This window comes from Saccopteryx bilineata, chromosome 4 (genome assembly GCF_036850765.1).
Source record: "Saccopteryx bilineata isolate mSacBil1 chromosome 4, mSacBil1_pri_phased_curated, whole genome shotgun sequence".
Lineage (NCBI taxonomy): Eukaryota > Metazoa > Chordata > Mammalia > Chiroptera > Emballonuridae > Saccopteryx > Saccopteryx bilineata.
In genome coordinates, this window is record NC_089493.1 from 64,858,409 (window position 1) to 65,002,587 (window position 144,179).

General features: G+C 40.4%; 2 protein-coding genes and 1 non-coding gene across 16 annotated transcripts; 2 read left to right on the top strand and 1 right to left on the bottom strand.

Moving 5' to 3' along the window:
* Positions 1-444: 444 nt before the first annotated feature.
* LOC136336771 (U1 spliceosomal RNA) lies at positions 445-606 on the bottom strand. Its single transcript, XR_010731591.1, has one exon. It is a non-coding gene; the product is annotated as a U1 spliceosomal RNA (small nuclear RNA).
* A 3,694-nt stretch (positions 607-4,300) lies between these two features.
* Positions 4,301-89,890, top strand: RAB27A (RAB27A, member RAS oncogene family). 14 transcript variants are annotated; one of them, XM_066276234.1, is made up of 8 exons: positions 4,301-4,647; positions 27,981-28,095; positions 44,417-44,573; positions 59,468-59,642; positions 65,819-65,904; positions 68,939-69,042; positions 77,240-77,363; positions 87,694-89,890. In XM_066276234.1, the coding sequence occupies exons 4-8, from the start codon at positions 59,490-59,492 to the stop codon at positions 87,890-87,892; spliced, it is 666 nt and encodes a 221-aa protein (XP_066132331.1). In that variant the 5' UTR covers positions 4,301-4,647; positions 27,981-28,095; positions 44,417-44,573; positions 59,468-59,489; the 3' UTR covers positions 87,893-89,890. The 14 variants fall into 14 exon arrangements, with proteins under 14 accessions (XP_066132331.1, XP_066132322.1, XP_066132326.1 ...); XM_066276225.1 differs by lacking the exon at positions 44,417-44,573 and adding an exon at positions 5,314-5,438 and having other exon boundaries at positions 4,302-4,647; XM_066276233.1 differs by lacking the exon at positions 4,301-4,647 and adding an exon at positions 4,753-4,907.
* Positions 89,891-104,535: 14,645 nt separating this feature from the next.
* On the top strand, positions 104,536-121,324 carry RSL24D1 (ribosomal L24 domain containing 1). Its single transcript, XM_066276474.1, has 6 exons — positions 104,536-104,690; positions 109,764-109,877; positions 111,487-111,559; positions 117,520-117,583; positions 118,263-118,348; positions 119,970-121,324. Exons 1-6 carry the CDS (start codon positions 104,610-104,612, stop codon positions 120,056-120,058), a joined length of 507 nt encoding a protein of 168 aa, XP_066132571.1. The 5' UTR covers positions 104,536-104,609; the 3' UTR covers positions 120,059-121,324.
* Positions 121,325-144,179: the final 22,855 nt, after the last annotated feature.

Consider the following 144,179-nt stretch of genomic DNA (forward strand, 5'->3'; position numbering starts at 1 on the left):
CCAAAGTGCAACTTGAATATCGGCACATTTATAATGAAGCGCCACCACATAAGGATAACATTACTCGGTGGGATAATCAGTTGAAGGAAACCGGCAGTTTGGTGGAGAAACCCCGTTCTGGTAGGCCATCAGTCAGTGACGAGTCTGTAGAGGCTCTACGGGACAGCTACCTAAGGAGCCCTAAAAAATCTGTGTGTGAGCCCACATTGAACTGCACTGAGTAGTATGAAACTGGGAGAGTTTTCCTTTTATTTGGTGCAGATTTCACATTTCTATCGTCTTTTCTTGCTTTCCTGTGACCGGTCAAAAGTGCACCATGACTTTATGGACATACTGTATTTATTTTGGTGTTCAAATTGTCCCAGATTTGGCCAGTGGGAGCCCCTTCAAAATAGCTACTGCATCCTTTTAAATTTAAATTTAATTTAGTTTTATTTCTTTTAGTCAAGGACAGTGCGAATGTAGTCCCTCACCACCACAAATTATGCAGGTGGTTTCCCACATTTGGGGAAGTCGCAGGGGTCAGCAGATCCGGAGTGCAATGGGTAAGCCTCGCCCTGGGAGAGCCACCTTCCTGATCTCGGTATCTCCCTGACAGGGAAGTATAATGTCCTTTTTGTTTGTTTGTTTTATTTACTTCAGGTATGAAAAGTAATGTTTAAACATTATCTGAAAATAGTGTTCAGTTTAACAAATGTAAAACAAGACTTCTAAAAATTACAAGTAGGTATAAAATACTTAAGACTGAACTTGGGCCTGGCCTGTGGTGGCACAGAGCATCAAGTGCTGACCTGGCTGGGCTCCCCCGGTCAAGGCATATACTAGAAGCAATTAATGAACTACTAAAGTAAAGCAACTATGAGTTGATACTTATCCTCCCCCCCACCTCTTTCTCTTATCTCTGTAAAATCAATAAATAAAATCTTTAAAAAGTACATATATTTGACACAGTGTTCACAGTGGGCATTACATAGTTTAAAAACAAAAAAATATATTCACAGTTCTAATTAAAATAGGTAAGTCCTTAGTGAAGGAACATCCTTAGTGGAGGAAGTCATCTCCCTTAGTGGACCTTGCATCCTTTAGATATGTGCATGTCATTCTTTGGGCACTTTTTTACTTTCTGGCTCGTCCTCTTCTCTCTTAGACCAAGTATTCGTTCTTTTTTGAAAATGGAAACAAAAAATTAACCATCACATAAAAAAATTAACCATCAACCATTTTAAATTGTACAATTCTGTGGCACTTACTACATTCACAGTGTCATACAACAATCACCTCTATTGAGTTCCAGGACATTTGCATCACCCTTGTGCAGAAGCAGTCACTCCATGTTCCCCCTTCACCCAGCCCCTGGCAAACTGTCTGCTTTCTGTCACTATGGATCTGCCTATTCTGGATATTTTACATAAATGGAATCATACAAAATGTGACTTTTTGTAATTGACTTTCTTCACTTAGCATAATGTTTTTAAGGTTCCTCCAAATTGTAGCATATATCTGTACTTCACTCCTTTTTTTCTTAAGTGAGAAGCAGGGACTCAGAGAGACAGACTCCTGAATGGGCCCTGACCAGGATCTGCCCAGCAAGCCCCATGTGGTAATGCTCTGCCCATCTGGGGTCATTGCTCTGTTGCTCAGCAACTGAGCTATGTCAGAGCTTGAGGAGAGGCCATGAAGCCATCCTTAGAGCCTGGGGCCAACTTGCTCCAACCAAGCCATGGCTGCGGGAGGAGAAGAGAGATAGAGAAAGAGCAGGGAGAGTGGGAGGAGTGGCAAAGCAAATGGTCACTTCTTCTGTGTGCCCTGACTGGGAATTGAACACAGGACATCCACATGCCTGGCCAATGCTCTACCACTGAGCCAACTGGCCAGGGCCTTCACTCTTTTTATAATGAAATAATATTCCATTGTATGGCTATACCACAAATTGTTTACCTATTCATCTGTTGATGGACCTTTAGGTTGTTTCCACCTTTTGGTGATTGCAAATATTGCCTCTATGAGCATTCAGGTGCAAATATTTTCTTGAACACCTGTTTTTAATTCTTTGGGCTATATTTCTAGGAACAGAGTTGCTTGACTTTTGAAGAATTACCTAATTGTTTCTGAAAGTGACTGCATCATTTTACATTCCTTTTAGCAACGTATAAGGGTTCCAGTTTCTCAACATTCTCATTAACACTTATTTTTCTTTTCTTTTTTAAAAAAGTTATGGTCAAACTAGTGGATGTCAAGTAGTATATCATTATGGCTTTGAATTGCATTTCCCTAATGACCAATGGCATTGACCACCTTTTCATATGCTTGTTGACCATTTTTATATTTTCTTTGGAAAAGCGTCTGTGCAAGTCCTTTGCTCACTTTTTAATTGAGTTGTGTCTTTTTTGTTGTTAAGTTGTAAGAGCTCTTTGTATAGTCTGCTACTATATTCTCTCTCTCTCTCTCTCTCTCTCTCTCTCTTTTTAGCACATGAGAGAAAGACAGACAGGAAGGGAGAGAGATAAGAAGCGTGAACTTGTGGTTGTGACACTTTAGTTGTGCATTGATTGCTTTCTTGTTTGTGCTTTGACTGGAGGGCTCCAGCTGAGACAGTGTCCCCTTGTTCAAGCCAGTGACTTTGAGCTCAAGCCAGCAACCTTTGGGCTTAAGCCAGTGATCATGGGGTCATGTTTATGACAGTCTCACACTCAAGTTGACGACCTCAGGATTTCAAACCTGGGTTCTCAGCGTCTCAGGTCGATGTTCTATCCACTGCCCCACCGCCTGGTCAGGCTGATATTATATTCTTATCAGGTATATGATTTGTAAATATTTTCTCCCATTCTGTGAGTCATGTTTTCACTCTTTTGATAGTGTTCTCTGATGTACTTTTATATTTACATATCACTTTCTCTGGGAAGTCTTGATTTGGTGCCATTCATCTGTGTTCCAGTGGCAGTCTTGAACTTCCCTTATCAGGGATCTTACCTCACTGCACTTAAGTTAACTGCTTACTTGTAGAACCATTTACCTTGTTCATTTCCACATCTCCAGTACCTAACGGAGTGGTTGGCTTAATGAATTAATGGACCATAGCACACCTGCCAGTTTTCTGATCTGCCTGGTAAACTCCTGGTGACAGTCCTGACTGCATGCAGGAGTGGGGAGGGCTGAAGAGGGGGCTCTTCCAATATCCTATCAGCCATTAGCAGTTGTTGCATTGGTGACCCCCCAGATCTTAGCTGATCAGTAACTCCCAGCACTGTTTCTCTAGACATCAGCATGGGGCTACTCTTCCTATCTTACCCTCAACCAACAACAGTCTGATGGCCCTTCTGTCATCTGGGGAACATCCCTTGAAACCATCAAGTTATGGTGAAATCTATTATTCCTAACTTTGAGATCACTGTGTTATACTTATTTATTTATTTATTTATTTATTTATTTATTTATTTATTTATTTAGTATTTTTCTGAAGCTGGAAACGAGGAGAGACAGTCAGACAGATTCCCGCATGCGCCCGACCCGGATCCACCCGGCACGCCCACCAGGGGTGACGCTCTGCCCACCAGGGGGCGTTGCTCTGTTGCGACCAGAGCCACTCTAGCGCCTGGGGCAGAGGCTGTCTTTGCTCCAATGGAGCCTCCCTGCGGGAGGGGAAGAGAGAGACAGAGAGGAAGGAGAGGGGGAGGGGTAGAGAAGCAGATGGGCGCCTCTCCTGTGTGCCCTGGCTGGGAATCGAACCCGGGACTTCTGCACGCCAGGCCGACGCTCTACTACTGAGCCAACCGGCCAGGGCCACTGTGTTATATTTATTTGGAGGTATTAGATCTAATGTATATTCAATGTCTGACAATTTCACATGGTTATTCTATATGTGATTTTGTAAATTGGACATATAGCTAAGAATATAATTGTGCTATGATGCAAACTGTGAGTACAGACTGGAAGGATGCGGTTGGGCAGGTGGGGCTGGGACACCTGGAATTCTGTGGCAAGTAGAGGCAGATCAGGGAGATAGAACAGATGACACGAGAAGCTGGACTAGGGCTTCCAGGCATTTTGCTCTGTTTAGAAGTGGAATTATTTTGTTCAGAACTGCTTTGCGTGAGAACCCACAAGGGCAGGGCCAAGGACACTACAGAGATCTCCTGATCACTGAAGGAGAAATTTGGCTGCCTCTGAGTGGGAACCTGGTGGTCTCAACCTATTTCCCAGGCACAGGTCTAAGCAGGCACACACAAACCCTTCGGCGTTGAGAGAAGGAAACGCTGGGGGGCAGCAAAGGCTGGCAGACAGTGCTGGTGGACAACGGCAGAGCCCGATGCCGGGCGCAAAGCGGGCCCCCAGAACCCCCGGGGGCCTCGGGAAGCCCGGGTGGGCCGACTTTGCAGCTGCTCAGCACTCTGGCTACAAGTGGAGACGCCGTTCTGATGCCCTAGAAAACACCTTTACAAAATGGCTTTTGGAGGAGGAGATTTGGCTAGAATCACCAAACCATACGTCGCAGCGCACTGATCCTGGAGCAGTCTGTAAAAGTCACCCGGTGTTAAAACGAAAACAACCCTTAAGATTTCGCGCCTTTCAGGAGAGGGCGGTGGAGACCTGGCTTGGGCCAAGGGAGGCGTGTGGGGCCTTTCTGCGGCTCAGAGGACCACTCTGCAGGTGAGGCGGGTCTGCCCTGGGCGCGCGAGGAGGTGCCCGCCCCGCACCGGCACAGAGTTGGGTGGGGGTGCCCCCGAGGTGACAGAAGGAAGCAGGAGGTGGAGGGTGGAGAGGAGGTCCCGCCCCCACCTCGCTCTCCTTCACGGGAAGTGATGTGGGGCCGGACGGAAAATAACCTCCAGGGACCCAAAAAAGGCTGGCCGCCGGTGGCCGCAGCGGGCGCGAAGGCAGAGCAACGTGGGGACCGCGGGCTGAGCCAGGTGAGAAGGCCGGCTGCCATAAATGCGGACGCAAGCTCCGGCCAGCAGCGCCCGCACGGTTCCGCTTCATCCCTGAGGGCTGAGCAGGTTAGCGGGCGAACTGTGCGTCTGGCCCTGGGGCTGGGTTGGAGGCTGCGCCAGCCAGAGAAGTTGCTTTGCTGCTCCCAGGCCCTGGATGGCCCTCGCACAGATCCCAGGATGACAACTGCTCGGGATGGGGTTCTGCTTAGGGGCGAGGTGATGATGCGGTCTAGTCCCGGGTTGGGACGGGATGCTGAGGTCAAGTGACATCCAGCTGAGAAGAGTCCCCATCAGTGGGGGCGGAAACTTCACTGGGAGGAGTGGAGGAAGGTCCCAGCCCTTGCGCCCTGACCTCTAGTTCTTTCTTCCCTCTTGCTGTTTTCAGTTGCATTACTGAACGTCTTTACAACACCTCTGTTGGTTCGGGTCTGGACGGCAAACTGGCGGGATCGGAGAGGGTTCTCCCTTCTCCTACCAGAAAAAAAGCTCTACCTGCAGCCAGGCTCTGAGGTATTGACTGGCGGTGATACTGATGTGATGACAGGTTTCCCTAACTATTGCCAAAGGCTTGCTTTTGACCCTGTAGACCACGTATTAAGCAAAGTCAAGCCTGAAGTGAAGGAAATCTTGTGACTTGGCCCTCCCAGCCTCTGGTTCCCGCTGGCCACCTAGGCCACATGGTTTCAGAATCTTCTGTCACAGAGTTCTCTTCCTTACCGCTGTGGGCCAGCAGCTGTTATTTCCCTACCGGATGGATTCTCACTTAATGGTTGGCTTATCAATCAGATGTTGGAAGGGGCGAGTAGTTTTCTGTAATAATTGTTGACTTGACTTTTTGGTGCTTCACTGTTCTTGTTTCCCACCCCCCCTTTATTTTCTTAAAAACTTGCTTTAGTAGGGCAAACGTAGTCGGAAAATAGGGTTCCTGCAGGTGGTTGGCAGTAAATAAAGGTTAGTACAATGCTGAAGAACATGACTGAGGATCATTCTTTTCTGTATTTTATGTTACTTTTCATTCCACCTTCTTCCTTTCTTTCTTTCTTCTTTCCTCCCTTCTTCCCTCCCCTCCTTAATTTCCATGGCCTGCCTTGATTTTTAATTTTAATGAAGTATAGTTAATTTATTCTTTCTTTTGTTACTTGTGTTTTTGGTGTCAAATCTAAGAAAGCATTGACAAATCTAATGTCATAAAGATTTATGTCTGTGTTTTCTTCTTCTTTTCTCTTCTCTTATTTATTTAAGTGAGAGGAGGGGAGATAGAGAGACAGACTCCCTCATACGCCCCGACCGGGATCCACCCAGCAACCCTCCTTTGGGGTCAATGCTTACTTAAATCAACCAAGCTATTGAGAGCCACTTGCTGCGGGAGGGGAAGAGACAGAGAAGGGGGAGAGAGAGGGGAAGAGAAGCAGATGTTCACTTCTCACGTGTGCCCTGACCCGGGATCGAACCCATGATGTCCCCATGCCAGGCGGAGGCTATCCACTGAGTCAAGTGGCTAGGGCTGTCTATGTTTTCTTTTAAGAGTTTTATTTTTTTAGCTCTTACATTTCAATCTTTAACCCATTTTAAGTTAATTTCTGTATATGGCATGAGGATGCTGTCCAACTTCATCTTTTTGCATATTGGTATCTAGTTCTCTTAGCACCATTTGTTGAAAAAACTGTTTTTCTCCCTTTCTTTCTTTCTTTCTTTCTTTCTTTCTTTCTTTCTTTCTTTCTTTCTTATTTATTTTTTGTATTTTTCTGAAGCTGGAAACGGGGAGAGACAGTCAGACAGACTCCCGCATGCGCCCGACCGGGATCCACCCGGCACACCCACCAGGGGCGACACTCTGCCCACCAGGGGGCGATGCTCTGCCCCTCCGGGGTGTCGCTCTGCTGAGACCAGAGCCACTCTAGCGCCTGGGGCAGAGGCCAAGGAGCCATCCCCAGCGCCCGGGCCATCTTTGCTCCAATGGAGCCTTGGCTGCGGGAGGGGAAGAGAGAGACAGAGAGGAAGGAGGGGGTGGAGGTGGAGAAGCAAAATAGGCGCTTCTCCTATGTGCCCTGGCCGGGAATCGAACCCGGGTCCCCTGCACACCAGGCCGACGCTCTACCGCTGAGCCAACCGGCCTGTTTTTCTCCCTTTCAATGGTCTTGGCACCTTTGTTGAAAATCAGTTGACTGTAAATATGAGGATGTATTTCTGACCTTTAAGTTCCATTCCATTGGTCTGTTTGTCTATCATTATTCTAATACCATACTGCCTTGATTTCTATATCACTGTAGTAAGTTTTGAAATTGAGAAGTGTGAGTTCCTTCACTTTTTTCCTCTTTTTTTCAAGATTATCCTGGCTATTCTAGATCCCTTGAATTTCCACATGAAATTTAGGATTCTCAATTTCTTCTTAGATTCTCCTGCCTTGGTTTTATAACAGTTATAAGGATTTTAGAGTGGGCAACAATGTATAGGAACCAGACTATTGGTTTTTCCCTCCCAAACCTGCTTTCCCTTTAGTCGTCCCCATCTCAGTTAATGGCAACTTCATTCTTCCAGATGTTCAGGCTGAACACCCTGGAGTCACCCCTGGTTCTCTTCTTTCTCTCATTTCTACCTCCAGTCCTTCAGCAAATCTCGCTGGTTCTACTTTGAGCGTATGTCTAGGATGATAACCATTTCTCACCACTTCCACTACTACCATCAAGTTCCTATCACTTGTCACCTGAATCGCTGCCAAAGTCTCCTATAGGACCGACCTGCTGCCACCCCTCACCACTCTACATTCTCTTTTCAACATCGCAGCTACAGTCACTCCTCTGCTCAAAACTCTCCAATGTCTTTTTATCTCAGAAGAAAAACTAAGTCTCATTGTGGCCCACAAGCCCCTTACATGGTATGTGACTTCATCTTCCGTTACTCTCTCCTTTGCTTACTCTGTTTTAGCCAGGCACACCTCAGGACCTTGCACTTGCTGTGTTCTTCACTTGGAATGTTCTTCCTTCAAATGTCTGCACGGCTTTCTCACTCATTTCATTCAGGTCAAATGTTATTTCTGTATAGAGGCCTTCTTGAACCATCCCATCTAAAATAGTATCCCTCACCCCTCCCATCATTTTATGCTTCCTTACCTCGCCTTATTTTTCTTCAGAGTATGTCTTCTCTCTCTCCCTCCCTCCCTCCCTCTCTCTCTCTCTCTCTCTCTCTCTCTCTCTCCCCCCCCCCCCGCCTCTCAATATTTGTCTCCCACTGGTAGAATACAAACTTCACGAAGGTCAGGAAGTTTTCTTTGCCATGGTATGCATAGCATTTAGAGTGGTTCCTGGCACATTGTAAGCACTCAGAAATGTATGGAACGAGTGAAAAAGAAATGGGAGACTGAGAAATGGGTATTGCTTTGCTATTTCTTCCTCACTGTTCCTTCCCACTTTATAGAAGAAAAGCAACGTCCACAGTTACACTAACATTTAAGTCTCTCTTCTTCTATCCTCTTGTCTTCTATTTGACTTTCCCTTTCCAAGATGAGAAAGTCATTACCTTGGAAAGGGAAAGGCCAAATAAGTAGAAGGGGAAGGCTGTGATCTTCCCAGGGTGGCAATGAGGAGCCCTCTCTTCTCTGTAGCCTGGATAGCTTGGGTGGGGACATTCCATCTCTTGTACTGGTCTAGGGAGAAAATGAAATTCCTTGGAAATTCAAGAAAATGGAAATTATACTGCAGTGAATTAATCTTCCTCCGGCATCTACCTGAAATTGCCAACTTGAAAACTCATTTTGACATTTAATTAAACGATGACTTTAGACTGTCAACTGTTTGTATGTCCTTATTTCCCTGACAGATTGTAACATCCTGGAGGCCAAACATGACTTCAGCTCATTTTTGAGTCTTATTCTACAAGGTGTCTTTTAAAATAAGGAGTGGTCAATAAACTCTTGCTCAACATAGCAATAAGTTAAAGAATAAACCTGAATTTGTTTTCATCATTGGAAACTTCTAGTCCCTACATTTAATTTTCATAGCCAGTAGCTCCCAGTATCTTGTTGTAGCCCAGCTCATCCTGCTGCTGCTGAGAGAGAAGTATTGCTACAGTTGCAGGGGCTTTTCCGCTGCTCTTTTCCAGTAAGAAATTAAATGGCCTACTGTGTATGGTAATTAACATTCTATATTACTTTTAATATTAAATCTACCTTCCATTGTATTTAAACTTATCTTAGAATGTGCTGTATTTATATTTTCACTGAAAAGTGTAAAAAAAGGAGTATTTATATATATGATATCAATATATTATTTTCCTAATAAATTATGATAGGTTTGATAGCGCCTGAAAAACAAGGCTTGCATGTTTAAATTGTGAGCCCCTATTAAACTAGCTGAAGGGAATCATTTCACATTGCATATGTATATCAAATCACCAAGATGTATGCTCTAAATAACTTGCAATTTTATTTTTATTAAAAAAATAAGTTACAATTAGGCCCTGGCAGGTTGGCTCAGTGGTGGAGTGTCGGCCTGGCGTGCAGGGGTCCCGGGTTCGATTCCCGGCCAGGGCACACAGGAGAGGCGCCCATCTGCTTCTCCACTCCTCCCCCTCTCCTTCCTCTCTGTCTCTCTCTTTCCCTTCCGCAGCTGAGGCTCCATTGGAGCCGAGATGGCCCGGGCGCTGGAGATGGCTCCATGGCTTCCTTCTCGGGCACTGGAGTGGCTCTGGTCGCAACAGAGCAACGCCCCAGATGGGCAGAGCGTCGCCCCCTGGTGGGCATGCCGGGTGGATCCTGATGGGGCGCATGCGGGAGGTCTGTCTGTCTGCCTCCCCGTTTCCAGCTTCAGAAAAAAAAAAGTTACAATTTATGTTAGTTACCTCAATAAAGCTCAAATTAAAAAAAAAGTGTGAGCCCCTATGAAGCAGGATTGTCTTGCCAATCTTAAAACAAGTGCCTTCTTTTTTTAAAAAATATTGAATTTATTGAGGTGACATTGATTAAAAACTTATATAGTCTCAGGTGTACAGTTATATAATACATCATCTGTATATTGTAGTATGTGCTCACCACCCCCAAGTCAAAACTCCTCCCTTAACCAATTACTCCCCCATTATCCTTTCCTACCTCCCCCGACCCAAGATTGCCATCTGAGGAGAGTAATTTCTCCTCTTAACTACCTTTGCTTTTTATGCCTTGTGCTGTTTTTGCTTGGATCCTATTTCTTCCTCTGCCTCTTGGTCAGGAAGCTTGAGTTTATGATCCAGTTTCCCTTAAGCTGATTACCTGGGAGCAGACATGAGCACTGAATTGGAGGAAGAGATAAAGGGTTTGTAATTAGCTTTGTGCATAGGGTGAGATGTGTGGAGCAGTGCCCATCAGCCTGTTCAGCTTCCTGTCTGCTCACGCAGCTCAGAGGGCACAGCACATTCTTTTTCCTGAATGACCGAGATCTACAACACTCATTTTATTTACTGCCTCATTTACTCAAGAGGAATGTTGAAAGTTATTCCTCCCTTCCTGTTTCTTTTGTCTCTATTCATACTACTTTTGAGAAGGTCTCCTCTTTAGCGCCTCAGCCGCTTTTAGAACCACCTGCATGTATGGAATCAAACTTGTGATTTTTAAAATGGAACTTTTAATGGGGGGTTGGAGTAGAGTGCAAGATTTAGCAAAAACAATTGCATTTGGATAAACAATGAATAATTTTTTACTATAAGTGTGTTTCATGCAATATTTGGGACATACTTATGTTTTAAAAGCATTTGTTGTTTTTTATGAAGTGGAAATTTAACTGTGTCTTGTATTTAACCTGATAACCCTAGTTGGTAAACCCATGCTTATGCGCAGGAAGTGCAGTTATCATGGTAGTGTTCAAAGAATGACAGCTCATTTTGATGACTGCACATGTGTCCATCTTAAGAAAGGAGAGAACTTGTAAACTTAAAAAGTATTAGAATAATAAAGAAATTGGGAAAGATTTAGCTTTACTCTAGATTTTTGTGGTTAAGGAAATTCACATCCAGAGACATTAAGTCACTTTGTAAGATCACACAGTGGCAGAGCTGGAACTGGAATTCTAGGTCCAGTAGTTGGACTGCTGCTTAATGTCTTCCCTTAAGAGATCATGTATAAATTGCTTATACTTTCATGTTGACTCTTAATTACTTTTGTTGCCACCCTCACATGATTAATCCTCCGATTCAATATGTGTCAGGCAAAACCATTCTCAGGAGACATCCTTGATTTTTTTCTGAATGCCACATGACTTTCGAAAGCTACTATTTGGTAGTATTCTCTGTGATGATGCTCAAAAGCCTGTTGTTCTTTCAATATGTTTTTATTTCTTTTAAGGTCTGTTAATATTTTTGTCCCTATTGAATTTTTTATATACATAAAGTTTTATTAATTTTAATGGGGTGACATCAATAAATCAGGGTACATATATTTAAAGAAAACATGTCCAGGTTATCTTGTCGTTCAATTATGTTGCATAGCCATCACCCAAAGTCAGATTGTCCTCCGTCACCTTCTATCTAGCTTTCTTTGTGCCCTTCCCCTTCCCCTTCCCCCTCCCCCTCTTCCTTCTTCCCTTCCCCCCCTCATAACCACCACACTCTTGTCCATGTCTCTTAGTCTTGTTTTTATGTCCCACCAATGTATGGAATCATGCAGTTCTTGTTTTTTTCTGATTTACTTATTTCATTCCGTATAATGTTATCAAGATCCCACCATTTTGTTGTAGATGATCCGATGCCCTTATTTCTTATAGCTGAGTAGTATACCATAGTGTATATGTGCCACATCTTCTTTATCTGGTCATATATATATATATGTGTATATATATATATATATATATTTTTTTTTTAATTTTTAAATTTTTTTTTTACTGTGATTAAAGCCTTTAAGCAAACTCTTGGCCAGTACAACAAGAATCCATAAAAGAGTAGTGTCCTTAACATGTTCACCAAGTCCAAGTTGGCACCAACACCATGCCAAATCCCTGTGAATGCAACCCAAACCCAGTTCAGTCTGTTAGGAGCTGTCACAAGGAGCAGGAGCCTATTGAATTTTTATTGTGGGATGCTTTGATTAAGTGAACTTCCTGAGAGTAATTCCACAATAGCCAAGTATCATCTTATGGAAAACCTGCTAGCCTTGAATGGCTCACTTCTGTGAAACTCCTCTTCCTTCTGTATTTTGGTAGAACAAATACGAAAGATATATTATAAGGACCAATGTAGGTAGATAGGTATTTGTGATTTGCCCTTTAGAGATGTGTCCTTAGAAAACACTGGGTTATTTTATTATTGTTATAAATCCTTTTTATCTGTTTAAGAAAGTAGCCTTGAAAATGAACACGTGTCCTCTGACTGCCACTAGAATAGCATATTTCAGAGCCACTAGTCTTGTTTTTTCATAGCTTTGTTGATTAATTCATATAAAGCCTTACCACTGTCAGGTCTTACCAGCCTTACCAGTGTAACAATAAAATTGGTTGCCAAGAGACTGAAACATCTGTTTGTTCTTATTAACTGCAGCTCATCTCTCCTGCAGTGTGTGGTTACTTTTCACAGTGAATCTCCCCTGAACCTTAACGTTAACCCCAAGAATGAGTAAAGGGTTCGGCAGCCCTTGGAAAGATTAGGTATTGTCCTTCCAGTCAAATACTGGAGACAAATATGGCCCAACGAGCTGGTGGCTTTTCCAGGCTGGGCTTCTGTCATCAGGGACAGGGCCAGCTCTCACCACCCCTGCTCTGCTTCAGCGCAGAGGACTGTGAAGTGGATTGTGGCATTTCCTCGGAGTGACTCAGCCCCGTGTTCCGGAGCGCCTGCTTGCTTACGGAGAAACCAACATAGCTGAGAATCAGTAGTTTGGCTTTTAGGCTCTACCATAGCTGGTAATTAACTATGTGATATTACACCAGTAGTTCTTCATTGGGGTTAATTTTGACCCTTGTCCCTGGGGATCATTTGGCAATATCTGAAGACATTTTTGTTGTCACAATTGGGGAGTTATTACTGGCATTTAGTGAGTAGAGGCCAGGGATGCTGCTAAATGTCCTACAGTGAACAAGACAGACCCTCATGACAAAGGGTTATTCTGCCCAGAATGTCAGTGGTGCCGAGGCTGAGAAGCCTTGCCCTCAGACAAGTCACAAACCTCTGTGGCCTGAAGTTTCCTGACTTACACATTCTCTCCATCATGTAAAGTTACTAAGCCTAACTGTACCGCTGTTGTCTTTCTAATCTTTCCCTCACCCCAAGTTTATAAATGTGGAGTGGGACCCAGGACTGAGAACCACTGCCCTCGGGGACTTTGTGGAGCCAAGTCCTTGTGGAGGGGTCAGGTTGGCGATTTGAGAGGCGTGCACTCCGTGGGGGCAGCCTGTCAACAGGAAGTAAGCCAGGCTGCAAAGCCTGTGTGCCCTGTGATTCAGCATAGGTTGGGGGCGCCTGCCAGAGAGACCACAGAGACCTTTGTGACTGAAGGCTGGGTGCTTGAATTCCTCAGACATCTGTGCTCTCAGCACCACTGATGATGCGCTCTCAGATGACCAGGAGTGTGTACTTCCCAAGTCCCCGCTGGCCACCGTACCCTTGTGCCAGGCAGAGGTGCCTCAGATGCCAGAGTTTGCCAAGGAAATAATAAGACTGGACAGTTTTTTCATTAACACCCCATTTCCTGCTTAACTAGAGCCTCTCTGGGAGATTAAAAGCCAATGACAAACACCCCGGCCCTGAGTCATCAGCCTGTTTTGACACTTAGATTAGGCTACTTCATTTATTACACTTACAGTGTCATGCCGCTGAAGGGCTAGCAGGCACCTTAGCAACCATGAAGTCCAGGCTCCCCCCGTCCAGAGGTTCAGAGCTACGCTCATGGTCACAGGGCTAATTGATGGCAGAGAAGGTTTTAGAAGACAACTCTACTGATTCCCCATTGTGCTACTTCCATGTCCTTATGCTAATATTTCTTGATTGTAACCAGTATTAACATGGGCAATCCAAAATCGTGTTGTTTTGTTGTTCAAAGAAAGTGAGTTTCAGATGGAGCTTCACTAACAACCAGCGTCTCTTGAACACTTCTGAAATATCACAGGAAGTGAAACAAGTGTATTATATCACCTACGCTGAAGCAGCCCAGACATGTGTCTGTGCCCACCATGGCCATGTGCCAGATACCAGTGAAAGACCATCGTTTCTTTTCTTTTTTTCCTTTTTTTAATTTATTATTATTTTTTTATTTTTTTATTATTAATTTAATGCAGTGACATTGATAAATCAGGGTACATATGTTGAGAGAAAACATCTCCAGATTATTTTGACATTTGATTGTGCTGTATACCCCTCCCCCAAAGTCAAATTGTTTTCTGTCACCTTCTATCTGGTTTTCTTTGTGCCCCTCCCTTCCCCCACCCCCTCTCTCCTTCCTCGCCCCATCCCCCCTCCCCCCACCCCCCGCCCCCATTGCCATCACATTCTTGTTCATGTCTCTGATCTCATTTTTATGTCCCATCTATGTATGGATTCATATAGTTCTTAGTTTTTTCTGATTTACTTATTTCACTCCGTATAATGTTATCAAGGTCCATCCATGTTATTGTAAATGATCCGATGTCATCATTTCTTATGGCTGAGTAGTATTCCATAGTGTATATGTACCAAAGCTTTTAAATCCACTCGTCCTCTGATGGACACTTGGGCTGTTTCCAGACCTTCGCTATTGTGAACAATGCTGCCACAAACATGGGGGTGCATTTCTCCTTTTCGAGGCGTTCTATGGTGTCCTTGGGGTATATTCCTAAAAGTGGGATAGCTGGGTCAAAAGGCAGTTCGATTTTCAGTTTTTTGAGGAATCTCCATACTGTTTTCTACAGTTGCTGCACCAGTCTGCATTACAACCAAAAAAATAAAGTACCTAGGAGTAAACTTAACCAAGGAGACTAAAGACTTGTACTCAGAAAATTACAAAGCATTGATAAAAGAAATCAAAGAAGATACAAACAAGTGGAAGCATATACCATGTTCATGGTTAGGAAGAATAAACATCATTAAAATGTCTATATTACCCAAAGCAATCTATAAATTCAATGCAATACCAATTAAAATACCAATGACATACTTCAAAGATATAGATCACATATTCCAAAAATTTATATGGAACCAAAAAATAACACAAATAGCCTCAGCAATCTTAAAAAAGAAGAATAAAGTGGGAGATATCATACTTTCTGATATCAAGTTATACTACAAGGCCATTGTACTCAAAACAGCCTGGTCCTGGCATAAGAACAGGCATATAGATCAATGGAACAGAACAGAGAAGCCAGAAATAAACCCACAGCTCTATGGACAACTGATATTTGACAAAGGAGGTAAGGAAATACAATGGAGTAAAGACAGAGACAGAGAGTCAGAGAGAGGGATAGATAGGGACAGACAGAAACGGAGAGAGATGAGAAGCATCAATCATCAGTTTTTCGTTGCGACACCTTAGTTGTACATTGATTGCTTTCTCATATGTGCCTTTACCGTGAGGCTGCAGCAGACCAAGTAACCCCTTGCTCAAGCCAGCGACTTTGGGTCCAAGCTGGTGAGCTTTGCTCAAACCAGATGAGTCTGCGCTCAAGCTGATGATCTCGAGGTCTCGAACCAGGGTCCTCCGCATCCCAGTCCCACGCTCTATCCATTGCGCCACCCCCTTGTCAGGCAAGACCATCGTTTCTTGCCTGTATTGGTGCATTTCTGGTGCCATTCCAGCTGCCATCATGCACCCCTCCCTCAGCACATTCCTCAGCCCAAGCCAATGATCTTTAAAAAATATATATATATAAATCAGATCATATCCTCCTTCGTTTAAAATTCCTCACTTGCTTCCCACTTGAGCCGGTGTAATATCTAAGTGTTCTAATGATGGTCTGTGAGGGTCTGTGACCTGAGCCCTGTGGGTTCCATGATCTCCACTCATCCCTGTGCTTCTGTCTTCCAGCCTCGTCTCCCTTCCTGCTCCTCGGAAATGCCCAGCGTATCCTTTCCTCAGAGCCTATGGGCCCGCCCTTAACTTTCTCAGTGCCTTTTCTCCTGGCTGGTCCCTTGGTATCATTCAGATTTAATTTCAGAAGTGACCCTCTCTAAGAGGCCTTCCTGGATCACGCTGTGGAAAGTAGCCTCCAGCCACTCTCTACCCTTTTACTGTATTATTGTCTTCACACACTTATTACTATTTAATCTTTCTGTTCACTTATTTATTGTCTGTCTCTTCCTGCTAAAATGTTTTCTCTGCGAGGGCAGAGACTTTGTTTTGTGCACTACTGTGTGCTTAGCGCCTAGAACAATGCCTGGCACATGGTAGATGCTGAGTTAATGAGTGGCTGTCAGGGTAAGGAAGTAAGCAGTTGGTGTTAGCGGAGATTGTTTGACAAATTTAGTCTTTTGTAATTCCTGATTTGTCTTGCACATTGGACTTTATTTTATTTTTTAAACTAAAACCAGAATGCCAGTTTATTGCTACATGAGAAAAGGAACTGTTAAGCAGACCACTTTCTTTGCTTTGAGGACTAATGTACTCACTTCCTGCAATAAAAACTCCATGGGAAGCAAATAAAAACAGAGACGGCTACTTGGTAAACATGAACTCAGGGATCAGGGACTTAGAAATCAAAAAGATGGGAGAGCTTTAATCTGGAAGAGGCCTGAATGATCACCGTGGTAATGGTTGCTCAACACTGTCTGTCCAGGGAAATCCCATAGGGAGACTTCATTTAAAACATACCTTCAAAAAACAACACACTTTTCGGAGATTCTAATTTTTTAGGTTTGGCGTTAGGTCTGGGGAGTTCATGTTTTATTTAAAATGCTGCTGTAGCAATTGCTAGCACACAACCAGGTTTAGGAACCGGTGACCCAGCCCACCTCTGTTCTCAGGTGAGTAAACTGAGGCTCAAAGAGATCATGTGAGTGGGCAGGTGGCACTAGCTCTCCCACTGTGTGCTCTGTGCTTTTCAAAAACACGTAGTAAGACTAAGTGAAGTAAGTCAGACGAATATCACATGATCTCACTTATATGTGGAATCTAAAGAACACAATAAAGAGAATAGATACAGGCTCATAGATACAGAGAACAGACTAGGGGTTGACTGCGGGAAGGGAGGTTATGGGGCTGGGTGAAAAAGGTGAAGGGGGTGAGGAATACAAATTGGTAGTTACAAAATAGTCATGGGATGTAAAGTACAGCATAGGGAATATAGTCAATAATATTTTAATAACTACAATATGTATGTTGTCAGGAGGGTATTTGAAATATTGGAAGATCACTCTGTAAAGTACATGATTGTCTAACTGCTGTGCTGTACACCTGAAACCAATACAGGATAATATTGAATGTAAACGGTAACTGAAAAATCAAAATTAACAATGAACATAGTAAGAAAGATTCTCTGGCACAGAGGCAGCACAGACTCAGAAATTGTGTTTCTTACTTTCTTATTTATTTACATGTAACTAACCAGTCCGGTGTCAAACAGGAAATGCATATAGCGTAGTTTTCTTTTTTGATTAGCAAGCATCATATCAGTTAGGTTTTAGATCCTGGGGCTGTAGAATTTTAATCAAAGTGTGGTTCTGGGACTGACAATGTCAGCACTATCTGGGGACTTGTTAGAAGTGTGGATTCTCAGTCTCAAGCCCAGAACAATGGAATTGGAGACTCTGGAGATGGGGCCCCGTCCATTTTAGAGTCATCCAGGTGAGTCCGATACACAGTGAAGCCTGGGAACCACTGTCCACTGAGACATTTTACAAGCCAACCATTGGTTAGAGCTGCTGGCCTCGGCCTTTTAGTGGGTGACTCATTAAAGTAGAGGCTTTAACTTAAGTCAGTCATCTGCTTTCCTTGGTGACATTTATTCAAAGCAGGGACTATAGTTATAAACCTTCATTAGAATGCCATACACACAAGACCGGAGAAGGGATAGATTAATACCACTGAACACCTGCCGCATGTGAGGCACAGGTGCTTGAGGCTGTTAGTTGTTATCTCATTTAATTCTCACAACCTTCCTTCTGTGCAGGTATTATCATCCCTCTTTTATAGATGTGGAATCTGAGGCTGGTAGTGGTTCAACGTGGTCTTCCCTGCAGGTGAGCTCCCCAGCTCTCCTACATTTTGTTGTTTTCTCTCCAGAGCAGCTGCTCTCACACCTTATTATACATAACCAGGAACCCCCTGGGAAGCTTGTTATAAATGCAAATACCCTAATCTTCCTCTCAGAGAGGCTAGTTCAGAGGCCTGGGTGGAACGCAGGACTTTGGATTTTCATCAGGTGATCACCCCAAGTAATCCTTCTGCCAGGGGTATCAGGCAGACTTGGAGAAATTCTGTCCTGATTCATTCATTCTTGCCCCAGTGATTAGACCAGATGCTCCTCAAGGCTTCTGTGAAGGTCTGTGGTTCTCCAGTGTTTCATGCTTTTCATGTTCTCAGGCCTTGGGCACTGGGTGGGAACAGTGGCACAAGAAATATGAGCACGGGAGGAGGAAGCTTGGGAGCCCATATTGGAGAAGTCTATATGCCTGGCTGTTCATTCTCTCATTGCTGCCTCTTGGTGGGTTCCTAGCATGTTTTGGCTTTAAGTAGCTTGTGAGCTTTCCCATTATCTATCTCTAATTGTGCAGCTTTTCTTTCTCATATGTGCCTTGACCACGGGCCTTCAGCAGACCGAGTAACCCCTTGCTGGAGCCAGCGACCTTGAGTTCAAGCTGGTGAGCTTTGCTCAAACCAGATGAGCCCGTGCTCAAGCTGGCAGCCTCAGGGTCTTGAACCTGGGTCCTCTGCATCCCAGTCTGACGCTCTATCCACTGCGCCACGGCCTGGTCAGTGTGCAGCTTTTCTTTAGTTGTGCATTGATTGCTTTTTTCATATGTGCCTTGACAGGGTTGGGGGGTTCTACAGCAGAGCAAGTGACCCTTTGCTCAAGCCAGTGACCTTAGGCTTCAAGCCAGCAGCCTTGGGCTCAAGCCAGTGACCGTAGGGTCATGTCTATGATCCCATGTTCAAGCCAGTGACCGGGTTTTGAACCTGGGTCCTCTGCATCCCATCCCATGCTCTATCCACTGCGCCACTGCCTGGTCAGGCTGTGCAGCAACTTCACCCTTATGTTGGTGGGGTGCACAGATGTGAGCGATTTTCTCCTGGCTGTAATTAATTATCTATCGAGTACTGAATTACTTTGGCTTTTGAGGTCAGAAATGGGATTTCATCTGTTTGATGGTAAGAGCCTTTATAAAATTGACATATTTAGTGAATGAGTTGTCAATTCATTAGAAGACAGTGTTGGAGCCATGATGAGGAAAAAAAGTAAGATGCAAGTTTAAAAAAGAATTTCAGGTGTATGATGCCTGAGGTCTTCCTTTGGGAGGTGGCATGCTGCTTTCTGTCCAAAAGTTTAGGAGTAGCTACTGACATAAACACTCTAAGACTTACATTGTGTGAAAAAGATACAAGTGCCAAAAGATAATGGAAACCTACCAGGCTTTTGCCCAGTGGAGAAGTCAGCAATATTGAATACTAGATTTCTGTAATATATCTTGGTTCCTGAAACAAATTGTATAGGACAAGGGTGGAAGAAAATTCATCAGAGCAAACATTTCAGCTTGCCAGTAAGAAAATAACCAAGGTACGGATTAGGTTTCTAAGAATAATTTGTTTGCTACTGGTTGATAATAATTGAGAACAGCAGCTCCAGTCACCATTTATTGAGAGCTTACTGTGTGTCAGGAATTATATTCAATACAAGATCCTCTCACTTAATCTTCAACAGACTTTCAATGTAGATATTAGCCTTCATTTTACAGATAATAAAACAGGCTCAAAAGGATTAAGTAATTTGCCCAGTGCCAGGATTGGGGTTTCCGGGGATTCAGGACGTCCGAGGCTAAACCTCAGACAGTCTGGGGTAAACTGGGATGATTGGTTCCTCTGAGTGGCACCCAGCTTCCTGACCCACAGTTGATAGTTAGGAAGTAAGCCAGGGATAGTCAACCTTTTTATACCTACCGCCCACTTTTGTATCTCTGTTAGTAGTAAAATTTTCTAACTGCTCACCGGTTCCACAGTAATGGTGATTTATAAAGTAGGGAAGTAACTTTATTTTATAAAATTTATAAAGCAGAGTTACAGCAAGTTAAAGCATATAATAATAGTTACTTATCAAGCGCTTTATGTCCGATTTTCACTAAGTTTGGCAGAATACCTCTTTATAAAACAACTTACTAGTGATAGTTAAATCTTTTTATTTATACTTTGGTTGCTCCGTTACCGCCCACCATGAAAGCTGGAATGCCCACTAGGGGGCGGTAGGGACCAGGTTGACTACCCCTGAAGTAAGCCAAGTGGGTTCTGCACAGTCAGACAGATGGTTCACATAATGAAAGTTGCCGATCGGCCTCATGGAGAGCCCCGCAGAATACTTCTCGGTGCCCATTTTCCTCTTTTACACACAGTTCTAGGAAGCTTGGCCATTTGGCTTTCAGGTGACTTGTCTATTAGAAACTGCACTTTGGGAGGGGGAAGGGGAGACTCTAGAAAGGCACACCAAAAGAGAAGGTGTGGGCAGGGAAAATGAAATATAAACTAATAAAAGACGAAATCAATAAGAGGTCAAGAGGCATGTATTACAGGGGCAAACATACCTCAATAAGAAGAGCTATTATTGAACCTTTACTATGTGCCAAGCCCTGTTTTAAATACTTTATAGGTATTAAATTATTAAATTTAATTACATTATTACAAAATAATTCTGTTATTACTTGTTCCACAGATGAGGAAACTGGGGCACAGACAGGTTAAGTAATTTGCCAAAGGTCACACAGCTAGTGAGTGAGTGAGTGGCAAAGCTGAGATTCAAAGCCAGAGAGAGAGCCTGTTTCCAGAGCCTGGTCCCCAACATTCTGCTTCAGTGTGTGTCCTAGATCCTGAGCACAGCATGTTAGTGATGTTTATTGTGATGTCCTGCATCATCTGAGAAAAAAAAAATTAAACTATGGGCATTCCATTTTATTTTGTATTAATTAATTTAAAATTTTTTGTCAAGGTTATATACACACGGACATAGGTCTACAAGGCCTATTGCAGAAAACCATCAGAGTCCCCTCCCCCAGCTCATTTCCTGCTCCCCAGTCATCCACTTTCAGTTCTTGCAGTTAGTTGACTCTTGCTGGTAGTTCCATCCCATTTCTAAATGACGCACTTATATTTCCATGGTTGATTTTTTTCAGTTTTAGGCATTACCTGCTGACCCTTTACTATGGAAGAAGAGAATTTTAGCTTGGTTTCCGCCTATGATTCCATTCCCTCCTTCATACCATACTACATCATCGTGTTAGTTAGATCAATAGGTTGCTGGCTCCTTTTTATCTGAACACCACTCTGTGGAGAGTGCTTGCATTCTGGAAGTCATTGTGTAGGTGGGAGGTGACAGTTTCTCCGTATTTACTATGTGACTTCTCATGGCCATCCTCCGTCTCCGCTGAAGTTGGTGTACCTCCAAGAGTCCTCAAGAGTTTGACCCTGAGAGTTTTTCTCTCTCCAGAGAATAAACCTTTTAGTTCTTTTTTTTTTTTGTATTTTTTCTGAAGCTGGAAACGGGGAGAGACAGTCAGACAGACTCCCGCATGCGCCCGACCGGGATCCACCCAGCACGCCCACCAGGGGCGACGCTCTGCCCACCAGGGGGCGATGCTCTGCCCCTCCGGGGCATCGCTCTGCCGCAACCAGAGCCACTCTAGCGCCTGGGGCAGAGGCCAAGGAGCCATCCCCAGCGCCCGGGCCATCTTTGCTCCAATGGAGCCTTGGCTGCGGGAGGGGAAGAGAGAGACAGAGAGAGGAGGGGGGGGGGTGGAGAAGCAAATGGGCGCTTCTCCTATGTGCCCTGGCCGGGAATTGAACCCAGGTCCCCCGCACGCCAGGCCGATGCTCTACCGCTGAGCCAACCGGCCAGGGCAAACCTTTGACTTCTGCCAGAACTTAGAGGAGTCACAAAGCTGGGATCTAAGCAGACTTTTACCATCTGTAGCTGTAACTTTACCCTCTCCCCACCTCCCAAGTTGTCCGGGGCTTAGGAGGCTGGAGCCTTTCTGGAGATTCTGTGATGAGTTGTGTAATGCCGGTGACTGAGGCCAGGCAGGTCCACACTGGATTCGGGAAGATGGTAGAGAAACTGCAGAGCCAAAAAGCGTTGGGCCATTCCCATTTAATAGATTCTCACAACAGCAGACGAGCAAACAGGCAGAGAAAAAAACCTCTACTCAGGCCCCTCACAGTGGTGGGCAGGCAGGCAATCCACAACCCGCCATCTGCAATCTGCCCTGAGCAGCAAGCAGCTATACATAGCCTTACATAGATTATCCACATGTGCCTCTGCCACATGCTCATGTGCTAATCAAGCAAAGTGCTTGCAGCCGGTAAACTAGCAAGCAAGGCTAACACAGCTGTTTTCCCCATATTCTGCTTCTTTAGTGTTGCTTGCCTCACAATCTATGTGACAGGTATCTTCTGCGATTGTCCCTGTGTGAGGAGTGAGGTACATTACAGAAACAAACAGATTATAGCAACAGCACAAGTTATACAATAATTACAAAGGTGTCCTTCACAATGTCTCCCTGAGCACTCTGTCCAGAGAGTTAACTGAAGGCCCACCTCTAGTCCCTTACCCCACAGTAGGTGGGAGGGCCTGTATAGTCCAGGGCTGTGTCCATTGGTGCGTCTCTGCAACTGGATGGGAGCAGCTTCCTGGTGCCAGAGGGCCTTCAAAGGTGCTGTACCCCCCCAGCCCCCAATCAGGGTCTCTCATAGTACTGTCCACAAGTGGCATGTCCATCCAACAAGGGAGCCACTGATCCTCTCTTGTCAAAGTTCTTGTTTCATAGTCCATTATACCACCCAATGATTAGTTCATGATAGACAGCCCAGCTGTCTGTGCAAATCACCCAAGGTGAAAGTCTATTACAGGCAACTAGCCACATAGCTCTTTGATAACAGATCTCAGCACCTTTCCATAAGTGCTCTGTGTGTTGCCACAAGCCCCCTCTAAACCCCTCAGAGGTCCAAACTCACAGAGCCTGGTGGGGTCAAACACACTCAAGGCCTCTGCCACCTTGATAGTTCTCTTTGCTGCTGCAAAAAAGAGCACCTATTGCCTTCTAAGGCCAACACTCACTGTGCAATAAACCAGTTCCACATGGGGCCTCTGGCCCCCACCAATCCTAGTTAGATGGGTCCCTCAGCCTTCCCCCTATTCAAACTGGGACAATGGGTCTTGGGGATCCTCCTCTTCCTTGGCTGTCTCCATCAAGTAATCTTGCAACCGTGCAACCTGAACACCAGACATTTCCTTGGCATCTGCCAGGGCCACCTGCTTTTTCGGCTGCTGGAATTTCTGTTGCGCCTTAAGCTACTGCCAAAGCACTAACAGGGTTTTATTAGACCTGCCATATAATTTCTTCCTATCTGCCCTGGCCGTTATCAAATATACCCACATCTGTGTTCAGGTAACCTTTACAGGTCTGTCTCTCTTGTTAGTTGGGTCGGGGCAGCACGGGCAGCAGCCCACACAGCCTTGCGGTTCCATGCCGTCTCCAGCTCACCAAATCTGCTAACATCTATGTGACCACGTTGATGGGCTGCTCCACATAGGGGCCCAAGATACCCACTAGTGACCCAAAAAGGGCTGACGGGGTGCTACAGAGAGTAAGGTCCCTCATCCCTGCTGTAAATACTTCCTCATCTGGCCCATGGGACTTGAGGTTGAAAGCAGCAGTCTTCATACTTAGCTCCCAAAGGATCTGGTGCAGCTCAGTAGAGCACTGCCACCTACTCACTGCTCCTGGCAAGTCTCGGGCATTCTGCTAGACCGTGTGAATGTCAGCCATCACCCATTCTAATAGGGTATGGTTTTTTGGGTTGTCATGGCAGTTCTGAAGATGCTGCCTCAAGGAGGAGTGTGTGGTAATGGCGGCCAATTTCTCCATCTCTGTCCTGGAGAACATGATGCCACCTATGTCCCACAACTGCAGCAACCAGGCTGCCAGGGGCTCAGTGGGTTTCTGCCTGAATTTTACCACCAACTCCATCAGCTCTGCCTGGGTGTAGGGCTGGACCACAGAGTGCTCCATTACCTGTGGAGGGGGTTGTGCCTGCCCTGAGGGACCCTTGGCTGCTGGGTTTTTACCTTCTGGGTGATCACTGGCTGGGCTCTGAGTCTGTGAATGGCAGTTTCAGCCTGAGCTTCCTCCTCTTTTGAGGAGTCAGAAACTCCTGCTGCTGCTGACTCAGAGCCACTCCACCGGCACATATGCTGCTCCTTCTTTGGCAACCATTTGGGCTCCTGTGGCTGCTAGCTCTCGGCCTAAAACTGAGACTTGAGCTCTTGAACCCTCATTTGTTTCTCCAACAACTGTTCTGCTAACATTCAGCTTCCAGGGCAAATGGCAACTTTTGAACCTGTTATTTCTTCTCCAGAGATTGTTCAAGTTCCAAGCACCATTGGTGCTTAGCCTGCATCTCACACTACAGTTCTCAAACCGGGTTGGTCTCCTTCTCTGGCTCTCATTCCAGTTCATGACATTGCTGGCACTCAGTCTCTTCTCATAGGGCTGTATAGAAACACCCAGTCCATGGCCCCCAAAAGAACAGCCATGGGGAAGCATATGCTGGAGGACAATGACCACTACTCTACCCCACCTTTCAAGGGTATTGGTGGCTCTATACCAATCTGCTCTGAATACTTCCCACTACACTAGATGTAATGCCTTGGCTGAGGTCATGCAGGTCCACATTGGGTTCAGGAAGACAGTAGAGAAACTGCAGAGCCAAAAAGCGTTGGGCCATTCCTGTTTAATAGATTTTCACAACAGCAGACGAGCAAAAAGGCAGGAGAAAACCTCTTCTCAGGCCCCTCACAGTGGCAGGCTGGCAATCTGCCATCCACAATCTGCCCCGAGCAGCAAGCACCCATAGCCTTACATAGACTATCCACATGTGGTGTTGTCACGTGCTCATGCACTAATCAAGCACAGTGCTTGTAGCCCGTAAACCAGTGAGCCAACCTAACACAGTTATTTTTCCCACAAGTTGCATCTTGGCTTTTCCTTCTGGTGGGTAGGGAGTCAACTTTCCAGGTTTGCTAATCAGTTACCTCTTGTCCATCTACTTTCTAGCATCTAATATTCTATTGCTGTTATATCCACTCACTCTCTTTTTTTATCCTTGTGAGTTTATGTCTAAAATAAATAAAATTTCCTTTGTTCCTGTATTAGTAAGATTTGGGAAGGTAGCAGAACTAAATGCATGTGTTCTTCTTTCTTTTTATTTAGTGGGAGGAGGGAAGGCAGTCAGACAGACTCCCGCATGTGCCCTGACCAGGATCCACCCAGCAAGCCCACTAGGGGGTGATGCTCTGCCCATCTGGGGAGTTGCTCTGTTGCTAGGCAGCTGAGCTCTTCTTAGTGCCTGAGGCAGAGGCCATGAAGCCATCCTCAGTGCCAGGGGCCAACTCGTTCCAATCGAGCAATGGCTGCAGGAGGGGAGGAGGGGGATTGAGAGAGGGAGGGGTGAAGAAGCAGATAGGCACTTCTTCTGTGTCTTCTGACTGGGAATCGAACCTGGGACATCCACACACCAGGCTGACATTCTATCACTGAGCCAACTGACCAGGGCCTGCATGTGAAGGCCTTTATCCTGAAGTTGAAAGATGTTTTAGAAAGCTTTCCATGCAAAGGGGTCAGAAAGGGTTTTGTTGCTCTACTGGGAAGACTGATAGTTCTATGAAAAATAGGATTGTCTAAATTTACTTGCTACTCAAAGTGTAGTTCTAGGACTAGGAGCATCAGTATTACCTGGGAATTGCCTGAGTACTTGTGAGAGATGGAGATTCCTGGGCCCCACCCAATCCTACTGAGTCATAATTAGCATTTAAACAGAATCCTAGGATAGCCCTGTGCGTAGTGAAGGCTGAGAAGGGCTAATGTGAAACTTTAACTTTTTTTAAAAATCTGAGATTTAAAAATCTTGGTACATGCTTGCACTAAGTTATTCTCCAAATTCTAGATATTGCTGTGAGATAATAAGAGAACTTTAAGAAATTATTATCCAAATGCTAGATATTGCTGTGAGATAATAAAGAGGACTTTAAGTTTTCATGAAGATGCACCCTTTCCCCCTTTATACATCTGAGCGGCATCATGTGTGAACCAGAAATTCTGAGTTACCACAAGAGATGTCAGGGTGATTATATTCAGACTTTCTTAGTTGCCCACAATTCTCTAGGATGGTAGTAGGGTTTTGTAAATTGGATAGGTTGAGTCTTCTGGGACACTTTGAGCTGCTAAAGTCAGAGGGTGGTTTCCTTTAGTGGCAAAGGATGGAGTCATTAGTTTTCTGTCCAGCATCTCTCTCAGTGACAGGTAAGTGTTCAATAAATGATTGTGGAATGAGTTAATCAAATAAGACACAATTCCCGTGTTCAAGATATTCATTCACCAACAAGTAAATTGGATAATTATCATACAGTGTTGACCAGTTCAATGAAAGTATAAATATCGAGATGAGGCTTCTGACTCAGCATTGCTCCTTAGAAGAAGGCTCACTCTCTTGGAAAAAGAGCTTGGTGCGTTCAGAGCAGTGACTCTCAGTTTGGTGTGTATCAGAATTACCTGGCAGGCTCTTTAAAACACAGAGTGCTGCACCCATACTTAGAATTCCTGATTCGGTAGGCTTGGGGCACGCTCAAGAAAGTGCTTTTTTGACAATTTCCAAGGTGATGCTAATGATGCTGATTTCACATTTTGAAAACCACTGGTTTCAAGAAGTACAAGTAGGCTTGACCTGTGGTGGCGCAGTGGATAAAGTGTCAACCTGGAACGCTGAAGTCGCCTGTTCAAAATCCTGCACTTGTCTGGTCAAAGCACATATGGGAATTGATGCTTCCTGCTCCTTTCCCCTTTCTCTTTCTCACTCTCTCTCTAAAATGAATAAATAAATTTTTAAAAAAAATAAAAAAGAAGTACAAATAATTCTGGAGGCAGGAGGCAGGTAGGGAGTGGTAGGCAACACTGAAGACAGAAGCCTAAGGAGTAGGGATTTCATTGTGGAGGTTGGGGGGAGCCACTGGCAGGTTTTACAGAAGAGAGTGATGGACCCCCTCGCGGCCTTTTGGAAAGTCACTTTGGGTGCAATGTAGAGGATGGATTAGGATGTGGAAGTGCAGCCCGTTTGAGGGCCAGAAAACCAAATAAGTGGTTAATTGTAGTCATTCAGATGAGAAATAAAAGCTTGGAATAAAGGCGAGAGAAGGAGAAATCCCTAGAATGTGGTGGCCAATTGGAAGTGGGTGAGGAAGAGAGGGAGGAGTCAGTGAGGATCATCAGATTTCTGGCTGGGTGTGTGCTGGGATTGTGTTACTCAACACAGGGAGAGAAGTGGGTCTGAACCAGAGTCCAGGGAGAAGAGCAAAGGAGGTAAGTTGAGGGCACAACATGTTGAATTTGAGATGCCAGCAAGCTATCTGGTGGACAGCCCGAGTGGACAGTTTTACTTATGAGTCCAGAGGCCAGGAGCGAGTGTTCTAGTAAGTCGTCAAGCCCCCTTTCTGTCCACTCCCTCCATTTGTCTCCTGTATGGTTTGTTTGGATCAGGCATTGTATTTGCAAAGAAACAATATTAGTATAGCTTGGAGGGGCCCGAGAAGATACTTTTTAAAAAGATGTTTTCTTAAGAAGACAAAAGTTCAACTTTTTTGATGGGGGGGAAAAGAGAGAGTTGAAGTACGTAGTAGTTCGCTAATACTAGAAGAGGTTAATACCGCCGCCTTCTGTCTGAGAGGCCAGTCTAATTAGGTTTTCGTAAGCTTGAAAGGGTGAAATCACTTGACTGGTCTGCAGACCATATGACAAACAGCTGAGACTAATTAGCTGGATTGTGGGTTTTTACATTGATGTCTGATTTTGGAAGTTGATAGAGAAAACTGTTTTTCAAGAGACTCTTGAAAAACTTTGGTAAGAAGGCGATTCTGACTTTAACATTTTTCTTTGTATTAGACAGAAAGTAAGCTTTTTGAAGAGGACATGGGATTGGAAGTTGCCTAATTGTTGAAGTTTGGAACTCCAGTTTGTAAAGTCTTAGAAAACAACCAAGGATTTATACTTTATCAAGGTATGGTTTTACATTTATCTTTTTTTTTTTTTTTTTTTTGAGAGGTTTTGAGTTCTGCCATGTCAATTTTCAGGTACTTAAAGTGTATACAATTTAACATAGAATACTACAGCACATATTAGTACTTTTTAAAAAAGCACTAAAGTATTTTTTTTTAAAGATTTTAAGATGTCTGCTAAATCTCTTTAGTTTGAAAAGTACATTGCAATAACCAGACAGTAGGTATGAATACTAACAGCGTTTTTCCTTTCTTTTCTTTTCTGTACTTTGATAAAGTAACAGGTTTTTATTCTCAGACCATATGTTGATAAAGAGAGCTGGCTAAGGAATTCAATTGCTCTAAGAGTCTTGTTCATCCTCTGAGGATTTTACCCTCCAAAATGCAAACTTATAAGGATTTTATTTTAATATTCTTGATAGCTTTAATGGAGAAAAGCTTTATGTTAAGTATGTGTTTTAGTATAAGGTGTATTTTATAAGGTGTATTTTTTCTATCAATTAAATTTGCCTTCAAATGATTAATCTTGTTAGGCTTGGTAATGGCGTTGTGGAAACGCCAAAACACGTTGTGGCGTTAAGGAAAAGTCCATGTATTTTGGGGATAATTTGTGTGTAGAAATGAAAGATCTGGCTGATGAGTATGATGATACATTTTATTATACAATCCTCTCTACTTTTGAATTTGTACTACTTGTTTGCTAGGGCTGCCATAACAAACTGCTACAAACTGGGTGGCTTAAACAACAGACATTTATTGTCTCATAGTTCTGGAGGCCAGGAGTCTGGGATCAAGGTCTTGGCAGGGTTGCCTCCTTCTGAGGGCTGTGAGGGAAAGTTCTGCTCCAGGCCTTTCTCCGTGGCTTGTTGATTGATGGCCATCTTCTGCCTGTGTCTCTTCTTGTCATCTCCCATTTATGCATGTCTGTGTCCAGATTTCTTCTTCTCATGACAACACCAGTCATATTGGGTTAGGGTCCACCTACTTGATTATCTCTCTAAAGGCCCTATCTTGAAAGAAGCTCCCATTCTGAAGTATTAGGTATTAGGACTTCAATGTACAATTTTGGGGGCAACAAAGTTCAGCTTGTAACAGATAAGTTGGAAAGATTTCATCCTATCACATTTTAAAGATTTGCCTGCAGGGGCATACAGTAGCCATTTGTTAAGCTGAGTGCCTAGACCAGGGGTCCCCAAACTATGGCCCGCGGGCCACATGCGGCCCCCTTAGGCCATTTATCCAGCCCCCGCTGCACTTCTGGAAGGGTACCTCTTTCATTGGTGGTCAGTGAGAGGAGCATAGTTCCCATTGAAATATTGGTCAGTTTGTTGATTTAAATTTACTTGTTCTTTATTTTAAATATTGTATTTGTTCCCGTTTTGTTTTTTTACTTTAAAATAAGATATGTGCAGTGTGCATAGGAATTTGTTCATAGTTTTTTTTTATAGTCCGGCCCTCCAGTGGTCTGAGGGACAGTGAACTGGCCCCCTGTGTAAAAAGTTTGGGGACCCCTGGCCTAGACTATGCTGGATGTTGAGTGTGTGAAGGTGAATGAGACACGGTCTCTGCTCACTAACATTGGTTTAGTCAAATGTATGGATGTAAGTTCCTGTGTATGTGTTTATTTATCTCTTCCACCGAGTTGTGCTCACTTTCACAATTGGGTGCCCCTGGGACACAGAGATAATTTTTTTGAGAGGCACCCAAAGGGCTCTCTTACTCCCAAGTACCCTCAAGATAGTCTAGGAGAGTGGAAGGACCCCTAACATTCATCTAGTAAAACCTCCTCATTTCAGGTGAAGAAATTGAGGCTTAGAAGTGCTAAGATCATTTGGCTGATTTAGTGTCAGAGCCACAGCATGTCCTGACTGCCACTGTGTGTGCTGACTGATACATCGTCTTGTTTCTTTGCTACAAGTTCATGCTTTTTATCTAGGAGTGAACCCAGAGTCCTATTACCAGAAATCACTGGAAAATAACCTTGATAAAAAGCTGACATTCTCTGTCAATATTTTTGGATTATAGGTAAAAAAAAAAAAATGCTTTGGGGAGGAGTGTTTATTCATGAGGACATTTCATTCACATAGACTATCCAGATTAGATTTAATACATTCCTAAGGGATTTAATCTCATCCTGGATACTTCCCCATCCCCTACATTTTCTCCTTGTTCTTTCCAGACATGGTATTCAGTGAGCCAGCAGCCATTAGAATACAACAATTTTTCTTCTTTCTTGTGGCTGCCAACAAGACAGGAACTGTCGCAGAAAGAGAATGCTGATGAAACCTTGCGCCAGCAGGATGGCACCATGGTAACCAGGACCTGCGCATATTAGCAGGTCCCAGAGCCCAGGGCTCCTCTGCTGCAGTTTCAGCTTCTGCCCACTCTAGACCTTAAGTACCTGAGTGCTTAAAGAGGAAATGCTCAACCACTTCCTTCTGTTTCTGGTTTCACTTTTTTAGGATTAAAGCTTCCTGAGATATCTGCTCATCTTTTGCTATTATTATTTCCTTCTTCCCTCTCAACTTGGTTAATTTTGAGGTAGAGCTTAGGGTACAGCATACATGATAGCTGATGAGTCATGTAACATGCCCATTAAAAATAAAAGCTGATTTTTGCAGAAGCCATCATTCTTTCGGGCTGTCTTTGTAATAGAGTGGCTTCCTGCTTTCTTCTACGTTGCTGGTGTTGATGTCCTTGCAGGGTCCCTGTCCTCTGGGCAGGGCAGAGGCTAGATTCGGTGGGGACTGGAGGGTAGAGGTGATGAATGAGATGAGGGTGCTCCTGAGACATGAGCTTGTGTTGCTGCTTTTCTGGAGGCAGGAGCCGCTTTGCTCAAACACAGATGCAAATCACCCAAGGGCTGAGAGCATTGACTTTTTTGTTTGTTTGTTTTTGTGTTTTCCCCATTTCATACTTTATTAGGCTTCTCCCTGATGCTTTAGCTCTGAGCGCTAGATTTGTTATTCAGCAATACTGAATGGGTCCCCTGTTTCTCAGGAAGGAGAAAGTCCAGACGGCTTTAAGCTTGCACATCTGTGCTGTGGCGACTGACCTGGCTTTTAGACAATTGTTTAAAAACATCCTTCCTATTCCTAGTGTCTTTCCTGGATCTCTCTTCCTGATCCATACATTTGGCTCTCCTTCACTCTAAGTGTCCATCTTCTCTCTCCCTTGGTCTCAAGAAATCAACTATGTCTAGAATCCATATCATTAACCCTTATTTTTCTTTTGAGCCCTGGTTCAGTTTTCCAAATGCCATTTAAACAAATTAAACACAACTCCCTGGATAGCCCTCAGCCATGAGGGACATTTAATTGGTCATGTCCCGGATAGTATAATGTAGTGGAGAGTGGATGTGGATTCAAATTTTGACTCTGCCTTTTACTTATTTGTGAATGAGAGAGCTCATTGGGTTGTGAAGATTAAATTACTTAGTACTCAGTAGGTGTTAGTTACAATTATCTCAAAATATCTTTTCCTCAATGATGATACCATTCATTCAGTTACCAGTTTAAAAGTTTTGGTTTTCTGTAACGCCTGTACCAGTCAGTTAAGAAATGATAATGATTTTTCATCCTAACATATCTTGAATGAATTCCTTCCTCTTTATCAACACTGTCACTGACACAAGTCACTCACCGCCGTTCCCACAGCCTCCTCCTCCTCTATGTACTCCCAGTCTCCACGTGGCTGCCGGAAAGATCTTTCTAAGGCACAGACCTCATGTTCTCTCCTTTATAAAAGCCCACAGTGGCTTTCTCCTGCCCAGAAGATAACACACAAACATGTGAGTGCCATATAAGGGTCCTTACAGGTGTAGGTCCCAAATCCCCATCTTCTCAGCCTCTGTTTGGATATATCTTCTCCTGTCCCCATGCAGCCATTAGCCATATCCATCTTCTGGGGTCCCCTAAATGCATCAGAACCTTTTTCTGTCTTATTCCTTTGTAAGTACAAATGCTCTCCCACATGCCCACTCAGTCACCTCAGTACTTGCTCCCTGTACATGGCTCTAAGCCTGGCCTGTGTTTTCTACTTAATGTCAGACAGCCTACCTAATTCCATGAAAAATCAGTTATACCTTCTATCAGATTAGCATCAATGATCATTTTGTTGATAGGATCTATTCTCTTTAAAGAAAATGCTTTTTGATGTATGTATGACATGAAGTCCTACCACATTATCCTGTGAACTGTCTATTCAGTACTTTTATGGTCCTAACTAGCATCAAGAGGCAAGAAATAAAAATAAAAGGTATAGAGAAGAGAAAGGAAAAAAAAAGTAATATTTTTAGCTGTCTAACAAATCATTAGAATTAGTATGGCTAAGTAGTAAATAGAAGATATATATGATATCACAGTGGTGACAAAATATAGACTATCAATAAGTCTGAAGATGTATAAGATCTTATGAAAAGGATTTATGTGTTGGCAACATTTTAAAAGGCATTTAAAAGACAAATACATAGACATGGATAGGTAGAGTCAATAACATGAATATGTCAATCTTCTCAATTTTATCTATAGATTTAATGTAATCCCAATCAAAATCGCTGTCTGGTTTCTGAGGAACTTAGATGGAAGTGTGAAAGGTCAAGAACAGGGGTCCCCAAACTATGGCCTGCGGGCTGCATGTGGCCCCCTGAGGCCATTTATCCGGCCCCCGCCACACTTCCGGAAGGGGCACCTCTTTCATTGGTGGTCAGTGAGAGGAGCACAGGATGCGATGTATCCTGGAGTACTGTATGTGGTGGCGCTGCAAAGTGCAGCGTCGCTCACGTACAATACTACTGGTGACGCAGGATGCACGGTCATGGCTCCAGAAGCACGTCATATCACTTGTTACGGCTAGCAGTGACAAATATGGAACTGGACATTGACCATCTCATTAGCCAAAATCAGGCCCATAGTTCCCATTGAAATACTGGTCAGTTTGTTGATTTAAATTTACTTGTTTTTTATTTTAAATATTGTATTTGTTCCCGTTTTATTTTTTTACTTTAAAATAAGATATGTGCAGTATGCATAGGGATTTGTTCATAGTTTTTTTTTATAGTCCGGCCCTCCAATGGTCTGAGGGACAGTGAACTGGCCCCCTGTGTAAAAAGTTTGGGGACCCCTGGTCAAGAATGTGCATATAAAGTGGAGGGAACTGGTACTCCCAGATATAAAGTTGTATTGAAAAGTCATAGTAGGCCCTGGCTGGGTGACTCAGTGGTAGAGCGTCAGCCTGGTATGTGGATGTCCTGGGTTTGATTCCTGGCCAGGGCACACAGGAGAGGTGACCATCTGCTTCTCCTCTCCTCCCCTTCTCTCTCCCCCCCTCTCTCTTTTTTTCTCCCTCTCTCCCTCCTGCGGCCATGGCTCAATTAGTTCAAATGAGTTGACCTTGGTCACTGAGGATGGCTTGGTGGCTGAAAAAAAAAAAAGGTTCAATTGCTGAGCAACGGCCCAGAGAAACAGAGCATCGCCCCCTAGTGGGCTTGCCGAGTGGATCCCTGTCCAGGCGCATGCAGGAATCTGTTTTCTCTGCTTTCCCTCCTCTCACTAAAATTAAAAAAAAATAATAATAAAGGCCTTGTGATACTGGCCAAGAGGTAGTGAAAATGACAAAAGGGACAGAAGAGAGAGACCTAAAACAGATCTGCCCATAAATGTTGAATCACTAGGAAAACGATAATTTTTTTTCAATAAATGGTATTATGACAATTACACATTCTTCAGGGAAGAACAATGAAAGTGGATCTCTCCATGCACCTTAACAAATTACCAGTGGATCAAAGACTTAAAAGTAAAATACAGCACCTTTAGGAAATCATGTAGGAAATATTTTTTATCACTTTAGGTAAGGAAGGATTTCTTCAACATGATATAAAGAGAACTACTAAAGAAAAGATTGATAGATTTGATTAGCTCAAGATTGAGCCATTAAAAAAGGGAAAAGACCAACCACAAACAGGAAGAAGATATTTGCAACATCTGTAACTGACAAAGGACTAGTGTCAGGAATATATAAAGAACTCCTTCCTGCATGTCTACAAGAAAAAGACAACACAACAGAAAAGTAGGGAAAGCACATGAATGTGCCTTTCCATAAGCAGAAACCAGATGCCCAACAACTGAAAAAAGGACGCTCAACCACATTAACAATCAGAAAGATGATAATTTAGATCACAATGTGTTACCATTTTGTGAAGTCAGACAACAGACACCAAGTGTTGTTGAAGATGTGAAGTTGGGAGTGTAAAACAACTGAACTGGACAGTAATTTGACATTATCTTGTTTTACTGAACATTCATGAACCTCTACCCCAGGACTTCCACTCCTTGTGTTGAACCTAGAGCAGAGCCTCTCCTGGGGCATGTCCCCAAGTGGTTCAGATGTGTTGGGATATTGAACCCTTTTTTTCTCAGGGTGGATGGGCAGGGTCTGGCATGGCCGATACCCCTAGATCTGTTGTCCCCGATAATGAGAATTTGCCTCCGTTTGTCGTACAAATATCACAAAAAAGGTTGAGAAGCAATTTCCTAGAGAAACTCTTGCTGGCATGCACCAGGAGACACATGCATATTTATAGCAGTAGTATTTTAAATGAGAGCAAAAACCTGGGGGGTGTGGTTTAGGGAAGCTAATTCTCCTCTGAAAACCCACAGGCATTAAGCAATTAGAGAAGGTTTTGGCATGTCATTTCTCAACGTCAGTGGTAAAAGTGGTAACTATTTCAAACCAAATGAAAGAGACTGAGAGACTGAAGGACGATGATATGACTCCTGGCCTGTATGTATTTTCATTAACATGTTTTCAGTTGGATGGTGTAAGGTGGTGGGTAAGGTCTAAGTTTTGAGTCTGTATAGAGATGCCTTAATAAAGGCTCCCTGAAGGAGAGACTGCTGTGGGGCCAAAGTGACATCCGGGTGTCTTCACTGACATTTTCCTCTTACTGCCAGATAAAGCATCTTATGACAGAGGCATGATGTCTGCAAATGAATTTCATCAGAACAGCAGGGACTGCCCATCATATCCCGTGGGATTTAGTTTTGCTGAGAACACCCTACTGTGATCCTTGGCCTTGCGTTCCCTCTTCTGTGGTTTGTACAGTCGTAGCCTTCTTTTTGAACCTTTCACTGTTGGCTCCTCTGCCTCTGTCCCAAGGACAGAGATAAATGTGGGCCACAGGGAGTGGGGGTGGTTTTCAAGCATTTTTCTGTGACCGCTTACTCCTAACACTCCACCTGTTCTGATCCAATTTCATCATCTCTCTGTTCCAAATATATGATACCCACCCTCAAAAATCTATATCCACTTCCACTTTCTCCCTTCCTCCACTTCAGATATCCTGTTTCTGTCTGCACCACCATCTTGCTGCCCTGGAGGTCTCTCTCTTTGCTCTGTCTTTCACCCAGTGTGGCAAAGCATTCTATGATCTTTAAATTAGACCCCTGTGCTTCATTTTTGCTGCTGCTGTCCTTGTCTAGGCTTTAAGGAAGGAGAGGAGATACAAAGGAAAGCTGCCACCATGACCCTGTTTCAGCTAAACTCTGGACTTTGAACCTAGAATCATATGGCATAGAGTGTTTGTGTAGGGAAGACCACATCGAGTTTAAACCTCTTATTTCATATTTGAGAAAATGAGTCCAGGAGAGGGGTGGTGACCCATGCCGGATTGCACACAGGTGGTAGCAGAGCTGGGCCTGGCACTCCGCGCACTGATGGGGTGGCATCTAGCGCCCTTCAGCTTGTTGCGTCACCTCGTACGCATTCCCGTGAATTTATAGCTGTGTATTTCTCTTGTTAGCACAGTCTCCCTGTGAATTTTGAGGGAAAGAGTGATAATCTTGTTGACATTTGTAACCTTTGAGGTGTTAACAGGGCTCTGAATACTTGTTAAATTGAAGTCAAAATATGCTCTTGCTCCAAACATGCTGTATTTCCTTCTCCTCGTCATCCAGCTAAACCTGTCCTGACTTTGAAGGTGCTCAGCTCAGGCCCTGATTCCTGCTTGAATACTTGGTGAGATAGTTTCCTCTTTCTGACCTCCCAGGGTCTGCTTGTCTTATAAAATTAGTATCTTGGCCTTGGCCGGATAGCTCAGCTGGTTACAGTATTGGCCTGACATGCCAACATTGTAAGTTCGATCCCCTATCAGGGCACATACAAGAGTCAACCAATGAATGCATAAATTAGTGGAACAACAAATTGACATTTTTCTCTTTCCCTCTCTCTCTAAAATCAATCAATAAAAAATAAAATAAAATCATCATCTTCTCTGTGCCCAGCCGTTTGCAGTTTATAAAATGCATTCATTCTAATAATCTTGCTAGGTAAGTATCCCCATATTGGGGAAACAGGCTGGGAAGTTATGTGACTGGCTGTAGGTCACACAGCTAGGAAGTAGCAGAGTCCAGGTCTTCTGACATCAAACCTACTTCACCTTTGACGTCCTGTGCTAGGTGAGCTACGTGGTGTACCAGACATCTTCCTCCATGATTACCATATCTTATATATTTTTTGTAGACAATGAGCTCATTTTGTTTTCTCATCTCAATTACAAATCTATGAAGGGACTGGCTGGATCACCTATTTTTTCATGCCATTCATAGTTGTTAGCTAGCAGTACCGGGTACATAGAAGTTGATGATCAAATACTGTTGAGTTGAACGCAAATATAGTTTAATTTACCAAAAAAGAACAGCTATCAGTGGAGCCCCAAGATACTTTCTTGAGTCACTCCTGAATGAAATCAGCAGGGAACAGAGGGAACTAGAGGAAGGAAGAGGTTGTCAGGAAAAGCCAGATGGTAGATACAATTAGCAGTTGAGTGACAGCTGGCCTGTTGTCAGTTCATTGGTGAGTGGTGGTGGAGAAGCAATGCAGAAGTAGACAGTTTTCAGGAAATATGCAAGTATACTGGAGAGCTGAGGAACACTCGTGAGATGGGAGAGGAGTACTTAGAATTAGCATATACCCAGATAAGTTAAGCGAGATAAAAGCACTCAAGCATATTGAGAAGATGACGTGGAAAGAAATATTCACAGTAGAATGTGGCTTGTGAGGACAGGTTTCCAGGGTGCAAGTGGAATGGGTGGAGAAGCATTTGGTTTAGTTCGTGATCCTTCTGTTACGGAAGCTGTGAGAAAAGGAGCACAAATAGGTGAAGATGTTTCCATTGAAATAATTTCCCTTCCCTTTCCCCCCTATAGCAATCAGTAGGGCTCCACCCTGAACTGGTAGAAGTGAAGAGAACCCAAATAATTACATGTGTCATCTGTACACAGAGGTGTGTTGTGATGATCAACTCCATGGATTTTCTGGTTCTGCCCCATTTCACCTATTCTTGTGCATGTATGTGCTCCATAAACCAGTGAGATGCTTCAGAAATTCTAATACTTTGGCAACTAAACTATATTTCCAACTCTACCTTTCCCCAAAAGGGTCACATAAAACCCACTGGCAGACCTCATGCCCCAGATTTTGGTTTGAAAAATCACACCATATCTCTTGAGTTCAGAAACATGTTGTATCTAAAGAAAAGTATAAAAACTGCTCCACTAGAATCCATGTGAAAAATATCCAATTTCCTAATAGTAGAAGTGTACAAATGTTCTTTCGTAAGCTTCTGTCTTCTCCAGAGAACATAAGATTAAGATCTTTTAGATTAGAAGTCACAGAACTTTAATATCTGCTCTTCCTGTGTTGGAAATGTTCATGGTTTAGAAATATTTTAGAGGAACTAAAGGAATGTGTGTCTGAACCGCTTAGAGATGCTGGTGATTCATGGAGATTATTTCAAATCAATATTTGTAATTTCCATGCAGTGTAATTTTCTCTATTGTGTTCTATACTTTAGACTCTAAAATGTAAATATGGAAAAGATTTACTTGGATATTCATGTATGAATTTTTAAGATGCTCTCTCATTTATGGGAAAATATATTAGTATCATTGGAATTTATTGTTGGAAGCTTTAGTTTCTCATTGCTTGATAGCTATGTAACACTTGTGTTTTTATGTGATGTGAACATACATATGGGGAAGTTCAACTTTAAAAAAGGCACCCATTGATAACATCAGTTTTTAAAATGGAAAGATAATTCCTGAGGTCAAACCACTCAACTTATAAACTTTGGCAATTAAATGTGTAGGTATGTGGAGAATATATTTTAAAAAGTAAATTTACTAAACCATGATTATGTAAAATATGAGCTAGATATTTGTGTGTGGCTTACAAAACTTTTTCTACTACCTTACGGTCACCTCTCTCATGTAGAACTTCATCTTATCCTCATTTGAAATTGTTTAATATCACATGCTTTAAAATTTTTCTCCAAACATTAAAACAAAATTCCTAAAGTTGTTGTTTATCAGTTTCTTATAAACTCGGGGATATTTACATCTCCATGGTATTCTTTTCATGTGCTCTGTGCTCTTTGGCTTCTTCTCTTGCTGAGTCATAGTTTCTCTGAACACAGACTCTTTCTGTTAGTGAATCTATATTGAAGTTTCTTTATCTACTTTTTTTTTGAATAGGGCCCTCTAGATTTCTTCTGAGTGATTGTCTTGCATCTATATTCTTAGCCTCCTACCATCAAATATCTTTCTCAGAAGTGCATTCAGAAAAGAGGGGCTTGGTTCACAGAGGCGCCTTACCTCAGGCTTGGCTGATGACAGAGACAAGATATGGCTTTGGAGGATCAAGTTCTAACTTGGATGCTTGGCTTTCTATCTGTCCGGGAAATGTAGTGAAGGAACCTGGCTGGAGCAATTATGGGGGAGTCTTTGACACTGAATGGGCTAAGAATAGGGGAAAGCAAGTGGCCAGAAGAAATTGCCCCGACTTAGAAGGTGTAAACTGAAAAATAATATCGACGAGGTGTTTCATCACCAAAAGGATTTATTCCGGAGAAAGAGGAGGTTGCATCTCAGTGCCTGCAGATGTGGCAAGCCATGGGCACTCTCTGGCCTATGTCCCAAGATGGAGTCTTTCTATAAAGGAAAAGGAAGTTAAGGGGAAGTTAGAACCATAAAGCTTTATTATAAACAGAGTGTTTTTCCTGTCTGTTTCTCACAATTATGAAGAGTATGAGACCTTCATAAGCTCTAGCTCCTCCCTTAAGACACTTCCAACAGATTGTTTTCTTTAAGTTTCAGTTAGGCTTTATCAAAGGTAAGAGACTTTTTCTGGCTTTTGATGAAGAGACAACTACTTGGGTCTTTTCTAGGTATTGTTTCTGCTGGCTTTGATGAGCTAGGTGGTCTCGCCAGTCTTGTTTGGTGAGGTGTCCTCCCAATTTTCTGGAACATTCTCCCCAAATCCATCACCTCTTCCCTTTTTGAACTTCTCCTTAGTGTTTGATTTTGATGTAACTTTGACCCCCTGTCTGGGACCTCCATTTGTATATGACCTCTGTGGCCTGGAATTGGTTCTGTGACGCCTTCAATAAGGCTGCTTGCTCCAGGAGGCAGCCCTAGGGATTGTTCTGTTCCCGTCTTCCCTATGATCTTTTCTCCTTTCCTGTAATTTTCTAAGAGTCTTATGTAGCAGTGGATATAGGCACACCTCATTTTATTGTGTGTCACTTTATTTCAATTCACAAATTTCCGTATTTTACAAATTGGTTTGTGGCAACCCTGTGTCAAGCACGTTTATTGGCGTCATTTTTCAACAGGCTCAGATAATTAACATTTTCAAATAATATTTTTTAGTTGAGGTATGTACATTTTTTTAGACAATGCATTTGCACACTAAATAGCCCACAGTAGAGCATAAACATAACTTTTACATGCACTGGGAAACCAAAAGAATTGTGTGACTTACTTTATTGCAATATTCGCTTTGTTGTGGTTCTAGAACCAAACTTGCAATAGTTCCAAGGTATTCCTGTAAAACATTCCTCATGACCCTCTGGGACAAGGGGTTCTGTGGATAAAATATAATACTAGCAATCTCTTCTGAAGTTCATAGGAAAAAGATAAAGTTAGTGGAGGGAATTTTGTTTTTTTTTTTTTAATTGTGCCTCTCTCTTATTCTGTACTATAATTTAGCATAAGGTGATTTCTGACATAGCATAAAATAATATATTCTCAATTATTCTGTTTGCTATGTCAACATTTTATTATGTTCTTTAAGGAATGTCTTGACTGTTGAGCCTAAGCAGGCGGTCGCGCCGTGAATAGAATGTCAGACTGGGATGCGGAGGACCCAGGTTCAAAACCCGAGGCCGCTGGCTTGAGTGCAGGCTCATCTGGTTTGAACACAGCTCACCAGCTTTAACCCAAGGTCGCTTGCTTGAGCAAGGGGTCACTTGGTAGGCTGGAGCCCCCTGGTCAAGGTACATATGAAAAAGCAATCAATGAACAACTAAGGTGCCGCAATGAAGAATTGATGCTTCTCATCTCTGTCACTTCCTGTCTGTCTGTCCTTATCTGCCCTTCTCTCTGTCTCTCGCTCTGTCTTTGTCTATCTCTCTCTCTCTCTCTCTCTCTCTCTCTCACACACACACACACACACACACACACACACACACACGAATATCTTGACTGAGGGTTCCACCAAAGTACAGGTTTTTGAGTCTGTCAAGACTGATCTGGATGTTTTCTTATGGCCTTGGTGTATCCACTTAGATATAGGAAAAGATCACCAATGTTGATGGTTAACATATATTTTTCCAACAGTTCCCTTTTTCAAGGATGCTGGTTTCCTGTACTTAGGGGGTGGTGTTACCTCTTGGTTCACTTCTGGCTAAATCTTCCCAGGGCTATTGAGTCCTAGGCCACATAGCTCTTTCTTTCCCATGAGTGACCAATGATTCTTGTCCCTAAGACTCTTTCCTATAGACTTGTTCTCTCAAGCTTCAGGTAGCCCTTCTTGGTTGGAGTTCTCACCAGGGAAACCCAGTACATTTCAGATTTCCCTTCCAGATGAAGAGTCCTAAGGTTGTGGTAAGTGGGATCTGAGAGGTGGCACCTTTAGAATTGCTAAGTAAAAAAGCCAGGAGATCTTGTAATGTGTTGTTGTTAATCTAAGGTGTTTAGTAGTAGATAGGAAGTGTTTGGGTACAAAGCTGAAGGCAAATGAGGTGATTCAGAACCAGGTTGAACATAGAGCTTTCTGTGTTTGTTTTCCATAGTGTACAGTGGAGTTCAGTATGTCCCTTGTTAGGTCCACAGGCATTGGAGGTGGGGGTATTCTCTTCATTCCTTTAATCAGAATGGTCTTACTTTCATCTATTTTGTATGTTTAGAGTGTCACGTAAGATTTCCCTTGAAGAAATTTGCTATAGAATATGTGTAATTGGCTGGACCAGAGCAGTCTTCAGAGGCAATGTAAGGTTTGCTGCAGTGACCTTATGTAGGTTTCTGAGACCCTAAGCAGTAGTGTCCAGCTGGCTGTGAAGACACTGATCGGCTGTGGACCAAGAGTAGCTCTCATTTATGGAAGTCAGACAAGGAGCCAGTTGTGGGGTTCAAATAATTTAACAATTGGTTCTCTGCCCTAATGACCATTTTAAGTATAAAAAAAATGATACACCAAAAGGTAGTTTATTATTTCGGGCATTTAATACTTAAATAAGAACAATAAAAGAGGTACACAAAACTAGATTATGTTATAGAAAAGACTTATAATATATTAATGAAAAAAATATTAAATAATACCTGACAAAAAAAACAATAAAACTGTTAAGATATTTCCATATGGCTTTTTAATTGGTATCCTCATTTGCAATTGTTTACACCTATGGATGGAATGAACATTACTACGAGTGCTTAGAATACACTGTTGCACAGATGAACATTAAAAAAGAGTAAGGAATGTAAATTTGTGATTTCCACATTTGGTGCCTGCTCCGGCACCCACCTTAGAGAGAACCCTGATTACAAGTGCCATTTAACAACGTGTTTCCCTAACTCAACAAAAAATTAGGCATCGGTTCTGCGAAACCGGTGCGAACTGGCTGACCCCCACCACCGTGAGAAGCTCCTCAAACATAAAATCCTGTCTGTAGTGATCTATAATAAAATGCTATGATGCAATATACTGTGTTCATTCCTTAATGCTCAGTTGAGAAGCTCCTCAAACATAAAATCCTGTCTGTAGTGATCTATAATAAAATGCTATGATACATTTTATTATAGTGTGTTCATTCCTTAATGCTCAGTTGACTGTGCTAACAGGATGAAAGCAAACACCGGCCAGATGTGTCAGAGCCTTGCTGTCATTTATTGGGTGTGGCTCACATACACTTCCTTCAATGTTTTCACAAGAATAGACACATAAATCCACTCTGCATTTTTTTTAAAAAGGAAAAAGTCTAGTGCAAATTATAGCCTTTTCAATTAATGATACATTTATAAGAATTTCAAGTAACATGTATGCACTAAAGGCAGAAGCAAATAACTTTGCAAAGCGGCATAAGTGAAGAATTTGGAGGTTTCTAAATCTGATATATAACTAACTTAACAAAAAGAATTTTTATTCTGATTTATAAAAAGCAACAATCATGCAACATTCATAAAACTTAACTCATCTTAGTAAATTCCTCAAAATTTGATATTTTGGAGACCACATTTACTGACCAAAATGCAATAAAATTAGAAATCAACAACAATAACAAAAAGCCAACTAACTAATCTGACAGGCTGATTTAGAAACCGGCTGGATGGCTGCAAGCACATTGTAGTTTCTCAATCCTTTTGCATAGGCAAACCCAAGGTCTATAAACAGCTGCTGATAGAAATGCAAACATCTCTTCTAAGATTCTGCATGCTGAACAGGTAGAACAAGGAAAGACTTCCTGAGAATCAATAAAAGTATATCTGATTAGTCTTTGTCCATTTGGTGAGTTTCTTTTTTCTTTCCTTTGGATTTAGCTATTAAAGAATATGATATTTAGGGAGCAGTTCAACAAATGTTATAAATATATTAATGGAGAGAGTAGGCCTGATAAGGACCAAAAGACCCACAGTCAGCTGTCTAACTAGTTGACTCCTAATGCAAGAGGCTAAGAATCATTGTTACTAGCAAGAGGCTAGTATTGTTTTAGTGGTGTTAAAACATCACAAAATGAATTTTATTTTCTGAGCCTATTTTAGTGTTTTTTCTTTAAATTCTTCTATTTTTTATTTTTGAAAATTTTATTAAAAAACTAAAAATTGAGGTATAATTGGCAAACAACATTATAAGTTTCAGGTGTGAAACATAATGACTCACTATTAGTATATATTGTGAAATGATCACTACAATAAGTATAGTTTGCATCTATTACCATAAGTAGTTAATGTACTAGTTACAGCAGTAATACATTACAGTGTATGATGAGAACTTTTAAGATTTACTCTAACTTTTAAATATGCAATACAGTGTTAACTCTAGTCTCCATGCTGTACATTACATCCTCAGGACTTGATTTTTATTTTATTTTATTTTTTTAGTGAAAGAGAGAGATGAGAAGCATAAATTTATAGTTGTGGCACCTTAGTTGTTCACTGATTGCTTTATCATATGTGCCTTGACCTGGGGCTCCAGCCGAGTCAGTTACCCCTTGCTCAAACCAGTGACCTTAGGATTGTTTGATGATCCTATGCTCAAGCAGGATGAGCCTGCAACCTTGGATTTTTGAACCCAGAACTTCAGTGTCCTGGGTTGACACTCTATCCACTGTGCCACCACCGGGCAGGCTCGAGACTTGTTTTATAACTGGAACTTTGTGCCTTTTGATTCCTTTTATCACAAACACTCATCCCCTAACCACCCCCCTTACTTTGCCATCTCTAGCAAGCACCAATCTGTATCAATCTGAGCTTGGTGTATGTGTGTCTGTGTCTGTGTGTGTCTGCGTTTTCCGTTTTAAGATTCCACATATAAGTGAAATCTTATGGTATTTGTCTTTTTCTGACTTATCTCGCTTAGCAAAATGCCCTCAAGTTTCATCCATGTTGCCTTAAATGGCATAATTTCATTCTTTTTTATGGGTGAATAATATTCCCTTGTATATATCTATGTGTCTTTATCATATTTTCTTTATCTAATCATTCATTGATAGGCATTTAGGTTGTTTCCATGCCTTGGTTATTGTAAATAATGCTGCAGCAAGCATGGGGTACATATAATTTTCTCAAGTTAATGATTTTATTTTCTTCAGATAAATGCACAGATGTGGAAGTGCTGGGTTATATGATAGAACTATTTTTAATTTTTTAGGAAACCTCCATGCTGGTTTTCCATAGTGGCTTCACCAATTTATATCTCCACCAACGGTGCACAAGGATTCACTTTTCTCTATATTCTTGCCAATGCTTGTTATTTCTTGTCTTCTGTTTTTAGATTTTTATTTATTCATTTTGAGAGAGAGAGAGAGGAGAGAAGGAGGGAGGAGCAGGAAGCATCAACTCCCATATGTGCCTTGACCAGGCAAGCCCAGGGTTTTGAACCAGCGACCTCAGTGTTCCAGGTTGACGCTTTATCCACTGCGCCACCACAGGTCAGGCTCTTGTCTTTTTTAATAATAGCCATTGTGGCCCTGGCCGGTTGGCTCAGCGGTAGAGCATCGGCCTGGCGTGCGAGGGACCCGGGTTCGATTCCCGGCCGGGGCACATAGGGGAGGCGCCCATTTGCTTCTCCACCTCCTCCCCCTCCTTCCTCTCTGTCTCTCTCTTTCCCTCCTGCAGCCAGGGCTCCATTGAAGCAGGGATGGCCCCCGCGCTGGGGATGGCTCCTTGGCCTCTGCCCCAGGCGCTGGAGTGGCTCTGGTCCCGGCAGAGCGACGCCCCGGAGGGGCAGAGCATCGCCCCCTGGTGGGCGGAGCCTCGCCCCTGGTGGGCGTGCCGGGTGGATCCCGGTAGGGCGCATGCGGGAGTCTGTCTGACTGTCTCTCCCCATTTCCAGCTTCAGAAAATAAAAAAAAAAATAATAATAGCCATTGTGACAGGTCTGAGATGATATCTCACTGTGGTTTTGATTTGCATTTACCTGATGATTAGCGATGTTGAGCATCTTTACACATACCTGGTGGCCGTTTGTAGATCTTCTTTGGAAAAATATCTTCTCACATTTTCTACCCATTTTTAGATCAGATTGCTTTTTTCTGGTTATCGTTAATGAATTTTATGAGTTCTTTATGTATTTTGAATATTAACCCTCAGCAGATACATGATTTGCAAATATTTTTTCCCATTTAGTAGGTTGCCTTTTTATTTTGTAGACAGTTTCATTTGCTGTGCAGAGGTGTTTCAGTGCTTTTAAAAGAGTTAAGTTGCATCGGCCTAGCGTGCGGAGGACCCGGGTTCGATTCCCGGCCAGGGCACACAGGAGAAGCGCCCATTTGCTTCTCCACCCCTCCGCCGCGCTTTCCTCTCTGTCTCTCTCTTCCCCTCCCGCAGCCAAGGCTCCATTGGAGCAAAGATGGCCCGGGCGCTGGGGATGGCTCTGTGGCCTCTGCCTCAGGCGCTAGAGTGGCTCTGGTCGCAACATGGCGACGCCCAGGATGGGCAGAGCATCGCTCCCTGGTGGGCAGAGCATCGCCCCTGGTGGGCGTGCCGGGTGGATCCCGGTCGGGCGCATGCGGGAGTCTGTCTGACTGTCTCTCCCTGTTTCCAGCTTCAGAAAAATGAAAAAAAAAAAAAAAAAAAAAAAAGAGTTAAGTTGGTAGATGGTGGAAATATCTACAGATACTGACGTTTTAAACTCATGACCAGCTTGTATCAATATGCTTCATTTTCATTAACATTGTGGTAAAACCAAAGCTGCCACAGTATTGAGACTCATTTGGGTTTCCTAAATGACTCTATTATCAAGCATAGCTGGGGGAAAACTCTTCCTTACTGGAAAAGTAAAAGTCCTTGTAGACACAGCAGCACACGAGCTTACTGAGGAGGCTCCAATATGTTTGAAGTTAACATGGCGGCTTACTGTGTTACAAGGAAAACATGTATTTATTGACACCAGTTGTTAGTGTAAGGTCTGTTTTTGCATGCACAGACTGAAATCGGAGGGAGGAGGTGAGGGACAAGAAAGCCAAAAAAGGAAAAAGACTGTAGAGATGTCATGGTACAGGGGTAATGGTTAGAAGTGGGGCTATTAGAACCCAACACGAGGGTGTCTTTGGGTGCATTTAGACTGTGGGAAAGAAGGCCAGCGCTGAGGAGATGGAATCTGTGTGTTTTATTAAGGTACACGGTGTACCTAAAATATACATCAGGACTGTGAGAAGTCCGAGGTTAGTTGGACCACAGCTATTAACTAACACTGTGTACCTAATAAAAAGTACCTTTATTAAGGTACACCATGTACCTAAAAAGTATATTCCTGGGTGCAAGAATAACTATTTTCTGACATGGTCATGAAGGGTGAGGGTGTGGGATCGGCGGGATAGAGGGCAAGTAGAGTTGCCCCTGTTGCATCTTAGTAGCCTTTGTAAGTATCTGTGTGCCGAATTGATGGTTCAGCCTAGCCTTCCAAGTGAGACGGGCGCCCTCACCATTCACGTTTCCTGCAAGTATGCAGTTACAGCATATCTCATCATAGAAATGTTACAGTATAGACTGTGTCCTTTGTTTAAGAAGTCAGGGAAATGACTACTGTACACTATAAAACTCACCCTTATAAAACAGCAGTGAAGATAATATCCTAGTTTGCAAATGGTTGGTTCTAGAAAGAGAGGTTAGTGTTTAATATTCTAGATGCAGTTTCTCTATGGGGTGAATAAATATAGAGTACTGTTTACGGCCAAAAGTTTTTCTGAAAGAAAGGATTTATTGAGCCAAATGCTGACCAGAAAAGGACCAGGTCCTGGGGCATGAAGTGTAAACCACTGGCAGCAGGACCAGATGGAGAAAGCCACATGTCCACTGTCCTGGAGTTGACAGGCTCTTCTATACGTTATGCTTTGGGGAAGAAAGATGTAAATTGTTTTGAAAGAATGTACATTGAGGGTGGGGAAAAGTGAAGTGGGAGCAGTTCTAGGATAGGTACAGGCACACTGTCTGGAAAGAAGAAATGTTTACTACTTTTGACTGGTGATGGGCAACAGTCCTGAAAATGTAAACATAAGCAGGACGCAGTAGCCTCAAGTGGTCTAGGGAGAGCCACCTGGAAGTCGATTCCAAGCTGTAATATACAGAAGGACTGTGAGAAGTCCGAGGTTAGTTGGACCACAGCTATTAGCTAATTAGTTACTCTCATCTCTTTCTCTCACTCTCCAACTTGCTGTAATTTAATGTAGACCACTTCAGAATTTTTCTCTTGTCAACTCCCATTCTCATTTTTTTTTAAAGTCAGTGATAAAGGAGTCCTTTCTTCCCCAGTTACTGCCAACGCAGGGATATTTATCTAATTATTTTTATTATTTAGGCAGTCATCCTCAGCAGGTCTTGTTTCTTCTAATTCATAATATTTTTTCCATCCTAAATTTTCCCTCGGACTGAATTGAGCATCGTTTCTCCTTCACAAAGTGAAGTGGTTTCATCTTGATTTGGTGCGTTTCCCAGGGCAGACCAACAGCTTTCCTGTGTTGCAGCACACGAAAGACTTGTGGGAGGCTGTGTCAGCACGAGGCCTTTCCACACGTGTCTCCTGTTCTGGGAGGATGGGGCCTGGTGGAATCCCAGACTCCATTTCTAGGTTACAAACGGAAAGGTGTTCTGTGTTTTTCAGCCTTGAAATGCACATTCTCATAACAACAAGTCCTTTGAGTGCTGCTTGATTTGTACTCCTCACAGTCCTGTCGCACTGTCGCTCCAAATGTTTCCACCTTTGAGGCTCAGGTGCGGGAGTTCGGTGGCACTCTGACAAAGCCTACACCTCTCCACTTGACCTCTTCAGAGCTTATAACTATAGCAGCATTCCCTTGTTTAACCAGTCACTGCACCTTTTCCATTTTTTGGAAAATATTTTCAGTTCATTCTTTGAGTTTTATAGAGTTTCAGTGTCATTTTAAAACTATAGTGGAAACAAACACCACGCTAAAAGCCATATGATCAGTGTTGAAGCCTTGATCTGTTGTAATCATAAGCACAGCTATGATATATGGCTCTCTGGCAGGCATTTCGCTACTCACTTTACACAGGGAGGTGGCAGTGACCTGTTGTTTGAATTTAGCAGACCCAGACCCCCACACCTGTTATTGCTGTCTCCTGTGTGCTCACGAAAAGCACCCACTGTGTGGGTGTAGACTACGTCTTGTACTTCTGATGAATTTTTGGAACCATCCCTGCTTCACAGTGTCATTAGGAAGCACACATCGCCATGGGTTGGACATTCCATTGCAGTGACATATGGTTATGTCCACTATGGGGGTGCTTTCACATTATTTGAAGTATTACTCAGCAAACCAAACAGCCACTCCTGTTGATACTGTATTGCCTATATTTTGCAAACAACAACATGTTCTACAGTGTGCCCTTTTTCTTGTTACCTAGAACTATAAAAGAATAGGTACTTGTCACACACCTATTGTCAACACCCAATGTTTTGGTAAATTTACTTTCCATAAATTCTTCTTCTTCTTCTTTTTTTTTTTTTTTTTAGTGAGAGAGAGAGACAGACAGACAGAGACACAGACCAACAAGAAGGGAGAGAGATGAGAAGCTTCAACTCATTGCCCATTGGTTGCTTTCTCATATGTGCCTTGACCGGAGGGCTCCAGCAGAGCCAGTGACCCCCTTGCTCAAGCCAGTGACCTTAGGCTCAAACCAGTGACCTTGGGCTTCAAGCCAATGACCTTTGGGCTCAAGCCAGCTACCACGTGGTCGTGTCTATGAGCACACTCTCAAGCTGGCAATTTTGGGGTTTCGATTCTGAGTCCTCAGTGTCCCAAGTTGACACTCTATTCACTGCTCCACTATCTGATCAGGCTCCATAAATTCTTTTTTTTTTTTTTTTTTTTTTTTTTAAAGTGAGAGGAGGGGACATAGAGAGACAGACTTCTGCATGTGCCCCGGCTGGGATTCAACCAGCAATCCCTGTCTGGGGCTGATGCTTGGATCAACTGAGTTATTTTTAGCACCTGAGGCTGAAGCTTGGACCAACTGAACTATCCTCAGCACCCGGCCAAGCTTAAACCGATTGAGCCACTGGCTGTGGGAGGGAAAGAGGGAGTGAAGGGGGTGAAGGAGGGAAAGAGAGGCGGATGGTTGTTTCTTTTGTGTGCCCTGACTGGGAACCAAATATGCTGGGACGTCCATATGCTGGGTTAACACTCTATCTACTGAGCCAAACAACCAGGGCCCATATGTTCTTATAAACAACCATTTTCTGATTGTAGAAGAGACTTTCGCAACACATAAACTCTTTTGAGTAAATGAATCAATGGTCTTCATAAATTAAAAAAAATCCAATATCTCATTTGAGTCATTGACAGTGATCATCCAGAAGAATATTTTCTGCTTTCAGGAATGATCCTAGTGCCCCTTATTTCTTAGTGTATAGTTGCTTGTGTTATTTATTTACTGGATTACACTGGTCACTGACTGAAGTGATGGTAACATTTCATTCAGACTTAGCAGGTCAACGCACTGTTGAGATGGCTTATTATTTCTTTATCTTGGTTTTTTCTCTTTAATGCTTATAAAGAATTTGCAAATGTCCAGTGGAAGCTTTTGCAGATGAGGATTTGTTTCGATGTCCTGGCAATATTTGGAAATGTATATTTAATTCAACAGTATTTACAAATAATTTATTTTTCTTTGAATAACTTGCTATGTTGAAATATCACCATCTGCTAGAACTTAGTCTTTTCACTTTATTTAATGGGAAAATGGAATATTCCTATGTAGCAGGCACATTTTTAAATATTAAGCTAAAAGATATGCAAATATAGGTCCTGTCAGTTTTTAGGAACATTTCCCTTAATTTTACAAATAAAGGCATATGCTATTGTTCTTCATTGAGGAAAAATGAAAGAATGGATTTATGCTATTACTACAAAACTGTATGATAGAAATACTTTTATGATTTATAGGTTGTAGGTGAATGTCTAATGCAGTGACAATTGAATATTCTGAATTTTGGTTGAAATCAAACTCATGTTTCAATAGAGACAAGGAAGAGCTAGATACCAACTTCCTTCTCTTTTCAAAACCGCTTAATTTCTGCTTTTCTCTGCCTGAGATCTTTGCACAAGCTTTTTGTTTACAGTTTCTTCTGTTTCACTCTCCACCAATCTACTCACACCTAGACCAGAAACAGAGCAGGAAGCTCATGGGCACTAAGGGTGGAGGCTGTCTCCTCTTGTGGAAACAGGTAACCTCACTATTGGACAGTACATATTGCTTTGTAGTTAGAGTAGATGGGCTTCACTTCAGGGTGGAGGAATTGCAATGGGCTGAGAGGGTCGTAGCCTGGGGCTTATTTGGTAAACACAAGTTGCCCTACTGACATGTTGTACATTATAAAATGCCTCTGTGATCCTGCCTGACTCTGTATGACTTCTCTTCCTCTTTTCTGCTCTCTCTATTGTGTGTCCTCCAGGTATGGGTCAACAATGGTGCAATATAAAAGCCAAGAAAAGCCTACTGCTTTTTAAAATTAGAGTTAAAAAACATCAATAGATTTTATAGTCCTATGCCAGTCATTGATATATGAAACTTTTCCTCCAAATGCATCCGTGGATAAGGGGACATTAAAATGTTTGAAATAATATGTGTCAATAGTTCTCAAAAGTGCTGAAGTTATGTGCTTTTATATGAAAATAGTTATATTCACCATGTGCCTATTCCTATGTAGAAATCCATGAACTATGTGGGAACATTGTAATATTTTAACCATTCTAACACAATTCAAAATATTTTTCAGTAAAAAATTCTTTACAATATACCTCATGTTTGTCTTTTTTCAAACTTTCTGTTTATTGGCTCTGGCCAGGTGGCTCAATGGATAAAGCGTCGTTCTGGCACACTGAAGTTGCAGGTTCAATATCTAGTCTGGGCACATAGGAGAAGCAACCAAATACACAACTAAATGGAACAACTAAGTGGAACAGAGAGTTAATGCTTCTCTCTCTCTCTTTCTCCCTCCCTTCCCTCCCTCCCTCCCTCCCTCCCCTTCTCCCTCCCCCGTCCCCCCTCAAATCATTGGAAAAATTAAAAATTTTCTCTTTATTTTTTATTGAGTTTTACATCTTTATTCCTTTTGCATCTTGATATGAATGCCCAAAATGTAACTATGCACATATTTGCAGGGAAAAAGCAATATGGTGATGTGAAGTTTGATGTTATGTTGTGTTATGTTTATGAGAGAAGATTGAAATATTCATAAAAATTGGCTTCTTTGAAAACCCAAAGAAGCAGGTATAGTCATCAGGAGAACTTAGGTTGGGACGTGGCTAAATTATATGTAAGGTCTAAGGTAGGGAAGAAATAAGAAAGTGCATTTTCATATTTAATATTGGCTCCCTCGATAGGCATTCAGTAGACATTTGTTGAGTGAAGGAGCAACTGAGAGAGCCAGAAGTGTCTTTACAGAAAACTTTAAGCAACACCAGAGAAAATAATCTTTTAAAATTTTTTTTATTTATTCATTTTTTATAACTAGAGTGAGAGAGAGAGAGAGAGAGAGAGAGAGAGGAAAGAGATAGGGAGAACAGAGGAGGAGCAGGAAGCATCAACTCCCATATGTGCCTTGACCAGGCAAGCCCGGGGTTTCGAACCGGCGACCTCAGGGTTCCAGGTCGACACTTTATCTACTGCGCCACCACAGGTCAGGCCAGAAAATAATCTTGATTTGGGAGAAAAAATACCAAGCTCAATACCGAATAAATCTATAGGGAAATGAAAAAAATTTATGATTTTTCTGCTTTCTTAACATTTTGTAACTATAGGAAAGAAAGATAAAAAAGAAGATTTATAGGAGATGGTACAAGTATCAAGATTGATATTTTCTTGGATTTTCATGACCAACAAGAAGCATATAAGCCCTCAGTTTATGACTTCTCTCTTTGAAGAACTCAGCCGAAAGAAGGATTTTGTGACACAGGACTGCAGAGGCAGAAGTACAGAACCATCATTTCAACCTCTCTGTGTCCAAAGCCTTTGTCATAAAGCCATTTATTACCATAGCTACTGGCACCATATCTTGGTACTTTATAAAATGCCACTTCAGAAAATTTTGATAACTGAATCAAAGCAACTATAAATTGAGGTTCTTGGCTCTGAAGGGGGGGATACAGAGAGAACAAAAAATCTTGGTATGTTAGTAAAGAATACAGGATTGGAATTTAAAAGACATGGGATCTAGCTTAGCTCTGTTATCTAACCAACTGGTTGATTTTACACCATTCACTTGCTTTCTCTGGGCCTTGGTTTTCTGTTCTGAAAATTAGAGCATTCAATTAATGGACACTCCAGATGAAATTGTCCATAATCACACAGATAGATTCATTGTTAGTTGGAATGCTAAGATAGCTTTTGTGAGGGATGGAGACCTCATAAACTATTAAACCTAAATTGAATGTCTCTGATTTTTCTAAAGGTTCAGGTACTGGTTACATTAAGAATCAGTTATAAAATTACATGTCTTGTTAATAAGAACCTGATGAAGCTATCAGTATTGCTGAAGACATTTTAGTTATTGAAATTGTAACACAAACAAAACAATGTGCTAAAAGCTTTCTGTGGCTTATGTCACTTAATTCTGAAAATAATCCAATGAGGTTAGTCATGCTATCTCTATTTTATAGATGAAAGAATGGAGGCTTACTTTGAAGAACTTGGACCAGGTTACACAAAGAGTCAGAATTTGAGCCCACCCTACTTGCCATCACATTAAGAAAACATCACTCTCTATATAGTGTAAGGATAGTACAGACTAAGTTCCCTTTAAGGATTATGAGCAGATAAAGTAAAATCATGAATGTTTAGTACCATATATGGCACATGGTAATTGTTCAGTTCAGTTAATGTTATCCTGTTTCAAGGACAATAGAGGGAAAATTTGGCTTTTAAGAAATGGCTGGCCTATCGGGAGGAGTTTTAGAAGGATTCTGCCTTGATAGGGGAGTCTATCATTGGCTTTATTTATTATATTTTTAAAAATATTTTATTTATTGATTTTAAAGAGAGGTGGGGACAGTGAGAAATATCAACTCATAGTTGCTTCGCTTTAATTATTCATTAATTGTTATATGTGCCTTGACTGGGCAAGCCTAGGGTTTTGAACCAGCGACCTTAGCATTCCAGGTTGATGCTTTATCCACTGCACCACCACAGGTCATGCTATAATTGAGTATAATAGGAAGCTTCATAGAGAATTGGGCTGTGGTGTGTGTGTGTGTGTGTGTGTGTGTGTGTGTGTACGCGTGCGTATGTGTGTGTATCCAAGAGAGAGATCTTTCTTCTTTGCTTTTAACCTAAACCACTCTTTTCTATCTTATTCCCTGAAAAACCAGTTAAAATGTTTTATTTTTTAAATAAGGAAGATGATCATTGACTTTCTCTCACCAAGCAGTTATCACTGTACATGTTGAGGAAGTGGGTGTTCCTGGCTTTCTATTGTTAATCCGATGAGAATGAGGGTGGAGAGCTTTGAAAAAATATTTGTATAAGGAGGAGAGACAGAAGTGAGCTGAATAAGAAAGTCATTTGCATCTTCCAAATTGGGGCATTCTTGACTCTTTAGGAGACATTAACTTCAGATATTTAGAGGATACCTCTTCAAGAAGGTACAGAGTTTAAAGAAATGACCTCAACTTCAAGTGTTCTTCATAGATCCTTATTTTTTATATTATTAAATTTTAGTATAAGGACTCAGTTCTTTCTTAAAAGTTTTAGGAAGGACTACTGTCCTCATATCCATCTTCTGATGCTAGATTGCTAGATGATGATGCTAATAGCAGTTCATATTTATATAGGACTACTGTGTTCCAGGCACTGTTCTAACCCTTATATGTATACACTAACTCAGTCCTCACAACAGCCGTCTGAGATAGGTTTACTGTGTACTTCATTGTATATAAACTGTGTTGATGGTGCATTCTTGATCTTGTTAGAAGACACTAATCAAAGGTTTTCACACAACTATATTTCTAGTGCCACCTGATTTAATAGCAACTGCAAGGTGTCATGGGTTGTAAGACTGTGAAATATAAGACCCACACCAATTTTAAATAAGTTGAAATAAGGAAGTATTCACATTAGAATTAATAAAGTCTCATTTCCATTTTACAAACAAGGACCCCAAGGCAACAGGGATGAGCATTTCCGAAGTTATATCACTGGATTCACATCCAGGTGATTTGGTTCTAGAGTCCTTGCCTTTAACCTCCATTTTTTTCCCTGTCTTTTAACAATATGTTGGAGTTGAGCTTATGCTAACATGTGGATAGACTGCCCTAGACCCAGGTACTTATCCCCTCAACAGTGGCATCTGAGACAGAATGGCACCAAATCGGCACTGAGATCCTTCTGAAGGAAGAAGTGTGTGTGGTGTTTACCACCTGCCTCTAGGGCTGTGGTAAGGATTGTTACACTTATGTATATGCAGTTGTTTGACACATGGGCATGGGACCTAGGCTTCTGATTCATTTTTAGCAAGAGCAATGCAATTGGGAAGTCTTGATGACTGACCTTCCATCAATAGGCTGGAGTGCTTACAGGAAATGGAATGCACAAAATGTTTGAATGCCCCAAATGTCAGATTCTTCATGGTATGTTTTTACTGTTTCCCTCTCTGTTCTAAAATGCTGACATAAAAATTTTGTTATTTCTATACTTGGTAAGTAGAGTTTTTTCTTTCTAGAAAAAAAGGTCCCAGCCTGACCAGGCAGTGGCGCAGTGGATAGAGGGTCAGACTGGGATGCGGAGGACCCAGGTTTGAGACCCTGAGGTCACCAGCTTGAGCCCGGGCTCATCTGATTCAAGCAAGGCTCACCAGCTTGAGCCCAAGGTTGCTAGCTCGAGTAAGGGGTCACTCGTTCTGCTGTAGCCCCCCAGTCAAGGCACATATGAGAAAGCAATCAATGAACAACTAAGGAACCGCAAGGAAGAATTGATATTTCTCATCTCTCTCCCTTCCTGTCTGTCCCTATCTGTCCCTCTCTTTGACTCTCCCTGTCTCTGCTACAAAAAAAAAAAAAAAAAAAAAAGAAAGAAAAAGAAAAAGAAAAAAATGCCCCAGAAACAATACTTAACACTTGAGTAACAAAAATAAGAAACAAAATAAATTTTTTATATAAGAATGTTTCTGTATGAAAACTTACCAGCAGTTGAACCTTAACATTAAGTTACCTTCACTTCGTGGTGATAAGCAGTGGTGAGACAACCACACATAGGACTGGGTTTGGGGCTGTAGTTTGCTAAGGATTAGGATTATCTGCTGAAAGATGGAATAACCCCATTAATTCCAGGCTCTATCTGTACTGCAAGTTCAGAGAGGGAGCCTGTCCCCTTCAACACCCTGCCCCAAACCTGAAATCCTGGTATCATTTTGAAGACTTGCCTGACTCCTTTTGTTTTCTTGCTGCTACCTTCCTCTTTAGAATTCTGGCCTCTGTTAACCCAGACCAGCCTGGTCACTGTGGCCAATATAGGACAAACACTACATAGCCTACTTTGCTATAAGTTTCCCCATCTGAACTCTGTTTTGTTGTTGGATTACTGGTTAATATTTTACTGCCAGGTCCCTGACATGAAATGGGAGGTGACTTCTCAACCAAGGAAGTGAAAGTCACTCACTCATCACACCTTTCCCCATTGTTTATTGGGAAACAATTCTCCTCTGCTGTTCTGCTTTCTCCCAACCTGTTTACTGTATTCCAACATGAGCAAGCTGTTCAGGTGCAGAGAAAAACTATACTGTGGTGGAGATAAAATTTTGGATACAGACAGATGACAATTGAGGTAATTAAAGTAAATATTTAAGTTTGTTGGTTCAGCACAAGTTTAAAGCACCAGAGCATTGCTTCTGATTATTATGTTACATTTCTAGTCTTGAACTGTTTGAACCTCTGGACTGTTTTTGAATCAATTTTTACCAGCCTAGACCAGTAAAATCCATATTGTAGATGGCTTGAACTAGTTACAAGCAGTTTGACAAAATTAGAGCAAGTATGACCCAGTTAGAGATAGATTTAATTGGTCAGCACTAGCTTGATTCAGTAAAATATACTGTGAATCAATCAAACTTTCTGTGAGCTAGTCAGAACCTGCTTTGTCTGGGGCTGAACTTATTAAAGCTAGCTAAACCCAGCTGAAGTAATTAGAGCTATTAAAACCAGACCCAAATAAATTTGGTTAAACATATCTAGTTTTAGCCAGAGTGGTTTTAGATTAGCCAGAGATGGTTTTATAGGTAGAACCTTTTTTAACTCAACTTTTTCACTCTGAACTAGTAAGAACCATTCAAATTCTTTTGAACAAGTATGAGCTTGTTAGAATTGATTGCTGTATTTTATACAAATTGAAATCTGCTTTTAAGCTGGTCATAACTCTTTTGAAATTAACAATTCTATTTAAAATGAATTGAAAATGGTTTGAACCAGCCAAAAAAGAATTAGTTTAAAAGTGATCTTTGTTGACTCAGCAAACTACTCTGAGCCAATCAGCGATCTTTTGTGCTATAAATATCTTTTGAGTTTTTCTGTGGCAATTTCAGAAATTGCTTTAGGTCTTCAGAGGCAGTCTGATCTATCCATAATGGGGAGAAAGGAGTGAGCTAACATCTACCCAATACCCAGGATGTGCCAAGCATTGTGTTGGGCACTCCACAAAAATTATCCCGTTTCATCCTTAGAACAATGCTGTGAAGTAGTGTATATTTTCTATTTCACAGAATAGAAACATGAAATATACGGCTTAAAGACATCTGAGAGCTGCTATGTGCTAAACATGGGATTCAATCCAGCTCTGCTTGACTTCAGAGATCATGTGTTAAGCTACCTTGTATGATATCATACCTAGTCGCTTTCAAGCCCAACATGCATTTATAAAAACATGAGCAATGGACATAAGGTTAGGGCTGGAAGGGACATTGGGCTTGGAGTTAGGAGACCTATGTTCTTTATTGTGCAAATGAGTTAATCTTTCTGGATTCTGTTTTATCCTTTAGAAAATTGAACCCAGAGAATGAAAGGTCTGAACATTTATTTTCAGGTCAACATGGTAGTTCATTGATTGTCTAGAGGTGCAGTCTGAAGAGTGTAAACTCTGATTACTATTGATGGTGGTATTCATTCCTTCAGTTGTAGCATTTGGTTTATTAACACTTCCTCTATGATGGCTTGGTTTGGGAACAAACTCTTACATATTGCTTCAACATGAATACAAAACAAAACCCATGACAACCATTTGTAGACTAACGTGTGCTTCTTCTCTCTTGATAACTACACACTTTAACTTTTGGTGTAACAGAGATAGTTTCCTCTGTCTTTAAATTCCACTCATGTGGGTTTAGAGAATTCTAGAATAGTGATGCCGTTGGTCACAGCATTTCTTTTTGTACTTTAAATGATATAAAAACATAGTTTTAGAACTGACCAACTTAAAAAAAATAAATGTAAAGAGAACAGAGGGAAAGGGGATGGTAGGATGGGATAAACCTGAAGGGAAGGGGGGAGGGCGCTATGGGGAGGGAAGGGAGGGGAGGGCGCAAGGGAGATGTTGAGAGGAATACGGGGGAGGGGGGATGCATTTGGGGCAACACTAGAATCTATGTAAACACAATAAATTAAAATCAATAAAAAAATAAATAAATGTAAAGAGGAAATAAGGTGCCACAGTGTCTTGCATCACTCTCATTGCAGAATTTGGAGTTGTATTTGGCTTCCTCATTCATTTTGAGGGGAACCTCCAAAATGACTAAACATGACCTGGACCTGCTTTTCACTTCTTAGCTCTTAGTTCTGAATAATTGGGAGCCAAGAGTGATGCTGTGATATGACACACTAGAATATTTGTCCCCAAGTGGTCATCTTCTGGAGAAGAATTCTGTTATACAGCATTGATTCTGGCAGCCTCCACCCATGAATATAGACGCTAGAGCATAAGAAAGCCATCATCTATAAAATGTCACTCATTATAGTGTACAGATAGAATTATGGATGTTTGTAGAGGCTCTGCCCTTATCTGTTGACCAGCCGTGTCTGAATGTGAAGTCACAGAGCTGCCCTCAGGCACCAAGCAAGTATACTGCAGTGGCTCTTGGGTCTCAGCAATCAGGATTTTTGAGCATAAAGTGAGTCAACAAATTGAGGAGGGTGAGGGGGAGGCAACCTTCAAAACTGATAAATGTCCTTGCCTGAGCTTTTATTAATTTTATGGATCTATGGGGATAATCCCTATAGGATATATTGAGAATTGTGGTTAAGTTTCTGTGCATGGGGCTAGGCGGAAAGGAGACAATGAAAGAAAGGTCAGCAGCATCTAATGCAGGGAATCGGACATGTGTGGGGGAGGGGGAATGTGTATGTTTGTCTGAGCAAGCTGAGTTGCTGTCAGTGGTAATGGGAGAGCTGGTTATTTTTCGAATGCTCAGAATGGCTTATTGGTTCTTAGAAATGGGAGGATAAAAAGAAGCCTTCTCTAGAGACAGATGACATTTTTATTCAGGCATTTTTCTTTTCTAAAGTGAACTTTGGTGTGAGTCAACATTGACGAGCTCAATTGGTAGTATTTCTTGTGAGAATGCCAAGGCTAGTGTAGTAAATGAGCCCTTCACTGTGGAACTGTGGCCTCTGTGTAGGCGCGGCTCAGATCTGGAGTGAGTGCCCTAGTGAGCAGTGATAGTTCAGAAAAGTCTGATCAGAACTATCTGATTTAATATGAATGAATTTAATAATAATAATAACAAAATAATAAAAATAAAATAATAGCAATAATATAAGGAAGCTGCAAGCCAAATTTTATTTGCCAATTTAGCGTTGTGTTTCAAGGCATGTGAAAGCGATTAGTATAAATGAAATTTCCTAGATGTCCAAGTTAAAAAAGAAAAGCCAGGATCCAGCTCTAGGAGACTTTGAAAAGAAGTGGGGTTGAGGGAGGAAATGAAACCACTTCTGCTCTAAGTGTTGTTATTATTCCTGGAACATTCTCCTTTCTCTTTTGTTTCTTCCTTTTGTTAATTTTTGTCCTGTGATCTGCATATGAGACTTAATGACCATTACCTTTCTGATTATCATTCTCACTTGGAATTTTTTTCTTAACAGTGCTATAATATTCACATTAAATTTAAACTGTTAGTTATTTACTATTTCAGTAGCATCTTTTCTAGCCAATTATTATATCCTTGGAGGCAATGAATAATATCTAATCCTCCAATAACCTGTAGGCATATTGGTGTTACATAGAAGTACTTGTTGACTTGGATATTAAAGTACGTTACTTTATTTGTGGAAGATTCTAATATATTCTAATAGATTTTTAGTAAGTATGCATTTGTTTGTTTTTGCAGGTGAACCACTGAGTTCTTCATTATGTCTGATGGAGACTATGATTACCTCATCAAATTCTTAGCTTTGGGAGACTCTGGAGTAGGGAAGACGAGTGTACTTTACCAGTACACAGATGGTAAATTTAACTCCAAATTTATCACAACAGTGGGCATTGATTTCAGGGAAAAGAGAGTGGTAAGTTCTATATCCTTCTATATAAAAATGTAATCTCTAAATCCACATTTGCCTGTCTGTTTAGTTTTCTTTGTAGGAATTATAAAGACAAAGATTGGAGTCTAAAATTCAAGGGTACATATGAAAGTGTTCAATCTGAACAATGTGATTTAAAAGGCTGTGCCAGGGGACACTTTATATAAAAATAAATGTAAAGATCCTTTTTAATTCTCCCTTGATACCTTTTTGGCTTATATCTTCCCCTGAATTCCACAGTTATTTGTCTACCTTTGTTATGAAGCCTACAAACCATCCTGCCTCTTATATCCCTTTTGTTGGCTATTTCTTCCACCTTTGATACCATTCTTTCCTTCCTTCCTTCCTTCCTTCCTTCCTTCCTTCCTTCCTTCCTTCCTTCCTTCCTCCCTTCCTCCCTTCCTCCCTTCCTCCCTTCCTCCCTTCCTTCCTTCCTTCCTTCTTTCCTTCCTTCCTTCCTTCCTTTTTTTTGAGAGAGGCAGGGAGAGAGAGAGAGAGAGAGAGACAGAAACATTGAGCTGCTCTTGTAAGAGCCCTAACTGGGAATCGAACTGGCAACCCCCAATGATGCTCTAACCGAGCTATCTGACCAAGGCTTAATTTTTTTTTCCTGTTGATTTTTAGAGAGACAAAGAGAGGAAGGGAGAGAGAGGAAAGGGAGGAGGAAGGGAAGCACTCATTGTTGTTCCACTCAGTTGTGCATTCCTTGGTTGCTTCCCGTGTGTGCCCTGACTGGGGAGGGACACTGCAACCTTGTTGCTTTGGGATGACGCTCCTGACTGACTGAGCTAACCAGCCAGGGCCTTGATATCATTCTAAATGACTTTTCTCTTAATTAAGGCCTCAGCAACCCACATGAAACACTGGTGGCAGAACTCACTGCTGCTAGGAGGGTGAGGTTGGAACAGGACTGGGAATGCTGCTAGTGTATGTTGATCTGGGAAGTAACAATGGGAACAGAAGTTCTGTAGAATAATCAGGAAAGAGGTTCTTTTAAGAAAGTTATTTTTAGCCTGACTAGGCAGGCGCAGAGGATAGTGTCGACTTGGGACACTGAGGACCCAGGTTTGAAACCCCAAGGGAGTCGGCTTGAGCTCAGGTTCACCTGGCTTGAATGCAGGCTCACCAGCTTGAGTGCAGGGTCACTGGCTTGACTGTTGGATCATAGGCACGACCTCATGGTTGCTGGCTTGAGCCCAAAGATTGCTGGCTTGAAGCCCAAGGCTGCTGGCTTCAGCAAGGGGTCACTGGCTTGGCTAGAGTCCCCCGGTCAAGGCACATATGAAAAAGCAGTCAATGAACAACTAATATGCCACAACCATGAGTTCATGTTCCTCATCTCTATCCCTTCCTGTCTATCTGTCTTTCTCTCTTGGGTGCATGCTAAAAATAAATAAATAAACAAACAAATAAATAAAATTTTAAAAGATTTGCTTTATTGATTTTAGAGAGAGGAGAGAGAAAGAGAAAGGGGGGAGGGAGAAGCATTAACTTGTAGGAGTTGCTTGTCGTGCCTCGACACGGCAAGTCTGGGATTTCGAACCTGAAGCCTCAGGGTTCAAGATTGACACTTTATCCACTGCACTACCACAGGTCAGGATTTCATTTTTTAGGACCCAAGACTAAAAAATATTCTGGAGGTGGAGGGGAAGGCAGTAAGTAGGTCACTGTGTCAGAGTTGCAGAGGAATTAAGATGGCTTTTTCTTTGAACTACATTTCTTGCTGAAAAATTGACTGTTACCAGCAAGTGGTCAGGAGATCAATGACAAAGACACTTTAATGGAACAGGTTCTACCTGGGAAAGATACAGGGTCCCTAGATACTAGGACAGAAGCATTCATTCCCTCCTATGCAGTCTAGGTCTTTTATTCTATTGCTAGAGAGTCTTATTGAGACTTAGACCCACTGAGTAAAAATAGGATCTCTATGGCCCTGGCTGGTTGGCTCAGTAGATAGAGCATTGGCCCAGCATGTGGACATCCCATGTTCAAAATCCGGTCAGGGCACACATGAGAAACAACCATCTGCTTCTCTTCCCCTTCTTCTCCCTCTTCTCTCTCTCTTCCTCTCTCTCAGCCAGTGGCTTGATTGGTTCAAGTGTTGGCTCTGAGTGCTGAGGATAGCTCGCTTGGTCCGAGCATCAGCCTCAGGGTAGATTTGCACATCGGCCCCAGATGGGGGTTGCTAGGGAGATTCCCATTGGGGCACATGCAGGAGTGTGTCTTTCTATCTCCCCTCCTCTCACTTAATAAAAATAGGAAAGTTTCAGTATAATTGGTAGAATATATATGTATATATTTATTAAATCCCATTTTATAATCTTGTTTTTAAAAAATAGCCATATTGAGATATAATTCACATAACATAATGTTTACCCATTTAAAGTATATAATTCAGTGCATCCATCCCCACTATTTAATTTTAGAACACTTCATCACCCCATAAAGAAACCTCATTCCCTTTGGCAGTCATTTGCCATTTTCCCTCTCCTTAGCCACTAGTCTAGTCTCAACAGATTTGCCTGTTTTGGATATATCATGTAAATGGAATCATACAATATGAAAGAGAGGAAAGGGGAAGGAGAGAGAGAGAGATATCAATATGTTGTTACACTTATATATGCATTCATTGGTTGATTTTTGTATGGGCTCTGCCCCAGGATAGAACCTGCAACTTTGATATATTGAGATAATGTTCTAACTGCTACCTAGCCAGGGTTGTGTAGCCTTTTATGTCTGACTTCTTTCATTTAGCATAATGATCACACATGTTGTAGCATGATCATTCTGTTATGATCAAATAATAGTCCATTGTATTGATACAGCACATTTTGTCTAGTCATTCATCTGCTGGTGAACATTTGTGTTGTTTCACTTTTTAGCTAATATGCACAATGCTACTATTAACATTTATATATCAATACTTTTTTTGTGTGTGTACTTATGTTTTGATATCTCTTATGTGTGGACCTACGTTTTCAAATCTTTTGTGTATATGCTTAGGAACTTCCAAAATTTTCCAAAGATGCTGCATCATTTTACATTTCTAGAAATGTATAAGGGTCCCAATTTCTCCATATCTTCACCAACTCTGTGTCTATTTGAAGATAGCCATTTTAGTGGATGTGAAGAGGTACCTCATTGTAGGTTTGACTTAAATTTCCCTAATGAAGAATGTTGTTGAACAGTCATCTTTTCATGTGCTTTATTGTCCACCTGTATATCATCTTTGGAGAAATGTCTAATCAGATCCTTTGTCTATTTTGAAATTGGTTGTCTTGTTAAATTTTAAGAGTTTTAATACAGTGTGTCTGTAAAGTCATGGTGCACTTTTGACTGGTCACAGGAAAGCAACAAAAGATGATAGAAATGTGAAATCTACACCAAATAAAAGGAAAACTCTCCCAGTTTCATACCTTTTCAGTGCAATTCGATGTGGGCTCATGCACAGATTTTTTAGGGCTCCTTAGGTAGCTATCCCATATAGCCTCTACAGACCCGTCACTGACTGATGGCCTACCAGAACGGGGTTTCTCCACCAAACTGCCGGTTTCCTTCAACTGCTTATCCCACCGAGTAATGTTATTCCTATGTGGTGGCACTTCGTTATAAACTCGCCGATATTCACGTTGCACTTTGGTCACGGATTTGAATTTAGTGAGCTACAGAACACACTGAACTTTCCTCTGTACTGTCCACATCTTGACTGGCATGGCCGTGGGCTGCTCCGCTGTATACACGGTATTACGTCATCATCTGTGCATGCGCACATGTTGCCACATCATCCTACAGAAACTGGAAGGGTTTTCCTTTTACTTGGTGGAGATTTCACATTTCTATCGTCTTTTGTTGCTTTCCTGTGACCAGTCAAAAGTGCACAATGACTTTACGGACACACTGTATATTCTAGATAAGTGCTCTTAATAGATATATGACATGCAAATAGTTTTAGCTTTTACATTTAGGTCTATGATCTGTCAATCTCTGCCTTTTATTTTAGTCTTTAATTCATTTACATTTAATATAATTGCTGATAAAGTAGGATTTATGTCTCTAATTTTGCTGTATGTTTTCTATGTATCTTATCTCTTTTTTGTATCTGTTTTTCCATGACTGCTTTATTTTTGTTGTAAAGATATTTTCTAGTATTCCATTTTAATTTCCTTGTCGTTTATTTAATATATATGTACATATATGAATATATATACACACACATATATAATACACACACATATATATAGTTTGAGCATATTTATAATTATTGATTTAAAATCTTTATCTAGTAAGTTCAACATCTGGGCTCCCTCAGGTTTGGTTTCTATAGGCTGCTTTTGTCCCAGTGTATGGGCCATACTTTATTTCTTTGTGTGTCTCAACTGTTGTTGAAAACTGAACATTTAAAATAATGTAATATGGCAACTCTGGAAATCAAATTCCTCTCCCCAAGGATTTCTTTTCTGTGTGCTGTTTGTTTATTTATGTTGATGTTTGTTTGTTTAGTGACATTCTTGGGCTAATTCTGTAAACTGTATTATTTGTTATGTACAGTTCCTGAAGTCTTTGCTCAGTTAACTTAGTGGTCAGTTAATGAGTGGACAGAGCATTTATTAAATTCCTCAAACCAGGCCCTGGCCGGTTGGCTCAGCGGTAGAGCGTCGGCCTGGCGTGCGGGGGACCCGGGTTCGATTCCCGGCCAGGGCACATAGGAGAAGCGCCCATTTGCTTCTCCACCCCCCCTTCCTCTCTGTCTCTCTCTTCCCCTCCCGCAGCCAAGGCTCCATTGGAGCAAAGATGGCCCGGGCGCTGGGGATGGCTCCTTGGCCTCTGCCCCAGGCACTAGAGTGGCTCTGGTCACGACAGAGCGACGCCCCAGAGGGGCAGAGCATCGCCCCCTGGTGGGCAGAGCTTCACCCCTGGTGGGCGTGCCGGGTGGATCCCGGTCGGGCGCATGCGGGAGTCTGTCTGACTGTCTCTCCCCGTTTCCAGCTTCAGAAAAATACACACACACAAAAAAAATAATAAATTCCTCAAACCAGAATGTTTCTCATCTTTTCTGAAGAAGTGTGTGTGTGTGTGTGTGTGTGTGTGTGTGTGTGTGTGGTGTGACATGTCTTAATGCTACTGTAGGTGGTTTATAAGTCTGCCTTAGCCTTCACCTCATGCTTGAGAAGAGCCTCAAGGTTAGTTGGAAGTGAGATATTAGAACGTTTTCAGGTCTTTCCTGAGCATATGTACAGCCCTACATGCGAGCATGGTCTAATCGATTCCAAGGAATATTTAGGAACTTTTCAAATATCTCCATGGACATCTCATTTCCTGGTTTTTATTATTTTTTTTTATTTTTAAAGTCTTCTGGTTAGATTTTTGTTAGCCCCAACTAATATTTCTGCTTTTGGTAGCTGTGGTGTTAAATACTAGCTGCTGATTATTTTCAACAATGCCCTAAGGATAGGGTTATTCTCATAGAGCAAGCTCTGAGTCAGGTACAATAAAGACAGGGCCTGGGAATGGAGCTTTATAGGCAGCTTTCAGTTCTTTAGGGATGAGACTTCTGAGGCAGCTCCACATCTCTTTTGCGCCTACTGCCTGCCGTGGCTGCTATACTGATGGTTTCCACAGCTATCTTAGTTATGTATCTGTTTGTTTTTAGGACGACTATGGAGCCAAGGAGAGGGAGATGAGAGTAGGACAAGTTAAAACAGCACAAAGCTTATTGTTTTTACTGATATTCAGAGTTGTGAAAAAGTTGATTTCAACAGTTTATGCCAGTGTTTTCATTGTTTTTATAGAGACAGAGATTTTCAGAGGTTCTTCCTATAAAATTGTTTTAAGAATACTTTTTAAAGATGGGATGGGAAAAATCATAGAAAGATAATATTTCTTGAAATGAGTGACCTAAGGTAACTTTGAAGAAAGGTGAACTGATTATTATTTTTATAGCAATTATGCATCGTTTATATATTTCATAATATATTTATAAAGATATATTTTTAATACAAATCATTATATTATCTAAAGATATTTGGAATAAAATACAAACAAGGTTGTATTCCAAATGGAATTTTCTTTAGAAATTTATGCTAGAGTTGTACTGAAAGAAAAGTAAGAAGAGTTCACTGTTCTCAAAAGTTCTCTTTTTTTCTTTTATTTTGCTACTTTAGGTATACAGAGCCAATGGGCCAGATGGAGCCATTGGAAGAGGCCAGAGAATCCACCTGCAGTTATGGGACACAGCAGGGCAGGAGAGGTATGAGATCTTCAGTTATGTGCTCCTTACTGGAGGGAAGGGAAAACCAGCTACTTTTCATATAGTGACCTGAATAGAAAAACATCATCTGATTAGTTGATTTGCACCTGGATAAGACAAATTTCCAGCCAAATTTGCAGGAAATTATCAGTTTGAGTTGGTAATGGTGGTTTTATTTCGTAAAAGGTCAAAGGAAACAAATCCTTTTCAAAATGGACCAACTTATCTAATGGACTTTTTTTCTTTCTTCTTCTTTATTTTTTAAAAGGCTTATACACTTTTCTCCATTGACTTTTGCTACTTACTCAGCCACAAAAAGCTACAGTTATATACAAGCGTGGGCAAAAATAGATTTATAGCTGTTTGTATGGGGAAATAATATAATAATTAATGAATAACACAAGAATGAACTGTCTCACATTCTCACAATTGTCATACTTACTTTTGCCCACCCCTGTATGTTTTATTTTTACCTGATTGTTGAATTCTAGTGGTCAATCTGGCTGGAATGAACTCATACAGGCAGAAGTTGCTTGACCAAAATAAGTCACACGAAATCTTGATGTAAAGTTGCTTTTAGCCAAGGTCTCTGTTTTTTTTTCTCACAGGTTTTTTGAAGGACTTTGTTTGTTTTTTAACTGTTTATTTTTTTATTTTTATTTTTTTAATTTAATAATTTTATTTTTTTAATGGGGTGACATCAATAAATCAGGATACATATATTCAAAGATAACAAGTCCAGGTTATCTTGTCGTTCAATTATGTTGCATACCCATCACCCAAAGTCAGATTGTCCTCTGTGACCTTCTATCTTGTTTTCTTTGTGCCCCTCCCCCTCCCCCTTTCCCTCTCCCATTCCCCCCTTCTCCCCGTAACCACCACACTCTTATCAATGTCTCTTAGTTTCACTTTTATGTCCCACCTACTTATGGAATAATGCAGTTCCTGGTTTTTTCTGATTTACTTATTTCGCTTCGTATCATGTTATCAAGATCCCACCATTTTGCTGTAAATGTTCCGATGTCATCATTTCTTATGGCTGAGTAGTATTCCATAGTGTATATGTACCACATCTTCTTTATCCAGTCATCTATTGACGGGCTTTTTGGTTGTTTCCATGTCCTGGCCACTGTGAACAATGCTGCAATAAACATGGGGCTGCATGTGTCTTTACGTATCAATGTTTCTGAGGTTTTGGGGTATATACCCAGTAGAGGAATTGCTGGGTCATAAGGTACTTCTATTTGCAGTTTTTTGAGGAACCACCATACTTTCTTCCATAATGGTTGTACTACTTTACGTTCCCACCAACAGTGTATGAGGGTTCCTTTTTCTCCACAGCCTCTCCAACATTTGCTATTACCTGTCTTGCTAATAATAGCTAATCGAACAGGTGTGAGGTGGTATCTCATTGCCGTTTTGATTTGCATTTCTCTAATAGCTAAAGAAGATGAGCATCTTTTCATATATCTGTTGGCCATTTGTATTTCTTCCTGGGAGAAGTGTCTGTTCATGTCCTCTTCCCATTTTTTTATTGGATTGTTTGTTTGTTTGTTGTTGAGTTTTATGAGTTCTTTGTATATTTTGGATATTAGGCCCTTATCTGAGCTGTTGTTTGAAAATATCATTTCCCATTTAGTTGGCTGTCTGTTTATTTTGTTATCAGTTTCTCTTGCTGAGCAAAAACTTCTTAGTCTGATGTAGTCCCATTCATTAATTTTTGCCTTCACTTCTCTTGCCTGTGGAGTCAAATTCATAAAATGCTCTTTAAAACCCAGGTCCATGAGTTGAGTACCTATGTCTTCTTCTATGTACTTAATTGTTTCAGGTCTTATGTTTAGATCTTTGATCCATTTTGAGTTAATTTTTGTACAGGGGGAGAGACTGTAGTCCAGTTTCATTCTTTTGCATGTGGCTTTCCATTAACTGTTTATTTTAAAAACTTTTTTTATTATGGAAAACTTCAAGTATACAGAGAGGATAGTATTTATATAATGAACTCATGTATTCATTTCTCAGTTTCAACAGTCATTAGGTTGTGGCCAACCTTTTTTATGTATACCCCTCATTCCTATTTATTTCCTCTCCCAAATAATAATAATAATAATAATAATAATTATTATTATTATTACTATTATATTTTAAGTGAGCGGAGGGGAGATAGAGAGACAGACTCCTGTATGTGCCCTGACCGGAATCCACCCAGCAACCCTCATCTGGGGCCAGTGCTAGAACCAGTCGAGCCACTGGCTGCGGGAGATACTTAAGTGATAAGTAAATGTTTTATACACTTTTGAAATCTCATCATCTAATTTATTATTTAAAAAATTTTAAATTTATACAGGTTGTTTTTATTTTAAAAGAACATTCCAGGCACAACTTTTGATTACTGTTGGCACATTTTAAAGTTTAGATATATTTCAAATATTCTTTCTTGCTCTAGATATCTCTTTACTATACATATTTTGTAAAATACCTAATATCTTGGTTATACTCATAATTTTATACTGTTAAAGTATCATTTTATAGCATGCAGACTTTACTAAACCATATGTAACTAAGGGATAGCATATGCATGTATAATGCAAAGTTATTAGAAACAATGTGTTATTAAACATCTAATTTGTTGTTGATGAATTATTGTGAGAGGCTCAGGGCACTGCTGGTAGCTTTATATTTCAAGAGTGAGGCCATGGTTTAGGTCAGTGGTCCCCAGACCTTTTTGGGCCACGGACCGGTTTAATGTCAGAAAATATTTTCACTGACTGGCCTTTAGGGTGGGACGGATAAATGTATCATGTGACCGAGACAAGCGTCAAGAGTGAGTCTTAGACAGATGTAACAGAGGGAATCTGGTCATTTTTTAAAAATAAAACATCGTTCAGACTTAAATGTAAGTAAAATAGAAATAATGTAAGTTATTTATTCTTTTCTCTGTGGACCGGTACCAAATGACCCACGGACCAGTACCGGTCCGCAGCCCTGGGGATGGGGACCACTGGTTTAGGTGACCACTCTGCTTTTATGTCCCCAGGTTTCGGAGCTTGACCACTGCGTTCTTCAGAGATGCTATGGGGTTTCTTCTGCTTTTTGATCTGACAAATGAGCAGAGTTTCCTCAATGTCAGAAACTGGATAAGTAAGTGTTATTATCTCCCTGCCTCCTACTCCCTATAATAAAATGCCCTCTTATATTCTACTTTTGTTGGAAAATGTTTTGAGAGAAATCCTAATGCTGTCTAAAATGCTATTTAAAGGTGCAAGGCTATTAGTTTAGGGACAAAGATAACCGAAATACTCTGCGTTTCCTAGCAACACTAACTTTGATTTATTAAGTACTTCCTATGTTGCAGGTATAAGGTAGTGCTTTCCATGTGATCTCTTAGTCAGCCTTTTCCACAGAGGGGACTCACCCCCATTTTATAAATGACGATATAGAGCCTAGAGAAAGTAAATCACTAAATATCTGCTTGCCTATTTAGTGCTATCAAGTCTCCTACCACCCCAGGGTTTAAAGCACGTGTACACAGATTACATGTATTACATAAATACCTTTTGAAGGCTTAATGGATTAGACCCCTGGCTGCATGTCTCTTCTGCGCTTAGAGGCCCCTTCTTTGCTTTTAGGGCCGCATATTTGCCAGGAAGACTCTAGAAATGCATTGGCAAAAGTGGTCCTCTGTACAATACACACACACACACACACACACACACACACACACACACCCACACATACCCTAATTTTTGCTTTTTGTAGAGATCCCAGTGTCTTAAATGATTGCTAGTAGCCATTGAAAATCCCACTACTTGACCAAATAACAACTTGCAAAGGTACATTTTCCTTCATTGGCTGTATTAGTATAAACCTAGAGAATCTATTGGGAAAGGTTGTGTTGTTAAATTCTTAAGATCAAAATCTTTAAAATAAAAACACTTAAAAAATTATCTCCTACTTAAAAAAAATTACTTGGTAATTTGTTATTATTGGCTGTGGTTTTGATAGTCGAGAATCTTATTTTTATTTTTCTATTAGAGTTTATATTGAACATTATTTTGTATTAGTTTCAGGTATACAGCATAGTTAGACAAATAGTGGTTTATAAAGCATTCCACCTGATATTTCCAGTACCCACCTAACACCATACATAGCCCTCATGGTGTTAGTACCTACATTCCCTATGCTGTACTGTACATCCCCGGCACTATTTTGTAACGACCAATCTGTATTTCTTAATCCTTTCATCATTTTCACCCAGCCTCCCAAAACCCCTCTCCTCTCGCAACAATCAGTCTGTTCTCTGTATCTATGAGTCTGTTTCTATTTTGTTTGTTTATTTTGCTCTTTAGATTCCACATATAAGTGAAGTCGTATAGTATTTGTCTTTCTGACTTATTTCACTTAACATAATGTCCCCTAGGTCATCCATGCTGTTATAGATGTATATATCTATGATATATATACCACATCTTATTTATCCACTCATCTATTGACTTGGGTCATTTCCATACCTTAACTATTGTAAATAACACTGCAATGGACATAGGGGTGCATGTATTCCTTCAAATTAATGTTTTGGGTTTCTTTGGATATATACCAGAAGCATAATCACTGGGTTATAGGGCAGTTCCATTTTTAAGATTTTGAGGAACCTCTATACTGTTTTACGCAGTGGCTGCACCAACAGTGCACAAGGGTTCCCTTTTCTCCACATCTTTGCCAACACTTGTTGTTGGTTTATTGTTAATAGCTTTTCTGACAGGTGTGAAGTGATGTCTCATTGTAATTTTAATTTGTATTTCTCTGATGATTAGTGATCCTGAGCATGTTTCATGTGTCTATTGATTATCTGTTTGTCATTTTTGGAGAAGTGTTTATTCAGGTCCTCCTGCTAGGAGCTGAAATGCAATCCTTTGTTAGCTGCCTCTGCTGGTCTGGGTACACATGGGAGAGAAAACCTTGTCATTAATTTTTTTTTTAATTTTAAAGACAGAGGAAGAGAGGGAGAAAGAGGGGAGAGAAAGTGAAGCATCAACTTGATGTTCTACTTAGTTGTGTCATTGATTGCTTCTCATACGTGTTCTCCCTGGGGCTCAAACTGGCGACCTTGGATGTTGAGCTGGCACCCTTAGGATCAAGCCCTGATGGGGCTTTAACTGGCAACCTCAGGATCGAGCTTGCACCCTTCAGATCAAGCTGGTGATCCTAGGATTGAACCAGTGACCTCAGTGCTCAGGAACAATGTTCTATCCACTGCACCACTGGCCAGGACTGAGAAAACCTTATTTATTTATTATTTATTTATTTATTTTCCAAGTGAAAGGAGGGGAGATAGAGAGACAGCTCCCACATGCACCCTGACCAGCATCCACCTGGCAACCCCATGTGGGGCCAATGCTGTGCCCCATCTGAGTCCATGCTGGCAACTGAGCTATTTTTAGCACCTGAGACAGAAGCTACATGGAGCCAGCTCAGCCCCTGGGGCTGATGCACTCGAGCCAATTGAGTCATGGCTGTGAAGGGAAAGAGAGAGAGAGAGAGAGAGAGAGAGAGAGAGAGAGAAGGGAAAGGGAGGGGTGAAGAAGCAGATGGTCACTTCTCCTGTGTGGTCTGACCAGGAATCAAACTCGAGACATCCATATGCTGGGCCAATGCTCTACCACAGAGCCAACTGACCAGGGCTAGCAAACCTTATTTTTAAAAATGAGTTTTAAGTAGGTGATTTATATACAGCATTGTGGTTTTCAAAGCATTTTACATACTTTGTATCTCATCCTCATAATCATCCTGTGAGGAAATTCAGGCAGGTGGACACTGAGCCTTAAGGAGTAATAGACTTATCCAAGGGCATGAAACTTTTGGCTTCCAGTTCAGTGACCTTTTATACTCTTTCTCAACTAAGTTCATTACAAAGAGTTAAAGAGCTGTTTAATACTTTAAATATATGTCCTTGAAATTAGTTTTGGTTACTGGGCTTCACTTTGTTAAATGCCTGGTTGACACAAAAGTGATTCAAGGAATCCAATGAACAATGTGAACTGAGGAATGGAACAGAGGCAGAGGCGGGATCAAAGGGACCAGAGGGAAAGTGGTCAGAGGGAAAGGGGAGGATAGGATGGGATGAAAGAAGGGAAAGAGATTAGTGAAATTATATACACATAACACAGCGTTATAGAGAACAGGACAGCAAATCCTGGACGAAAGGGGGAAGGGCATTGGGGGCAGGGGGCAGGGGGGGTGTTGAGGGGAACACGGGGGTGAGGAGACACTTGAAGCTATGTAAACACAATAAATTAAAATCATAAAACAATGCCTGGTTGAGTTAGTTGCACACCTCATTATTTCCCTTACAATTGAATGATGGTGACTATTTCTAGTCCCTTATCCCCAGCCTTGCCCGCACTTCTCTCCTTTGCATCATTGGAACAAGTTTGGGGACTTTCTTAAGTCCCCAAACTTTATAAGAACCCTTGTTAGATCTGTGCTCACAGAATCTTGACACTTAAAAATAATCAACCCACCTCTTTTCCACAGGTAGAAAGGGAAACTGAGACATTAGCTAAATCTTGCCCATCTGGGCTTATATATTTTAGAAAGTGAAAAAAATTATGTGAAATTATCAGTATGTATGTATTTTGTTTTTTGGTTTTTTTTTCCTTATAGAATAAAAGAATCGTCACTGCCCAGTGAGGTAAATAAAACATATACAATAAAGACTTTATATCTTCACTGGAAAGTATTCTCTTCTCTAGTCCTGGTTCTTTTTCAAAGGAATAATGTTCTGTGTTAGGGTTGGTAATATCAGATCTTAATTAGGAGTAAAAATTAGGAGTTAATTATCTATACATTTTGTTTTTACTCTGCCTGTTAGCATTTTGACTATTGCAGGGATCATTCATTTCTTCTTTTTTGTTTAATGTAAGTAAATTTATTTAATATAACATATAAAGATATTTATTTTACTAAATAATAGTTTAAAATATATATATATATACATATATGTATACATATTTATGTGTCTGTCTGTCTATCTCTGCACCCACCCACCCATCTAGCCACACATACGTGGTGCATACCAGATCGGAGCAGTGTTTCACTAAGAAGGAGCTGACTCGGGAAGGCTCAGGGAGAGGAGAGCAGGTGTGCACAGTCCTCTGCGTCTCCACAGCTGCGCTGCAGTCCCTTCCTTCTCTCTTGATGCCCCGTCTGTCCACACCCTCTTGGGAAGCGATAAGAGTCTAAAAATGAGCCCCTCTTGAGTTTAGGAGACTGAGCAGAAAGCCTTGTCCTCTGGGCCTGCATCTGAAAGAAATCAGGTAGCTTTATCTTGACTAACCTGTCTTCCTGGAGCTTCGAGAGTAAGCAGTCTCGTCCACAGTCATTCCCCATCTGGTGGCAGCATATTTTGTAAGGAAACTTTGAAGTTGCCTCACTTTCTAAACTGTTCTTCTGTAGCCTCACATAAATCATACAAGAGCCCAACAGGTATGTCTTCTACATGTTTTGGCCTGTATATTTTTAGTCCTGTTATTCTCTCTTTCTGAAAAGCCCCTAACACACTTACTTCCATTTATTTTAACTGAGTAGAAGTCTACTTATTCTTTAATATTTGGCAAAATATAACCGCCATGAAATTTTCTGGGATAACTTTAGTTCAATTAAATTTTTTTCCTTCCTTTTAACTTTTATTACATTTTGTACTACTTTTAGGGTTCTTATCACACACCATCTTTAGTTGCAGTTATTTAAGTATGTGCCTTTTTCCTTGGTGAGATTTTTAACAGCATTAATTAATTTACTTTTTTTTCTGAGAGGGAGAGAGAGAAAGAGAGACAGACAGACAGACAGACAGGAAGGGAGAGAGATGAGACCTTTGTTGTTCATTAATTGCTTTCTCATATGTGCCTTGACCAGGGGGCTCAAGCTGAGCAAGTAACCCCTTGCTCAAGCCAGCAATCTTGGGCTTTATTCCAGTGACCTTTGGGTTCAAGCTAGTGACCATGGAGTCATGTCTATGATCCCACGCTCAAGTCAGCAACCCTGTGCTCAAGCTGGTGAGCCCACGTTTAAGCCAGTGACCTCCTGGCATTCTCAGAATGCCAGGCCAACGCTCAATTCCAGTGGTTCTCAAACTTTTTGAAGTTGGGTGCATTTAAAATCCTATAAATAATTGCAGGTGCACTATATACAAATTGCTGAGAAATGTTATAATAATTAAGTCAAATATTAAAGAAAAAAAAGTCCAAGCATGCTTTTATGGTAATTAAATGAAATAAATACAACAAAATTAAATTTATTCTGTCATTAAAAAAATTTTTATGTTACATTTTTTGAGTTATGCTTTTTAGAATTCATAAAAAAGAGGGGTTAAAAATTAAAAAAGACAAAATATTTATCTTTTTATATATATAGATACATTCTTAGTAAGATTTAGTAAATTTGGCAGGTCCCGGTGTGAATGTGTTAAGTTTTTTCATTGTTGTGTTTATGAGAAACATGAGCCTGATGTGTCCTAGCGAGTTCTTCAATGTTGGCATATATTTGAAAGGCAAGCTCTCATTTCCTCATCAATACATTGAAGAATTCCTCTTTTTTTACTCTTGTGTTGAGGGTAGAAAATGCTAATTCACATAAATAAGATGTTGAAAATTGTAGTAAAATGTTCAAAGCTTTTTTAAATATTGCCACATATTCTTCTTTTATAGAAATCCAAAAGGCTTCAAGAGACAATTCCTTATGTTTTATCATCAATCCATGATCAGTGGATATAGCTGCCAATTCTTCTTCCTCTGCTAATGTGAAACCAAAATCACTTGAAGCTTCTATGAATAGGTTTCTAATCCAATCATATTGTTCAGTGTTAAGTGATGGAAAATGCTATAAATTAAATTCTGTCCATCAGCCTTCAAGTCCTATTTTATTTACACTTAACTTTAGCTCACTTCCAGAATCTAATTCTTCAATATCATGCTTCTTTTTGAGAAATCTATCCATTTTATTTGGGTGTATTTATCTAAAAATAATATGATGTGTTAATAATAAATATAATACATGTAATGATGTGTTAACAAAAAGAGTGGTATTTCCATAATGAAATGGTACAATAGAGTACCTATATTTATTTTTATATTTGGGCACATACCACGAACCAGTGCAGCTAGTAATTCCAGGTCCCGAGTGGGAACTGTGCGGAATTAAGAAAATACATGGACTTAAGAAAGTACAGGGTTGGGGTCGGGAGGGCTGCTGGCAAGAACAAAGCGCACCCAAAAACCACATCTTGATTATTTTTAGGGCAAAATGAGGCCATTAGCAAATCAATGGTCTCTGATCATGTTTCCAAGGCAAACCAAGAATTTTACCAAGTGCAGAAAACCCCCACCATACATATCATCTTAACTTTGCACCTAACAAAGGATAGAAGAAATTTGCCTCCAGTCTTTCCGGGAAACATGGGTGGTAGTGTAAACAATCTAGCACCACAAGCTTAACAGCCTTTTGCAACCTAATCAGGCAAGTGAGGTGGGGGGTTAGGCAGACTATCAGTTTATAGCCAATTCCCCACACCTCTGTCCCCCAAATATCTAAACTCCAAAAACCCTGTTGGTTTTTTGGTCCCCAACAGGCACATATTTCTCTGGAATACCGTAGGGCGCACCAGTTCACCCTGGCGCACACTTTGAGAACCACTGCTCTATTCACTGTGTCTCCACCTGGTCAAGCTAATTTACTTTTCATATAAGTAGTTCACAGTCTTTGTAGAAAAATTAGGAAAAAATAGAAACTACCAATAATTATACTTCACAGCCTCCCCCAAATAATCATAAACATTATTGTGTAATATTTACATAGCACTTCACTTTTATTTTATTTTTTTACATAGCACTTTAAATGCTTTAATGTATTAACTTAGTGGTTCTGAAATGAGGGTGTGCCTCTGGATCACCCAGAGGGCTTGTTAAAACACAGAATCCAGGCCCTGTGCCGATTCAGTAGATCTGGGTTGGGAACCTGAGAATTTATATTTCTAGCAAGTTCTTAGGCTGCTGGTCCATGGACCTGACCTACAGAATCACTGAATTAACTCATTCAGTCCTCACTTGAACCCTGTAAAATAAGCACCATTATTATCAACATTTACATGTGGTGAAACCAATCCACAGAGAAGTCTAATAAGTTTCCTAGGGTGGCACAGCTAGTAAATGGCAGAGCCAGGACTCGGCCTACACTGGATTGTGAGTTCATGCTTTCAACCATGACACTGGCCATAGAAGGTGTTAACAGAGCACAGAGCCCACCTGGAGACCAGAAGAGTTTCACAGCAGAGGTAAATGATAAGCAAGTCTTAAAGGAAGGGTGGAGAGTCTGTGAAGGAAGGTTGTGGTTGGGTGTTCAAAGATGTGGGGACAGCATGTGTAACAGTGTTGAGGAAAGAAAGGGCATGGCTGTTATCGAAAACTACACAGTTGGTCTTGCTTCTATAGTTCTCGTTTATCTGGTTGTCCCTTGAGAGCAAAGGTCATTGCCCTGAAATTCTATACCAGATATCAGGCCAATGTGAATGAATGCTCAGTAAATCCTTGCCACCTTGACTTTCTGTTGATAAGATAAAATGAATATGAGTTCATAATGAGGAACTAAAATGTCAACACTTTTCTGGTTAACCATGAAAAAAATAAATTAGGCTATAAACTTTGTGAAAATTTGAGCTGTTTTACTTTTATTAAGGGGTGTGATCAGTAAAAAAGACTTGATTTTCCTCTTTAAGGAGATTGGACTATTTATCTTCATGAAGCCCTCTTGTTTGATTTAATTGCTATTTACATGTTCTCAGGTGAAAAGACAGAAAAGCTGTGGAATAAGAATTGTAGTTTCCTGCTTTTTTCTTGGTTCTGGTGACTGAATTATTGACTGTTCTTTCTGGGTTTTCTCCCTTCATTTAGTCTTGTATTTTGTTTTAAATGAATTGATTCTGTCTTAGAATAAGAGAAAACTGTGAAAAACTTTTTTTTTATAGGAATAGGTCAGCTTATAGGGAGACAATTTTTGAAATTGTGATTGCTATGGAGAGACAATATGTGAAAAATTAGTTTCAAGATTACAATATACACTAGGAAATCCTCCAAGCTTTTTCACAGGGCCTTCATAAAAAGACTCCCACCTCTTGTGTGTTGTGTGCATGCACGCACACACATACTCTTGGATGCTTTGAAAGCACTGTATCTGTTCCTTATATCTGTATATCCATTTACAGTTTTCACAGCACTTTTGCATGTATTCTCCATTGATCATACGCATATGTTATTGTTTACCTATAATTTTCTTCTTATATTAACAGGCCAGCTACAAGTGCATGCGTACTGTGAAAACCCAGATATAGTGTTATGCGGAAATAAGAGTGACCTGGAAGACCAGAGGGCAGTGAAAGAGGAGGAAGCCAGAGGACTTGCAGAAAAATACGGGTGAGTATTTTTGTGGAGAAATCTAGAGAAGACATTTCCCATTTAAGCATTAGCACATAAATAGATAACAAAAAAGGTAAAAGCAAAAGAATAAAAACAAAACACTCAAATATAGGCCTTGGTATACAAACATCTATTTTATATAGTAATATTAAGTAATAGTGGGCTTCTGCCTAAAAGGTGCTGGCTTGAAGCCCAAGGTCACTGGCTTGAGCAAGGGGGTTACTGGCTCAGCTAGAGTGCCCCACCCTCATCCCGGTCAAGGCACATATGAGAAGCAATCAATGAACCACTAAAGTGTCACAACTACAAGTTGATGCATTTCATCTCTCTCCCTTCCTGTCTGTCTCAATAAATAAATAAAGAAAGAAATAATAGTGGGAACCATAGAAAAAGCATTGGGGAAGTGTCTTCATTCAGTATTTTAGTCCCATTTTCTCAACTTCTTGGTGTTTGAAGAAAGACAGCTTTGAGGGCCAATGCCCTAATTTTGCAAGGCCTCCTTTATAAGATGCAAGTAAACGACCTCCGGGATAAGGAAATCCTCTATGTTCAGCAAGGAAATTTCAAAGGTACTTCCTATGCTGCTCCATACTGGCTTTGAAATTTCTGTGCTGGGAGAGGATCCCCTTCAGTTTTGACTGTGTCTTTGTGGTAGAGAATCAATAAACACTGTCTTTGTCCTTGAGCTCTGGGAAGAGGGTCATAGTAGCAGCAGCATTAATTGGACATGAAAGGGAGGAGTCAGTCACTTTTTCGTAAGGTGTCGAGGACACTTCTACAAAGGAATTTCTACTTTACTTTCTTTCTACCTCCACTACAGTGAGAACTCAAATGTGTATGTGTTTATTACCCCTGATATAAGTAGGAAGCAGCAGGTGGAGTGGCGAAGAAAGGGGCTGGGGAGGATGTGTGTGGAGTGGTGTGGAGTGCTGTGCAGATAGGGCTGTTACCTGACTGGTGGTCTTGGTTGTTAGGCAGAATCCAAGAAGGTCAGAGGAGGCCCTTTCCCTTTTCATTGTGTGACCGGTGCTTCACTCTTCCTTGGGCTAATGGAAGTTCAGAAAGCACTCAAGGGTAGGGCCCACATAGGGAAGAAGCCAGAGGCTGGAGAGCTTTGAATACCAAGTAAGGAGAGCAGAATTGATTTCCTGGGGAACAGGGAGTTGCTGAAAGCCCCTGAACAGAGAGGGATGTCAGGAGTACTCTTCCAGATCAGCCCGGGGGTTGTGGGTGGGATGAGATGGAAGGAGGAAGGACTGGAAATGGACTACAGTGGTCTGTGAGGTGGGCAGGGGCTGGCTTTGTGGAAGAGGGAAAGGACTAAATCAGAGACCACACAGAGGGAACAGGATTTGAAATCTTTCTCAAGTCCAGCTCACCGGGAAGGGGGCAGTTCCCATCAACTCAGCTCTCCTACTCTGGTAAGGATTTGCAACGAGATGCAAGAGTAGGTGGTGTCGATTGGGGAGCTTTTAACAAATACTTTCAACAAAGGCTCACGGCTGAGCTTCTGACATAATTGGTCTGGAGTGGTTTATTAGGCAAGGTTCAGTTGAATAAACATCCTTATAAAGGGATTTGACCTTATGTAGTTGTGGGAGCTGGGTAGACAGTTTCTGTAAGGTGCTATGTTTGAGTCTAATGCTGCCGCTTGAAGCCACCGTTACAGGCAATTGGGAAGGGAAGGTAAATTTAAAGTGGGAGAGAGCAAGAGGCAGCTGGGACCCACACTGACGGACCGAACCCTGTGTCGTTGCTGCCTCTGACCTGGAAGGCATGGCAGCAGCCTGGGTCCTTCTCACAAAGCTAAACACACACACCCAGCCCAGGAGTCAGAGAGGCTGGAGGAGGATCTAGGGAAAGATAGAGCAGGTGCAGGTCCAGCTGCTGGCTTATGCTGAAGTGATCCAGCAGTTAAGTGACAATATAGAAGAGCTATGGAATGGCTTTTGCTCCACTTCTGTTCCCCAGTCTTCCCCAGAGCTCTCTGTGAGCTACTCTTAACTGGAAAGGGTTACCTGACCTGTGGTGGCGCAGTGGTGGATAAAGCATCAACCTGGAATGCTGAGGTCGCCAGTTTGAAACCCTGGGCTTGCCTGGTCGACACACATAGGGGAGTTGATGCTTCTTGCTCCTCCCCTTTCTCTCTCTCTCTCTCTCTCTCTCTCTCTCTCTCTCTCTCTCTCTCTCCCCTCTCTAATAAATAAAAAAAAATTAAAAAATAAAAGGAAAGGGAATTCTGGGAAATTTCATTCAAACTAGTCAAGTTGACATTTTACAAAGCCACCACAGTTGGGTGCCTGGACAGTGGTGTCTTTTCAAAGCTCTCCACGTGGTTTTCATGGCCTGTGGTTGAGAACCACTGGCTGAAGTGATGAAATCCTGCAGGCAGTTCTGATGTGCTCCTTCCCTCCCTTGAGAGGCACTCCTGTAATGAACAGGGAGTGATCACATACTGAAGCGTTGAAGCTGGAAGCTGTGTTGCAAGGGGCGTACAGAGGAAGTAAGTGATGAAGCAATGTAAACCATGAACCTACTAGAATAGGCTTTTGAGAAATGTTAATAAAGGACAAAAGAAAAATAGGACATTTAGTAGAGTGAAGTAGATAAAACAAGTGTATCCTCAGGCGTTGAGGCAGAGTCAGGCTTGACGTCTTCCTCCTCTGGGCTTCGTCAGCCCTTTGTTTCCTTGGTTCTCAGGATGCCGCATCCTGCCTGGTATCAAAGAGCCCTCAGTTGCCCTCTGACTATATGGGGAACCTGGGGATACACAAGGGTTGTTTTTCATCTGTGCTTAGATCACAGGTTTGGGGAGCGTTTTAAAGAGAGAATCAACCTAAAGTTTCTGGATTGAATTAAAATAAGGAGAGATGGGGTTAGCAGGTAAGGTAATTGAAACTATTGGATAAGAATGGAAAGGGGTGGAAATAGAATTCCCTTAAGGTCCAGGAAGTGTGCAGTATAGTTCTGTAGGCTGTTGGGCAGTCTCAGAGGAAAATATGAGGCTATTTGGTTCACTGCTTATAGCAAATTTGATATATCAATTTAATGATTATTTTTACAGAAATATTTTTTCATTCTTAACAATCATATTTTCATTGAGTGCACAGGCAGTAAAGGGCTATGTTGGTCAGTTGATTTACATGCTAACAGTCAGAAAACAGCATGATTTATGACATGTCATTTGTATGTTATCTGATAAATTTGCCCTTGTGTTATTATCGTGCTACCTTCTATCCTCAAGTCATAAAAATAAATTATTGGTTCACAAGTGATTCTCTGAAATATACATACATTCAGAGAATGACAAACTCATGTGTCAAAAGAACTTTGCAAACCTAATAAAGAACATGTTGTAGTGCAAATGTGGAAATAAATCTGTGGGTGCTGGGAACTAAATCTGTGGGTGCTGGGACAAGTAAATCAGAGAACAAGAATCTTGTGCAGGAGCCCAAAATGGAGAGGGCTAATTGGACGCATGATAATGAATACAGAACATTTATTTTTAGTAAACAAGAATCCATTTACCTCTAATTCCCTGTTATTTCTTTTTTTGCTATAGGACTTGTTTAAATTATAACATGATGTTAGGTTGCTTCTTAACACAACAAAGTGATTTTTTGGTAAACCAATCAACCTATTTTCAGAACAAGTGCAAAACAATGCTTTCCAGTATGTTGTACTGAGTAATACTGTCAGTGAAATCAGAGAAGAGAACAAAACAAAGGTATATTCAAACTTGTAGTCCTGCCAGGCAATCTATTAAAATTCACACTGTTGCTGAAGCGCTTTTAAGAATAGCTACAAAGTCAGTGACAATTAGAAGAAAGCAGATGATAGTATCACCCGCATTCCTCTTTTGAACATTGCTATTGGATCTCAAGCTTTAGTATGCACTAGAATCCCCTGAACGCTGGGTCCTATAGTTTCTGATCCAGTAGGTCTGGGTCAAAGCCCCCAAATTTTCATTTCTAATTGATTTCCAGCTGCTGCTGCTGTTTGAGGTCTGCACTTTGAGAACCACCAGTATAGATGCCAGGTTACTTCCAGGTGTGCGTGTGCAGATATTTTCCTTGACAGAATCACCTATGTATGTCCAGAATATGAAGCAGTTGTCTGTGTGTGCCGTGCATGGGTGAGGGTAACGTGCTCAATGACTTCTCATTGGAAAATCCATGTTAAAGAGAAAAAGGATTTTTTCCTCATACCATTAATTGTATCAGCTGTGATATAGACTGGGAAGGGGCCATTGGAGTGGTACTGAGGGAGCGCCAGCTACAGTGGGCAGACAAGGATTTTACTCTGTGAGTAAAGATGGTTGCACCTAAATTCCCTCCCCCACTCTGATTCACTTACAGAGGATAATTGGTGGTCATTATGAGCCTTTTATTTTTGACTTAGAGTTGAGAGAAATAGAGAAAATTATGAATGCAATGAAAGTGTGATAATGGAATGTACATATTTCTTGTTCTGTGAAAAGAAATTGGCAGCAAACTTTAGAAATTGAGATATAGTTTGCATGTAATATTGTATTAGTTTTAGGTGTACAATATAATGATTTGATATGAGTATGTATTGCAAAATGATTACCAAAATAAGTTTAGTTAACATCTATCACCACATACAGCTACAACTTTTTTTTCTTGTGACGAGAACTGTAATGCCGGTTCCATACTGGTCTAAGCTGAATCCTGCTGACTATGCCAGGTGTAATGCCCGTGGGGGAGGTTTAGGCAGGTTCAGATTGGATACGAGCAGACCATGGCAGAACCATGGAGCCCAAAGGCATTAGGCCATTTCAGTTTATTAGATTCTTGCAACAGCAGGTGAGCAAACAGGCAGGGAAAAAGTGCTTCTCATGGCAGCGGGTGAGCAAATGGGAACAACACCTCTCTTGGTGGCAGGCAAGCGATCTGAAAACCATCCCTCCCAGTGGCCCACAAGTGACCTGCACCAAGGGAAGGCACCTGTAGCTTGATATAGGCTGCAAGAAGTTTGCATGATTAGTGCATGAACATGTGGAAGAAAGACACATGTGTATAATTACTATTGTCATTAGCTTTTGTAAATCAAAAGTATAACTATTTAATTGTCAGACTGGCAAAAAATATGGTATGCTGCAGAATTTTAGTAATTAGTTTATGTGCGCCACGAGAAGAAAAAGGTTGAATTATCACTGCTTACTATATGTTCACTTAGCATCCAACGAGCTATGAAAAGTAGTAAGACTCATTTTTTTACTTGAGCGAAACATTTCTCCATAATTTCTGATCCATATGCGAGCCAAATATCTAGAACCATTTGAGATGATCATCAAATATACTTCCTTTTATTCCTGACAAATTCTGACAGGGACCTTGCATATTATAGTGCAACAGGTTGGATGTAGGTCCTGATCTATGGCGTGAGCTGGATATATAGGTATCATAGTGAAAAAATGCAAATGATAATAACCCCCCTCATTGATTTGAAGCTGTTTGTCATTTTATTTTATTTTTAAATTTGTGATTAAGCTATTTTATTATCTATCATCTATATCTATCTATCTATCTATCTATCTATCAATCATCTATCTACCTATAGATGAGAGGAAGGGAGATAGTGAGACAGACTCCTGCATGCTCTCCAGCCACAATCCACCCCTACAACCCCTTCTAGGGCCTGATGCTTGAGTACTGAGCTATTTTTAGCACCTGAGGCTGATATGCTCCAACGGAACTATTCTCAGCGCCCAGGACCATGCTCGAACCAATCAAGCCACTGGATGAAGGAGGGGAAGAGAGAGAAAATGGGGGAGAGGGAAAGGGAGAGAAGCAGAAAGCCACTTCTCTTTTGTGCCCTGACCAGAATCAAACCCAGGATGTCCATACGCTGGGCTGACACTCCATCCACTAATCCATTGGCCAGGGCTAATCTATTTTTTAAAAGCACACTAGATTTGGTGTTTTGCATGTGTTGCAAATGGCCCTTAAGTAGTCATTTACAGATTGATATCACCATTAACTACACAGGGTTTTTTTTCAAAGGTTTGGAGATACTGCTGCATTAGCTCCACCATGTGGAGAGAAGGAACAATACCACTGGTTAAAAAAGAAGAACGGATCCTCTTGAATTTAAATTAATATTACTAAACTTTTGTCTAGTATGTTTTGGAAAAACAGAATATCACTTTTAGGAAAAACTTCATTAGATGAAATTTTATTGAGTGCTTGTTGGGTGCTAGGCTTGTGCTAAGCCCTTTACATGTATTATCTTATTTCCTTCTTCCCATGACCAACAGACACCCCCCTCTTTACAGATACAGAGAAGTGTTCAGATAAAATACCCCAAATGCCTTCAAAAAGTGAACAACAAGATGATATGAACACAAAAATATTACTCCATCCACCAGATTTTATATGCCTTTAAGACAAGCTGAGCAGTCCAATTTTCAAATGTGAGCACAAGGCCCACTTCTGTCTCGAGGGGCATCATTTCATTATTCAGTAAAGTCTTCTCTGTGGATCTCATCTATATATAGTTTGCTTTTCGTCTGGTAGCTCAAAGAGCTAAGAGTGGAGAGCAGTAAACTCTAATATTTTATTCCTGTAGTAACAAAACCCTCGTTGCCCGAATTGCTCAGAAGACTAAACGATCAGTTATAGACTTTCAGGTTGTTAACCTGACTCCTGGTCACTTGACCTGGAGATTCACAAATGGCAGGGAAATATATCTCTAATTGAAGGATAAAAATTTGTTACTTGAATTTGGCGTTATAAATCTAACATCTTGTTAATATTGTACATCTTTTAATATGAAGGACTTAAAATATACATCTTAACTCATATACCTGACATACTACCAATTAAACATTTACTTAAGTTAGTAAACATTAGACAATAGCTCATAGTTCTGCTAGAGGCATTGGTCATTTATTCTTGAGCATTAATCAGTAAAGTAAGGTTCATTTTCTGTCAGCATTTAGAGATGATCACTTGAGGGGAAATGAGGGGTTTGATGAGGAGTGAAGGGAGGCAAATGCTTTGGAGCATGAAACACTTTGGCTGGGACAGGTAGGCCTGAGTGAGAGGTCCCTGGTGCAGGAAGCCCTGGTCCCAGGTATCAAAATTTAGATCAGCTACATTGTGGATTAAATCAACAGTAAATTAGACTGGGAATTTAATGTCTATAATGTTACCAATGGCTCTTTTTTTTTTTTAACAGAGACAGAGAGTGAGTCAGAGAGAGGAATAGACTGGGACAGACAGACAGTAGTGGAGAGATGAGAAGCATCGATCATTAGTTTTTCGTTGTGCTTTGCGACACCTTAATTGTTCATTGATTGCCTTCTCATATGTGCCTTGACCGCGGGCCTTCAGCAGACCAAGTAACCCCTTGCTCGAGCCAGTGACCTTGGGTCCAAACTGGTGAGCGTTTGCTCAAACCAGATGAACCTGTGCTCAAGCTGGCGACCTCGGGGTCTCGAACCTGGGTCCTTCCGCATCCCAGTCCGAGGCTCTATCCACTGCGCCACCACGTGGTCAGGTACCAATGGCCCTTAAAGCTATGACTTTCCATGATTCAGTGATGTTGTTTCTATGTGTTCTGAGTTTCAAACAAAATTACAGCCAAACTTTTGTAACTGTAACCCATTTCTGTGTTAGAAGTAAGAAATGCCTATCAATGACACATTTGTCAAAAATGACACATTTCCTATATATCTGATTGCAACCTAACTGTTTTAAATGTCAACTTGTTTAATTCTTATAAGAAGGGCCTGATGTTATCTAGTTTTATGGATGGAGCAGCAGAGGCACGGAGATGAATAGCTTGCTGGGGTTCATAGTTCGTAACAAGTTGTACTAGACTTGCATCCAGGAAGTCTGGCTCTAGAGGTTATGGCTCTTGACCTTTGTCCAAATTCTCTGTAATTTCCACAAATAGGTTTTATAGTTTTTAAAAGAAATTTCAACTGTTTTCTCTTTTTATGCCTTAAAAATCACTGTGAGGTAATTTTCAGGAGCCAACAGTGAAGTAACTATGGAAAGCAGAAAGCTCTAGTGAGATTCAGTTGCGATGTTTAGTAAGTTTGAGGACTCTAGAGTTGGAAAGGTATTTATAATTGAATTTGTGGAAATTAAAAAAATTAGATGTACATTATTATTACTAATACTTACAAGAATGTTTATTATACACTTTTTTTTTTTGTATTTTCAATTTCAGCTCATTATTCTCAGAAGGAGGGATTTGTTTTTCAGTTGCTTTTCATGAAATAGTATATTTCTAAATAGCAGTAGAGGCCCTGGCCAGTTGGCTCAGTGGATAGAGTGCTGGCTTGGTGTGCAGACATCCTGGGTTCAATCTCTGGTCAGAGTACACAGGAGAAGCTTCCTTTCTCTCTCCCCTATCTCTCTCTCTTCCCTTCCTGCAGCCAGTGGCTCGGTTGGTCCGAGTATTGGCCTCAGATGCTGAGGATAGCTTGGTTGACTCAAGCATTGGCCCCAGATGGAGTTGCTGGGTGGATCCCAGTTGGGGCACATGTGGGAATCTGTCTCATTACTTCCCCTCCACTCACTTAAAAAATATGGCAGCAGAGTGATCAAGCCTTCCCCTTAAGTATAAGAAATGTTCTGTAGATATTAAATGATTCTTTATGGGTATATTTGAGAAATAACATAATGAAGAAAATGTAAGGGTATTTAAGTTTTGAGAATTCTCAATCCAAAATTCAATTTCTGTAACAATGGCAACATCACAAAGTATACTTGGGACTTAACTCAATAACGTCATGGGTACTTGATAATCAAGTACTGCATGAGACGAGAGGGGTAGAAAAGATGTATTATCTTCACTTTGTGGATAAGGTGCCTAATAAAGAGGGAGGGAACAAGACTGACAGTAACCAATGTGATAGACAGGCAGGAGGTTTAAAAACCACTGAGAGCATGGAATTCACCCAACAGAACCTTCTGTGATTAAGATATTTTAGAGTCAGCATATGTGGGCATGGTAGAGTCATTGGAGCAACCATGTCTTACAAAACTCACAAATGGCTAGATAAATGCTCAAATGAAGTTGTAGTTCCTTAGTTCGTTTTTTAGAATCTATACTAAAACAGGAGAGAATTGCAGAGGTCAAGTTGCAGCTCTGATAGGAAGTGTGCAGATAAGATGGCACTCTGATGAATGGCAGTGGGAAAAACAGCCTTCCATCCCTACACATGGACACCCTAACCTGCCTCTCCATGACATAAAAAGCAGAACAATTCTGAAAACAACTGTAAAAGCACAGAGAAGGTTTAAAAAATCTAAAAGCTCTTATATGGAAGCTGCTTCTAGCCAGGAAATAATATAAGAATAACTGAAATTGAAATCAGAGTCACTGGTGTAGTATTAGGAGAACACAGGAAACAAAAGACATTGTTTAAGAAAAGTAATGGAGGATTTTAAAGTCCCTATAAATGTAAAAAATACTTGACTGAATTCAATTCTAGGACTCCCTGAGGTGCTAAAACAAGGTTCTTTTGGAGTTTTTACATCTGAGAGCATTTTAGTCAGATTTCTAACTAAGTGGTGGAAATGAAATAAACAGTTTGAGGAAATACAATCATATTACTGTTTTCATGCCTTTATTAAAAAGCAGGAAGGATTTTGCAGTTGATTAATTCTGTTGCAAAGACTGATTCAATATATTAATTAATCCTGTTGTAAAGGCTAATTCAAATGTATAAAGGGTGGCCACTAAGAGATTATGTGATAAGCAGCCTTATAGTTTTGAAATAATACTTTGTGAGTTACTTAAAAAAATTATATATATACCACAGGTCTTTGGATAACAAAACACGCATACTTAAGACTGATATCCTTGAGGAGCTCTGAGATGCAGAATTCAGAATGCATTCAAGTGGATGGTCCAGGAATATCATCTGAAGTTGATTAGCATCAAATAGGCAAACAGGCAAACAGCCAGTGGTTCTGATTTCCTTCTAATGTCAATTTTTCCCCCTATGTGCTAAGTTGGATACCCTGGAATCAAACAGCTGCGGATTCCACTACTAACTTTGTTCCTTTTAGCATTATGAAATTGCACAAGTTACTTGGGCCACACTTTAATCATCTACTAATATAAAGTGAGAATGGAAACTTTCAGAAGTTTTACATCTCTATTAGGAATACAGTGTCAATTATTTTATTTTATTGCCTTTTCAACTTTTAGTGTACCCTGTGACATTAAAGTGCTTTTGTTGCCTTGTATGTTTGTACTCTATTTTATACATTGAATTATCAAAGGCAAAGCTCACTGTCTTTTCCTTCTACAAGCTGTTATCTGAGTTGTCTCTGTCTTCCAGAATCCCCTACTTTGAAACTAGTGCCGCCAATGGGACAAACATAAGCCAAGCAATTGAGACGCTCTTGGACCTGATAATGAAGCGAATGGAACGGTGTGTGGACAAGTCCTGGATTCCTGAAGGAGTGGTGCGATCTAATGGCCATACCTCTACAGAGCAGTTAAGTGAAGGAAAGCAGAAGGGGGCATGTGGCTGTTGAAAAGTCAAGTGAGCTACACAATCATTTAAGTGGCCCGTGTCTGTAATCTTCACTATGGCTGATAGCTGGCACAGAGAGAGATTAATGGGCATTGAGTACAAACTCCTTCTCACCACTCCAGTTAGACCAATCAATAAAGCATCCAGTTTTTAAAATCAATTTGCTGCAGCTTTAAAAATATTTCTTTAAGATTCAGCCTGAGAGTTAAAGAGAAATATTGCACATAGCCACAAGTGCCTTGTAAAACCTTAGCCTATAGTGGATCATTCAAGAACTCAGTATTTTGTAGCCACAGAAGAGTGCATTTATTGTGAAAGATGACTATCAGTCTTTAATCCAAATTAAAATATCCTACTTATATTGTAGGTGACCTTCTAAAATGCCATCAAAACCACTTACTAAATAAGAATATACACAAACATTGGTTCAGTGTCTTCAAATATTAATTTATGTAAGCATTCTATTTAAAGTGAGAATTGGACAAATTATGGCAATATCTATAGACTCTGGATAAACTGGATTGACCAATTATATACTCACTGTGATTCTTGTTGGTGGGAGAGGTATTGAGGGGTGAGGGCAGGGCAGGGGTGGCTTAATGTAGCATGAGCAACTGAAGTGGGCTTCTGGCTCCCTGCTATGTGTATTCCTATTGCTCTGAAGGTTTGAATGAAAGGTCAGGGAACTATATTCAGTTCACCATGATCTGTGCATTTATACTCGGCATAGCTGGTGTTTATGCTGAAGTTATTTGTAATAATAACTATTTAGCTTCTTTTTCTTCATATTTATAATGTTGGTCTGGCATCCTCAAACTTCACTTTCAATCAGCATGCAAACTAATCATCTATCTTCATCATCAGGCTCTGTGTCATTGATATTTGCACCTTGTTTTAATTTTATATGGGTTGAATTCAAGGAATTAGTTTTCATTATGTAAAAAGTCGGTTTGCTATTTAGTGGAAGATAGATGATTATATTTAAGCAGTTACATTTGTACTCTAGCTCAAAATAAGAAAAATGGAAGTGTTCTATAGCCCATATTTTTCATTGAGATCATGGACATCTGTACTTGCTGGGTTTTGCCAAGCTTATGTATTCTATATATATTGCCAAAGTGTCTTTATACCAAATTAAAGATGGTTTAAAAATTTGCTTTGTGGCAGTTCTTAAAGTTCAAAGGGGAAAGTTCCTATTTATTGAAGTGGTTTAAATACATTAAAATTTCCATAAAGCTTGATAGCTATTTAGGAAGAAATACATTATAATTTAAGTAAAGAATAAGAATAAATCTCTTTTGTGGTGGCAAATGTTTGGCAGAAGTGTAATTAGAAAAATAGAACTATTATGGAAAGTAATGGCTTTTACATGATTATTTTCAAATGGCTTTTTACTGAGTACCTATCCTGTTTTTTTGCCACTGCCCTCCCACAACTCCCTTAAAAAACTGAGCTTTGGTTACTAAGATGTTATATATTTCTGTCCTTAAAATGAGAACTTCCTTTAAATCCTAAGGAAGTCATTGTGTCTTATGCATTTGAATTGTACATTTTAGAAAGGAAAAGATTGACATTTAATGGCTGAGTCCTAATCACAAGCAGTGCCTTCTAAAATTGCCATAAGATGTCAGTGGAGTAAATCGTATTTTTACATTTATGTATCAGGGAACATTTTTTTGTAGTCTATTTGTGTAGTTAAAAAGAAGACAATTTTGTATATTTCCACTTTTCAAGAACCAAATAAGCGGTTAGCTACACAGGTCCCACTGGCCTTAAACACATATATAATTAAATGTGCACAAATGATATATTGCATATACACAAACCATCTTTAATTATTGAAATAAATAACCTGTATTTGGAAATCCTTTGATTAAATTTGTTATCGAAGTGCCATATTTTTGTAAGTCATTGTATTCTTCTACTTATAAGCCTGGAAAAGTGAAGTGGATCTTTTGTGAACATTGTGCCAATTGAGCTTATAATAAAATAGAGATCTAGTCTATCAAATTTGTACATGAATGTAACTTCATTTCTCATCACACTGTTTCAAACCAGAGGTCATAATACTAAAGGGAACCAAATTCAGGGACAAAAACCCATTAGGTCCTTGATGAGGAGCCAGTCAAGACAACATATTCTGGAAAAAGTAATCCAAATATGTTATTGTCTAATATTAGTGAAGCACCTACAGTGCAGAACAGGGGTAGTCAACCTTTTTATACCTACCGCCCACTTTTGTATCTCTGTTAGTAGTAAAATTTTCTAACCGCCCACCAGTTCCACAGTAATAGTGATTTATAACATAGGGAAGTAACTTTACTTTATAAAATTTATAAAGCAGAGTTACAGCAAGTTAAAGCATATAATAATAATTACTTCCCAAGTACTTTATGTTGGATTTTCGTTAAGTTTGGCAGAATAAATCTTTATAAAACAACTTACTATAGTTAAATCTATCTTTTTATTTAGACTTTGGTTGCTCTGTGACCACCCACCATGAAAGCTGGAACACCCACTAGTGGGCAGTAGGGATCAGGTTGACTACCACTGGATAGAATATGCTGTATTAACCAATCTCAGATGAATTAGATAGGGATAGTAAAGACCTGAACAAAGATCGAGTCTGAGATACAAATTCAAGAGACCTTGGGATGGTAATAGTAATTGATTAGATGAGGAGGGAATATGGGGGGAGATGGACTCCCCGGCCTTATTTCCTACCCTTGTTCCCCTCACTCACTCCTCTGCAGGTACACTGGCTGTGGAATAGTCCAGGGTGCTTCTGCCCCAGGAATATTTGTTCTTTCTGTCTGGAAAGCTAGTCTTCCATAGATCTGCCTGGCTCTCTCTCTCATCCTTTAAAGCTTTTCAGATGTCACCTTGTCCAAAAGGACTTTACTGCCCACCTTATACAAAATAGTTGTTACTCCTCCTCATGGCCCCAACCAGATGGTTACTTCCTGACCTGTTATCCAGCTTTGCTTTTGTACATGTCACTCATCACCGCTTGATATATTATATGTTTGTCTCCATCTACTAAAATATAAGTTCCAAAATTGTTTTGTCACTACCCAGAAAAATGCTTGGTACACATTAGATACTCAAATGGTTATTGGCTGATTAAATAAAGTAATTAAGAGGCAGCAGGGTCAAGTGAAAGTTTTCAAAATAGGAGTCGCTATTAATGCTCAAAGATGGATAGAATTGGAAAATTTTAAAAATACAGCTTAAAATTGTTTAGAAAGGCTCACATATAATCCATATTGGTTTATTGTGAGACTTAGGAAATATGAGAAGTACATTCTGATCTTTTGAAGTTGTTAAGATAGTTAACCATCTATTTAGAAATATTCAATAAGGGATGTTTTCTTTGGCATTTTTATAAACAAAAAAATCTTTATATAGTATTCTCTGGTCTCCTATTTTGGGTAATATGACTAAATAATAGAGACTATATAACTGAATAACTCTCTCACTATAAAACATTTAGATAATGCAGGATAAAATATAATGAACATGTTATTTAAATGGACTGTTGATCTCTCAAGAAAGTGAGGGAAATGACCCAAGACTACCTTTCTCCCCCACAACTCAGAAGACAACAGCAACAACAGCAGCAACAGAGAAAATTTACAACAATCTGATACTGAGTGTGATTTTTTTGACAGTATTAGTAATCAAGGTGCTTGGTTTTTATGGCTACATTCCTTAGGAGAGAAAGCCTTGGATTTGTTAGCAGTAGTGTGCTGCAACGGACAGTCCCCTAACCCCGAAAACAGAAATCCTGGACCCAGTCTGTCTTAGACTCCCCTAAGAATTTATAGCCCTAAGTCTGTTTTTACAAAGGTTTGAGGTTCAAGTTTACAAGTTTACACTGCCTCCCACCCCTACCCGGGAATGTCTCAGCCAAGAAATTGATAAAAGAATTAACAAAGTGACTTGTGGTTGATGATACCTCTGGATTACTTGATAGAAGCAAAGCAAAATCTTTTCAAAGGGAACATCTCCACCCAGACCTTACAGGATTCAATTTAAAATGACAAACTCATTCCTTCCTCAACCCCTCAGCTACAACCATGAGCGAGGGCCAGTAAACCAAAAAAAGCAGGATTTGACCAGTAAGAATTTCAAGTAATATATCAGATGGAGGCAATAAAATAAATTTTTAAAAAATAATTACAAATGTAAAATGAATGGAAACATCTGGGAAAAGAAGGCATCATTAAAGGTACAAGGCTGGTTTGAATAAAAACAAATGACTTAATTTATAAAAATAACATAGCCATTGATATTTAAAACTTTATGGTCAGAAGTTAAATGGCAAGTTTGACAGAGTTGAAGAGCGAACTGGTGAACTAGAAGCTAGATCAGAAGAAAATACACAGAATTTAACAAAGAGAGATAAAGAGTTAATATGAAAGACACTAAGAGATACAGAGGAGAGATAAAAGCTCCATCTTATGTCTAACAGGAATTCTAGAAGGAGAAATTAGGGAAAATAAAGGAAGAGGCAATATTTGAAAAGGAAATAGCCGAGAACTTTTTAGTAATGATAAGAGACATGTACCTTCAGTTTTAGGAATCATAATTCTGAAGCAGGATCCATAAAAGAAATGGTATTTCCAAGATTTCAATTCAATTTACTGGATGTGGAACATATGCTTTTCTCCACATCTCTTGTATTCTATTGTAATTTGAAGGGAAAAAAAATGTTGAAGACTGGCTACTTACCCTAAAGTGAAGCAGCGAGTATGCTTATACGCTGAAGGAAGGAAGTATGTCTCAGATAAAGCCTTACGGCATGGGAGAGGGATCTGTGTAAAGAACTTGGGAAGAGGGAAGACCCAGGAGGCTCCTTTACTGTCGTTGAGAGAATAAGAGAGAGAGAAGAGTAAACAAGGATACAATAATTTTCAGTCTCTTGGTTGACAATGAAGAGTTGGGCAAATGTTTATTACTAACATTTCTGGTATGTGCCTTTGTTATTTAACATTGTTCTGGAATTACTAATCAAATGATTAGACAAGAAAAAAATGTAAGGACCAGATAAAAGAAAAAATTATGTGTATTTTTAGATTATAACTAGACAAACTGGCTAGAGTTTAAATGAAAATATAAACTCTGAAAAATAGCCAGAAAAACAATGAACAAGAAAGTGAAGGAATGAAGGAAAGGAGAGGAGTACTGTAGGCAAACCAAATTATTTTTAAAAATTACAAAAATTTAAGCACTTTGTAACAGGCACATAAATGAATATATCAAGGCAGAAAGTACAAAGGTAGACCCATAGAAAAGTAACATTTTAAATTAATTGGGGAAGTGATATTTTATTCAACATATGGCATTTGGAGTGGGGGAACCCAAACTGAAATCTTATGTCATTATTTACACTTAAGTAAATTCCAGAGTAGTTGCAAATTCAAATGTGAAAAATGATACTATAAAAATAATGGAGAAAACTGCCTGACCAGTTGGTGACACAGTGGATACAGTGTCGGACTGGGATGCAGAGGATCCAGGTATGAAACCCCAAGGTCGCCGGCCTGCTTGGATATGGGGTTGCTGGCTAGAGCCCAAAAGTCGCTGGCTTGAAGCTGAAGGTCATTGGCTTGAACAAGGGGTCACTAGCTCTGCTGTAGCCCCCCAGTCAAGGCACATATGAAAAAGCAATCAATGAACAACTAAGGTGCCACAATGAAGACTTGATGCTTTTCATCTCTCTCCCTTTCCATCTATCTATCCCTATCTCTCTCTCTCTCTCTCTCTCTAACACACACACACACACACACACACACACACACACACTAAAAAAAAAAACAATGGAGAAAAATGATGAAAAACAATTTTGAAGAGGGAAATGCAGTTCCAAGCAAAACACCAAATCTAAAACCATAAAAGAGTGGCTAAATCTGGATATATACAAATGAAACATCTCTGCATGGAAAAACACTATAAGCAATATTTAAAATATGATAAATTAGGAAATAATTTCTAAATGTCAGCAGAAGGCTAATCTTAGTATGTAAAGTACTATTAAAAATCAACAACACAAGAGTAATGGCGCAGTAGGAAGCAATACCAATAAATTTCCCCCAAAACTCAACAAGATCTTCAACCAGAAACAGAAAAACCTATCCTTGGAGCCTCCAGCTGTTTCGCAATACACCTGAAGGTATGGTCGAGTAAAAAATTGGCTAAATATATAATCAAACCCCAAAGGAAATAGGGAGTAAGAAATGCTCCTCCTTCCTCACTAACCTAAATAGGGCTGCTTTCACTGGGAACTGAGAATATAGAAACTAAGGTGGGCAAAGGGGGTGAATAGATCCAGGCCGCGGCACAAATGGCCAAACCAGGCTGTGGCATGGAGATCCAAGCCGAGGAAAAACTGTTCCTGTGGCACCCCAGGCAATACAAGCTAACGCTCGTGCCAAACTCAGATAAAGAGACAAGTGGGGAAGCCATTTTCCCCGATCTCCTGGTCAGTGCATACAGATAGTGGGCGAGAGATTCTTTTGAAAGCCCCAGGAGTGGGCGCCCGTGTTATCCCACAGAGAGGCAGAGTCAGGGGCTTTTGTGTGGGCCAAAAGTGGAATCTCTGGGCCGCCCCAGCGCCCTGAAAAAGCCACACATGGGGAGGGAGCGAGAGCCAATTCCAATGCTGGAACTTTTCTGTGTGGGCGGGGTCTCACTCAAAGTGTGAGGTGGCTGGTCTGATATCCTGGTCTGCGTGCATGGAGAGTGAGCAAGAGATTCCTCCAAGCACCTCAGCAGTGGGCGCCGCCCTTGTTATCTCACAGAGGGGCAGAGTCAGGGACTTCTGTGTGGGTCAAAAGCGGAATCTCCAGGCCACCCCAGCGCCCTGAAAAAGCCGCACATGGGGAGGGAGAGAGAGCCAATTCTAACACTGGAACTTTTCCATGCGGGCGGGGGTTTTCACTCAGAGTGTGAGACTGCCGGCCTGATATCCTGGTCTGTGTGCGCAGATAGTGAGCGAGAGTTTCCTTGAAGTGCCCTGGGAGTGGGCGCCCGCCCATGTTACTGGACAGAGTGGCAGAGCCAGAGGTCTTTGAGTGGGCGGAAGCCCCGCCTGATTATGCTAACAGCTCTGACTGACTGAGCCTTACCCAGAGCCCTGTGCTGAGTGGGAATAGAGTGGGGAGTTGCCAGCTCTTTGAGCCTCTTACTATCCAGGCAGAGGCAGCAGCAACCCCATAGCTGGATTATCAGGCTACTAATTGAGGAAGGAAAGACTAGGAGAGAGGCTCCAAGAATACAGACTCTCTCACTGTCAGAGCCTATAAATGCTAATGAGCCTCGACTGCCAACAAGACTGAAGCACAATACATGACATCGCCATAGAGACTTATCAACTGCAAACCTCTACCTGAGTGTGCCAAAGGGGCAGAACCTGGGGTACAGAGTCACCGACCAGGAAGAGGGAGAGAAAAGAAAAAGCAAGAAGATACCTATCAAAATCAAGAATAATCCACAGACTTTATAACCTATCCCATTTTAGTATATTTGTTTGTTTCTCTTATCTTCATTCTTGATTTTTTTCCCCCCTCCAATTTGGTCGTTTAACTCTCTGCTGGTCTTACTCTCTCCTCTCCTTGAACTACATTATCCATAAGTGTTACATCTTCCATTATCTTTTCTTTCCTCTTCCTTTCTCTCTATGAGGGTTACTCTCCAAAACTCTTAACTCTCTCTCTCTCTCTCCTCTTTTTTCTTCTTTTATTTTTTTTAAATATTTTATTCATTTTAGAAAGGAGAGAGAGAGGGAGAGAGAGAGAGGAGAGGGGGGGGGAAGGAGCAGGAAGCATTAACTCCCATATGTGCTTTGACCAGGCAAGCCCAGGGTTTAAAACCGGCGACCTCAGCATTTCCAGGTCGACGCTTTATCCACTGCGCCACCACAGGTCAGGCCTCTTTTATCTTCCTTTAGTAGTTCCCTCTTTTTTTCTCTCTCTCTCTTTCTTTTCTCCCTCTATATTAGTTTCTTCCTTTCTCCTTTACGTCTCCTCTCATTCAAACCTCAATAACGAACAAATTAATTTATCTGGGACGCAAACTTCTGTTTGCGGCATTTTGGGGGGTTTTTACTTCACCTTTTTAACTCACTAGCAGTGCTCCCATCCCTGGCTCTCCATTTTATCTAGTTCTTGTTCCACTAAATACAATAGTAATTTTTTAATTTGTCCCCCCATTTTCCTGTTTCCCTCTTATTCCTCTCATCATAACTCTTAGTCAACCAACACCTAAAAATAAATCATTTTATTCTTGACCCAAATTTTTTCCTTATTTGCTTTTTGTAGGTCCATACCCTCCTTTTTTTTCTTTTCTTTTTTTTTTTTGCCCCTTTATTACTTCTCCCCATTTCAGGCCCTCCATTACAGACATTGTTTGTTCTATTTAGTACAATATAATTCAAAGTTCACCACAAGATTTTCTCAAGAAAGAGGGGAGAGGAGAGGAGAGGAAAAAAGGAGGGGGGGAATAATTTCCTTTTTTAAAATTTTTATTTTATTTTATTTTTCTTTATTTCATTATTAATTTTTTATTAAAAAAACAACTCTTCGATTTTTAATTTTTTTAACTTTTTATTCTTTATTAAATCTCATTAATACTATCAACAAAACCACCCTCAGATGCCATTAAGGAAGAGAAAATCGAATATCATGGATACAAAAGAGAGAGAGGTAACACAGATAGATGAGAAAAAATCTATGGAGAAAAAATTTAATATATTGGAAACCTTGGAGTTAAATGACAGAGAATTTAAAATAGAAATCCTAAAAATCTTCTGAGATATACAAGAAAACACAGAAAGGCAATTTAGGGAGATCAGAAAACAACTCAATGAACACAATGAATATATTTCCAAGGAAATTGAAACTATAAAAACGAATCAAACAGAGATGAAAAACTCAATTCATGAGCTGAAAAATGAGGTAACAAGCTTAGCTAATAGAATAGGCCAGATAGAAGGTAGGATTAGTGAAATAGAAGACAAGCAACTTGAGGCACAACAGAGAGAAGAAGAAAGAGATTCAAAAATTAAAAAAAAATGAGATAGCCCTACAGGAATTATCTGACTCCATCAAAAAGAATAACATAAGAATAATATGTATATCAGAGGGAGAAGAGAGAGAAAATGGAATGGAGAACATACTCAAACAAATAATAGATGAGAACTTCCCAAGCCTGTGGAAAGAACTAAAGCCTCAAATTCAAGAAGCAAACAGAACACCAAGTTTTCTTAACCCCAACAAACCTACTCCAAGGCACATCATAATGAAATTGGCACAAACCAATGGCAAAGAAAAAATTCTCAAGGCAGCCAGGGAAAAGAAGAATACAACATATAAAGGAAGGCCCATTAGATTATCATCAGATTTCTCAGCAGAAACTCTACAAGCTAGAAGAGAGTGGACCCCAATATTTAAAGTCCTGAAAGAGAGGAACTTTCAGCCACAAATACTATACCCATCAAAGCTATCCTTCAAATATGAAGGAGAAATAAAAACATTCACAGACACAGAAAAGATGAGGGAATTTATCATCAGAAAACCCCCACTCCAGGAATTACTAAAGGAGGTTCTCCAATCAGATACAAAGAACAAAAGAAACAAAGCCACAAGTAAAAGCTCCAAGAAGAACACAATAAAACCAAATTTAAACTGTGACAACAACAAAAAGAAAGGGGGGGGGGAGAGGATGGAGATTAACAGTAGCAAAGGATGATGGAATGCAAAAATACTCACAAAATAGTGCACTACAATGAACAGGGTAGGAACCTTTTTCATTACTTAAAGGTAACCACCATTGAAAAAACCACCACAAAGCAAATGATTTAAAAAAGATAGCAACAGAGGAAAGATGTATGGAATAAAACCAAGTAAAAACAAAAGATAGAAAAAAAAAAGAGAAGGATCAAACAAGACACAAAACTAACAGAAAACAATATATAAAATAGCAATAGGGAACTCACAAGTGTCAATAATTACACTAAAAGTAAACAGATTAAACTCACCAATAAAAAGGCACAGAGTAGCAGAATGGATTAAAAAAGAAAATCCAACTGTATGCTGCCTACAAGAAACTCATCTAAGTAACAAGGATAAAAACAAATTCAAAGTGAAAGGCTGGAAAACAATACTTCAAACTAATAACATCCAAAAAAAAAGCAGGCGTAGCAATAGTCATATCTGATAATGCTGACTACAAGACAGCAAAAGCACTCAGAGACAAAAATGGCCATTTCATAATGGCTAAGGGGACACTGAATCAAGAAGACATAACAATTCTTAATATATATGCACCAAACCAAGGAGCACCAAAATATATAAGACAGCTACTTATTGACCTTAAAACAAAAACTGACAAAAATACAATCATACTTGGAGACCTCAATACACCGCTGACGGCTCTAGGTCGGTCATCCAAACAGAGAATCAACAAAGACATAGTGGCCTTAAACAAAACACTAGAGCACCTGGATATGATAGACATCTACAGGACATTTCATCCCAAAGTGACTGAGTATACATTTTTCTCCAGTGTACAAGGATCATTCTCAAGAATTGACCATATGTTGGGCCACAAAAACAACATCAGCAAATTCAGAAAAATTGAAGTTGTACCAAGCATATTTTCTGATCATAAAGCCTTGAAACTAGAATTCAACTGCAAAAAAAGAGGAAAAAACCCCCACAAAAATGTGAAAACTAAACAACATACTTTTAAAAAATGAATGGGTTGGCCTGACCTGTGGTGGCGCAGTGGATAAAGTGTCGACCTGGAAATGCTGAGGTCGCCGGTTCGAAACCCTGGGCTTGCCTGGTCAAGGCACATATGGGAGTTGATGCTTCTGACTCCTCTCCCCTTCTCTCTCTCTGTCTCTCTCTCCTCTCTCTCCCTCTCTGTCTCTTTCTCCCCTTTAAAAATGAATTAAAAAAAATGAATGGGTCAAAGAAGAAATAAGTGCAGAGATCAAAAGATATATACAGACAAATGAAAATGACAATATGACATATCAGAATCTATGGGATGCAGCAAAAGCAGTGGTAAAAGGGAAGTTCATATCACTTCAGGCATATATGAACAAACAAGAGAGAGCCCAAGTGAACTACTTAATTTCACACCTTAAGGAACTAGAAAAAGAAGAACAAAGAAAACCCAAAACCAGCCTAAGAAAGGAGATAATAAAAATCAGAGCAGAAATAAATGAAATAGAGAACAGAAAAACTATAGAAAAAAATCAATAGAACAAGGAGCTGGTTCTTTGAAAAGATCAAAAAAATTGACAAACCCTTGGCAAGACTTACCAAGGATAAAAGAGAAAGAACTCATATAAACAAAATCCAAAATGAAAGAGGATAAATTACCACGGACACCGTAGATATACAAAGAATTATTGTAGAATACTATGAAAAACTTTATGCCACTAAACTCAACAACCTAGAAGAAATGGATAAATTCCTAGAACAATACAACCTTCCTAGACTGAGTCAAGAAGAAGTAGAAAGCCTAAACAGACCTATTAGTAGAGAAGAAATAGAAAAAACCATTAAAAACCTCCCCAAAAATAAAAGTCCAGGCCCTGACGGCTATACCAGCGAATTTTATCAAACATTCAAAGAAGACTTGGTTCCTATTCTACTCAAAGTCTTCCAAAAAATTGAAGAAGAAGCAATACTTCCAAACACATTTTACGAGGCCAACATAACCCTCATACCAAAACCAGGCAAGGATGGCACAAAAAAAGAAAACTACAGACCAATATCTCTAATGAATACAGATGCTAAAATACTAAACAAAATACTAGCAAATCGAATACAACATATTAAAAAAATAATACATCATGATCAAGTGGGATTCATCCCAGAATCTCAAGGATGGTTCAACATAGGTAAAACGGTTAACGTAATACACCATATCAACAAAACAAAGAACAAAAACCACATGATCTTATCAATAGACGAAGAAAAGGCTTTCGATAAAATACAACACAATTTTATGTTTAAGACTCTCAACAAAATGGGTATAGAAGGAAAATATCTCAACATGATAAAGGCCATATATGATAAACCATCAGTTAACATCATATTAAATGGCACAAAACTGAAGGCTTTCCCCCTTAAATCAGGAACAAGACAGGGTTGTCCACTGTCTCCACTCTTATTTAATGTGGTACTAGAGGTTCTAGCAGAGCATTCAGACAAGACAAAGAAATAAAAGGCATCCATATCGGAAATGAAGAAGTAAAGGTATCACTTTTTGCAGATGATATGATCCTATACATCGAAAACCCCAAAGAATCCACAAAAAGACTACTAGAAACAATAAGCCAATACAGTAAAGTCGCAGGATACAAAATTAACATTCAGAAGTCAATAGCCTTTCTATATGCCAACAATGAAACAACTGAGAAGGAACTCAAAAGAATAATCCCCTTCACGATTGCAACAAAAAAAATAAAATACTTAGGAATAAACATAACAAAGAATGTAAAGGACTTATATAATGAAAACTATAAACCATTGTTACGGGAAATCAAAAAAGATATAATGAGATGGAAGAATATACCTTGTTCTTGGCTAGGAAGAATAAATATAATCAAGATGGCTATATTACCCAAAGCAATATACAAATTCAATGCAATTCCCATCAAACTTCCAATGACATTTTTTAAAGAAATAGAGCAAAAAATCATCAGATTTATATGGAACTATAAAAAACCCCGAATAGCCAAAGCAATCCTAAAGAAAAAGAATGAAGCTGGGGGCATAACAATACCTGACTTCAAACTCTATTATAGGGCCACGACAATCAAAACAGCATGGTATTGGCAGAAAAATAGACACTCAGACCAATGGAACAGAATAGAAAGTCCAGAAATAAAACCACATATATATTGTCAAATAATTTTTGATAAAGGGGCCAACAACACACAATGGAGAAAAGAAAGCCTCTTCAATAAATGGTGCTGGGAAAACTGGAAAGCCACATGCAAAAGAATGAAACTGGACTACAGTCTCTCCCCCTGTACAAAAATTAACTCAAAATGGATCAAAGATCTAAACATAAGACCTGAAACAATTAAGTACATAGAAGAAGACATAGGTACTCAACTCATGGACCTGGGCTTTAAAGAGCATTTTATGAATTTGACTCCACAGGCAAGAGAAGTGAAGGCAAAAATTAATGAATGGGACTACATCAGACTAAGAAGTTTTTGCTCAGCAAGAGAAACTGATAACAAAATAAACAGAAAGCCAACTAAATGGGAAATGATATTTCAAACAACAGCTCAGATAACAGCCTAATATCCAAAATATACAAAGAACTCATAAAACTCAACAACAAACAAACAAACAATCCAATAAAAAAATGGGAAGAGGACATGAACAGACACTTCTCCCAGGAAGAAATACAAATGGCCAAGAGATATATGAAAATATGCTCATCTTCTTTAGTTATTAGAGAAATGCAAATCAAAACTGCAATGAGATACCACCTCACATCTGTTAGATTAGCTGTTATTAACAAGACAGGTAGTAGCAAATGTTGGAGAGGCTGTGGAGAAAAAGGAACCCTCATACACTGTTGGTGGGAATGTAAAGTAGTACAACCATTATGGAAGAAAGTGTGGTGGTTCCTCAAAAAACTGAAAATAGAACTACCTTATGACTCAGCAATCCCTCTACTGCGTATATACCCCCAAAACTCAGAAACATTGATACGTAAAGACACATGCAGCCCCATGTTTATTGCAGCATTGTTCACAGTGGCCAGGACATGGAAACAACCAAAAAGCCCATCAATGGATGACTGGATAAAGAAGATGTGGCACATATACACTATGTAATACTACTCAGCCATAAGAAATGATGACATTGGATCATTTACAGCAAAATGGTGGGATCTTGATAACATTATACGAAGTAAAATACGTAAATCAGAAAAAACCAGGAACTGCATTATTCCATAAGTAGGTGGGACATAAAAGTGAAACTAAGAGACATTGATAACAGTGTGGTGGTTACGGGGGGAGGGGGGAGAGGGAGAGGGCAAGGGGGAGGGGGAGGGGCACAAAGAAAACTAGATAGAAGGTGATAGAGGACAATCTTACTTTGGGTGATGGGTATGCAACATAATTGAATGACAAGATAACCTGGACTTGTTATCTTTGAATATATGTATCCTGATTTATTGATGTCTCCCCATTAAAAAAATAAAATTATTAAATAAAAAAATAATAATAAAAAAATCAACAACACACTAGAAAACTGTGAATAGTATAAACAGGCAATTCAGAGAAAAAAAGATTTCAAACATCTGGAAGGATTTTTAACTTCATAATTAAATACAAGTTAAGATAATAATAGAAGAGAATTAACCTTAGATTGGCAAAATCATCTTTAATAAGGAGGTGATGAAATAGATATCTTACTGGTTGTTAATTGGTAAAAACTTGTAGGGTATTAGTATTATTTACCAAAATTTGAAACTGTACATACCCCCTGACCTAGCAGTTCTATATAGATAAACTTTATTTATTTTTTTGAAAAAAATATATTAGTGCCTGACCAGGCAGTGGCGCAGTGGATAGAGCGTCGGACTGGGATGCGGAAGGATTCAGGTTTGAGACCCTAAGGTTGCCAGCTTGAGTGCGGGCTCATCTGTCTTGAGCAAAAAGCTCACCGGCTTGGACCCAAGGTCGCTGGCTCCAGCAAGGGATTATTCGGTTTGCTGTAGGTCCCCGGTGAAGGCACATATGAGAAAGCAATCAATGAGTAACTAAGGTGTTGCAACGAAAAACTGATGATTGATGCTTCTCATCTCTCTTTGTTCCTGTCTGTCTGTCCCTATCTATCCCTCTCTCTGTCTATCCCTGTAAAAAAAAAAAAAAGTATATTAGTATAGATGGTTATTATGCCAACAGATTGGAAACATGTTTATCCATAGGCAACCAATTAAAATACCTTCATATATTTGCATATATAGCTATGAAAAAGAATGTGTATTAAATGCTTACTTACGAGACAGAACTATTTCAGTTACTGGGGATATAGTTGTAAAGAAAACGACAAAAATCTGCCCTTATGAAACTCACATTGCAATGAAGGGAGACAGAACAGCAGAAAAGTGTGACGATGATGCTTATTAGTGTCTTAAAGAAGACGGGGGATACCTACTTACACATATCTTTATTATATGCGGCTTAAGTGTCTGTTTGTTGCCGATAGCTTATTGGTTGCTTGCGTAACTGTACTAGCCAAAGGGGTGAAGTTGCCACGGCATTCAAATAGTCCCGCCTTCTGGCATGCCACCTCACAAATTGAGGTTAAAGATTGGAGCAATTATTATGCTGTTAAGAAATCTTAACACCAGAAGGGGTCTTTGCAATGGTACAAGACTAGAGGTTCTCCAATTGAAAAATAATGTCATACTAGCTAAGTCTTTGACTGGCTCCTCTAAAGGTGAAATACATGTCATTCCAAGAATTGATCTGGCTCCATCTCAAACAGGGTTGCCGTTTCAATTCAGACATAGACAATTTCCTATAAAACTTGCCTTTGCTATGACCATCAATAAGTCTCAGGGCCAAACGCTTAAGCGTGTTGGCATTTTTTTTTTACCTGAGCCTGCATTTGGACACGGTCAACTTTATGTTGCCTGTTCAAGAGTTCGTGAAAGAAGGGACGTAAAATTAAAAATAATTGATGCTCCTCTGCAAGGCGAGCTTAAAAATGATGGAAAGATCTACACAAGAAATGTTGCATACAAAGAGATCTTTGATATGTGAATTAACATTTTATTATTTAAATCACCTTTATTTATTGAGCTAGCGGTGGCTCTTAAGAAATGTACCGCCAGTGGTTTCCTTCATTGCACTCTACTTTAAGCAATTAAGCAAGTAGAAGGGGGAACCCTGTGGGGCAGTAAGCAAAGGGGCGTCCTTGCCGCCTGCCCTGGGAAATTCAGTTTGAATTAGCAGACACTTTTGCACAAATCATTTTAATTATAATTTATAATATCTAGAACAGCGGTCATTTCGTATGACTGCTGGGCTTTCTAGTAGTATATATGCTTGGCTAAGCACAGAAAATCTCTGGCAGGTATTAAAAGGAACCGAATGTCTCTGGTGAGTATTGCAGCTCTGGGGAGGCAACTTAGTTTCTCGTGAAAATGCCCCCCCCCCTTTATGTATAATATATCGTTTAAAAGGGGACAGGAGCAAAGGTGCCTCAGAGACTCAGCTGCTTCCCTCCAGTATCCCAAGTATCGGAGGTCCTTGCAACAGACGCCAAGCTCGTGGGCTTGCGACAGGAATCAGGGGCGGGCCCAGGGAAGAGAGTGGGGAAATGTGTGCAAAGCCCTCTGGCGGCAGAGTGCAAATCAAAGGCGAATAAAGGCTGACATTACAGGGCATGGTAGACAGAAAAACCAGGCGCTAAGCGAGCTGCCCAGCGAGAAGGCGGCCAGGCTACCCTACAGCTCTGCGCCTGCGTCAAAAGACAGTGTTTTGCCGCTGCGGCCACGCGGGGGCGCGGTCAGGCTCGGATTGCTTTCTAGGGGACTCGCAGGAGCCAAGACGCTCGCCTCTTCCGGGTCAGGAACTCGGAAGAAAATCGCTTCCGGTGACGGGAGATGTCACTTCCTTTCGAGCTCGGCGTTTGGATGGTGGGTCCCTACGCGCGTTCAACATGCGTATTGAGAAGTGTTATTTCTGTTCCGGACCCATCTACCCCGGCCACGGCATGATGTTCGTCCGCAACGATTGTAAGGTGAGGTGGCTAAGGCCAAAGCGCGCCGCGCTGCGCTCCCGCGGACCCCGGGCCTCGCCCGCTCGGCGTTCCTCTGCGCCTGCGGCGTCGGGCCGGGTTCTCCGCGTTCACCCCGCGAGGGGGAGGCTCTGCGAGGAGCTCCAGCCTCGACCTCTCGCTGGGGAGTTTCTCCTTGCCGCATCCGGAACGGAGCTGGTCACCAGGCCACGCTTGGGTGAGGTTGGCTGCGACGAGGTTCACGAGCGAGCCCAGCCAGCCCCCACGGGGAGTCTGGCGTCTGTTTGGGCAGCCACTACAAGGGCCAAGTTCTTCTATTCAGTGAGCTGTGTTGAACGCATTCCCAGTCTTGCTTCGGTGCGAAGGTCCGTAGCGTGGATATGAATAAGACTTGAGATTGTCCGTAGTGTGTAGAGGTTGATAGAAATGTTGCATGGGGCTTAATAGTAGCTTTATATATTTTGATGTTATTGGAGGTGAGTTGTGGAGGGTCGTAAATGAAAATACCCGGAATGGAGTTGACATTAATCCTGGATCTTGAATTTTGCAGGAGAAAGTGAAGAGAGAGTGGAAGGAAAGGGAACAGTTTGAGCAGAGGCACAGAACGAAGCAGTTACATCTCTTTGTATTGTGGTTGGTGAGAGAGGCTTGGGGTAGGGCCGTAAATACAAATATAAGACTAGATGCAAAAAGATTAGTCTGTAAACATATGATATCTATCATCTGTCTAGAGTCTGTCTGTCTGTCTATCTATCTATCTATCTATCTATCATCATTATGTAGTTATACCATAAGGCCTGCTTGTGAAAGACTGAATAATGCATGAATTTGCTTTCTGTGAGAATGAATCTCCTCTGTTTCTTTAACGCATTGTTTCTCAGAATTTGACCTCTTACATTTGCTTCTGAATCACTGGGCACTAATAAAAATACAGATTTCTGGTTTCCACCAGATCCATTGACTTGGACAATCACTCCTAGGAGGTGATTTTGACATGCTAAAGAATTACAGTTCCTACTTTATTGCTTTATCTCTGTAACAAATGGAAGATACTGAGCTCATTAAATAAGGAACAAGGGTTCTTGCTGAAAGTGAGGGACTGAAGCTATGTTTGGGAACTTGAAAGAGCACGTAGAAGATTTTGAATACCTGCTCTCGGGAACATGATAAAATATATAAAATGAGTCATTGCCAGGTTGGAGTCAGATTCACAGTTGGCATTGTGGATGATCTCGTCATTATGAGTTTTTTATTTTTGTCCAGCTTGGAATTAGAACCACAGATTGTGGGAGCTACCTAGAGTTGGGTGTTGATCTGGCAGACACATTGCAAATTCACGTTGATGAGAAAGTCTGTGTTCCTAGAAAAGACAGGGAAGACCAGTGGATCCAGAACAGAAGTGATTGGGGAAATGAGTGTGGGTGCCCTGAAGCACTAATGAAGAAAATGTAAAGGCACACTTCTGATATATCGTAGCTTTGGTTCCAGACCACTGGAATACAGCGAGTTGTGATCTTTTTGCTAGTAGAGGGTCTTCCTTCGATTTGTAAAAAAACATCTGTGAAGTACAATAAAATGAGGTATGCTCGTGTGTCATTTTATCTGTGCGGGTGAATCCAGAGTCTATCTCGTTAGCTCCAGGTCCGAATGTTTGTACCTAACGGTGAGCTCCCTGAAAGAGAGTTCCGTCTTACCTCAGATCATTTTGCTCTCTGAATTAATTCCACTGTCATCTGCTAGGCAGTTTTGCTGGAAATGAGTCATTTTTGAGTCTTTCACTTTTGTATCTAATTATTAAGTCCTATTCATTCTGCCTTTGCGAAGGATAGTTGTGTGTAAAGCCAGTGGCCACGGCCAGGGCCACCATCAGAGCAGCCCAGCCCATGCAGGTTCGCATTGGATTCGGACAGTCGGTAAAGAAACAACGGAGCCACAAAGTGGTGGGCCATAGTCTTTAATCCTAGCTTGCACCCGGCAGGATTGCACACTGGGCTCCAAAACCCACTCACATTCAGTGCTCACAAAGCTACTGACTTATCCGAGTTTCCTAGAATCAAAGGTTTCTAGCTCACCAGCCTTATTCTCCTCAGTTCCCCATCTCCTTCCTTATCCCAGATACAAACTGCACAAACTGGCATCTCACTCAGCACTCCGCCATCGTGGCTGCTTCTCCTGGCCACATGGCCTCTTTCTGCTCTCTGCTCTCCTCCTTCTGCTCTCTCATGCTAATCATCCCAGGAACCAAGAGCGCAAGCTCCCGTTCTGCCCCCATTTTATAGTGTAGATTCAAAACCTTTAATGCAATATACAGAATAGGGAAGTCTCTAATACAAAGACACTTCTCTGAGGCATGATTGGATTGTACCGCCCCACATCAAAACGGGTGGGAAAGGCTTAATCCCAAAACCAAGCACCAGGCTACAAGGATTCTACCTGCCCACAGAGACACACATTAATATCACCTGGGCAACGGCCTCCACGTGGGCAGCGCCACTTTAACAAAGTGAGCATAATACATTTTATCTGCCCAACATTGTGTCTTTGCTTTCTTTTTGTTTTCTTGCCCTGGTTCCAGATTTGGCACTTGTCACTTTCCTAGCCTCCTAACTAGTCTTTTTGCCTATGTGTCCTTAGCTTTTGAGACCATCTTAGGGACTTCCTCTTACACTTCTTAAGTAGCTTCTTAAAGGTAGAACTAGTGCTAATGCTCCATATTTTTTTTTTTAAATTATACTTATTCATTTTAGAGAGGAGAGAGAGGGGGAGAGAGAGAGAGAGAGACGGGGGGAGGAGCAGGAAGCATCAACTCCCATATGTGCCTTGACCAGGCAAACCCAGGGTTTTGAACCAGCGACCTCAGCATTTCCAGGTCACCGCTTTATCCACTGCGCCACCACAGGTCAGGCAAATGCTCCATATTTTCACATAGTTTGCAAACAGGAAAAAATACCTTCACCCTTAATGAGCGCTTAATAACTGTTGAATTAGTGGAATAAGAAAGAGTTGAAGGACTCTGAGTGATGTGATTAGATCATTTGTTTGCATGTTGAAGACTGAAGGTGATGCTAGAGGACTAGATTAAAAGGGAAACGAGCCTGTGAAGCTTTGTCTTACACATAATCCATCCACCACCTACCCCACTGTATATTTAACCACTTTATTGTGTATTTTCATAGTACTTTATATGTGATTATTGTATAAAGCTTTATCCCGTTGTTTATACCCTCCTCTAATCTTGCTCTTATTTGCAAAGTGAGACTATCATACTTAGCTTGATAGCCTAAGTTCTCAAGGTAGGGTTTTGTGTTTTAGTTATTGTATCCCTAGCACCTAGTACAGCATCAGGCTCATGGTAGATGCACCTTATTTGCTGATTGAATCCCTTTCCCATCTCCAGTGACTCCAGTCTGAGATACTTCCTTGCGCTTTTCAGATAATGGCTATTAGGTATGGAGTTTAAATATTGACAGACTTCCCTGGAACTTCCTATTGGCTCTTTTTGGAATTGGGGATACCCAGGACAGTTCAGATCCCTTATTAGATATATCTCAGAAATGGGGATATGTCTAAGAGTTATCTAGTAGGTATTAAACAGTGGAGGCTTTTTGTTGAGAAGTTTATAGTATTTTGGGCTGAAAATACTGAAAGAGATTTTACTGATAATGATGTCCAGGATACTACAGTAGTTCTTGTACTTTCTAGTTACTTTGAAATTAATTCAAGACTGTAAACATAATTATCCTCAAATCTCAGAAAAAGGCTCTCCAGGAGGTATGGACCTGGAGCAGATTAACCTAATATTGATTATTGATAACAAAGTATGTTCTTCTGTGTATAGTGATCTAATTGAAGTTTCTCATAGAAAAAGTATACATAAAATGAAAAGTATTTTGGCTTGTGGTATATACATAGGCTTACTTAGATTGAAATGTTTATACCTTGTTTTGACCTATTCTTTAAAATGAGTCACATCTTCTAGGTGTGATAATTCAACTCAAAAGATTACTTTTTCTCTTCAGATTTTTCTAGTAACACAGAAGTTGTAATGTGTCCTAAGACATTACAAACTAACAAAACAGTGCATTTTAGATTTATACAATAAGTCCCAATAAGCCATTTCAGGAGCTCATTGAATCATCATTGAGGCATCATTGAATTGTAAGTACTACTAAAGGTTCAGATCATTTGGGATGAAGGTGGAGAATTAAAAGTAGTTACTGATCTCCCTAGTTAGATCTGTGAATACTTAGAAAACAAATCTATAGCCATGTTTAGTTGCTTTTTTGAAATTGTTTTGTGCAAGGATGGAAAGAACCAAAGGATATTTCAGAATATTGGTGTGAAACCTTTTCCCCACTGAGGTATACAGAAAGTGAATTTGAGAATTATTCTGAAATGGAAAGTGATTTAAATAAACTACTTTCCTTAAACCTCTTCCTGATTCAAGATCATTTTAAGGTTTTATTGTTATTCTATAAAAATGGTTGTTTTTAACCGTATTTTCAGGGTGCCTAGCTTTTAGTTGTGATGATGCTTGAGAGTCAACAAGTAGTGCAGTTTCCATTTAATTTGACATGTCCACACATTTCCAAACGGTATTGTAAGGAGGGTGAATTGTGAATGAGAAACATTGTCATTTCTCAGACTTTACAGTATATTTTGTCCTATGATAGAAGAACTTTTTTTTTTTTTGTATTTTTCTGAAGTTGGAAACAGGGAGGCAGTCAGACAGACTCCGGCACGCCCACCAGGGAGCGATGCTGTGCCCATCTGGGGCATTGCTCTGTTGCAACCAGAGCCATTCTACCACCTGAGGCAGAGGCCACAGAGCCATCCTCAGCACCCAGGCCAACTTTGGTCCAATGGAACTTTGGCTGCGGGAGGGGAAGAGAGAGACAGAGAGGAAGGAGAGGGGGAGGAGAGGAGAAGCAGATGGGCGCTTCTCCTGTGTGCCCTGGCCAGAAATCGAACCCGGGACTCTTGCACGCCAGGCCGGTGCTCTACCACTGAGCTAACCGGCCAGGGGATAGAAGAACTTTTAATATTGACGTCTCACTGTTTTACCTTTCCCTCTAGGTGTTCAGGTTCTGTAAATCCAAGTGTCATAAGAACTTTAAAAAGAAGCGCAATCCTCGCAAGGTCCGGTGGACTAAAGCATTCCGGAAAGCAGCTGGTAAAGAGCTGACAGTGGTGAGTCAGGTTTTTACAGTTCAGAAATTTCAGGGTGTCTTTGTTGGGGGCGGTGATTTAATTAACTACAACAAAGCTTCCTGTTAACATGATCGATGGGTGACTTATTTGTATTTTGTTATGGTAATAATTATCACATGATCCTAAAAACCACAACTCTGTAGAGTTCTGAGGAGGAGGGGACGCTGCTGCACAGGCTACCCTGAGGGAGGAATATCTTAAACTCTTTCCTCCCTCCATGACTTCCTCTTCCTTCAAACCCACGACTTCTTTCCCACCTCTCTACTCCTTAAGGGCAGTATCTAAGCATTTGCCAAGAAACCCTCTGCTGGCTTCCTGAACACCAGAGGTTTTCAGTGAATGTAATGAATAGTTTTTGACAAGATGCAAGGCCAAATTACAATTACTGTTAAAAAATAATTTTCAGCCTGACCAGGCAGTGGTGCAGTGGATAGAGCATCGGACTGGGATGCAGAAGGACCCAGGTTCAAGACCCCGAGGTTGCCAGCTTGAGTGCGGGCTCATCTGGTTTGAGCAAAGCTCACCAGCTTGGACCCAAGGTCGCTGGCTCGAGCAAGGGGTCACTCGGTCTGCTGAAGGCCCGCAGTCAAGGCACATATGAGAAAGCAATCAATGAACAACTAAGGTGTCACAACAAAAAACTGATGATTGATGCTTCTCATCTCTCCCCGTTCCTGTCTGTCTGTCCCTGTCTATTCCTCTCTCTGACTTTGTAAAAAATAAATTAAAAAAAAAAATTTTCAGTATGGACAAGAAGAAACAAGCACCTTCCATGTAGGTGGCAACTGGGTGAATGAAGAAAGGATGCCAATCACCGTCATTTGTTGGTCACCTTGTTATTGCTGATGTTATTGTGATCTAAGTAGAGTCGTGTGTATTATAAATGTAATAGCCAGATACAGCGTTAGGGCTGCTCTGTGTGCCTGTGTGAGGTAGATTTGAAAACCAAGAAATACTGTCATTTTGCCAAGAAACCTGTAGCTTTTCCAAAATTGTTATGCATATTTTAAAGATAAATAGGATTATTAACTGCCATAAAACCTACTACATTTAGAAGGGACCCGAAGAGTTTCAGGGCAAAGCTTATGTCATGTAGCATAACGCTACATTGATTTGGAGATGTGTTGTTTCACACCTTTATGCTATAACACAAAGGTATATAGGTCTTAAAATATATAAGCACAATAGATATGTAGGTTGAACCATCTGAATTCTTAATGTTTGACTCATTTTTGATCTATAAAAAATGGTAATTTCATATGGTTCAGCCTAATCCAAAGTTTTCTGGCTATGAGACTCATTCATTTAGGGGTGGGGAAATGAGGGAAGCCTTTTCAGTTTGTTTATAATCTCCATGATTGTTAAATGTTTCCCCTCCCCTCCCCTCTAGAATTACTCAGATACAGAGAAATGTTTTCAGCAGGGTTCTCTTGTACATCATGGTGTGTAAAGGAGAAAGGTTTGAAAACTTGTATTGCTGGAATTACCCTGGGGGGAATCTTAACATGTCCATAGTGTGAAACACTCAGAATGCTTGTGAAAAGGAGAATAACTTTTTATACTTCTAACCCCCCCACTCCCCTTACAGGATAATTCATTTGAATTTGAAAAACGTAGAAATGAACCTGTCAAATACCAGAGAGAGCTGTGGAATAAAACAAGTAAGTCACAGGGAATGCCGGGAGTTTTCAGAAGAGAGGGATTGGGGATATTGCCATACCTTTAATGTTTGTTGTTTAACTCTAGTATTTTATTTCTTCTCCTTTTTATTGGTCAAATTTTATTCTCTTACCCTCATTTCAGTGGTTCTTTTGTATTTGTGTTTTTATTATAAGCTACCCAAAATCCTTTCTAGAAGTGATTGATGTGTCCATTATAAAATAAATGTAATTACTAAATTTGATATTATTTGAAGTGCCCACACATAAAACATCCAAAAAATCTGACAAAATCGTAGAGATGAGAATATTTTTTTTGGGTGAGTGTGGCATAGTTAAAATATGCACAAAGCGTAGAACACTTTACAAGTTTAGATGATTTGATTTAGGGATATAACTATGTATTCTGTGTATCTTATAAAATTAGTGCTTTGGTAAAATTAAAGAAGTGCAGCTTTACATGATAATTACATAGTTTATGTGAGACTTCTAACAAGTTTATGTGACTTCACATAGTTTATGTGAATGCTAACAAGTAAAAATGAAGCTATAGTTGACTGAAATTAAAAGTAGTAATAGCTTGTTATTGTCTTTTTTTTCCCCCAATTTTTATTTTTTATGTAAGTAGAGACTGACAAGCACCCATATGTAGTCAATTTAGTTCCTTAAGCCAGCTTGTATATTCTAATATGTGTGTGTGTGTGTCCTTCCCCTTTGTCCCCCTCCTTCCTGTCCCATCTGTGGAGGCTTTAGCTATTTCTAATCTTAGGTAGAGTGTGAGGTAGTTTGTTAACTAGAGGTCCCTAAAGCTTTGAATCCTACAAGCATTGTTAGGCAGGACATCCGTTTCAGCACCTTTTCCTCAGTCACAAGACCTAAGGAGTGGAACTGAAAAGCTGGGGGCCTTGGTGGTGGTACTGGACACCCTCTAAGCCTTTACCTTCCTGATCTGTGTGGAGAAATCAGAGTACAGTTTTAGAATTGCCTGTTCTACATAGCACTAAATATTCTGCCCCTTGATGGGTTTTTTCTTTTAAAAAACTTTGTAAGTAGAGGAAGAGTTTTTCTGAAAAGCAGTTGGTTTTATTGGGTTTATTTGGTACAGAAATAGCACTGTTTCAAACTCTTAAAGATTTTGAAAGAGATTAATAATTTCATAGGATTCTTTTTTTATTATGATATAATTGCCATATAACACTATATTAGTTTCTGGTATAGAGCATAATGATTTGATACTTGTATATATTAAGAAATGATCACAACAATAAGTACTAATATCCATCATCTCACATAGTTACACATTTTTCATAGGATTCTGAAATTGATTCCAAAAGGCATTCTTGTCAAGGACAATATTGGAAGATCCGAAAGTGTTTCTGGACCCCAACGAGTTTTAGTTCATTTTGGCCTTTGTTTTCTCTTTTGTTACTTTTTGAAGATAATGGCTCCCGATCACCCTGACTTTTTATTAATCCATTTATTTATTTCAGAGAGAGAGAGAAACAGAAACAGAAACATCAATCTGTTTCTGTATGTGCCCTGACTGGGATTAAACTCACAATCTCTGCATATTGGGATGATGCTCTAACCAACTGGCCTGTCTGTCTAGGGCTATCTGGCTAGGGCCATCCTGACTTTTTTTTTTTTTTTTTTTTAGTGAAAGGCAGGGGAGATAGTGAGACAGACTCCTGCATGTGCCTGGACTGGGATCCATCTGGCAGCCCCCATCTGGGGCCAATGCTCGAATCAACTGAGCTGTCCTCAGTGCCCAGGGCCAATGCCCAAACCAGTGGAGCCACTGGCCACGGGTGGGGAGGAGGTCAGGAAAGGAGAGAGGGGAGGGGAGAGAAGCAGATGGTCTATTCTTTGTGTGCCCTGACCAGGAATTGAACCCAGGACATCCATACTCCAGGCTGATACTCTATCCACTGAACCAACAGGCCAGGGTCCACCCTAACATATTTTGTAACTACTTTTATTTAGTGGTTATTCAGCTTTATGTTGAGATTGCATATCTTACTTTAGTCACGTGTAGATATTCAGTTACTATGATCCTCCATTCTCGTTATGTGTTATTTACTTTGACTGTGAGAAATACTGTTCAGTTCTGTAAGAGGTCATATACTTGAACAGAAATCACTACCCTTAGCATGCAGAGGTGAACAGGGAGCTCAGTCCCTCCCTCTTGGTGCATTTGATTGCGTACTTATTTCATTGCTTCTGTTCGATGGGAATTGGTTCGGGTATGATCTCAGTCTTATTTCCTTGCCCCACTCATTTATACATCTGCAAGTCCTGTAAGAAGTGGTGCTCTGTTGAATTTCTTTTCCTGTACAGATTCTGATGTCCTTTCATATTGAGATCTTAAAGATAGATTCTCCAAAGAAGGTTTCCTTGGTAGACAGTATGAGTCTTTTGGAACTTAAAACTATTTCCTGCTGGCTTACGCAATTAAAATACTTGTTAGTCGTGTTCCAGAAAAATATATTGTTCTTCTAAAAGATTTCTTGATTTTGCACTCTCACTATTTCAATATCATTTTGTCTATAAAGTAGTCTGTTTATACTAGTTTTATGTATATTGTTTACAATATCAAATTGTGTGAAGATGTGGACTGAGCAAGCTTTAGGATGCTGATGTCCGTAGAAACTGCAGTAGAACTTGAAAGCAGCAATAGTAGGAAGAATAATTTGTATTTTATTCATATGTTCTCTGTATTGCAGATCAGTTTTTAATATCTATTAGATGCTTGTTACACTTAGAATTTTTCAGTCTTGTGGAATATCCAGAAATGCAGCATCTTATTCTTGGAAAGGATTTACCTGCCACTTGTGTGTTTATTACCCTTCTGAGTAACTTTAAATTGGGGAAATTCTTCTGAATACTAGAACTTGCCTGTATCATTTTTGCTGAAAGACAAAGAAAGATTAAAACAGTTACCTATCCCCTGACGAGACGGTGGCGCAGCGGATAGAGCGTTGGACTGGGATGCGGAGGACCCAGGCTCAAGACCCCGAGGTCGCCAGCTTGAGCATGGCTCATCTGGTTTGAGCAAAGCTCACCAGCTTGGACCCAAGGTCGCTGGCTCGAGCAAGGGGTTACTCGGTCTGCTGAAGGCCCCGCAGTCAAGGCACATATGAGAAAGCAATCAATGAACAACTAAGGTGTCGCAACGAAAAACTGATGATTGATGCTTCTCATTTCTCTCTGTTCCTGTCTGCCTGTCCCTATCCATCCCTCTCTCTGACTCTCTGCCTCTGTTAAAAAAAAAAAGAAAAAAAAAGTTACCTGTCAAGCATACAGGCTGGAGCAAAAGTAGGTTTACAGTTTATGTTTTTATTATTATTTTCCATACAAACAACTGTAAACCTACTTTTGCTTCCTCCTGTATTATTAATATTAATTTTAAGCCATAGCATGTGCAGATTTAGAGTTGACATCATCTTAGAGTTATTCATATAAACATCACCCTAATGGCAGAGGTACCTTGGGGCCTTCTAGGGCGGGGGTCCCCAAACTTTTTACACAGGGGGCCAGTTCACTGTCCCTCAGACCGTTGGAGGGCTGGACTATAAAAAAAACTATGAACAGGTCCCTATGCACACTGCACATATCTTATTTTAAAGTAAAAAAAGAAAACGGGAACAAATACAATATTTAAAATAAAGAACAAGTAAATTTAAATCAACAAACTGACCAGTATTTCAACGGGAACTATGGGCCTGCTTTTGGCTAATGAGATGGTCAATGTCCGGTTCCATATTTGTCACTGCTAGCCGTAACAAGTGATATGACGCACTTCCGGAGCCATGGCGCGTGTGTCCCATGTCATCGGAAGTAGTACTGTATGTGAGCGACTCTGCGCTTTGGGGCACCGCCACATACAGTACTCCGTGCATTCTGTGCTCCTCTACTGACCACCAATGAAAGAGGTGTCCCTTCTGGAAGTGCGGCGGGGCTGGATAAATGGCCTTGGGGCTGCATGCAGCTCGTGGGCCGTAGTTTGGGGACCCCTGTTCTAGGGGATTGTGTTAAAATGCAGATTCTAATACAGTATGTCTGGGTGGGGCCTAAGAGTGCATTTCTGACAAACTCCCAGGTGATGCTAATGTTGCTGGTCCCCAGCCTTTACCTACACTTAAAAAAATGCGTGGTTTTTTTTTAAGTTTTTCCCTTTTTTAGATTTTATTTATTCATTTTTAGAGAAAGAGAGAGAGAAAGGGGGAGGAGCAGGAAGCATCAACTCCCATGTGTCTTGACCAGGCAAGCTGGGGTTTTGAACTGGCAACCTCAGGGTTCCAGGTCAATGCTTTATTCACTGCACCACTATAGGTCAGGCAAAAAAAAGAAAAAAAGTTTTTATTTTGACATTTTGACATAATTTTAGACTGAATAGAAAGTGGCAGGAGTAGAATTCTGTTATCTTTCATCCATATTTCCTGGCTGTTAATATTTTATTAAGTTTACCTTTTCTTCCTCTCTCTCTCCCTTTTCATCTCTGATTTTTTTTCTGAACTGTTTGAGTAAGTTGCCTATATTAACTAACACTCCTCTATTCATAAACAACTTGATATGTATTTTCTAAAACTAGAACATTCTTTCATATAACTGTAGTACAGTTATTAGAATCAAGAAATTAACATTGATAGAGTAGTGTTATTTAATCTTAGACCTGTTTAGATTTCTCTAATTGTTCCAATATCTTTTATTGTGAAGATTGTTAGAATGATACATGTCATATCTCTTGAGTCTCTTGGTTTGGAACAATTCCTGAGTTTTCATATTTCATGACACTATTTTCAGAGAATATGGGCCAGGTGTTTGGTTTAAAATTCATTGATTGTGTTTTATCTGATGCTTTCTCAAGATTAGATTTGGATAATGTACATTGGGCAGGAACACTATCGACACAGTGTTTTGTTCTTGTTGTCCTGTCAGGAGGCACCTGCTAACTTTGATCTTTTGTTTAGGGGGTGTCTGCCAGGTTTCTGCACTGTAAAGTTAATGTTTTACCCTCTGTAACTGCTAAGTATAATACTGGGAGATAATTTAAGATGGAAGATCCTGCTATACTTCAGCTTCACAGACTACACTTTAAAAAGCTATATTTGGAGTATCCTGTCCCGTAGGGAAGCCACTAGCCACAGGGGCTGTTGAACACTCGAAATGTGGCTCCTCTGAATCAAGATGTGCTGTAAATATAAATAAAATACATGGTGGCTTTTGAAGACTTGATATGAAAACAAGAATAAAATATCTCACTAACAATTTTTTATATTGATTACATGTTGAAATGACATACTGAATATGTTGGGTGAAACAACATATATCATTACATTTAATTTTGATCTGTTCCTTTTTTACTTTTTTTTTAATGTGGCTCCTAGGAATTTAAAATTACATATGTGCTGTGTCTAATATTGTACAGTGCTGATTTAGATACTAGTGCACAGTTGGATTCAGCTCCTGTACACATTTTCCAAAACAGTTGGATTTTAGTGGTTGAGAACGTGGCAGATTGGTTGACTGGCTCATTTTACCTGTATTCCTAACATGCAGATCATATCCCAGGCACTTGAAGAGAAAGGGGTACTCATGCCTGGAAAGGTTCTGTCCTTTATTAATGGAGACGACAAGCTAAGAATGGGATTAGTTGCTATTAATTTAAGTTCTCTGTAGAATAAGATTTGGAAAGCATTGGACTGCTTTAACGTAGAAGGAAAATTTATAGCAAATGCCTTTGTAAAATAAAAGTTAGAGAAGTGATACTTGTGAAAGATAAAGAGTTAACAGTGATGTCAGCAAAGGATACATACCTTCTCCAGCTGTTTTAATAGGGATTTTTTTTCCAATGAGTTTTTCATTTATTCAGTTTCTAAGTAGGAATAAAGATTAAAGAAGTGATTGTTAAAGTTCTTGATTGAATGTGAATAATTTGCTAACACTTGTGGATTTTTTTATAGTTGATGCAATGAAGAGAGTCGAAGAGATCAAACAGAAGCGTCAAGCTAAATTTATAATGAACAGGTATGAATAGAGAGAGAGTAACTCACGGAAAAATAATTACTAGTAGATATCTAGAGGCATTTGATTTCTTTTTTTCATTTATTTTCAGTATAATTTCAGATTTACAAAAACTGGCAAGAGTAGTATATAGAATAGTGTATTCTATTAGCATTTTGCCACATTTACTTTCATCCCTGTGTCTGTGCCAGTCTGGCATAGAAGAGAAGCATGCGCCAACAGCTCTTTTGTTAAAGCATCAGAGAAAAGGGACCCATGTGTTTGCGACCAAGTCTGTTATTTTTTTTGTTCACAGTCTTAGGAGTTTGTGCTCTAGTAATTACTGAATGATATAAAAGATTTGGTAACAGATTGTTCTGTATTTGAGAAGAAAAGATCTAGGCACTAGAAAAAATTCTCATTACATATGTATAATAGACATTGATCTCTGAGATTGGTTAATTCCTTGCTTCAATCTCATTCCTTCATTCACCCTGCAAATATCCCCATTTTAGGCTCTAGGGATATGGTGAATGACTAAGTCTATAGTGTAGGAATCCTATTTAAGCTAATTAGGAATTAAAAAATAATTGAGTTTCCACTCATTTATATGGTTTATTTAATAAATGTCATTTTTAAAACTTATGAATTAATGTCTAAAATTTTAGTAACTGACATTTTGACCTTAATGTTTTTACCTTAGGTTGAAGAAAAATAAAGAACTACAGAAAGTTCAGGATATCAAAGAAGTCAAGCAAAACATTCATCTTATCCGGGCCCCTTTTGCATGTAAGTAATATGTGCATAGGAGTTCTCTGCTTTAAGTGAGGTGAAGAATCTAGATTTTTGTGGTCTATATATTTGGGTATCAACCAGATTTTTAAGGGTATTTTTTCAGTAAATGTTATCTCAGTACATTTATGACAGGATTTGGTTAAAATATATAATTCATCCAGTGTATTTCCCAGTTCCAGTCAATTTTTTACCTATGGTATTTCTTTTCCATCCTTTATAAAATCCTATTTTCTGTAAGTTATCTCTAAGTTAATCAGATTGAATTGAATAATCATTTCACAGATAATTTTTCCTCATACCTGTTTTTATTAAAGGACAGTGTTTTATGTTAGTAGTTCTCAGATTTTGGTCAGTATGGGAATTACTTGGGGAACTTAAAATAAATACAGAGGCTCAGGCCCTTTGAGACTGGACCTCTGTTCTTTACATAGTTCTCCAGTCAATTCTGATTTGTAAGTTTGAGAACTACAGCTTTGTATTGAAACCTTCTCTCTGTGCTTATGTAACTCACTGGTGTCACTCACGTGGCAGTTATCTGTGTGCGTAGTATCTTTTGTGAGGTTTAGAAAACCAGTGTTGTCTTCAGTTGGTACCAAGTACTGTCTGTTACATAATTTACTTACAGAGACTGCTTAAAGGGAGAGAAGTTTAGGTGAGATTTAGTTGAAAAATCGATTCCCAAATGATTCCATGCCTAAATCTTAGTAAAGGTTAAATTCTGTAAGCACATTTTGAATAGATTTGTGTTAAAGTCTTACTTTGGTTGTGTGTGCACCAAATTTTATTAAAACAAAATATAGTAGACTCCTGGAGCATCTGTTTCACATGTAGATGATACAAACTGACCCAGAAAAAAACAGGAATGAGCCATTGTTATCTAAGTTTTTAGATAACCCTCTGAGGTTGTAAGTATATCAGAATAGGGACCATGGATCGTGAAGTCTGGGTTGAAATTTCATCAGTTTGACTTACTGGACTTACCAGCTGAGTGACCTCGGGCAAGTTCATATTTCTGTATGCCTCAGCTTTTCTCGTCTTTAAAATTCAGGTTGTTATGGCCCTGGCTGGATGGCTCGGTGGTAGAGCGTCGGCCCAGCGTATACATGTCTCGGGTTCGATTACTGGCCAGGGCACACAGGAGAAGCGCCCATCTGCTTCTCCACCCCTCCTCTCCTTTGTGTCTCTCTTCCCCTCCCGCAGCCAAGGCTCCACTGGAGCAAAGTTGGCCCATGCGCTTAGAGTGGCTCGATGGCCTCTGCCTCAGGCAGTAGAATGGTGTCACCCCAGATGGGCAGAGCATTGCCCCCTAGTGGGCTTGCCAGGTGGATCCTGGTTGGGTGCATACGGGAGTCTGTCTCTGCTTCCCTGCTTCTCACCTCAGAAAAAATACAAAAAAATAAAATAAAATAAATTTCAGTTTGTTATGAGGGTGAAATGAATAAAAAAAATGCTTATGTGTGGCGTATTATAAGACCTGTATAGGTTTATGTACTATTCTTAAATATTGTAGAAATGGGTAGTGTTATTTGAAAACATTCAAGATCATTTATAAAGTGTTAATGAGTTCTGTAAGTCACATTGAATTGATAAGGTTTTTGATTTTATTTTTTTTAAGGCAAAGGAAAGCAGCTGGAAGACAAAATGGTACAGAAACTGCAAGAAGACGTGGACATGGAAGTTGTTTCTGACAATGTTACCGTTTAACCATTTCTGTGAGCACATTGGAAAACCTCCTTTAGAGACGTAGATGTTCTAAGTTATTGATATATTTCTTACATAAGGTGACTCAAATGGAAAGGTGGTTAAAAATGCATTTCTTCTACATTGCTGTTGGCAAAACATCAGATAAGGTGGGTGCGTAGTTGCATCTCAAAGGTAAACCTTTACTGATAGGTTCACTTATGTAAATCATGAAAATTTTGTAAATACAAAGTGGAGTGTAGACATAAAATATCATGCCATGTAGATAACGGCACCAGGCAGCATTTATGTAAGAACTAATAAAAATTCACGGCTCGTGATGTATAAAATAAAATTTTCTTTCCAATAAAATTTTTTTTGTTTATTATGTGTATGATAATTAGTCTCAAGTACTATTATCTTTTGTTTTGATTTCAGTATTTTATGTTTTGGTTTATTAACATCTTAGAAGAACATAATGGCCTCATATACTGAAGTCTAACTCTGGGCTTTTTGACCTGGTATAGCTGTTTGGTCAGGCATCGTGGCTGTTGGGTGTGAGAGCAGAGTATTTCTGAAATGACCCTCTGTTGTCTCATTTCCACTTTTGAGAAAATTCTCACTTGGGGTTCCTGGTAGAACATGCTTTATTCTTCCAGCTCAACACTGAGTTAGAAGCAGAGGAATCCAGAACCTTTTAAATATTTTATGTGCTTTTCTTTTAAAAAGCTAGTTGTTTTGGGGTAAATGGGAATTTATGAGTAGAATGCTTATATATTATTAACACATAAAATAATTTCTATAAGCAAGGGCCTACATATTTATTATTTAAAGGTACTAAAAGACATCAAGTATTGATTACTTGGAAGAAAATAACTTCACCCACATGTACTATTGAAGTAGGAGGTATATTTATAGAAAAATGCATACTTAATGCTTCATGTTTCTATATTTTAATACTTCATTATTCAGTAAGATTCTCAGAAACATAAGTATGTTATGAATATTAAGTAACTCAGTATTAATATATTTTTAGGACAGAATTTAGAGTTAGAAATTCTTAGGGTTATGTAATTACCTAAAATTTGTACTATTATGTACTGCCTAAATTTTACTTCAGTATTAGTAATAAGGTTGGTTGATAACTAGACCAAGTGTTAAAAGACCTGAATTCCAGTGTGGTTTTGCCTTTTTGTTCTTATTTGTAAAATACAGCTCATTTGTAAACAATATTATTGATGTAACAATTAAGAGAAATTTATATGAATTAAAGACATTTGTAAAATTGAAGTTTTCACTCTATACTGTGCTCATGTTTGTTTTAGTATAAACATGTTCAAAATAACATACTATTAGGAAACAAGTGTCTTACCATGCTAGTTAGGGAGCAACTTGCTAATTCCTTGAGACCATTAATTTAGGGAAACAGAGCTAAAACAAAGAGCTGACCCTGCATCTCAGGTTTAACACGTAGATAGTTCTCAACTGTCAGGATGGATGCCATAGCATTTTGAGACCCCAGATCTCATAAACTGTATGTATTCAAATGCCACAGTTTTCTCCCCCGCAACTATCTACGTTTGGTTGGATCACTGAGATGAGTTGTCCTTTTAAAATGTTGCCTGATACGTTACACGGTACAATACTTAATGGCTACTGTTGTTTCACCTTGCCTGGTTGAGACCAATGCTGGGCATTTAATGTAATACTAAATGTAATACAAAAGCATAAAATTCTCCAGACACTCACTACACAGAACTTGCATATGGGCACACCTTGGAGACGCTGCAGGTTGGGTCGCAGACCATTGCAGTAAAGCAAGTATCTCAATGGAGCAAGTCGTCCTCTTTTTGCTGGTGGGCGGTTTTACATTGCAAAATTTGTGAACTTCAGTAAACAGTATGCTTGTATTCTCTAATTGCTTAACAACAATATAGAATGGGAAGTCTAAGAAAATTTTCTTACACCTTACAAAATCTTGTAAGGGTACAGAAAAATTCTCACATTAAAAATAAAAATCCCCCAAATAGGAAACCCTAGGAAGATGTTTATCCTGTAGAAGGGAGTTTGAGAAGGACTGGCCTATTTTACAGTATGTCATGAAGTGGACAGCATTATTTTTATTTTATAGATGGAAAAATTGTAGATCTAGGTAATGTCTCTTTCACACATGTAGGAGATGGAGGAGGCAGGGATTTTTATTTGTACAAGCCTGTCTCCAAAGTTGCTTTGCATGTAATAGGGCTTTATCCAGAACCTCACAGAGTCGACCTTGAGGTGTTGGCTGTAAGAGATCACTATATAAGTTTCTTGAGTGATACTTGACTGTGACTTGGTTCCTTCATCTGATGAATGGAGATGATAATATGAACAAATATATTTTACATGTATTACTGAGGATTAGTCAGTAATACATGTAAAATAGTTGCTTCAAGGCCACCGCCATAGTAAGCTGGTGTTAAAATGTTAGCTACTAGGATTGACTGGATCCCCCACCCCCTGTCCTTCAGCTGATATTTTAAATGAAGATTTGGAAAAGAGATAACATACTTGAATCACTCAGATTTATAGTGTAAATTGCAATATTGAATGAAGACTACCTTGTAAAAGTTAATATGGTAGCCTGCTGAATTAAAAATATTGAAAAGATAAAGGGAAAAGTCAGTATTAGAAAACAACTCAATTTCAAAGGAATTTTCCAAAATGTACATCCCTTTATTAATATTTAACTGACTTGATAGGTAACACAAATTTGCATGTTTTTATACTGAGTGTATCTATCAGCCTTATGTTTGTTCATTTAATTTTTGTATCTGTTAATGAATTTCCTTTTTTTTTTTTTTTTTTTTTTTTTTTTGTATTTTTCTGAAGTGAGAAGCCAGGAAGCAGACAGACTTCCGCATGAGCCTGACGGGTCCACCTGGCATGCCCACCAGGGGGCGATGCTCTGCCTATCTGAGGCATTGCTCCACTGCAATTAGAGTCATTCTAACGCCTGAGGCGGAGGCCATGGAGCCAACCTCAGCACCTGGGCCAACTTTGCTCCAATGGAGCCTTGGCTGTGGGAGGGGAAGAGAGAGATAGAGAGGAAGGAGAGGGGGAAGCGTGGAGAAGCAGATGGGCACCTGTGTGTCCTGACCGGGAATTGAATCCGGGACTTCCACACACCGATCGTAGGCTCTACTGCTGAGCCAACCAGCCAGAGCCAATGAATTTCTTTTTATAGGATAGATTACCTTTATCTAAAGAATGTATTCTTATATTCTGATTATAAGAATCTACCTTCTAGTGCCATGGGGTAAGCCTCTGATGTAAGGGCTCCTGCTTGAATCTTCTCTCTGGGTTTTGAATCTTTTTTTAAAGAAATTTTATTTTCCAATTACATTTGGCATACAATGCTATATTGGTTTCAGGCATACAATATAGGAATTAGACATTTATGTATCTTATGGAATAATCACCCAGTAAGTCTAATACCTATCTGATAGCATACATAGTTATAATGTTATTGACTATAGTCCCTATGCTGACTTTTTGTTCCTGGGTTTTGAATGTTGAAGCTATCATGTGGGGGTTGTAGGTGATGTTTCTGCCACATGCCCTTCCCTGGTGTACCAGTTACCTGGTCTGATTCTCTAGCCTTCCACTAATTCAGTGTGTCTCTTCATGCCCCCGCCCCCATGATCTTAACTGACGGACGTCCCCCTCTTCTCCAGCAAACTCAGGTAACCCATTTCTATCCTAGTCTGAGAGTGCAGGGACTGTTCCTGTCGTACTCCAGGCGCATATTAAATACGTGGTGTGTGGGAGGTGGTGCGTGGAATGTCCTCAGTAAATGTTAAATGGAAAACGAGTGTAGCCATATGCTAGGTTTACTTCAGTATTTTTTTTAAATGACCAGTAACTTGAAAGATACAAAGAATAACTTACCAGCAGAGAGACATTAATGAAATAAGCAGCCTGCCTGTTGAGAAGACGTGCTGAAGTGCAGTGCTTACCTTGGGCTGTGTACCTGATCTGCTGCAGTGGTCTAATTGTCGGTGACAGACCAGACATGGGTCTGGTGGGCGTAGTCGCATGTCCAGAAATCCCAGGAAGGACTTAGCATGGGCTCTTCTGTTTCTTTTCCCCCCAGAACTTGCTATGCTAATGGACTTAGTACTTTATTTCAGTTGCCACAGTCTAAAAATAGAAGTAAGTACAACTCAGTGGGGAGAATCTGTTAAAATGAAATACTGCTTCAAAGCAATGTTAACCAACCAGAAAATATAGGAGACTGGCCCTTTTGTATTTTGAAAACTTTCTTTTCAGAAAATCAGCTTTTAAATGTTGACTTTGTCTAGTATTTGTCTAGTAAAGTATATATTTGGTTTGGCACCAAGCCATGGACTCTTAGGAGGAACAGCAGTGAAAAGTAGGATGCCATTCTAGTCAGTGAGTTCCCCAGAGTTTTCTAGTGTGCACTTACAGTGTTGCATAGTTCCTCTTCTGATATGTAGGAATGTAATGTAGGTATTGAGCAAGTATTAGAAGCAGTGCACTGGATTAAAAGGATACAAGAAAAAAATTGTAACTGGTGATCAATGTTAACTAGAATATTGTGGTTACCCCTTTTACAATATAGCAGATTAGATATGTAACTGTAACTAATAGTGTTATGTGCCAATTATATCACAATTTAGAATGTAGGGAAAAAATACTGCAATGGTATATTTCAAAGAAATAGAAAACACAATTCTAAAATTTATATGAAACCACAATAGAACTGGAATAGCCAAAGCAGCGCTGAGCAAGAAGAGCAAAGCCGGAGGCATCGCGCTTCTAGATTTCAAACTATATTACTAAATTACAGTACTCAAAACAGTATCGTATTGGCATAATAAAGACAAATCAATGAAACAGAATAGAAGTGGACCAGAACTCATAAACATATCCATGCGTATATTAATTTTCAACAAAGGAGGCAAGAATATACAGTGGGGAAAGTGTAGTCTCTTCAGTAAACACTTGGAAAACTGGATTGCCATGTGCAAAAGAGTGAAACTGGACCCCTAAAAACAAAATTCAACTCGAACAGATTAAAGACTTGACTGGTTTTCACAAAGATTTTAAAATTTGACACCAAAAATAATGGCAACAAATCAAAAATCAACAAGTGGGACTATATTAAGCTAAAAAGCTTGTTCTTAGCAAAGGAAACTATCAACAAAATGAAAAGGCAACCTGTTGGATGGAAGGAAACATTTATAAACCATAGTATCTGATAAGGGTTAATCCCAAAATGTACAAGGCACTTCACAACTCAATAGCAAAGAAACAAATAATCCAATTAAAAAATGAGCAAATTCCTGAATAGACATTTTCCCAGAGATAGCATATGAATGGCCAAGAGGTATATGAAAAGGTGCTTAGCATCACGCTCATGACAGAAATGCAAATCAAAGCCACAGTGAGATATTACTTGATACCTGTAGGGTGCCAAAAGAGGTGATGGTGAAGGCACAGGGGAAAGGGAACATTTGTACAATGTTGCTGGAAATGTAAATTGGTATAGCTGCTCTGGAAAAGTATGGAGGTACCTTGAGAAATTAAAATAGGACTACCCTTATTTTCTAGTTATCTCAGTTCTCATCTAGGAAGATATCTGTACTCTCATGTTAACTGCAGTATTACAATATCCAAAGTATAGAAACAGTCTAAATGCCCCTTGATGGATGAATGGATAGAGAAAATGTAATATATATATAATATATATAATATATATTATATATATTATATATAATATATATATTATATATATATATATGGAGTATTGTTTAGCCTTAAGATGGAAGGAACTCCTATCTGTGAGAAAAATGAATGAACCTTGATGGTTTAGAACTATATGTAGAATCTTTAAAAGGGGCAGGGTGTGTGTATGTCCAACTTAGAAACAGTAGAAAGTGGTTTCCAGGAGCTGGGTGGTTTGTAAATGGGCACAACTTTCAGTGATAAAGTGAATAAGGTCTGAGGATCTAATGTATACATAGTGACTATAGTTGATAACTATTGTATAATTGGAATTTGCCAAGAGTAGAACATAAATGTTCTCAATAAAAATGGGTCAATATGTGTGAAGTGATGGATGTGTTAATTAACTTGATGAGTCAAACCCTTTCACAATGTGTGCATATATCAAGTCACCACATTGTATATTTTAAACATCTTACAATTTAGTTCATCAGTTGTAACTCAGGAAAACTGAAAAAAGCTACCAGGGGATTCTAATGTTTTCCCAAGGTTGAGGACTACCATTTATACCATTTAGAATTTCTTAATGTAGGCAGTTAATGCAAAGATGTTTTCAAATAGTGCTTTTTAAAAGAGTAACTTTACTAAACACTCTTAAATTATTTCTTGGTTATCAAGTGGCTCAACACAATAACGAAAACATTTTTAGCATTGTTTGTATATCTTCAGCTGCATAATTCAGTTACATAATTATCCAAGTAACTAATGACTCCATGTTAACTGACTGATGTTTCTTGAGTTTTAGAACAAATTTGAGTACAAAGAATCATTTCTATGCTTTATTGGGGATTAATTCATATTCTGTCTGGACCGATGTGACCTTGGAATTAAACAATGAGAAAGGCATGGTCCACTTGCCAGGATCTGTATGATTTATCTTTAATTTTTCCAATTACGAATGGCCTGGCTAGGACTCCTTGAATCTTAAATGAGGCACTCACCAAATTTGTGCTCCTGTCATGGTGTATTTTATCACAAAAAAGATGAAACTAACTTTAAAGAGAGGTGAACAGGATATATGAGTGGAAGGAGTTGGGGTTTTCTAAGAGAAGTTTAATATACCATTTGTGGGTGGACATAATTGAAAGATGAAATGTTACATGAAGCATTTTTTTATATTCTTGTTATAATCAGATTTGTATTTTCCCAGTGAGTTTTGGGCTTCAAGTTCTACTAAGTAGATACAGACAAGTACAGAATGTTAATGCAGGTGAACTATTAAATCTCATTTTGAAATATTTCCATCACAAACAAATGTTTAGTTAAAGAGGCATCTTCCAAATATTGTAGTCTTATAAAAATATTCAAAGATATCACTTTCTTTGTAATTTTCATGAAGGCAGCAAACACGTATTTTCTTCTAAGGAAGCAGCAGAGCTAGGGGAATTCAATGAATAATTCATCACTTCCTTCCCTCCACCCAAATCTCTTCACTCCAACTGGCAACTTCTAACTCTGAAGTGCTCAGGTCTTGGAATTTTGATCTGTCCTTAATACCTACCCTTCCTTATTCTTTGAAGTCAAAACACATCTATTGCCTTTTAATTACTCCAGGCTCAACCTCAGATATGCTCTTTTGGATAAGTTGTAAAACAAGTAATTTGCAAGGTGTTTTAAATTTTAACTGCCATTCTTTCCTCACCCCGTTATTTCTTTAGCAAATGTTGAGCTGCTATTATGTGCCAAGCACTGTTTTAGACCCTGTGTGGGTATTGTGGAGAACAGAACAGATGGCACTGGATCCCTGGACCCGTGGAGTTGGGTGGGAGAGAATGTCCCAGGTAGAGGCTGACACCAGTCTCAAACAGAAAATGATGCAATGATGTGTCAACAGTTTTAAAATAAAATGACATTATAAAACCAAAATACGCTAAGTGAAATCAGAAAAATTAAGAACCATATGATTTCACTCATGTGGAATAGAAAAATGAAAGCAACAAATGAACAAATAAGAAAAACAAGCAGACACAGACAACAGTATGGCAGTTGCAGAGAGAAAGGGTGGGTGCGGGCAGTAAGGGGTAAAGGAGGTCAAATATATAGTGATAAAAGATTATCTGACTTTGGGTGGTGGGCACACAATACACTATACAGATCATGTATCATAGAAACATGCACTTGAAACCTATAGAATCTTATTAATCAATGTCATGCCAGTAAATTTAATTAAAAAACCTTTACCTAGAAATCTTAAGAAATATAAGGAAGTAATCACTTACCTAAATACGTACGTAAAAGGGTCTTCATTATATTTTAGCACAACACTGAAAATCAGGACTGGTTAAGTAAATTACAGACTGGTTAAAGGATGCTGCAGAAATGTTTCTAATTATACATAGAAAGATGCTTACAACATACTATTATGTAAAAATTGCTGGTTTCAAAATTGTGTGATATGATTCCTCTAAAACAGTGGTCCTTACCTGAGGTGGCTTTGCCTCAGGGAACATCTGCCAAATATTGGAGAAACTTTTGGCTGTCACACTGGGGTGGCGCTATTAGTATCTAGTGAGTAGAGGCCAGAGATACTGCTGGACATCCCCACAGTGCATAGGACGGTCTCCACAGTGGTCATTTGGTCCAAATAATCAATAGTGCTGAAGTTGAAAAAACCCTGCTCTTAAAAGATCACATACAGCATTGAAGGACAAATACCTTTTGTATAATTGGTGTTATAGATGATTTTTAGTGTTATTTTTCTTGGTGTGTTTGAATTTTGTTTTAAATGAGAAGGTATTGACTTTGTAATTAAAAAGAAAAACAAACTGTTAGCAAATGTGGTGTTAAAATTTGAACTCATTATCTCAGCTTTGCAGTGTTTTTTTCGTAACGAGTTCAGGCATTTTTGTCTTTTCCTGCTGCTCTCCTAGCCTGCGCACACCTGACTGCTGGTCTCTGTGATGCCTCTATTCTGAGGGACCTGAGTATTACCTGGTCCTGGCTTACTCCTGTAACATGGGTGGATGTCCTTGTCGGCTTAGTAATGAGCTAATATCCGTCCAGGGCAGTCATCTGTTCTGCGTTTTGAATAGCATGTTCTTAGATGTCACTGGGTTTTATGCTAAGAAAGTCAGAGGACCTTCCACCTCCGAGCCCAGGTCCCAGAGAGACTAGGATGTACAATGAATGCCTCAACTGCTGAAGCTCATCTCCAGAAAAACTGGGGATAGGTCCATTGCTTCATTATTTTGGTTAAAATATTGTGATTTATAAGGGCATACATGGGCTTGCTAATTTGGCTACCCCTTTTTAAGGCCACCATAGAAATAAAGATTAGCAATAAAATGCCTTTTTTGGGGGGTGTATTTTCCCCAAGTGAGAAGGGGGGACGAAGGCAGAGAGACAGACTCCTGCATGTGCCTGACCAGATCCACCTGGCATGCCCACCAGGGGGCGATGCTCTGCTCCTCTGCAGTGTTGCTCTGTTGCAACTGGAGCCATTCTAGCGCCTGAGGCGGAGGCTATGCAGTCATCCTCAGTGCCCCCCGGCCAACTTTGCTCCAGTGGGGCTGTGGGAGGGGAAGAGAGAGATAGAAAGTAAAGGGGGAAGGGTGGAGAAGCAGATGGGCGCTTCTCCTATGTGCCCTGGCCAATGAACTTTTTTTTTTTTTTTTTTTTTTTTTTTTTTTTTTGTGGCAGAGACAGAGTCAGAGAGAAGGACAGATAGACAGGAAGAGAGATAGATGAGAAACATCAATTCTTTGTTGCTGCACCTTAGTTGTTCATTGATTGCTTTCTCATATGTGCCTTGACTGGGGGACTACAGCAGACTGAGTGACCCCTTGCTTGAGCCAGCGACCTTGGGCTCAGGCTGGTGAGCCCTGCTCAAACCCGATGAGTCCGTGCTCAAGCTGGCGACCTTGGGGTCTCGAACCTGGGTCCTCTGCGTCCCAGTCCAATGCTCTATCCACTGCGCCAGTGAGCTTCTGAATTTGACCTGCAGGGAACTTGGGGCCAGTGGCAGTCTGCTGGTTTGCGGGATGCTATTGCAGGCTCTGCAGAAACGCTTTCAGGATTTCTGTTACTTTAAATGCACATGTTTTATTCATCAGGGAATTAATTGTCTTCCTTCTCTGATTAAATGTCACATTATCTTGGTAGGACAAGCACTGTCAAGTGGGCAAGGCAGATGATGTTTTCTCTTTCACCGGACCCCTTATTTTTCTGACTAGAGCTTGTATATCCTGTGCTAGGTATTGAAATTAACTTACTATCATTCTTGTAACATACCCCTTTATTGGGACCCACGATTGTGGGTGTACTCCATTTGATTATATCAAATGATTCCACCCCCCCAATAAAGAGTACAATTAATTCATCAGTAGCTGGTTTGTTTCCATGTATAAGTGCCAGTTTATGATGATTCCATTATTACTTGCATATTAAGTTATTTCCCATTTAATCAGTGTTTATACTGAACTGGGATCAGGCAGAACAAAACTCACAGTTTTGCATAATTATAACAAAGCAAACAGAAATAGTCATAGGACTTGCGCATCAGAAACCTCACTGCAGAAGCACAGATGTACTGAGCGAGGTTGATAAAAATATCTCCAGGAATAAATTCTCCATAAGTATTATATTAAATTCCCAGTGCCTGTATGACAATTAACTTTGCATTAATTACTTTAAATTTTCTTATGCTGTTTGTAGCTCTGAGTAGAAATTCTACAGACTGAGCAAACTATGGAGGCACTTCTTGTCATTCTCCATTAACTTACCGTATTTCTCCATCTATAAGATGCTCCCATGTATAAGACGCACCTTAATTTTGGGGCCTAAAATTTGAAAAAAATGTGTTACATAAAGTTATTGAACTCAAGTTTTATTCATACAATTCATACAACTCCTCATCACTGTCAAAACTCCCATCTATTAGCTTGTCCTTATCTGTGTCTGATGACAAATCACTGTCTTCATCAGTGAGTGCAGAAACAAGTGCTCAAAAGCGGGAAATGCAAGTAAAAATTCTACAACCACTGTATAAGACGCAACCAGTTTTTAGACCCCAAATATTTCAAAAAAGGGTGTATCTTATACGTGGGGAAATACGGTAAGTTATTAGACTGTTCAGAAGGGCATTCTTCCCAGACTTGTCTCTGTGGCAAGTTCAGTAGTTAGTAGCTATCCCTCTGTATTTCTCTAACCCTCTTCAAGCCAATGTCTCTGAAGTCCGGGTTTGCCTGTGGGAAGACGGGCTGCCTTAGAAAGCTGATGTTAGATTGACAGTTGTCTAGGAACTCTCTGGATTAAAAATTGCACTTGCTGGTTTTGCCTCTTCCAAACTGAGAGAAAGCCTGAATAAATAGTGCTTTTCAGGCAAGGCACTTCCTGATATGTAGTCATTTGTGAACTGCCTAAGATTTTGTTTTTTTTCCCCTCCTCTTTAATAAATCATTATAAATACTGTTGAGTTCCCTTTCACACTGTCACCCAATTGATTCCCCGCTTTCCATCCCCAGGGAACCACTGCTTCTGAAGTGGATGTCTCTTTCCAAGTATGTCTTTATAATTTCACTCCATTATTGCACATCCACAAACAGTGAATTATTCTGCATGTATTTAAAAAAGGAGGCTCATATTGAAGGTATCCTGTTACATATTTTTTTTTTCAGAGTTCTATCCATGTTGTGCAAACATGTAGATCTAGTTTCTTCATTTAAATAATGGTCCAGTATTCCCTCATGAGACTATACCGCAAGCTATTATTCATTATTCTCGTCAGGGAAATGTAAACAAATGTTTAGTTTTTCACTATTACAACCAGTTAGTGAAGATCCTTTTAACTGTCGTTATGCTCAAATTTGTATTTGAGATCGTTTGACTAAAAAGTCTGTGTTCTTTCCTCACTCTACCAAATTGGCTCTTAAGTAACTTGCTTTAACTATGATCCAGTCTGATTTGGCAGAACACATTAGCTGAGCTTTAAAACTTGGTAATGCTTTTTCATCTACAGATGGGAGCAACTTGACTAATTTCATAGGACACAAAGGGTCTATCTAATGTCAAAGGCTAAGCTTTAGAACAGGGGTCCCCAAACTTTTTACACAGGGGGCCAGTTCACTGTCCCTCAGACCGTTGGAGGGCCGAACTATAAAAAACCCCAGAACAAATCCCTATGCACACTGCACATATCTTATTTTAAAGTAAAAAAACAAAACGGGAACAAATACAATATTTATAAAGAACAAGTAAATTTAAATCAACAAACTGACTAGTATTTCAATGGGAACTATGGGCCTGTTTTTGGCTAATGAGATGGTCACTGTCCGGTTCCATATTTGTCACTGCTAGCCGTAACAAGTGATGTGGTGCACTTCCGGAGCCGTGACGCGTGCGTCCCACATCACTGTACATGAGCGACGCCGTGCTTTAAAGACCGCCACATACAGTACTCTCACTGACCACCAATGAAAGAGATGCCCTTTGGAAGTGCGGCGGCGGCCGGATAAATGGCCTCAGGGAGCTGCATGCGGCCCGTGGGCCGTAGTTTGGGGACCCCTGCTTTAGAATATTATAGCTGCTCTCCGTGTGTGGCTATCAGGCACTTGAAATGTGAATGGATCCCGGTGACAATGTGTTGTAAGTGTAAAAGATTCTGCTGGAAGACAATGTAAAGTATTTCAACAAATTTTTGGTATCAAAATGATATTTTGGATTTATTGGGTTAAATGAAAAATGTCATTAAATTATTTTTATCCATTTATTTTTGCTTTGTTAATGTGGTTTCCAGAGTATTTAGTTGCATACATGGTGACTGGACAAGGCTGGTAAGGCATCCGTTGGGCTCAAGTGATCGACTCTATTCTTCTAGGAGCCAGATGGTGGCAGCAGAGAGTTGCTAGAAGCAGGATTCCATGCAAAGGTGCTGTGCCCCCAACCTGAGAGGCTCAGAAAGGCAGGGTGTTCCAAGCAAAGGTGGTAAATGTGGCTTAATCGGTAAGAATCCAGGGGTTAGACCCTGGTTTTGGTTGAAAGGGATTGGAGCCAAGGCAATCTAGAAGAGAAAGGGCTATTTAAAAATGAAAGCTCTAATATAGCAGGTTTGAAGTGACACAATTCTGTTTGAATCCTATGTGAACGCAGGCAAGTAATTCGACCTCTGTAAGTCTCAGTTTTATGGAAATTGAGGATGATAACACTATTTTTAGTTGATACATATAAAGACTTTATCACATAGAGTGAATGTTTGCTATTATCATTATTGTTCTTCTACTCAGTCATTGACAAAGCATAGGAAATGGCCTCCTTTCCCTTCTAAGTGGTAGACCCAGGTTTAAAGTAATCTATCTGAAACTCAATGTAAGGTTCTCTTAGCTGAAAAGTGACACATACTATCTTTTTGTCTTGCCAAGGAAGAATCTTAAATTGATTTCTTTTCTGGCTCTACGCTGGAGTTATTACATGCATTTGTTCATCACAGAAGTTTCCCTGTCCTGAGTTGAGCAAGCACTAGGGATGAAGATGAGTGAAATGTAATTAAAATTCTTACAGTTAAGTGAAAGCGATAGAGGGGTTGTCACCTAGCTATGACACAATGTGGTGGGGCCAAAGTTGAGTTATGAGAAAGTTATTAATTCCATGGGAGGGTGCAGAAGGCTTCAATGATGGCATTAAAATGTAGAAGATATTACTGAGCTGTCATTCTGTACTTTAAATTCCCCAGTCTTCTAAGGTCTAATGTCCTTTATTTCTACCAGTGATCTCCACCAGCCAACAGAAAGGTGTCATCTTAGAGGGCATTGCCAACAGAAACTGCTCCATTGTCTAAGACCCTAGCTGATTTTAATCTCGGTATTACTTGACCTCTTGCACCCTCCTAACTTCGTTCATGGTGGTCTCTGAAGGGGGGTATGACCATTCAAAGGCTTTGCAAGACAATTCAAAGGGGTTAGGAAAATATTAAAGCTTTTATTTATATTTAGCTTTCAACCATCCTTTTATAATGTATATATTTTTGTGTATTTTTATAATTACATAATACAGTGTGTCCGTAAAGTCATGGTGCACTTTTGACCGGTCACAGGAAAGCAACAAAAGACGATAGAAATGTGAAATCTGCACCAAATAAAAGAAAAACGCTCCCAGTTTCATACCTATTCAGTGCAGTTCGACGTGGGCTCACGCACAGATTTTTTAGGGCTCCTTAGGTAGCTATCCCGTATAGCCTGTACAGACTCGTCACTGACTGATGGCCTACCAGAACGGGGTTTCTCCACCAAACTGCCGGTTTCCTTCAACTGCTTATCCCACCGAGTAATGTTATTTCAATGTGGTGGCACTTCGTTATAAACGTGCTGATATTTACGTTGCACTTTGGTCACAGATTCAAATTTAGCGAGCCACGGAATACACTGAATTTTCCTCTGTACCGTCCACATCTTGACTGGCATGGCCGTGGGCTGCTCCGCTGTATACAAGGTGTTACGTCATCATCTGCGCATGCGCACATGCTGCCACATCATCCTACAGAAACTGGGAGGGTTTTCCTTTTATTTGGTGCAGATTTCACATTTCTATTATCTTTTGTTGTTTTCCTGTGACCGGTCAAAAGTGCACCATGACTTTACGGACACACTGTATATTAGTGATGGGATACACATAATCAAAGGAGTCTGTAGACAACTGCTTTACTGTATTATTTAGGATTTGTGGCTTGCAGTGAAAGAAACTCAGTTCTCACTAGCTTATGGAGAGAGGGTACTGTATGGCACTGTGAACTGGAGAGACCAGGTATGTGGCTCGCCTCAGGTGTGTGGAATCCAGGTTGCAATGATACTGTCTGTGCTCTCACTCTGTCTCTCTGCTCTTTCCTTGTGTTGGGCAAGATGGCAAATGAAATCCTGAACTCACACTTTTCCAACCTAACACCCAGGCAAGGGCAAAAGACTCTCTTGTGTGGTAGCACAAAAGTCCCAGGGAAGACTAATAGGTCTGGTTGGGGCCCCTTCCATAGCAGAACTAATCCCACTGAGGTTAGTGGGAAAGGAATATTCTGATCACCTGGATTAGATCATATGCTGGGGAATGGGGTAATGTGGGTTAATCTCATAGGAACCACATGGCAAAGGTTTTACCCAGGAAGGGACGGAGACACTGGACACCTAGTAGCCTTGATGAGAGTGGGACTGATTGCCTGGGACAGGTCAGGATGGGACAGGTCTCGTGCAAAGACGTTAAGATCCATAATCTGATGAGTAACTTCTTTAATTGTAGGTGGGCATGAGAAACTGCTGTAAACTGCAGCGCCCATTTTTAGGCTCAGGAAAGTCTTTTGTTAAATGTTCATAAAGGCAACGCTACCAAGTCTAAGTGAGCATGGTTTCTGAGACTCCCACATAACAAAAAGTTCAAGATGTATTTTGTCTGTTTAGAACTGCCAGTGTACTTTCTCTGAGTGTAACCTCTGTTGTTCATCAAGGGAGAGGCTTTGGGGTCAGGGTGCCCTTGCTTTTCGCCCTGACTCTGCCACACTCTAGCTGTGTCCATGCTGCCCAATTTACCTGAAACCCTGACTCACACTTGTACCATCTGCCCCTTCCTGGCACTGCTGAAATGAGAGTGCCTAACTTAGTTCCTGGTACTTCATAAACAGGAACCGTTGCGGTGATGCTCTGAGGCTATTGTTTTCCTTTACTACCAGGTTGATCAGTTTCCTAGAGTGAAGGATACAGGGCTGATTTATCTTTGGAAACCCTGCCGAGTCCCCACAGAACCTGGCAGTAGCAGATGTTCCATAAATACTTATTGAGTGATGAGTGAGGGAATGAATGCAGCTTATTTTGCTTCAAATCATTCCCATGGGGCTCTGTTATAAAATGCTGCTCAGACTTCCAGCTCTACCAAAGGACAAACTATTTTTTGAACAAGAAAATAAGTTTTTAGGGCTTTCCCACTAGTCATCTGAAATACGGACCGGCAATACTGCAGGGAAACTTAACAGTCAGTGTACTGAGATTTCAGTGCGGGATTTGTGCTGAAGTGCAGAATTATTCCACCATATTGTAAAATATTTTGACGTGTTTTCCCTAGCTGACCGTGAAAACCCTGAATGAGCTGTTCTTGTTGACCTCTCCAAAGAACTTTCACTACTATAGAAGGGATGAAAAGACTGACATGTCCAGGGTTTGTCTGGGTTGCTTGAAAGAGTAACTCAGGAATAAGGGTTAGGGGTTTTCTTAGACCAACTTTGAACTACTGTGACTCTCAGTGTGGAGGATGTTGCCATGGAAACAGTTATTTAAAAAGTTAGGCTGTTATTTTGGGAAGTGGTGACCAGAGTAAAGTACATTTGCCCACATGCTGCTGAGGAACTCATTTTTGAAAGTTTTTATTTTTCCAAGAATCTGGTATACTGGTACTTTTTTTTCCCACAAGGAAACAAAATGGTATCCTCCCCAGAACACTGTCAGAACTTCCAGCCTCAGAAAATTGTGGAGTCACCAGGGCTCTCATCTCAACCCCCAAATTGTATGCTTCCCACAGACAGAGCAATGACAGCGGAAGGGCTGGCTCACTGCCAAGAGAACACTCCTGTCACCTTCATCTTGAGAGTAAAACAGACACATGAAGTTGGTGATGTCGGGGCTAATTACTGACATCACCAAAGTCACTTTGGACTTTTTGTGTAAAGATTAGAAAGATTCCACTCTAGGCAATGTTGTTCCTTGATGCAGGCCCTCGGCCCAGGCACTGAACAGGATGGAAAAGACAATAAATTGAAAAAGTGAAGCTGATGTGACAGAATTCAAAAGTACATTTCAGAGTGATATTATCAAAATACTGGCAAAGGAGACCCGAGTCTCCCTCCATCAAGAAAGATCAACAATTAGACGGTTCTCCATAAATAAAAAAAGCTCCGAGAGAGCTCTGGAATGAGCTTAAGAAACTTTAGCAACACAGCAGTACAAGGAACCCGAGAATAACCGCACTGAAAGGGAAGGAAGACAGCTACATCTTTCCTGCGCCACCCATCCCCCAAGCTGGCATTGCTCAGCACCAAGAGTGAGCTTACCCACTGGAAAGAGTCCCCTTCCTTAGAAGGAAGAATCTGGCAAGCCACCAGCTTTCCTAGCTTTTCAGGGCACTGAAGGAAGTGCCTGCATCAGGTTCAATCCACTCCAGTGGCAAAGCTAGAGTTAGAGAGATGGCCAGTAACAAGGAAGAAAATCAGGGGTTGCCAGTATCCCCCACAGAGCAGGAATGGTTGTGGTTCCCAGTGACCTGCTCTGCAGACAAATCTGGCAGCTTTCATCACAAACAGAACCGATGGCCAGCACAGCTGCAGGGACTCCCTATAGATCTCCCCAGCTTTTGCCCTACAGGTATTCACATTTGCTAATGCCAGCCACCACAATCCCTCTCCACTGCCACCCCACCCAAGCCCCTGCTGGAGCCCAGGAACCATACTGGAAGCCAGTTCAGGCCTCTGTGGCTGTGTGAGCACAAGATACCAGCCTAAATTCCCATGGCTAAACCCCCTGTTGTGTGTGCACTCAGTGTTAGCCTCTCTGGCTGCACACCAGCCTCCCCTGCAGTGCGAATTCCCGAGGGGAACTGTGAAGCCACAGGACAGCACACCAACAGCCAGGGCCCTCTAGCTCCTTTTGGAGCTGGATAAGGCCCTGTCTTCTGTCACTGGCACCACTGCCCTCACCTACAGCTAGTCCCTCCAGCTGGGTACCTGCATGGCTCTAGCTCGAATCCCGTAATTGGCCTCCACTGTTGCTGTGCACCTGTGGTGAGACCCAGGGGCCAAGCTAGTATGTACTGAGAGGTAGGGCATTTGCAGCTGCCACTGTGCCTGCAGCTGGCCCCCGTAACTGAATGTGTGCGTAGCACCAGATCTGGCCACTGATGCCTACCCTAGCTGCTGGACCTGGAGTACGACTGAGGACTCCAGAAGTCCTTGCAGCCACTGTAGATATTCACCCTGTTTACCAAACCATGCAGTTGTTGATGCTGTGGACCCCAGCAGATTAGGAGAAGAGTAATCACATTTTCCTGGACCCACTGCCACCACATGCCCTTACACTTGGTCCCTGCACCACTGGACCAAGGACCATGGCATGCTCCAGGATTCCCTGATGCACAGGAAAAGTTCTTCCCTTACCAGAGTTCAAAAATCTGGAAGAGGTGGCTCCTTCTTCAAATGGGCAGACATCTGTGCAAGATTGCAGTGACCGCAAAGAATTAGAGGAACATGACTCCCCAAAGGATTACAGTGAACCGTCAGTAAATGGGCCCCAAAGAAATGGAGATCTAGGAATACCTAGTAAAGAATTCAAAGTAAGTGTTCTAAAGACACTCAGAGAGCTACAAAAGAACACAGAGAAACAATATAATGATGTCAGGAAAACAATATGAAACAAATGAGAAGTTTGATTCAACAAAGAAATAGAAAACATAACCAAACAGAAAATTTGGAGCTGGAGAATATAAGGACTGAACTAAAAAGTTCAATAGAAAGCTTCAACATCAGACTTTGTCAAACAGAAAAGAATCTGTGAGCTTGAAGATAGATCACTTGAAAATAGCCAATCATTGGAGCAAAGGTGGGGGTGGTGGTGGTGAAGGAATTCTGGATCAAGATGGCAGTGTGTGAAGATCCTGGAAATTGCTTCATGTGACAGGTACACCACTCTATAGTTACACATGGAACAGTTCCTTATGAAGGAAATCCAAAAAGGAACTGAGAGATACACTGAGTGAATCAGAAGAAAACCCCACACTGCTATGGGTATGAGAGGCTGACACAATCTTGCTATAACCTCTGCCCCTTGTGTGGTAACTCACATTCAGGAGGGAACTCACAATTCTGAGACTGTCCCTGATGAGTGAAGGGTTTGAAGTTTGCACTCCAATTTTTAAGACCCTCAAACGAAAGCTGACAGGGCTTGCATCCATGAGACTATAGCATGTAGGCTATAGCAAACTGAGAACCAGTTGTTAAAGGGCTCGGGCAGGGCATCTCAGAAGTGCTAAATACACACCTGCCCCCACGCTGCTGCGTGTTCCTGTGTGTGTTTCTGAGTTCCTCCCTGAGAATGAGCTCTGGTGGAGTGAGTGCTCAGGAAGTAGGCCCTGGTGAGTGGGTAAGGGAGAGACCACAAGCTTGAGCTATAGCACCCCCTGCTGGAATATAAAAGGCAGGTTTCTAAAAGCTGGCCTGGTGAATTGTAAGAACCAAAGAAAGTATAAATAAAAGAAGTATCCTTTCACATTAGCATCCAAACCAATAAAATACCTAAGAATGAATTTATCTAAGGCAGTGAAAGATCTGTACAATGAAAACTACAAGACTTTGCTGTAAGAGGTCAAAGAAGACATCTTATGTTCATAAATTAAAAGTTAATATTGTTAAAATGCTCATGATATCAAAGCTATATATAAATTTAACACAAGCCCTATCACAATTCCAATGGTATTTTTTACAGAAATAGAAAAAATTCTAAAATTTGGATGGAACTAGAAAAGACCTAGCCAAAGCCATCCTGAGAAAGAAGAACACATCTGTTGTCATTAGAATATACTACAAGGCCATCACGATTTAAAAATATGGTACAAGCATAAAAATAGACACATAGATCAATGGAATGGAATTAGAAAGCCAAGTATTGAACCCCTGCATATATGGTAAACTAATATTTGATAAAGGAGTCAGACATTCAGCCTGAAGAGGATAGTCTTTTCAACAAAAGGTGCTGGGAAAACTGGATAATCACACATGCAAAAATGAATTGAACCACTCAAAAAATTAACTCAAGAGATATATGTAAAGAGGGTCAAAAGACAAAACCTTCTTACATAAATCATCTACGGGCTGCTTATTTTGTTTCCCAGACCTTAATTCCAAGGCTACATTTTTCTCCCTGACTCTCAACAGTTAGAACCTGCTTAAGGACATAGTGAACAGGGAAGGAAGGGAAGAAGGAAATCGTAACAGTCTTTCCTCAAGGAAGCTGCAAAGGAGGTGCACTGTGGGTAAAAGAAGAAGACAAGAAGAGTGGATAGATGCACATTCTGTTCCGCTTGTATTTCCTTTCCTTGTCCCTATAGTTATCCTCACCCAAAGCAGAAAACAGACAATTGGACTTTGTTTCTTCCTTTTCTCAACTCCTAACCTGGAAAAGATTGAAATGTTAGTTTGCTGGTGCAGCTCTTAAGGTTAGGTAAAGATTCCACAGAAAGTAATAAAACTCCAGCATTCCACTTTTGACCCTTGTTTTCATGCTGAACTACCTCTTTCATGGGTATGCTATTTGTCGTTATGAGGTTTGTTAGGATATGGAAAAAAATGAACTCAAAATGAATGAAAGAATTAAACATAAGACCTGAAACTGTAAAATTCCTAGAAAAACAGGGCAGGAGGTCCTTGACATCAATCTTGGCAAAAGACTTTCAGGATGTCACTTCAAAGCACAAAGCAAAAGAAAAAGACCAAACAGATGGGAATATAGAAAACTTAAAAGGTTCTGCATAGCAAAAGAACTTACAGAATGAAAAATCAACCTATAAATCTGGAGAAAATTTTTGTAAGCAATGTATTAGATAAGGAATAAATATCTAAAGTACAAAAAATATAGAACGGAATAGCAAAAAAAAATCTGATTTAGAATGGGTAGAGGAAATTGACATTTTCCCAAAGAAGACACAGAAATGGCCAACAGGTACATAAAAAGATGCTCAATGTCACAAACCAAAACCACAATGAGATATCACCACCTCATACCAGTTAGAATGGCTATTACCAAAAAGACAAAAAATAACAAGTGTTTTATGAAGATGTGGAAAAAAGGGAACCCTAGTGCACTGTAAATAGCAATAAAAATTGGTGCCTTCACTATGGAAAACAGTATGGAGGTTCCTACAAGAAATTAAAAATAGAACTGCCATATGATCTAGAAATTCCACTCCTGGGAATATGCTCAAAGGAGATGAGTACAGGATATCGAAGAGGTATCTGCATTCTCATGTTCATTGCAGCATTATTGACAATAATCAAGATATGAAAACAACCTATCAATGGATAAATGGATAAAGATATGATACACATACATGAATATATTTCAGCGATTAGAATGAAGGAAATACTGCCGTTTGTGATGATATAGATGGATCTTGAGGGTTTTATAGTAAATAAAAAGCCAGACAATAAAAGATAAAAACTGTATGATGTGCAATCTGAAGAAACCAAATTTTAAAAAGCAGCAGAGTACAATGGTGATTACCCAGAGCTGGGGTTGGGGAAATGAGCAGCGAATGTCACAGGGTAAGTTAGTTCTGGGGGTCTAACATATAGTATGTTGATTATAGTTAATAATTCTGTATTGTATACTTGACAGTTGCTAAGAGAATAGTCTTCAATGTTCTCACCATAAAAAAGAAATGATTACATGACACTATGATGGTAATCATTTTTCTATACATCAATGTATCAAATTAACATGCTGTACACCTTAAGCTTATACAATATTCTATGTCAATTATATCTCAGTAAAGCTGGAACCCCTTCTCCCCCAAACTAAAAAAAGAACCAAGGTGCAGTTTAAACTCTGTTTTGTTCAAAGGAACAGTGGAGGGAGGAAGAAAGATTCTACTGGAAAAATTAGACATTCCTTGGGTTTCAACTCTAGGAAATGAATTGTGTTTGAATATGGGAATTTATCTTTGCTTCACTGATGGGGAGGAGGACACATAAGTAACAGGGCTTGGGCATGCTGGGAAGAAAATTGGGCCTAAAGCTCCAGACTCCAGCGGAAGACTGGTGAGGAAAGGAGGGTGTGAAGCAGGCAGACCCCGGCGGAAGACTGGAAGGGGAAGGAGGGCGTGAAGCAGGACTATGTCTAAGCGCTGTGGAAAAGCTGCTTCTATCTCGCTGACTGTACTGCAGAGACTTGGACTGATGAGAAAGACAATGCAAGCAGACGTCTGAGCCTGCTGAGGCCACCGGCAATCATGTGATCAGTCTGCCAGTTGGGGCGATCTGTCTACAAGGCAGTGATGAAAACCGGACAGGAAATATTTTTGCCAATACGAGAAGCTAAGGAGGTTAGGATAGACTCTGGTCAAGGTCTCGAATGGAAATACAAAAGGAATAGGTTACTCTGTCTCTTTCCTTCTATCTCTACGTTTAGCTCTATCAGAGAAAAAGCAGTGGGCTTACATACATGGGTTGAATTACTCAGCTGTTGATTTGAGTAGAAAAACTGTGTGAAAGAAAATAACAGTGAAATGAACTTTTATAAGGATGATTCGGGATATTTTCCATCAATGAAGCACCAAGAAACTACTTCAGATTATATACCTAGGAATGGGGCAAGTATGATTTAAGTTATAGAAATCTTTGGAACTAAGTAACTGTCTCCCCATTACTATGAGATTTCACTCAGTGGTGATGGTAATCTGGTATTTGTACAAATTTTCAAAGCACCTTCCCACACTTCTGTCATTTGAGGCGCCTTGCAACACTGTAAGATTTGTAGAGCACATATTGTTACTCCCATCTGACAAATCATGAAACTGAGACTCACAAAGGCCCAACAGACTTGCTCAAGGTCACACATCAGTTAAAGGCAGAGCCGGGACTGGAACCCAACTCTGAATACATTTAGCTATGTTTTCTCTACCTCTGTTTTAGCATGACCAGGAGGTGATACCGTCTGCTTTGAGTGGACCACTTTTTAGATGATCCAGACTTTCATAAAAGGGGCTGGAGCTTCCTCGGTGGGCGATTCCAGCATGTTACGGTGTTCAGAGGAGCAGCGAGGGTTACCACCAGGAGGACGGTGACTGCTGCTTCTTTCTGAGAGGAAGAATCGGATGGTGTCAACAGACTTGAAGGTGAACGTTTCCCCTTGAAAATCTTGGTTTTGTGAAAATAGATACCTCTGTGTAGCCACCTAGTACAGGGGCAATTATGGCTTAAATCACTTTAGCTCTTGATGGACAGTTTTATTTCTCCCAGATTATGCTTGGAGAGTTTTAAATGACCACAGTTTCTCAACATATTGGTAAGTAGAAAATGAACAAATCAAATTCCAATTAGTTTTATGGATCTAATATTGCAATAGTGTTTTTAGTTACATAAAAATATATTCACTTAGAATGTTAAGTATATAGGAAAGTGGGCAGATGCAGCTATGTTATCAGAAATTAATGTTTTATGTTTCCTTTATTGCTATTTATTTTCTGCATCAAAAGATAGTCACTAAGTGTTATTTCCTGTGGGTGATATCTGAGTAGAACAAATATTCCTAATTTTTGGAAGGCTCTTGTTTTGTTTCCTACTTATCAGGCTACAGTAGAGTTGAGAATTCCTTCCTCCAGGTTGGGGCCACTTGCCATAGGGCAATCAATGTTTCACACCCAAGAAAGGGCATTTGTTTGGAGTAATCACTGTCATGGGCCTTGGGGAACTATTTTAGGTGAAAAAATATTCATAACTCCTTTTCCTCCAGGCCAAGAGTTGGTCTCACTAGATATCCTATCCTTCCAACAGTTCAGGCAGGAAACTGGACCCTCACTATCTCAGGCACATGATTTGAACCGGGCTCCAGTTTTTTCTCTCTCACCTGGTTTGCGGTTTTACAGAATAGCTTGAAGGACATCCCGTATGTAGCTGGATTCACCGAGCAGTTCTGCTTGTGGGCTGGCCTGGTGTGAAAATTGACCTGCAGTACAAGTCAGCTGGATTATACAGAGTACTTACTGAGAGTGACAGAAAGCATCTTAATTAGGAGTTGGGTGCCAAATTGTGGTCCAAGGAGGTGAAGCCAGGTCTTGGAGCCAGAGAAGTTAGTCCAAGGCGCAAAAGGTGAAGTGATACTTTAACTGTGAAACAGAGTCTGAAGCTGGGAGACTGGGAATGAGTGGGGCAGCTAAGGGGGAGGGGGCTGGGGCGGGTGGTTGAGGATAGAGACCATGAACAAGGGGCAGTTCTGGAATACTGCGGAGACGTCATGAAGAAGGGTAAACCTGACTCGTTCCAAGAAAAGGCTAATTGCAATGAAAAGAAAGAAAACATTTTTTAAGGAGAATGGGTTCAACAGTGGACAATCCATCAAGATGATGATAGGAAAAGCTGTTTCTGAGTCTGTTGCAACCAGACGTCCAGAGAAGAGACCATGCAGCAGGTCCTGAATAATGTTTTGGTCAACATTGTTTTGTTATAACTGTGGTGAGATGCCATAAGAATTTTATACCAATTAGCCTGTGGTAAAACTGGTTTCTTTATACATCATTCACTTAAAATTGCAGAAACTATAGATGATGTTAAATGAAGACTTGCTGTACAAGAGAGTCAATGTGATGGCAAAACCAAGGCTTGGGTAGACGACACCAAGAATGATCCTAA

Excerpts from the sequence above, each read along its gene's own strand:
- RAB27A (XM_066276234.1), top strand. The coding sequence starts at position 59,490 with ATGTCTGATGGAGACTATGATTACCTCATCAAATTCTTAGCTTTGGGA. Across the intron at positions 59,643-65,818 it reads ATTTCAGGGAAAAGAGAGTG|GTATACAGAGCCAATGGGCC; the intron begins GTAAGTTCTATA and ends TTGCTACTTTAG. Across the intron at positions 65,905-68,938 it reads GACACAGCAGGGCAGGAGAG|GTTTCGGAGCTTGACCACTG; the intron begins GTATGAGATCTT and ends TTATGTCCCCAG.
- RSL24D1 (XM_066276474.1), top strand. The coding sequence starts at position 104,610 with ATGCGTATTGAGAAGTGTTATTTCTGTTCCGGACCCATCTACCCCGGC. Across the intron at positions 109,878-111,486 it reads CTGGTAAAGAGCTGACAGTG|GATAATTCATTTGAATTTGA; the intron begins GTGAGTCAGGTT and ends CTCCCCTTACAG. Across the intron at positions 118,349-119,969 it reads TATCCGGGCCCCTTTTGCAT|GCAAAGGAAAGCAGCTGGAA; the intron begins GTAAGTAATATG and ends ATTTTTTTTAAG.